This window comes from Lactuca sativa, chromosome 1, assembly GCF_002870075.4.
Source record: "Lactuca sativa cultivar Salinas chromosome 1, Lsat_Salinas_v11, whole genome shotgun sequence".
Classification (NCBI taxonomy): domain Eukaryota; kingdom Viridiplantae; phylum Streptophyta; class Magnoliopsida; order Asterales; family Asteraceae; genus Lactuca; species Lactuca sativa.
Genome location: NC_056623.2, coordinates 116849607 through 116993785, shown reverse-complemented (window position 1 = coordinate 116993785; position 144179 = coordinate 116849607). Strand labels below are relative to the sequence as shown.

The following is a 144179-nucleotide window of genomic DNA, read 5'->3' as shown; positions in this document are numbered from 1 at the left end:
ACATGAACACGCCTAGATTAATATGTTTAATAGATACTATTACATAGGATCTGTTACAAACATTTCGGGACTCACCATTCCACACCTAAAGCTATTAGCTACAGTAGGGAAAAGGAGCGTCGACGGGTGTCCACGGTTGTACTGTTCGGCGAGTTTCCACGCTGTGAATATCCTAATGCAAAAGGATACATCTTTAGTTATTATATTATTCTCCTTCCTTTATTTTGTGACACATTCACATGAACGACGAGGTAGGGTATATTTGATATAGATAAACTAATTTTCCTTATTACCTTTATATTGTGACTCATACACATAATCGACGAGGTAGACTATAACTTTTATAATAACAGTTAAACAGGGAAAAACCGTCACATTTATAGTGATGCTTTCTTACAACACAGTCGCGTCTTGGTAGAAGACTACTTTCAAAACAATCGAGTCTTGGTAGAAGACTACTTTTATAATAGTAGGAAATATAGGATTTTCTAGGGTTTTCAAACGTTTACAATTACGTATAAACATTTTCTTACTTTTCTCCAAATGTTTACAAGTCTTTACTTTACAGTATTTACAAATCAAAGACACATTAATACTTATGAATTCACCAGCTTTATTGTTGATACTCGCTTTCAAAATAACTTGTATTCTCAAGTCACAAATAGACATGTACGACGACCAGGTTTTGTGAAGAGGGAGAAATCAAGACTCCTCTTTTATTTTGATTATTTATTATGTTGTCTTATACTATGAAAGAACACACTTGTAATTAAAATTATACTATTAATGCAATGGATGATGTTGTTGCTTGTTTACTACTTTACATTGTGGTGATAGATTACATGACGTCCACCGCCCAAGAACGTTTCCGCCGTTCTCGGTTTTGGGGTGTGACATGATCTCTTTGATCAGTTACAGGGTGAATCTTGGTTCTCCAAGATTGATTTGAGGTCGGGGTATCATCAGGTCCAGGCTCACCAACGCGCCAACAATATTGATGGACCTGATGAATCAGGTCTGCAGACTGATGCTTGATCGCTCGGTCGTTGTGTTCATAAATGATATATTGGTCTATTCCAAGACCCGAGAGCAGCACGAGGAGCAACTTAGGGAGTTGTTAGAAGTTCTAAGACGAGAACGACTATATGTCAAGTTCTCGAAATGCGAGTTTTGGTTACGAGAGGTTTAGTTCCTCGGAAATCTCGTCAACCAGGAGGGGATTTTGGTCGACCCGGCCAAGATCGAGGCAGTCATGCAGTGGGAGGTGCCAAGATCTCCCTCGAACATCAGGAACTTTCTGGGATTGGCTGGGTACTATCGGAGATTCATTTGAGATTTCTCCAAAATTGTAGTACCCTTCACTCGTCTGACGAGGAAGGGGGTGGATTTCTGGTGGGGCCCTGAGTAGCAGAGGGCGTTTGAGACCCTCCATCAACGGTTGTGCGAGGCCCAATTTTTACACTCCCAGAGGGAGTGGAGGATTTTGTAGTATTATGTGATGCATCCATTATAGGTTTGGGGGCAGTCCTCATGCAGAGAGGAAGGGTGATAGCCTACGCATCGCGGCAGCTGAAGCCGCATGAGACGAGATATCCTACTCATGATTTAGAGCTGGGAGCGGTGGTGTTCGCTCTCAAGATATGGAGACATTACCAGTATAGGGTCTGTTGTACTATATACACGGATCACAAGAGTTTGAGACACATCATGGACCTGCCGAACCTGAACATGAGGCAGCGCAGGTGGCTGGATTTAGTCAAGGACTACGACTGCGAGATCCTTTACCATCCCAATAAAGCGAACGTGGTGGCGGATGCTTTAAGCCGCAAGACAGCTGGTTCGTCCACCCTAGCAGTGTGTATGAGGATAACTATGGATTATCCTCTTATGAGCTTGATCAGGGATGCTCAAGTTGAGGGCATGTGACTGGAGAACTGGAAATTGGAGAGGATCAAGGGTGAGAACTCCCGGTTTGTGCAGAATAGATGGGGATTATTGACCCGATGCGGTCGGGTATGGGTTCCAATATCTGGTGGGGTCAGACAAATAGTCATGGAGGAGGCTCATAAGTCTCACTTCTCTATTCACCTAGAGGCCACCAAGATGTACCGAGACCTGAGTTTGAGTTATTGGTGGCCATGTATGAAGTGAGAAATCGCTTGGTATGTCGAGAGGTGCTTGACCTACAGGATGGTCAAGGCCGAGCATCAGAGGCCGCATGGTATGCTGTAGCCTCTCGAGATTCCCATGTGGAAATGGGAACAGATCATGATGGATTTCATTACAAAACTACCAAGGATGGCGAAGGGGTTTGATGTCATATGGGTCATCGTAGATCGATTGACCAAGAGTGCTTGGCTATATGGGAGAGTTCTTCGGCCGAGAATTTGGCCGACTTGTACGTTCGCGAGGTCGTCACTCGCCATGGGGTTCCGGTCTCCATTATTTTTGACCGGGATGCTAGATTTACCTCTCGTTTCTGGCAGAAGTTCCATGAGGAACTGGGCATACGGTTGCATTTTAGTACAACATTTCATCCTCATACCGATGGTCAGAGCGAGCGAACTATTCAGACCCTCGAGGATATGTTGAGGGTGTGTGTCATTGACTTTGGTGGGAGTTGGGATTCCCACCTATCGCTTGCAGAGTTCGCCTACAACAACAACTATCATTCCAACATTGGCATGCCACCTTTCGAGCTGTTGTATGGGCGGAGATGTTGCACCCCGGTTTGTTGGGGTGAGTTTGGACACCACATGATGGGACGGATGGAGGTGTCTATGCAGCCTACGGATAAAATTCACTAGATTAGGCAGTGATTGCAGACCGCTCAGAGTCGGATGAAGAGTTACGCCGAAAAACGTCGATTGGAGTTAGAGTTTCAGTTGGGTGACATGGTACTCCTGAAGGTCTCACCCTGGAAGGGTGTGATCCGCTTCAGGAAGAGAGGGAAATTGGGTCCCTGTTTTATTGGTCCATTCAGGATCCTTGCCAGGGTTGGCAAGATATCATATAGGCTAGAGCTACCAGAGGAGCTTAGCCGAATTCACAGTACTTTCCACATTTCGCAGTTGCGAAAGTGCATTATGGATCAGGAGGCAGTACTGTCGTTGGATGATATTCAGGATGATGAGCGCCTGAATTATGTGGAGAGGCCTGTGGCCATTCTGGAGAGGAATATGAAAGTTCTGCAGAACAAGGAAATACCTTTAGTGAAGGTGCAATGGGAGCATCGGAGGGGATCTGAGTGGATATGGGAGCCGGAGGCAGTGATGCAGGAGCACTACCCGATGTTCTTCACCTCAATGGACTTCTAGGAAGAAGTCTAGTTCAAGTGGGGGAGAATTCTAACGCCCCAATTCTTAGGTATTATTTATATAAGAATTCCTCTTGATTTCAAGGCCTACTCGACGAGTTGGTTGCCCTGACTCGTCGAATAGTAGCAGGTTCGTCCACGTGTTTAAGTGACCTACTCGCCGAGTCCAAGAAGGGACTCGACGAGTAGGAGCTGTAGGATGAAACCCTAATCTCCGAGGTTTTGCACACTATTTAACGACCACTTATCCCCCCCTTACCCTCTCTTACTGCCTCCCTTGAGTTCAGAAACCCTAATTTGTGTTTGCTCCCTATATTTGTGTGCTTCTTAGCTTGGAAGAGGAATTTTTGGAGTAAAAAGCTTGGAGTAAAAGAAGTTTGGAGCAAGGGGCTGTTGTAGATCCGGATTCTTCTCTGTCTTGGCATCATTTTGGAGGTAACAAGTTGTTACCTTGGATCTATTCTAGTTAGATCTTTTCATTTATGGGTTTGGGGTCCTTTTAAGGGTTTTGTGTGGTAGTTCTCCGATTTGGGTCAAGATCTGAGGTTGCAACCTCGGATCTGGACTCCTTTAGCCCCTCTTTGTCATAAAGTTTCAGTCTTTGTCAAGCTATAACCTTTCCCTTACCTTAAGCCACTCCTTTAGCTTATTTTGGGCCATTATCATCTTGCATGCACGTAGAGTTTGCAACTTTTGGTGATAAACATGACCTAGGAGCTTAGATCTGCAGTATGGAGCCTTTTCATGGATTAAAAAGCATCTTTATGGATGAAGGATTGAAGGGACTCGGCGATTCTCATGGTCGACTCGACGAGTCATATGAACATGGTCCTGAGCTCGACGAGTTGGATGAACAACTCGGCGAGTCCGATGAAGATTGCCGTAGACTCAGCGAATCAGTAGAGTGACTCGGCGAATCGGTTAGGGTTTTTCCCAACCGTTGGATGCGTGTGAACTTGTCGAGTTGCAAGGGGAAAACTCGATGAGTGGCCAAGGAGTTTCGACTGCGAACCTTAGGAACTCGATGAGTCACTCTGGTGACTAGGCGAGCAGACGAGTTATGTAAGGAACTCAGCGAGTGGCCGGTTGCACTCGACGAGTTCAGGTCAACATGGACTATTGACCGTCGCATTTAACTTTGACTTTTACCAAAGGTTGACCAGTTAACTTCGAGGGGTATCTGGGAATTTATGAACCTTGTGATGTGTTGGATATCGGTGGTGAAGTTCGTGGCGGTGATTCGAGAGTTGAACTTTCTAATTCCAGTCTATAGTTGCAAGGTGAGTTATCCTCACTATACTCAAGGGTCTAAGGCACCAAGGCCGGCCCTATGGATTGTTATCTGGTTATGTTATGGTAGTATGATATGTTAGATCGGTATCCTGGTAGATAGGATAGTATTATGTGCTATGCGGTATGATCCGTTAGATCAGTTGTCGTCTATAGACTGTTATGTGATTATATGTTATATATATATATATATATATATATATATATATATATATATATATATATATATATGCACATATTGTTTGGCGGTTGAGGCTTATCTGCTTTGTGCGAAAGCCAATAGACCTGGGCATTCCAACTTGTTGGTTATGGGTCGTGAGTATTCCATCCCGAGGATGATTGGACTCATAGTATGTGGGCATTCCAACCTATTGGTTGTGGGTTTGGGGTATTTATGTTGGCATTCCAACCTGTTGGGGTAATCTAGCTCGATGGTTGACTGGACCCATAGTATGCTGTTGTGATTCTATGTGTATTGCTATGAGTATGGGTATTTTGGGCAACTCACTAATCTTTTGAGATTACAGTTTCAATTTATTGTTTCAGGTACATTGGGGGATCGCGGCGAGGCAAAGGCGTGATCGTACAGCTCCTCATATTTTGTTATGATTTATGGGAAAACTCTGATATTGACTATTTGGACACAAAATTGTAATAACTATTGGTTTTAAATGTTTTTGAAAAGTTTAAAATTCGCTTGAATTTTATGGGTGTTACACAACCTCAATGCCACTCTTCCATACTTCATACAATCCAATTCAGATGTTGCCCGTGTTTATTCAAACTCTGACAACAACCGTATTAGACACAACGATGACAATTTCCGTTATAGAACAAATTGAAGGAAATACAATAGAAAATACATATATAATAATTAGAAACCGAGTGAAGAGACAAAGAAAATTTTTTGATACTGTCAAACCAACATAAAGTGTAAGCACTAGATCTAGAAATATAAATAAGAAAAATCAAGAGATGTCGAGTATACGTCAACAAGGAAGGTTGACGGGAAAAAGAAATCAAACTTCGATGTTGTTCCAAAAATGATACAACCACTATCTGGACTACAACCAATAGGACAAATCAAACCTTATGTCCCAAATGGTACCTAGTATCTTCTTTAGGTTTAAGGTACAATCACGTGTCAATTCCTTGATAAAGAGGTACATCATCTAGATGTGTTTTGTCCTACTATGAAAGAACAAATTATTTTCAAAATATATTGTACTGTGGTTGTCATAAATATAATGTGATACATATTCTTCCTGTTGCATCCGAATTTCTAATTGAAAATTCTTCAACCATATAAGGTCCTTGCTTGCTTCTTTAATAGCCATGCACTTTGTTTTCATGGTTGAAAGAGCAGCACTCTTTTGTAACTTGGACATCCAATTGATTGTTCTACCCCCCGATTATGAATACATACTCAGTTGTGTTCTTTCCTAAATCCATGAAGCCTCTCAAATCAATATAAAAAAACCTTCCAAAAGTATCCCTTTTTCTTATGAAGCATAAGGCAGCCTCATTAGTACAATTGAAGTAGCATGACAACCACTTGACTCCTTCCGAATACTCTCTTCTTGGATTAGACATCAATTGAATCACAACTCCTACTGCATGAGCAATGTCTGGTCTGATACACACCATAACATACTGTTGGGTTAGTGTCTAAGCCCATAACTATATTTGGTAAGTACTTGACCCGGTTGTGCATGGTCCTTTTGGATTGCCTTCACCAAAGCAACATGATAGGATGATTTATGAATAAAGAGGTTATTATGGTTAATTAATATATTATATGGTTAATATATTAAAGGAGAAATCATAAAGTGTAATTAATATTAGACAAGAATTAATTAGGAATTAATTTTGTGGCTAAAAGAGATTAACTAAATAAAGGGGACTAGAACTGTCAATTGTGTGATACTTGGTTTTGGGATGTGGATCCTTATGGATCATGGGGTAGACGAAATTAAGGTGTATGGACTCCTTGAATTCGTCCAAGTCCTAATCTAGAAGGATCCTTGGACTTCTTAAGGCCAAAGTAATCTAATTAGGGTTTCAGGCTGTAACCCTAGCAGCTCAATTATTTAAATGACCCAGTGGCTACAAAAATCGGCTACCAGAAACCCTAAGGAGTTCTTAGAGCCGATTTTGTGCCTACCATCTCTCTCCAAATCATCCTCTTGCCTCTTGGTGTTTGTAAGCCATTAGAGGAGTGACACTTGTAACTCTAAGCTCCAAGGATAACAAGATTCAAGCTTCCAAGTAAAGGTAATCATCTAGATCTCTATTAGATTGTCAATTTTGAATTGTATATCATAGATCTAGGGTTTGCAAGTCTTAGATGAAAGCATGTTCATTAGAGAAATCTAGATCCAAGCATTAGGGTTTGTATGTGCACATAGGAATGTTCTTATGGCTCAAACCCATCAGTGGTATCAGAGCCTTGATTGGCTTCTCTTGAATTTGATGCATTGTGCTTTGATTCTTGCTTTTAAAATCGTTTTTTGTGCTTACTACCTGATGAACTCGATGAGTTCCATGAGGAACTCGACGAGTAGGTTGAACTCGACGAGTTCCAATGTGGACTCGACGAGTTTAGCTGTCAGACAAAAAGATTTTCGGGATTTCTTGCTGTTTTGCATAAGGATACTTACCTAAATCGTTTTGGTTCAATAAAATTCGAATTTTATTACCTTTTTGTCAATATCCTTAACAAAACAAAAGATAATTGCGAATTATTTGAATGATAAATTCCTTATTTGATAATATTTGATTATTTGAATTTATTTGGTGAATTATCTTAATCTTGATTAGGTCAAATCTAGATAATCATTAAATTAATTGTTTAATTTAAAATTATTTGCTATTTGATCCTTATGTTTTGAAAAAGTTCAAAACCTGTCCTCAAGTTTTGAAATTTATATTTTGTGATTAAAATGTTTATTTTGAACCATTTAAATTTCAAACCCTATAATTTTACAAGTTTAAAATTCAACCTTACACTTTATGATATTTTAAGATTAACATATATATATATATATATATATATATATATATATATATATATATATATATATATATATATATATATATATATATATATATATATATATATATATATATATATATATATATATAACTTAAATGCTAGTCTTATCATTAGTAGGCCTCATTCACGAATTCGATCTATAAGGGGGTATAAGGTTATGGCCTCTAAAATGGCCATTTAATGGGTGTCCACTCTCATCCACCGCTTCCTTGATTGGTGGAGGGTCGTTAGCCGAACGGGTAGGATAGGGCAACCCCTTCTCATTAATAAGTATAATGAATCTATATAAAGTAACTAAACGTTTTTTTTTTTACAAAATTCCCAATCTTAGTTACTTTAAGCAAAGTGAATTGATGCAATCTCATGAAATTACACTTTGTACCCATGCTAAGAAATTAGTGGAGTGTGTGTGGTTAACCGACACACTAATTGGCTCTAAGCAAAGGTGGAAAAGAGTGACTCATTGTTTGTCATAGTTCGATGGAGTGTGTGTGGTTAATCGGCACATCGAATAGGTGGCTGTAACAATGAGGGCACCATGTATATTTGCATGGTTATTCACACCCATTTTGTGATTGTCGGCATCCCAATCACAAACTTGAGGGGCATATCGAGATTGAAACATGCCATTGAAAAGTTCAATGAATCTCAAAGGAATCTAGGAGTTTTCATTACATTTAAAACTTAATCTCTTTTTGTTTTTCATGGTGTAGAATTAGTGAATCGTCATTCACTTACCTTCAAGTTATTTGCATGTTAGATTACGACATCCCTTTTCTAATATGTAAATAATGTTGTTGGATCCTCGCCCTAATTTCTCATTTTGGGTGTTTAATTAGGGATTCATTTGTAATCAAACTTTGTTCTTTTCTATTCCAGATGTCGAACTCAAACAACAACAACACTTCAGGCTCAACCTCATCCGGCTCATTCTCACTCATGAACTTGTGTGGGAGAGTGATCTTTGATGGGTCCAATTTCAATGATTGGATCCGTAACATCCGAATGGTCACTCGTTACGAGGACAAAGAGTATGTCCTCAATAAGGAGCTGAAGGAGGTGAACATCAACACTGCTACTCCCGAAGAAATCGCTGCCTTCGAGGCCTATGAGCGTGATGCCACGAAAGTCCATTGCATCATGCTAGTGACTATGACTGTTGAACTACAAAAGTCCTACGAGGACTACTATCCCTACGAGATGCAGCAAGACTTGGTGGACCGGTACCACCAAAGTGCAAGGCAAGAAAGGTATGAGATCATCACTTCGATGATCACTTCCAAAATGGGTAATGGAGAGTCCCTTACCGCTCATCTGCAAAAGATGTAGAGATATGTTGATCGCCTGCTGAAGTTAAATGTTAACTTTGATGAAGAGCTGGCAATTGACATTATCCTTCACTCCTTGCCTCCCTGCTACAACCAGTTTCGCATGACCTAACACATGAATAAGGAAGAGGTCACCTTGAGCAAGCTTCAAGGATTGCTTAGTACTGCTTAGAGCAATCTCAAGGACAAATCTGTTGCATCAACTCCCACTCGCTCTGCTGCTCCTGTTTTGGCCATTGGGCAAGGGATGAGTAAGAAGAGGAAGGCTCCCTCAAAGAGCCACCACAAGGGAAAATCCTAAGATGGTACCTTTCCTAGTGGAACCAAAGTTGGTTCTGCTAAGCGCAACTCTAACCCAAAGGAGGCAGAGTGCCACCACTGCCACAAAATAGGGCATTGGAAGAGAAGCTGCCCGAAATATCTGCAAGCCATCAAGGATGGGAATATCAATCTATCTTTCGCACTTATTTACACAATTAAATCTAATGATTCATCACATGCTATTTCTTGGGTTCTTGATACAGGATGTGGTTTTCACATATGTTCTGATTTGCTGGGACTAAGAAGAGATAGAGATGTGGAGTGTGGAAGGATAAATCTAATCATGGGGAACAGGAGATCGTCGCCTATCACCAAGATTGGAGTTTATTCTCTAGTGCTTAGTAATGGATTAGGATTGGATTTAAATAATTGTTTCTATTCGCCAGATATGGCAAGAAACATCATTTCATTTCATGGTTTGTTTAGACAAGGATTTTGATATTCATTTGATAATGAGAAAGGTTCTATTTATGCTTATCTAAATGGTGTTTTATATTTCGAGGAATTGCCTTGTAATGGAATTTATAAAACTGTGATGGTTGTAGATAACTTAGGAAATGATGTGTTGTGTGCGGATTCTTCCAATAGTATGGATAAAGCATGCTCGTGGCATTGTCGTCTTGGACATGTCAACAAGAAACGCATAGCCCAATTCCAAAAGGATGGAGTGTTAGAGTCATTCGACCTTAGGGACGATGACGTGTGCGAGTCTTGTTTACTTGGAAAGATAACCAAGTCACCCTTTTCTGGCACTAGTGAAAGGGGTGAGGGTCTCTTGGATCTCATACACACCGATGTGTGTGGGCCCTTTAGATCCACCACAAGGGATGCAAACCAATTCTATGTGACTTTCACCGACGATTATAGCAGATATGGGTATATCTACTTAACCAAGCACAAGTCGGAAACCTTTGAAAAGTTCAAAGAGTTTAAACAAGAAGTAGAGAATTAGTTCTACAGGAAAATCAAGTTGCTTCGATTCGATCGAGGAGGAGAGTACCTAAGTCTTGAATTCCACGACTACCTCAAGGAATGCAAAATAGTTTCACAATTGACGCCACCTAGGACACCCCAGTTTAATGGTGTGGATGAGAGGTGCAATCGAACTTTGTTGGACATGGTTCGTTCCATGATGATTCGTGCTTCACTACCTATCTCATTCTGGGGCTATGCCTTAAAGACTATCGCCCATATCCTTAACTTAGTCCCTACAAAGAAGGTTTCCAAAAGACCTCACAAGATGTGGACAGGGAAAGCTCCCTCGTTGGCACATATCAAGGTTTGGGGTTGCGAGGCTTTCGTAAGACGAGAGACTCATGACAAGCTTGAACCTCGTAGTGAGCGTTGTATTTTCATCGGCTACCCGCAGAAATCCTTTGGATATCGCTTCTATAGGCCGAGTGACAATGTTGTATTCGTTGCGAGGAGAGGGGTTTTACGAGAGCAAGAACTCATAAGCCAAGGGGACAGTGGAAGGCAAATCGATCTTGAAGAGATTCAAGAGTCGAGCGATGAAGGAACCTCTTACGCCGATGCTCAACCCAAGGAGGAAACTTCGGTTGAACCGATTGACGAGTCCTTACCTCTTAGACGTTCCTAACTACAGAAGGGGACAAGTATATTAGTGATAGTACACTAATATACTAATAAATTTGGATGAACCTAATAGCTGTAAGGAAGCCATGGCAAGCCTAAAGTCTGCAAAATGGAAAGATACGATGGACAGCGAGATTCAGTCCATGTACAACAACCTAGTTTGGAATTTGCTTGACTATGTGCCCAGACTTAAGACGGTCGGGTACAAGTGGATATTTAAGAAGAAGACCGACATGGATGGGAATGTTCACACATATAAGGCGCGATTGGTCGCAAAGGGTTTCACTCAAACTCTCGGAGTTGACTATGATGAGACCTTCTCGCCATTTACGAAAATAAAGTCTATTAGGGTGATGTTGGCCATTGCTGCATTTTATGATTATGAAATATGACAAATGGATGTCAAAACCGTTTTCCTTAATGGGAAGTTGGCTGAGGATGTTTACATGGCTCAGCCAGAGGGTTTTGTCAATGCGAAGCATCCCAATAGGGTGTGCAAGCTTGAGAAGTCCATTTATGGACTTAAGCAAGTGTCTCGCAGATGGAATCTTTGCTTCGAAGAGAAAGTCAAAGAGTTTGGGTTTATACGAAGCAAAGATGAATCATGTGTATATGTCAAAGCCAATTGGAGTATAGTTAGCTTCCTCATATTGTATGTCGACGACATACTACTCATAGGAAACGACATCCCGACACTGCAGGAAGTTAAGTCCTGGCTCGGGAAGTGCTTCGCTATGAAGGACCTCGGAGAGGCTTCCTATATTTTAGGAATAAGGATAGTGAGAGATAGCAGTAAGAGACTAATAGGAATTAGTCAAAATACTTACTTGTCAAGGTACTAAAATGTTTTAGTATGGAAAACTCAAAGAAGGGAGAGTTATCGATCCAAAGTAATGCCAAGTTGAGTAAGACTCAATGCTTGAGTACCGAAGTTGAGATAGCAGAAATGAGCCAAGTAGCATACGCTTTCACATTTGGCTCGATTATGTATGCTATGAATTCTACTCGCCCTGATGTGGCCTTCGCTTTGAGCATGGTCAGCAGATATCAAGGGAACCCTGGCAGAGCACATTGGACCGTAGTCAAGAACATACTTAAGTACCTTCTGAGGACCAAGGAATGGTTTCTAGTCCTCGGTGGGAGTGATGACTTAAAGGTGCGAGGGTATAGTGACGCCAGTTTTCAGACCGACAGGGACAACTACCGTTCGCAGTCGGGATGGGTCTTTCCAAGCAAGAAACCACAGCTGATTCAACATGTGAATCAGAGTACATTGTAGCGAGAAAATCGTCAAAGGAGGCAATATGGTTGAAGTACTTCATTGGAGACCTTGGAGTTGTGTCTGCCATAAAGGAGCCCATGGAAATTTTCTGTGATAATGAAGGAGCGGTTGCCTTTACCAAGGAACCGAGGGATCATGGTAGATCTCAACATATCGACAGAAAATATCACTTTATTCGACATCGGGTAGAAGAAGGACTCCTCGTAGTGAAGAGGGTATCGTTAGAGGATAACCCAAGAGATCCGCTTACGAAGGGACTGAGTAGGGTTAACCACTTGCAGCACACTAGGAACATTGGGCTGAAGGACGATATTAGTTTAGATTAGATAGTTTAGAAACGTGTAATAGATAAATGTAATTGACATTTGATGATTAAATAAATGAGTATTATTTATAAGTAAAGTTACTGTCTTGTGTTAATTGTTTAACTATTGTTTCACTTTGCATGTTTTGACTTCCTGAATAATTGAGTTATTTAAGAATAATCGGATTATTCGAACGGTCCACAGTCGTTCATATGTTGGAAGTAGGTATGAATGAAGACTGTCATGAATAGGTGTGTAGATTGTCTAAAAGTATTAGACATGGCAAAGGTTTGCTACAACGTTCATGAGTGCTTATGAACAAGTTTTGAGTATTGGAATAAATCCACGCTTGCTGGAATCACTTCATGGAATTTACTACGAGTGATCGCAAGACGATAATATCATATGGTCTTAAAACCTGGATATATGGTTTATTGTTTGCTGATTGGTTGTGCATTGATAATGCGAAAACGCATCAGTAACTTGATGTCATAAAACGTATTGTTGTGTATGATTTGATTAGTGAATAGTAAATGCATATAAGTCGAAGTTTATTTGTTCCTTTTATCCTAAGAGGGTAAAAGCGATATCAGGGCCCCTTGATGATTTGATATGACTTATGTGCTGGGCCCGATCAGGACTGAATTGATGTGTTCAATTAAGTTCTATGTCAAATGAATCTAAGATCGAGAAACAAACTGCTGGACAATAAGTATGACCATGTTACATGTGATTGTCCGCACGATATCTAGAACAGAGGGCTATACGATCCCTTATCTAAAGGACAGGTTACTGATATGATCACAGTTCGACATCGTCTTTGTTAACTACGATTGCTAATCGGATTGTGCTTACATTTGTAGTTACTAGACTTATCCAAGTGGGAGGCTGTTGGGTTAGTGTCTAAGCCCATAACTATATTTGGTAAGTACTTGACCCGGTTGTGCATGGTCCTTTTTGGTTGCCTTCACCAGAGCAACATGATAGGATGATTTATGAATAAAGAGGTTATTATGGTTTATTAATATATTATATGATTAATATATTAAAGGAGAAATCATATAGTTTAATTAATATTAGACAAGAATTAATTAAGAACTAATTTGTGGCTAAAAGAGATTAATTAAATAAAGGGGATTAGAACTGTTAATTGTGTGATAGTTGGTTTTGGGCTGTGGATCCTTATGGATCATGGAGTGGACGAAATTAAGGTGTATGGACTCCTTGAATTCGTCCAAGCCCTAATCTAGAAGGATCCTTGGACTTCTTAAAGCCTAAGTAATCCAATTAGGGTTTAAGGCTATAACCCTAGTAGCTCAAGTATTTAAAAGACCAAGGGGCTATAGAAATCGGCTACCAGAAACCCTAAGGAGTTCTCAGAGCCGATTTTGTGCCTACCACCTCACTCCAAATCATCTGCTCGCCTCTTGGTGTTTGTAAGCCATTAGAGGAGTGACACTTGTGACGCTAAACTCCAAAGATAACAAGATTCAAGCTTCCAAGTAAAGGTAATCATCTAGATCTCTTTTAGATTGTCAATTTTGAATGGTATATCATAAATCTAGGGTTTGCAAGTCTTGGATGAAAGCATGTTCATTAGAGAAACCTAGATCCAAGCTTTAGGGTTTGTATGTGCACATAGGAATGTTCTTATGGCTCAAACCCATCATATACATCAAACTACCAACTGCTAAGGCATAAGGAACTTCAGACACTTCTTTTTAGTCTTCTTCCATCTTTGAGATTGTTTATTTTAGAGTCTCAGATGAATACCCAAAGGTGTACTTTTGGAATTTACATTTTCCTTGATGAAGATTTATAGAACTTTCTTTTTGTAATTTTCTTGAGAAAGCCTCAAGTACAAGCAAATCTCTCTCCGGCTATGCTTATGCCCCAAATCCATTACTTAGAAGCCCATAGGTCCTAGATCTCAAACTCTCTACACAATTGCCTCATCATCCTATTGATTTCCCATATATCTTAACCAATAATCAAAAATGTCATTAACACAAAATAAAATGATGATATATGAGAATCCAAACTTCTTTAGGTAATCCATCTCATATTTCTTATACCCATTCTTTTAAATGAAGAAATCAAACTTTAAGTACCACTGTCTTGGAGCTTGGTTTAAACCATACATATTTTTCTTCAACATGCACACTAAATGTTCCTTGCTAACTGTAAGAAACTCATTGGTTGTGTCATATAGTTGACCCCTCTTTTCTATTGGAACCCTTAAACCACTAATCAAGACGTCTGTTCAGGTTCACTATTATCTCCCTATTATCTGGTAGTAAGAGGTAGTTTGCTAATGAACACAACATAGATATAGAGTTCTTATCTCTCTGGTAGATCTTCAAACAGGATGAGGTAGTTTTTTTCTTTTTTCTTAAAAAAACACTCAATCCTAACACCCCATGATATACATTTAAATTATGTCTTGAATTGAATGGGTCTCACCACAACGAATCTCCTTCCCTTTTTGTCAATTTCATTGAGTCAGATTTTAATTAGAAAACTCAACATTCTCAGTTTCACACGACATTTTTTGACAAGGACGGACCCAAGATTTCGTAGTAGTTGTTGCCAGTGGCACGTATGTGTTCCCGGTGGCACATTTTTCCTTTTACGTAGTGACACAAATGTAGAAAAAGCGAAAAATTCGAAAATTTTTACATTGTATCCGAAAAATAAGGGGTTGCCGGTGCCACTCTGGGCACCATATAAGTGGAAGAGTCCATTTTTTTCGAGAACTAATCGGTAATAACTTGAAGGACAGAATCTGGTTTTTGGGGTTTACTAAAACAATATAGAATTCAAGTGAAGGGAGAAAAGAACATCACAAAACAAAAATATAGAACTCATGTGGAAGATGTGATCGAAAAGCATGCAGGTAGAGGAGGATCAGAGTGCTGATATTTTTTTTATTGCCAAGAGTAATAATTTGAGACTACTATATTTCTTGACCACATGTTGTACAGCTTTCAAATGATGTTATTTTTTGGTCTGATGTATGAGTGAATTTGCTGAGAAAAAATCGTTTGCCAGGCCAATCATAAGAACAAAAGCTTTGTTTTTGGTTAAAATAAAAAAAAGAATCAAATCGCGAAAAAAAGAAAGAAAAGAAGTTGAACAAATAAAATGTGCTTCTTTAAATACTCCATGCATCAAGATCTCTTCTTTCATAAACAAACCATGAACACAATTACGACATGGGTATTATTATATTTCCTAGGTCTATTGCTTCTCGTACGATCCATGACTGTTGGCTTCACTATCGATCTCATCCATCGTGACTCCCCATTGTCTCCCTTTTACGATCCTTCTCTCACAGTCTCCCGGAGAGTGGTTGCCGCCTTCAATCGCTCCTTCCACCGTGCTCAGTTTTTCAACTCCATGCTTTCCGGCGTCACTAATATCTATCCGAACCCTCAGTTAGCTGATTATCTCATGAAGATATCAATCGGCACTCCACCTCAAGAAATCATCGGAGCTGCTGATACAGGGAGTGACATAATATGGACACAATGTGAACCTTGTTCTTATTGTTTCAACCAAAAGCTTCCCATCTACAGACCCGACAATTCCTCCACTTATAACTCGATAACTTGTGACTCCAAGTCTTGCATGTTGGTCCCAATGAGATCTTGCACCACATCCGACAACACTTGTTTGTATCTGGTCGTGTATGGAGATCTTTCGTATAGCTCCGGAGAGCTAGCGACGGAGACTGTTACACTCCGGTCAGATACAGATGGCGACTCGTTGGCGTATCCACGTGTGATGTTCGGGTGTGGGCACAGAAATGCAGGCATGTTTACTGACGACCAAAGTGGGATAATCGGGCTCGGAGGAGGGCCTTTTTCTCTCATTACACAAATGGGGTCTTCCATTAAAGGGAAGTTTTCATATTGTCTTGTCCAGATGTTTCCTCATGTGGAAAGATCAAGTAAAATGTACTTCGGTGATGCTGCCATGGTTGCCGGAGATGGGGTGGTTTCCACCCCGATACTTTCCGGCTACGGCCGGGAGACCTTTTATTACCTTAACTTTGAAGGGATTACTGTCGGAGGACAACGTGTAGATTTTTACACCACGAAACCTACTTCTGTGGAGGGTAATATCATTATTGATTCCGGAACATCTTTGACTTTTTTTCCTGAAGAGTTCTACAATCGGCTACAGTTGGCGGTGAGACATACGATGAAAGATATTGTGCCGGTTAGTCCTGACCGGGAAAATAATCTGAGGTTGTGTTACAACCGGTTAGAAGTGATGGCTGATCTTCCGGTGATGGTGGCTCATTTTAATGGGGCGGATTTGGAGTTGGATCCGATGAACAGTTTTGTTCAAATAGGCAATGCTTCGATTTGCTTGGCGTTTGCTCCGGTAGATGGTGTTGTCATTTTCGGAAATCTTGCACAGATGAATTTCTTGGTAGGTTATGATCTTAATAAGAAGACGGTTTCGTTTAAAAGAACGGATTGTATGAAGTTATGATCTTCGTCTACAGGAATCTAGCATAAATGAACTTTCAGTGTAAGAAGACGATTTGGATAATGGGTATGTAGTTATGATCTTTACGACTTTGCCTATAATTGAATTAACAAAAGAATAAGGAGGTTGTTTGGAAATTTTAATAGTAATAACTAGAGAAAACAAAGGTTTATTGCCGACGGGAAAGCAACCTTTTGAAAGAACAAACTAGAAACACAAAAACAACATGAACCACTATCTCCATGAAAGCTACATGATCTCCAGTTCTCCACGTTTTATTTACCACCGGTGATATATATATATATATATATATATATATATATATATATATATATATATATATATATATATATATATATATATATATATATATATATATATAGGTTCAGTTATTCTAGATAATTCTAGATGATATCGTATGGTATGAGAATGATAAAGAAAATATGGTGGTGAAGGAGAGACGATGCGGGTGGTGGTGGAGGATAGGTGGTGATTCATATATGAATACATTTACATTTATATTCATCTATAATTATCTTACTCATCATTCGTCGCACCGGTACGACAGATCATTTATGACAAAAATAAATGATTAGCTGAGAATAATTTATTTTCAACATTTTTATTTTGTCAATTGAACTTACCCCCACGCCCTCTCTCTCTCTCTCTCTCTCTCTCTCTATATATATATATATATATATATATATATATATATATATATATATATATACACACACACACACACATTATATGTATAGCTGCGCAGAGGAGTGGCAACAAATCGAGATCTTGACAAATAGTTTGCTTACCTATAAACAATTATTAGATTTTGTTATTAGTTATTAAGTAATAAAAAAATTAATACATGAATTCAATATTTTAATATTGTCATTTTGCTTAAAATTGAATTTGTTAATAACCTTCTTCAATTCACATCTTCAAAATTTTTGCAAGTATTAATAATTTATTTATGCATATTTGATTCGTATTAAAACCTTTCTAAATTGGGGTCTATTTTACAAACTATTTTCAAGACACGCTTTGTGTAAGTTTCATGGCTGTTTTTAAATAAACATGTTAGGGAGTGTTTTCATGGGTCACTAAGTGTTTCATTATAGTAATGTATTTAGTAATATAGATAATGTATTGGTTAAGTAAATATACCTCAAGTTGAGACCCGAAGGAGGATAACGAACACCCCATAACAGTAATGATTTCCCGTTGAACAAAAAGTCTGTATTCGAGGATCCAATCCTAAAGAGATAATTGCTCTTCGACACTCCATTTATCTCCCTTTCGGTTTTCGCCCACAGTTCAACATCATCGATTGGGTCATCACGCAAATGATCACCCCAACACTTCTCAAGTAAGGCTTGAGAGTATACGTCCTCGAAGAAAATAAACCAACACAATTTTTATTATACTAAAAGTTGATACATATAGATGAATGAATTTGTATAAATATGATGGTGAACATAGTGATGCATAGTAGATACAAGAAGAATTCAGATTCATACATACATACATACATACATACATACATACATACATACATACTTATTTATAGATTAGTTGGATGAGGGGCGAATGTGGTATAAAGCAACTGACTTGAAATAATTAGAGGTGGAAGAAAGTGGTGGTCTGGAAATAACTGACGGCGAAAACATAAACGACATTGGCGTGAAGCGACTATGATGCTGGTGTGTCATATCAATAGTAGGGAGAGACACCGGAAACGGAGACAACACGGGTGTGAAGCTACTGTGATAGTGGTGTATCGAAACAATGGTTTTATGGCCGGGCAAATCGTCAGTGGCTAGAGGTGGTTTGAGGAGACGTCGACCATGGCTTGGGAGAATCGACGTTCCTTTTTTTCATCTAAGTGTAAAAAAGGTTAGTTTAAAATCAGAAGAGAGTAAGTATTTTGGATTTTACGGGAATTTCATTGGGACATTTCGACAAATATCTGGCAGAAGCCAAAAGGCCTAGATCCTCGTCCAGTTTTAAAACCCCTTTTACATTTTATTTATTTCATTTGATTTCTTAATTTGTTAACATATTATTGTCTTAATTTGTTTTCTAGGCTTAATGATTAAATTTAATTTTCTTATTATTTCTATTGTAAATAACTTTGTAATTGCATTTTAGTTTGTTGTTTTAATCAAATTCTATTTTTTTAGCTTTTCGTATTAATTGTTTGTCAAATTTTTTATGTAATGTATATTAAAATGTAAAACAACAATCAACTTAATATATATATATATATATATATATATATATATATATATATATATAAAAGTTTAGGTTATTGTATTTTAATTAATTATTGTATGGATGTAAGATTAATTGTGGACCAATCAAAATCAAAAAATCTAATAAAATGTTTATAATTTTAATTAATATAAATAAAATAAAAAAAAATTTATTAAATGTAAACGGGTGTATAAGCGTAATTTTGTACATTTGTCATTATCATAAAAATAGGAAATAAATGATTTTCCTTTCAACCGACATCATAATCCCAAAATCATTGCAGATACCCTAAATCAATTATTGTTTCTATCGAAACACATAATTAAACAAGATTTAGTTGAATCAACAATAAAAGCGAAAGATTTTGTTGGTAGTTTGTATATAATGATGGATTTTCATCGAGCTGTTTACTGAAGTTGCATTGGGTTATTACGGAGAGCAATGATTCGCGTAGAATGAAGAGTACAAGCTCGAGTACTTTCAAGACGAAATTTAAAAATACCCCTGCAACTGTCTTGAATATTGATGATGGCAATGATGATTTCACTTCCCCCTAAAGGTACTTTCTATTGTTTAATATTTTAAATTTTTTTGAGTTGAATCCCTAAAATTATGTTCGAATGTTTGAAAAATGTAGTATTTAGATGTGGTTTGTTTAAGTTTAATAGCATAAACTTGTTAAAATATATAAAGAAGGAAGAGGTTTTTTTAGGGTTTTGTTAATCGAATATGGAAAATCTATTCGAATGTTTGAATAATATGGGATGTGATTGTGGTTTTGTTAATATGAATAAAATCAAGATATTAGAAGTTTATGAAGAAGATAATTTTTTTTTTGTTTTTAATTTTTTTTGGGGGGTTTGTTATTTGGTTCTTAGGGGCTTTCAGAATTAGTATACGATTAAGAATGATGAAGAGTAATTAAGTCTTTTATTACGTTAGGAAGGTGTGATGGAAATACTAATATTCTGTAAGAATTATTGATGGTACATTTCATTCTGTTGGAATTAAATCATTCATATTTTTGTATGTGGTTGTATTCTGAAACATATATTCTATTAGAATGTAGTGTATTATACTTTGATTATTAAAGTATAAATTGGAATATATTAGTAAGTAACTTTGTTTCTTTGATTTATCAATTGTTGCCCAAGCTGAACAGGAGCCTATTAATATTGTTACTGCAAGTGCAAAAAAGGTAAAAATGAAATATTCTACAAGATCAACACCTGAAAAGGATTAGATCGTTTCTCCACCTACTGGTCATTTTTTGATTTGGTTTAAGAGTTTGAATAGAAATTATGTTAGAATATTTTATAACTTTACTATATGGAATTCTTTAAGAATTAGTATATAGTTTATAGTTCTATCAGAATGAGTTATATTAATTATATATTCTATTTAGTTTTTTGTTAATGGTGATAGAAAGACTTATATTATGTAAGAATGGTTGGAGAGTAACTTGCTGTGTTTATGTGATTCAGCAGTTGTTGCCCAAACTGAACATGAGCCTATTAATATTGTTGGTACAAGTGCAACAAAGATAAAAAGGAAATATTCTATAAGATAAACACTTGAAAAATAGAAGATAGTTTCTCCACCAATAGGTAATTTCTTGTTTTGGTTTTTTTATTTGGTCTAGTAGTGGAATACTTAAAATAATGTTTGAAAATTTTGTAAGTGTAAAATATGCAATTCTTTGAGAATTAGTATACAATTGCATGTTCTATCCGAATGATTAATAATACTTGTATATTATAGTTAATTTTTTTTTTTGTAAATGATGATTGAAAGACTGATATTGTGTAATAATGAATGGAGAAGAGCTAACTATGTTTATGTGATTCAACACTTGGTCCCCAAGTTGAACAAGAGCCAATTAATATTGTTAGGACAAGTGTAAAAAAAGGAAAAATGAAATATTCTGCAAGAGCAACACCTGAAATGGAGGATAAGAAATCTGTCGAAGCAATGTCAGAAAAGAAAAAAGCAAGAGGTTTGAATGAATTATGTAACACCGTAAATTTTCAAACAAATTTTTCATTTTAAATCATATAATTCCCATAACACATATCATAAAAATCAAATTTATTAAGTTTACAAATTGCAACTCTATAAATGTTTGATTAAATCCAGGATCCTCAAAACATAGTTCTTTCACTAGTGTGTGCAATCAAGTCGGTGCGTTTCCGTGATCCTGAGAAAACCTGAAACACATAACACAGAACACGGTAAGCACGAAGCTTAGTGAGTTCCCCAAAATACAACAAACAACACATTAGCCACTCGAGGCTATAACTATGTAAGACCCTCCAGTCCGTGTGTCTCAGTGAGACCCTCTAGTCCCACGGCTCCTTGGACCCTCAGGTACGGTCTTAGTGAGGACCCTCCGGTCCGGTCTCAGTAACGCATAATATAGCATATATACCACACAGACAAAATGCATAACTCAAGTAAGAACATAAGACCCTCTGATCACACATAAATACCACTCTAGGTAACGTATAGTGAGAAGACTCACCTCGCAAGCTAGCAAGTAACAATCTCGTACTCAGAAATCTCGAACCAGCCTACGCCTAACACATAGGATAACATCTCTAATTAATACTCTATTTATACTCATATACACCAAAGGCTATTCTTTTTCTCTGTCTCACTCTTGAAGTGGATAAAATAACATTTTACCCCTCCATGGTCTTTATTGCTCATGATTGACCCAACCCTAAAGTCAACAGAAGTCAAACTCGAGTCAACAGTCCATGTTAAAACCGACTCGCCGAGTGCACCTATGTGACTCGTCGAGTCCACTCATTTTCTCAGAAGTCTCGTGAAGGACAACTCAACTCATCTAGTTGACCCCCAACTCACCGAGTTATCGTATGATCAAGCTCATCGAGACAAACCCTCACAGACTCGTCGAGTCAGGCCATGGAATCTATGAGTCCCTTCGATCTGATTTCTCAGTCAGACGTCCAAGGTCAGATATACCACACTAGACTCTAGATCTAGTCCTTAAAGGCACAAAAGTCGTGTAAAGTCTCGACCTTTACGTTCATGCATGACATATATGTCCATAAATGCGAATACCAAGTCTTACAAAGGATTAGGTGCTCAAAGTCTAGTCTCTAGCTCAATAAAGTTCAGGTCTTTGGGCTCTTAAGACCCTCCACACTTCAGATCTGGGGTTTCAACCTCAAATCATACACAAAAGGCTCAATGACTAAGAAATGGAAGAAAACCCTAGAAAACCCCCATATCAAAATCTCCTTAGAAGATGACCAAGTTAGCATATTTACCTCAAGCAAACACTGCTGAATCTGTGGATCTAAAGCCTCCTTTTGCCCCAACCTCAATACTCTTCACTTCTCCTTCAAAGAATGCACCAACAACCACCAACTTAGCTCTGCACTCACTTTCTAGCTCTAATGGTGATTAGGGTTTTCTCTCAGGGGTGTAGGGTAACCGGTGAGGCGGAAATGGGGCATAAGTTCCTTTACATAGGCCCCAACCCTGGGAAATTAGGGTTTCTCTGCCCAACACCTACTTAACGAGTCAACCCTCTGACTCGTTGAGTCCACTCATTAATTCCACACGGGTAACTCGACCCTACTCGGCGAGTTGGACTCACAACTCGTCGAGTCACTCCATAAATTTCAAACTTTAAACACACAATAATATACCTAAAAGTACGAATGTTACAACTCTCCCCACTTGAATTAGATTTTGCCCTTAAAATTGCTCCTCAACAACACATAGATCAAACCCAATAACCCGAAAAGCACCACTGAAAGGATCTCATACCACACAGATATCTTTCTCCATGTACACCCGAATCCAAATTGGAACTCCCAAATTCGGAATAAGACATACCCTTCTGCCACTACAATAACCCTTTTGACTCTCCAAAATCGGGAAACTCTAGTGGTCTGTCTCACCGCTAGACCGCCCTCTCAAGATATCACCATGTTATTCGCTCCTCGAATAACAGACCCCGATAAGTCACTGCCCCTCTGGTTCTCTCGTTGCAACTTTATAGAAAAAGTCAAAGCCCAAAAAAGTTGGCTACTGATCACTCATACCAGACATACTAATACTCCAAGGAACAAAAGGGTCACATTACACCAGAAACCCATCCACTATACTGCAATCGAAATCCATCTGAATAAAGAACTCTGAACGCCATGTCCTCCGACACAAGAAAATGATCATGTTTGCTCAGAAGTATCCTCTGACATCTATCAATCATAAGCCCCAACTCCCTCTTAGATATCCCTCTCAACACTGAGCACCAGGTCAACTCCCGACCCAACAGTTGAACCTCCAAAGGTTACCCTTTGCATGCCCCAAAATGTCTCACTGACTTCCTTCTCACAACAACTATCTCGGCCCATCGTGACACACAAGTCACGAAGTTTGCTTTACCCCAAGCGAATACTACAATCCCAACGGAAATAGTCTCACCCTCGACCTATGTTGTCTACTACTCATTAGTTCCATGCATCCCGCGGTCCTTCCTATACAAACAATCTGACACACTCAGGTCTAAGACAACATATGACACACATTACCCCTCAAGATGAAACACATCTTTGAATCCGAAATCTCATTCGCTTACTCAATACACCACCAAAGCCAAACTTAAACTTCAGAGTCTAGTCTGTCATAGAATTGGAACCACTCTTCCAAATGAAGCACTCCACTCATGACCGCTGACCCGCAACCCACACATACATCACTCCTCGAATTCCTCTCGATTGCGATAACCATAGAATATAACGATCCCCGACAAATATGGAGACCCCAGTCTCGCCCCTGGTCCGACCACCAGGTTCCCAAAACTCGAAGAATAAGGCTACCCAAGCCTAAAAACTCTTTTGCGTCATGCTTTGACTAGCGAATAATACGAATCCCCGTAGTATCATAACATTCCCTCACACTAACTCGTGAAGGATACAGCTCCCCGCAGGTCTACGACACTTTCTCACCGACTCATGAATACTACGGCTCCCTGCAGTATCACAACACTCTGTCGCTGACTAGTGAACACTACGACTCCCCGTAGTATCACAACATTCTCTCTCACTTGACTTGCCATGGGCTCGCTCCATGGTTTTCCCCGAATAATCTGAAGTGATTACTCCCACTTGGATCCACTCACCCTCTTTTCCCCTTTATTCTCCTCCTCGAGTCATCACCCTACTGAGTTCATTATCGAATACTCCACGACTCAACATAGATAGGTACACACACCCACCCAGGTTAAGCATCACCACTCTTGACGACAACCATCGTGACCAACACTTTTCTCGCCGCAATTCACATTCTTGGATAATCCCATTTGATGACAATTAGCTGAAGGGATCCTACTGGAACTATAGTCATTTGATACTCCACTTGCCATCTCATAAATCAAGTCTCAAAATAATCTGAAATTCAGGGCATTCTACTCGGATACCTCGGTGCACCATCACAGAACCTCACGATGTCTTACCTCAACCACTGATCTCCTACTTACGACATCATACTCTGATAAAGCAATGCATCCTTCCATAATCTCATAACTGATCTCCTTCTCACACAACTCGAAACTTTAGAATATTTCAATTTCTCAATTGAAACATGGAGGAATCAACAATGACTCAGAACACGTTGACGACCATCCGAAACTCCCTCCTCTATTGCTCACAACCCATGCAAGAAAACACATACCGACCCTGAAGTTGGTTACCCAATCAACTTCTACCCTTCCCAGTTTGCATATAACAACCATACATTAAACCATAAATTCTCAACCGTTGAAACTATCCTTACGAGCCACCCACCTCAAATTTACCATTACAACCTCGAAGAATTCCTAACCACCACAAGGTTTCCGTCCAACAGCTGCCTGCCGTGGAGACACTCATCCTTTCCTGAACACGTACAACATGCATTATCTCACTCTGCACATCGCCTCGACCACCAATAATGCTGGTCTAATGTATCTGAACCGTAGGTCACTATATCTAGTCCTCTAACCACTCCTGAACAAATCTCTAATACTCTCAATATATCTGAACCGTAGGTCACTATATCTAGTCCTCTAACCACTCCTGGTCTAATGTATGCTGATCTCCTACTTACGACATCATACTCTGATAAAGCAATGCATCCTTCCATAATCTCATAACTGATCTCCTTCTCACACAACTCGAAACTTTAGAATATTTCAATTTCTCAATTGAAACATGGAGGAATCAACAATGACTCAGAACACGTTGACGACCATCCGAAACTCCCTCCTCTATTGCTCACAACCCATGCAAGAAAACACATACCGACCCTGAAGTTGGTTACCCAATCAACTTCTACCCTTCCCAGTTTGCATATAACAACCATACATTAAACCATAAATTCTCAACCGTTGAAACTATCCTTACGAGCCACCCACCTCAAATTTACCATTACAACCTCGAAGAATTCCTAACCACCACAAGGTTTCCGTCCAACAGCTGCCTGCCGTGGAGACACTCATCCTTTCCTGAACACGTACAACATGCATTATCTCACTCTGCACATCGCCTCGACCACCAATAATGCTGGTCTAATGTATCTGAACCGTAGGTCACTATATCTAGTCCTCTAACCACTCCTGAACAAATCTCTAATACTCTCAATATAAGACCCAGTTCTCCCCCACTCAGGGCTCGAACCATCATCATTTGGCACACCAATAATCTATTCCAAATACTGTTCCACCAGGTACATCAAAATTACTCTTTGAAAGTACCATATAACACTCGGTGATCTTCTCGATAGAGACCAAGCAACTCCAAACATCCCGAATCTCGAATAAAATCCTTGAAAACTTTCCAACGTGTCATCCAAAATCTCACACTGACACACTACCAGACATCTCAACTGTCCCATAGTAGCCATGACTCTCAGTCTGAAAATAGTGAACTATCACACTCCTACTCGCCAACCAACCTCCCATCATGAGAATTATCATGAGAGTAGAGACCTCACCCCCACACTCGATATCCATCATAGACAAAGAGTGCCACCGCCCCAATATACTCCACCTGATCACCCGACACTACTGCTAACATATGCCCTACTATCCTCAAATAGGGTATATCCTTGTCCTTGACCATCTCAGTCCCTAATGATGACCCTCTCATGCTGTAATATTACCTTGTGGCAGACATACTGCCCAGATACTCAGCTGAAAGATCACAACCAATGCTACCCCACAGGGTTTACCTCCATGCTCAGAAACTGAAAGCTCAATATCCCTTCTGCTTCTCACAGAAAATAGCACAACTCTGGTCATAGAAAGTCATATCTCTGCTATCGGCTGATTGCCCAACACAGACCATAATCCTTCATAAAGCACCATCGCTACTCGTCCTTGAGTCTTGTGACTCCAACTGTCATCTCACCACAAATCTCTCGGAAACTAACTTAATTTCCCTCTCAAGGTATGCTCCATTGAAACTCATTCAACATGGCGCTCTGGCCCCAAACTCTATCACATCTTATGTTAGTCTAATCAATATCAACGGGATTACTGGTAAAACCAGAAGCACTAACCGCCACGAATCATGGTACTCGAACCATGTGACCACCTCTCGATCTGCTATGAATCATGCTAATCAAATCATGTTACCTCCTCTCAATTTGCTACTTAGAACCTCTAGAATTCTCCCTGTTTCGAGTATGGGTCCTCTGCTCTTCAGTAGTACGGGCCCATACTGTTGGATTAGTGTCTAAGTCCATAACTATAATTGGTATGTACTTGACCCGATCCGCATGGTCCATTTGGGTTGCATGGCATCGAAACAATTTGGATAGACTTTTATGAGAAAAGGATATTTATGATTTGTTAATATATTATAAGTTCTAATATATTAATATGAAATCATATTTATAATTAGTATTGATCAAGAATTATTTTGGAATTAATTTTGTGATCAAAAGGAGACTAATGAAATATATGGGGAATAATTGTGTAAATCATTCATTCTTATATATGTGGGCTTATGATCCATAGTTCTTCATGTTGGGCTAAACCCATGGAGTAACCCATGGATACTCCATGGAGGTTTTAACCCATGGAGCATGAAGAATATGGAAAGACATAGGTTACATGGTGTAACCCTAATAGCCACAATATATAAGGACCCCATGGCTTAAGAAATCAGTACTAATGTGTGTACACATGAGGGCTAGCCGATTTGAGCATAATAACTTCTCACTCAAGTTATTCCAAGTTGTTGGTGATGTTGTGTGAACCATTTGAGGTGTCACACTTGAGGCACTAGGCTCTTAAGCTCCATGGAATCAAGCTACTCCATCTTAAAGGTATGTTATTATACTAGTTTCTTGTAGTATAGTTACTTCTTATTATGATAGTTAGGATGAAACCTTGGAATATAGAATATTTGCATGTATAATAGAGAAAACATAGGTCCAAGGTTTATAGGGTTGCATGTACACAATAGGAGTGTTAGAATTCTCATAAACCTTCACATACTACCTGCCACATCTACGCATACTTTCTACACTGATCGTTCCGGATTTTCTATGTAGTTGCTCAACCTCCTCAATCATCAATCTCGTCACGCGTGTTCGCTCTCTAGCAAAACACTCTCCATTATTAGCGTACTCATCTGACTAAGCTCACTCACTAGGCTCTTCCTAGGTGCTCACACATCTCTTCCATCAACTACTGAAGAACCCTTCATGATGCCAGCCATCTACCTCCTGAATATCGTCATATTCACTTAGTAGCTAACTCTAATCATCGGGAGTTCCACAAAGCACGAACCAAGCAGCATTCGGGTATCGAATAATCTCCACCAGCATGTAAAACCACTCTAGGTTACAACTCTATTTTCTCTACTCACACTCAAAGGGTGTCATCAAACTCAAGCACCTCTACCCTACGCAGGTATCAAACTACTCTCTCAGTAGGCTCCTCTAATGCTCATCTAGGTATCTCCCGTAGATTACTCCTCTACTCAAAGCTCTACCTCTGAAATATTCGTGTTGGATACTCTTAGTCCGCACATACTCAAAGCACATCACAAATAACAAAATCCCTAGGCCAAGGCATCACAATTCAGACAACTCTAGCCTTAAAATATGAAATACCTAGCCTATCACCTAACATGAATCACTAATATCTTAATAATAAACTCATAGCACAACTAAGTAAGTGTACATTGGGAAATCACCGTTCGGGCTCTGGCTAATTGTACATACTGCTCCTTCTCGTTTTCTCTTGGAAACTCTTACTGATTTTAGAAAAATCATTTCTTTTGAAAATCTTTCTCAAATCCCCAGTTTGAGTCCAGACATACCCGAAGGTGTATCCGAATCCTCTTGTAGTTGCCTTCCATCCTATTGAAGGAGAAGTGAAGAGTATTGAGGTTGGGGCAAGAGGAGGCTTTGGATCCACAGATTCAACAGTGTTTGCTTGAGGTAAATATGCTGACTTGCTCATCTTTTAGGGATATTTTGATATGGGGGTTTTCTAGGATTTTCTTCCATTTCTTGAGTTATTGAGCCTTTTGTGTATGATTTAAAGTTGAAACCCTAGATCTAAAGTGTGGAGGGTCTTGAGAGCCCAAAGACCTGAACTTTATTGACATATTAAGGGAGACGATCTTGAAAAAATAGAGAAGTTAGAAATTAATATGGGAGAGTTTGGAAGGCAACTACAAAAGGACTTTGAAGATGTTTGTGTTGATGATGAAATGATGGATAAATATGAAATGTTGGAGGTCTCAAGCGAGATTATGGGGACGAGGAGGTATGACTATTTTTTATAATAAAAAATATGTTATATTCAAAAACATGGTAGTAGATGTGTACTTTTGAGTTAAAAGTTTATATAAGAAGGTGTAATTTATTTTGTTGATGAACAATATTCTAATAGAATGTTCGTACTCAAACTTTGATCTACCATGTTTCAGGCTTACCCAACTATTATAAAGCATAACTATGGGATAATTTTGTTAGAAAAGAACACTATGGAATTGTCTTTGAAAGATGGATTGGAAAATTTTCCAGATAGTATATTGTTGAAGGAGTGGTTCGGAAAAGGATGACTTATTCAATGAAGTTAAGAATGAAGGAAATGAATGAATGAATGACAAAGAACATACTTATTATGATGATGTAAACAAAGGAGTGGAAGATGGTGGTAATGAAGGAGGAATTTCTCCGGTTAGACCTTTGGTAGTTTTTGGGGATAAAAAGGACGATGGTGGAAGTTTTAATACTTATATTGTAGAAAATATTGATAACACAGACCATCTAACTTGTTCACGGTTTTTGGAGCATGATGAGGTGTTGGAAAAAGCCATAGAAATGACAGATGAGGCTGTATCGAAAAGTTATATCTGTGAAAAGAAAAAAGGAAAAGAAATCTTGGAAACAGTGGCAGGAGATAGTGCGTATAAAACCAGAAATGTATGTAAGAAGATTACAGATGCTGCTGAAGATGATGAGAATGGAGAAAGGGGGAAAAGAGGAAAACAGTAGTTGTGTATGGAAAGTCACCATTTGTTGAAAGAATTATTCGAATAGGTGATAAAGTGAAGACGGATGAAATCGCCTTATATAATTCAATTTTTTCTTCAAAAAGATATTATGGGTAATTATGAATATATATTCTATTGATTTGTTTATAAACAACAATTACATCATTGATTTACTAAAAATGGTTGAGCAGGGACAAGATTTGGGACATTGGAAGTGGTCACGTATTGCATCAAGGATTTGCATATCATTTTAAAAGAAAAATATTATACATACTATAATCATTGACTATTGGACAACATTACTTAACAAAATGGAGGAACTAAGGGATACAGGATCGGTTGCTAGAGTTTTCTTAGATACAAACTCTTTGGTATGAAGTAATTTTAATTTTATTATCAAATATTAATTTGGGTTTTATGTTGAAGAATTTTTTTTTTTTTTGATATTTATAGACAGATAAGATTCTGGATGTAGCAGTTACATACAATACAAAACAATCAATATTTGATTCGATGTTGAGACTCAACATAAGGATTCTACCAATTAAACCAAGTTTTAGAGATGTTGGTATGATAATTTTATTAAGAATTCTATTAGATTTTTTCATTATATTTTATATAGTTATAGTTTATTGTTATAATTTTTTTTGTATACCAATTATTCTTTCCAATTGTTAAGAGGGTAAATATTATTTGCTATACTTTGATTTAAGGGTACCCACCTACTATAATATAGATCATGTCAACTGAACAGGCACTTTGGACAGTATATGTAATCAAACCAAGTATTGTGGTAAGATTAAGAGATACATAGTAGTATTATTATATGAGTGTTTTTGGTATTAATACATATGACGTATAATAAATATATTGTATTATATCATAGAAAAAATTGTCTGGTAGCTACTTAAATCACAACATCACCAAAAAGCAATTGTTTTTAAAAAAAATTAAACCTCGTGTCATGAATATTACATGGAGAGTAACAAATGAAGGATCAGATTGTGGATTGTATCTTATGAGGCATATATAATCGTATATGGGGGAAGGTGATGGGCGTTGGAATTGCCGTTTTACAAGTAAAACAAAAAGTGATGTTATTGCTCTAAATAATTTGAGAAGAAGAGACTTGGAAAGCGCCATTTATAATATGCACAAGTTGTTTTGATTACTTAACTATGGTAGAATAGTTTTTTTTGGGAGACTTTAGTGCTTGAAATATGGTAGCTAGCATGTTTATTTTTGATATTGTAGTTTTTGTTTGGGAAACATTAGAAAATGACTCATGTTAGAATTTTTGTTTGGTTATCAAAATTATGAAATGAAGTTAGGTTTGGCTTTTAAATATTTTCAACTCATTTTATTTATTGGTTGAGCATATTTTATAATTTGAATTTATTTTTGATGACAAGACATTAAAATTTAGTTTTGTGTTGTTTTATATTGTTTTTATAGGAATTATTATTTATAGTTAATGTTAGTTATAAATAATAAAAATAATGTGGCATTATTCTTAAAGAATAAAATTGATGACAATACATTAAAATTCAGTTTTGTGTTGTTTTATACTGTTTTTATAAGTGTCATTATTCATAGTTAATGTTAGTAATAAATAATAAAAATAATATGACATTGTTCCTAAAGAATGAAAAAATAAAAATATGTTATGAAATATAATAAAATAAAATGTATCCGTAATTGAAAGAATTTAACAGTGTATGAAATTATAGTCATTCCGTTTAGTGATTTATTATATTGTTATCTAGAAATGAGTGTGTTGGTATATGGTTTTCCTATAAATGTAAAATAAACAAAACATTATGTAAATTATAATAAATTAGAATCTATTAGGTAGGTATGTATAATTAAATTGTATAGATATATATTAATTATTGGTTGGAATATATAATTATGTTGGAATGTTTAAGCAAGTTAGTTGATTCAATCTTTTAGTAATGCTATGTATGTTGGTTTTACAAAGTAGTTATGAAAATAAATGCTTATATAGGATTGTTATGTTGGCATAGCATGCTTGAATAATGAATTAGAAAAAGGTATTCACTAGTGCATAGCAATATTAAATCATTTATTAAAAAACATAAACAATTAAAATGAATGTCAATCAAATACATGAAACATAAATGTTACTATAGTTTCATAATTTAATAAACCTATAAAAATTTTAAACTACTTCATGTTTTTTGGAGGACAATTTCAGATATCATGCAAAGCCATCTGTTTACATGAACCACACTTTTTCTTAGGCTTCAGACTTTCTTTTTATAACATTTCTTTTTTAGATTTTAATCTCTTACCACGACTTCCAGTTCCCTTATATGAATATCAGATGGATTCTCAATGTCAGATACGTCATTAAGTGACTCTACACATAAAATCTGGTTGTAGAATGATTCTCTTGAGGGCATCTCATGCACTGGATACTCATGTACTAATTTTATTTTCAACTTATTCAGCTATTCGAGGTATGACTTTAACTTAGCAAAATCATGGCTCAAAAATGAAACACAACGGTTTACAGTTGAAAAAATTTCAATAGTCGTCATGGCAGAATTTGAATCGACAAAAGAATAAGAGAAATACCTGTTATGTAACTATGTTGGAATAACATCCCGACGCCGATGTCTCAGTATGTATTATTTAGGAATTTGTTCAATACTATAAAACTTAAAAACACATAATATTTGCATACACAAAATACCGACATGTTCAAAATGCATGCAGCTACGCTTGAATGAACCATCAGTTGTTGAGTAGGTAACCTAGAGTATTTATGATAGTGGATGACTATATGTTATTAAGTCGTAGTATGTGAGATCGGAAGAACTTTATTTACAACTTTGTTCAAAGTTGGATCCTGATCTGTGAGAACCAACTTACAGTGTTTTTTTAAATGCTTTCAAGATAGCTCTAACCAACCAAGAATAAGAACTACCATCTTCTCTACTCAAAAGTACAACACCAAAATCTACACATTTCTTATGGTTATCTATCCTAATGAACAGAACGAAGACCATATCATACCTATGTTAAAAATAAAAAATTAATTACCAAAATTGGAAATAATAAAAAAGTTGGTGATAAGATTATAAATGTAAACTATACTTATTCATATAGAATGTGGCATCAAGGGATACAACATCTCAAAAAGCATTGTAGTTATACTTTGCAGTTTCGTCAGCCCAAAAAAGCGCATTCAATTTTTTCTGCACAACTCTAAACTCGAAACAAAAAGTTGGGATATTTTTTTTCCTTTCCATCGTATTGACAACAAGAAATTTTGTGTCTGTGCAACCTATGTAAGAATTAAGATTTCTTGTGCTATTCTTGAAATCAAAAACCAATCCACCTCGAATGGAAGGCCCACCCTGAAATCCCGTATACAATCTTTGTGCTCTTGAGGCACCAATATTTTTCTTTGACAGGTTATGAGTAAACATCTCCAGAGAATAATCAGGATTCCTCTTTGTACGAGAAAAACACATGTTGCCCTTACCGAACAACTCATGAGTATGTTGTTCGACAACATCGTCAACAATATAATTCTGAGTACCATGTATTAGAATAAAAACAAGTTTCCCTTTGCATTCAGACCGAGATGAGTCTTTCCTTCTTTGAATCTTATTACGTGAGGGTTTAGAGTATCGACTTTAGTCGATTTTGGTTTACCTTCCCGACTGTATAGCAAATGTCTTTGTGTGATAATGTCCGATTTTGTTGTTTTAATTGTTCCAAGCCTGACATCAAAACCTGCTTCTAATGCAAAGTTTTTATACATTGTTATTGCTACACCATATGAATCATATGTTGAGTTGATTTTTGGTTTGATATCGTCACACAGGAATCCAATAATGTGAGCCACCAGGAGAAACGTAATCATGTGTAACATGTGATTATTCTACATAAAAAAACATTAAATTATATCACACAAAATACATATACAGTGAAACAAAGGAATGTCGTCGATGTGGAAATTGCAAATAATCGAAACGAATTAATGAATTGTTCTAAAATAATTTGTTATTGGTATGCTTACCTTTCTGTAAATCAATAGTATCATCTATCTCATCATCAATGATCTCGCTTTCGTTTTCTGCATCTTTTAATAGAATTACTGTAATGGAATATATATATATATATATATATATATATATATATATATATATATATATATATATATATATATATAACAAATACATATTTAAAAGACATCATCTTGATTATGATTACTAGTTTCACCGAAATGATAGTTGGAATTGACATTAATATAATTTTGAAAGTGTTTTAATGGATCATCTCCCTTGTAAGTTAAAACTTCGACATAATGTAAATAACAATATACAAGTTTAACATTCTTGTTATAAATTTAACACATAAACAAACTTAAAAAGAAAAATAACATCCGTTGAGATTACTATTTTTGCCTATTTCAAAATCGATATTTTGTAGAGAATCATAATCAAATAACTCGAAATCTTCATCATTCTCTGCATGATCAATACGATATTCATGTTGATCATGAATATGATCATCACCAACTGTTCATCATCAATAAGATAATTAACAACACTATTAAACACCAATAAATTGCAGAACCGTAAATTAAATCTTATTAACTTTGAGACAAAGAAATATATATTAAAAGAGGGGAAACCGTATGATATGTAACCAAAAAGGCATGATATTTGCACTCATTATTATGAATGATTAATTTTTTATTATTTTTTGAAACATTGTAAAGATAAGGATTCACCTTATTATTAATCATGATATTGTTATTATTTGACAAATTCATATTCCATAGATAAGAGTTTCCAATAGTACAATACATTATATTGTACATTGATTTCTTCAGCAGATTTTAATAAACACAATTAGCTGAAAATATAAACTTACAAGGAAAACCCCTAAAATTCATGAATCCATATTTTTATTTAACTGAAATAAAATTCCATAATAGCTGATACGTATAAATTGATAACATTATTGAACTTCTACACTTTCTTGACTACTACATGAGGACAATTCCTCTTATCATGACCAACACTAAAACAAATCCTACATATTTTTTTCCTCAAAACTTGATTCACTTTGAACTCCTTGACTTTACCAACCTTTTTGTCTTCAATATCTTCGTTTTTCTTATCAGCATTATGTTGGTTCTGAGAATAAAAATAGTATAATGAAAAAAATGAATGACTTCAACAACATTGTGACAACCCGAAATATTTGGATCAAGCAAGGTCTAAATTGTAACCCTATTATAATGAAAACCTTGAAGACTAAAAGGGTACAGGTGCTTATACATGGAAGTATACATTTTAGAAATCACATATAGGGTAACCTCCTGAATTTACATATAGGTTAACCTCTTGAAAGTAAACAAGTATAGCAAGACAAAAGACAGACAAGTAAATTGAAGTTCAAGTTGCAATAAGTCTTAAGTAAACAATGCAATCCAACAAGTATCAAATGTCGTTAACACATGAACTTGTAATTTTATCACAACTAGCATTTTAGGGCTAGAAATTTCTATCCATGTACAACTAGCATCCTTGGTGTAATTGTATAACGCTATGGTTGAATGTAAACAAAATTTCAATGATATATCAGTTTATACATCCAAAACTTGAATTTAATCGAAACTTCCTCGTAAAAACTCTAAACCTAATCCAAAAAGTTTCATTCACTCAACTTTGGGTTTAGACCTTGGATTCTCGGTTAAAACCTTCTAATGGACCAAAACCTTCTTATTGGACCCTAATGGGCCAATAACCCCTTAACCTTGTTCTTTTGGGCCAAGAATCCATATGTGGGCCCTAGTTGGACCGAAAAATCATTAAGCAATAGTATATTGGGCCATGAACACCTTCTTTGGGCCATATTGGGCCCAATACTCCATTTAGTGTTATTTTGGGACTAAAACTCTCTTAATGGACTTTATTGGGCCGATAACCTATCAATTTAATCCTAGGGGCTGAAAACTCAATTATTTAACTTTATTGGGCCGCAAATGTCACACCCCCAAAACCGGTGAACGACGGAAACGTTCTGGGATGGAGGACGTCATGTACAGTATCACAACAATACAGAGTAGTAAACAAGTAACAAGATCATCCATTGCATTAATAGTATAATTTCATACAACTGTGTTCTGTCAAGATATACAGACACCAAAAATTATATACATCAAAATAAAAGAGGAGTCTTGAACAAGCTCCTTCTTCCAAAAATCCGGCACCTATACTTGTCTACTGGTGACCCGAGAATACAATTTATTTTGAAAGCGAGTATCAACTTTAAAGCTGGTGAGATCATAAGTATATTAGTGTCTGCGTTTGTATGAAATCATTTATAAGATGTTTTGTAATGTATAAGTTCTGTTAAGTTTTGTATTGTTTGTATTTGTTTGAACTCTCCTAGAAAACCTTATGTTTTCTACTAAAAGTAGCCTTCTACCAAGGCATCTAGTATTTGTGTGCGTGTCTCATGTAAGAGTGTGTATTTTCCCAACTCTGACTATCATTAACCAAAAATATAGTTTTTGCATCACCGTGCATCGTGGGCATGATCACGTAGTGAATACAATGAGGAAATATTATAGTACTGTAGTGTTGTATTAAGTAACTACTGTTGTAGTAAGTACCTTAAGCAATTGTAATTTTTAAGGTAACATGTGATTGGCCTGTATCTTGCTACCGACTCAATAGTAAAACGACAATGTAAGATGCCGTAAAAATGACGTTTGGCACCCGTAGACTTGCAAGTCCCACTGTAGCGAGCAGCAAGGTGTAGGATAGTCAATCCATTATAGATCTATACACAAACTCATACGCTCCCTAATGAAGGAGATTATGATACAAAAACAGTCATGGCAGGTAGTGCCATGCCCTGTTTAATGGCTCACATAACTGTGTTAATGTATATGTAATGTATATGTGTGCTAGCTGTATTGTGCGTTCTTTCTCTATCTAGCCTGTATGTTTGTTTCTCGTCATAGTGTCTATTGTTTGTTTCTCCTCACTCTGTTTCATGTTTGATTCTCATCATAGTATGTATTGACTCATGTATGAACTGACTTATTGTATGTTTCATTGTTCTAGTAATAGTATCTTCCTAAACAACCCTATGGTAGCTTACTAGTAATGTATGAACATGTTTGTATGCCCTTGCTACCCAAGGGCATGGAATTGGATGAAAGAAATAACCTTATATATATATATATATATATATATATATATATATATATATATATATATATATATACATAATATATAACTAGGATTCAAACGACCTTCGAACAACTAACCTTGATACCCTAAGACCACATCAAACAAGATCAGGAAGCAGAGTAGACTAGCAGTCCTAAGTCCTTTCAATCCTACTTATATAACTATATTTATACAGATACGCAGAATATAAGTTTAAAAGAGTTTAAGTAAAAGTATTTGACAATTAAAGGAGTTTGTAAGACAATTTGAGGTAAAACAGTTTGATAAATAGTTTGGAAAATAAGAAAACCATTTGCTTGGTAGTCATTAATCACATGTGATTGATATAATAACTATAATTATTCAACTTGTATTCCCCCCATAAAAGAATTTAAAATCATTTCAATGGTAAATTTAGGGGTATGAACTCACCTGTAGTGAGTGGTTCTGATGACAATGTTGGATCTGTTGCTAAGTATCAAGTGGTGACTTGAGTACACACGTGAATCCTATTTAGCATATATTGGCACATATATGAATATAATTAGTGTTATGCACAGCTAATTATTGAATTGGGACCACTTTAGGGACTAGTAAACACTTATATTGAAGTGTTACAACCATAAATGATTGTACGAAGGGTTAAAAGGCTATACAAGAGAGTGTATGGCCAAAATACACACTATATGTGTGTGCGGCCATGTGTTCGGCCAGGTGTGCTGCCAGCACGTGTGTGCGGCCATGTGTGAGGCCAGGGGTGCTGCCAAAAGCGTGTGCTGCCAGAAAACATGATGTTCTTGGTGTTCTTGGTGAAAGATGTTACCTTTCCGGATGATACTTGAGAGGATTTTCGAGTCCTAGCTTTGTAGAAGTGTAAGAAATGATCAAAATGACCAAGGATAGTACATATAGGAGGGTGTGTGCTGCTGGAGGTGTGTGTGGCTGGACTGTGTGCGGCTGGCTGGTCGCACACACCTGGTTTGGTGTGTTTGGCCCGTTTTTCCAATGCTACACCCAAACTAACCCATCCTCCGACACGTATCTCAATTATACTAAGCTTTAAGCACTCGTTTAGACCCAAAACTTCATTATAAAATAGCAAAACGAAGCTAACTTTGATATAAAAGAAGAATGTAAGCTAGAAATTTCGGGTTGTCACATCATCCCCTCCTTAGAAGGAATTTCGTCCTGAAATTAGAATTGAAGCAAATAAGTAATTACAAGCAATTAAGTAAAAAGATGAGGGTACTTCAGTTTCATCTGATCCTTTCGTTCCCAAGTGAATTCAGGTCCTCGCTTGGCGTTCCAACGAACCTTCACTATTGGGATACGACTTTGTTTCGTTTGCTTGACCTCTCGGTCCATGATCTCTACTGGTTCTTCCACGAAGTTGAGGCTCTCGTTGATCTTGATCTCGTCGAGTGGGATTACAAGAGTCTCGTCAGACAGACACTTTTTCAAGTTCGATACGTGGAAGGTAGAATGTACGTTACTAAGTTCGTTCGGTAGATTGAGTTTGTAAGCTACTGGGCCGATTCTGGCAAGAATCTCGAAAGGCCCAATGTACCTTGGATTTAGCTTTCCACACTTTCCAAAGTGTATCAAGCCCTTCTAGGGTGAGACCTTCAATAGAACACGGTCGCTTACATGGAATTCCAACGGTTTTCTACGTTTATCAGCATAGTTTTTCTATCGGCCTCTGGAGGCTTTCAATCGTTCATGGATCTGAATGATCTTCTCCGTCGTTTCCCGTATGATCTCCGGACATGTGAGAGTGCTTTTAGGAACTCATCCTTTAGCTAACTGGGTACCACCCACCTCAGCCCAGCATAGAGAGGATCTGCACTTGCGGCCATAGAGGGCCTCGAATGGAGCAACCTTTATGCTTGTGTGATAACTGTTGTTGTAGGAAAATTCAACCAGGGGTAAATGAGTATCCCATGCTTTCCCAAAGTCGATCACACAGGCTCGCAACATGTCTTCCTAGGTTTGAATAGTCCTCTCACTTTGTCCGTCTGTCTGCGGATGGTAGGCTGTACTAATGTCCAGCCTAGTTCCTAGGAAATTCTGTAGCGACTGCTAGAACCTAGATGTGAACCTACTATCTCTTTCCGAGATAATGAACATGGGAACACCGTGTAGTCGTACTATCTCCCTAATGTAAGTTCTTGTGAGTTTCTCCATCTTGTCTGTTTCTTTGATCGGCAGGAAGTGTGCAGACTTGGTCAATCTATCTACGATGACCCATATGGTGTCAAGTCCACCCGTTTTCTTGGGAAACTTGGTTACAAAGTCCATAGTAATCCGCTCCCACTTCCATTCCAGTATCCCCAGCTATTGAAGAAGGCCGGAGGGTTTCTGGTATTCGACCTTGACCTTGGCATAAGTAAGGCATTTACTTACAAAGGTAGTAATCTCTGCTTTCATGTTAGGCCACCAGTATAACTTTTTAAGATCCAGATATATTTTATATGAACCTGGGTGGACGGAATAACGAGTTTTGTGCGCCTTGTTCATGACCAAGTCTCTGAAACCACTAAGTTTCGGGGTCCAGATCCGGTCCATGAAATAATAAGCTCCGCCACCCTTAACCTCCAAGTTCTTATCCATTCCTCTCAGGGATTCACTCGCCACGTTTTTAGGCTTCAAAGCGTTGAGTTGGGACGCCTGTATTTGTGTGGATAAGTGTGAATGGATAGTCATAGTCAATGATTTGACCCTACGACCAAAATATTCCTTCTGAATTAAGGCGTCAGCTACTACGTTGGCCTTGCTGGGATGATAACGAATTTCGCATTCGTAGTCACTGAGTAGCTCGACCCATCGTCATTGTCTCATGTTGAGCTCCTTCTGGTCGAAGATGTGTTGTAAGCTCTTGTGGTCTGTAAAGATAGTGCTCTTCGTACCGTATATGTAGTGTCTCCAGATTTTCAGAGCAAACACAACTGCTCCTAGTTCAAGATCATGGGTTGTATAGTTGACCTCATGTGTCTTCAACTGTCTCGAGGCATAGGCGATGACCTTACCTCGCTGCATCAGAACACATCCGAGTCCTTGATTCGATGCATCGCAATAGACAACGAAGTCTTCTATTCCTTCAGGAAGGGATAGTATTGGCGTGGTGCACAAGGCTCGTTTGAACGTTTGGAACACTCTCTGCTGCTTTTCTTCCCAGTCAAAGGATACGCCCTTCTGGGTAAGTGTTGTAAGAGGATTAGCTATGCGGGAGAAGTTCTAAATAAACCTGCGATAGTAGCCAGCGAGGCCTAAAAATTGATGAATTTCTGTAGGCGTCTTCGGTGCTGACCAGCTCTCAATGGCTTTAACTTTGGAAGGGTCCACGTGTATTCCCTCTTCGCTAACCACGTGCCCTAAGAATTCGACTCGTTGAATCCAAAATTCGCATTTCGAGAACTTCGCGTACAGCTTCTCCGAACGTAATGTTTCGAGGACTTGTCGCAAATGTTGACTATGCTCCTCCTTACTACGAGAGTAGATAAGTATGTTATCGATGAAGACGATGACGAACTGATCTAAGTACGGACGACACACCCTATTCATTAAGTCCATGAATACTGCGGGCGCGTTTTTTAATCTGAACGGCATCACTACGAATTCGTAGTGCCCATAACGAGTTCGGAAGGCTGTCTTCAGAACATCCTCCCCTAGCACTCATAATTGGTGATATCCGGATCGTAAGTCAATTTTTGAAAATAAGTACTCCCCTTGAAGTTGATCAAATAAGTTGTTGATCCTAGGCAAGGGATAACGATTTTTGACAGTCAACTTGTTGAGCTCCCTGTAGTCGATGCACATACGAAACGATCCATCTTTCTTCTTGACGAACAAGACTGGAGCTCCCCATGGTGAGAAGCTTGGTCTTATAAATCCCTTGATGAGCAGTTCGTTAAGTTGACCGGACAGTTCCTGCATCTCAGCAGGTGCTAGACGATAAGGTGATTTGGCTACTGGGGTAGCCCCTGGAACTAAGTCGATTCGGAACTCGACTTGACGTTGCGGAGGTAATCCTAGGAGTTCTTCGGGAAAAATGTCGGGAAAGTCGCGTACTACTGGGATGTTCTGAATGTCCTTCGTTTCTTGGCTCACATCGACCACATGAGTGAGGAAGGCTGTACATTCCTTTCGCAAGAATTTTTGAGCTTGAATGCTCGAGATTATACGAAGGTTCATGCCGGGTTTGTCGCCATAAACTACTAAGGTTTCGCCAGACAGCAGATTATGGCAAACAACCTTTTCGTAACACATGATATCGGCACGATGAAGACTCAACCAATCCATGCCGATAATGACGTCTAAACTTTTAATTGAGACCGGCATGAGATCGATCGAAAATGAATGGCTATCTAAAGTTAAAGTACACCCTATGAATATGCTGCTAGTGCTTTATGTCTTTCCATTAGCCATTTCTATAGTGAATGGTTCAATAAGTGCTCGTGATTTTTGCCTAAGTAAATGAGCAAATTTTTGGTTCACGAAACTCCTCTCCGCTCCACTATCAAATAGAATGCATGCATAAGAGTTATCGAGGAGGAACGTACCAGTGACCACTGTGGGGTCGGCAACCGCTTCCTCATGACCTATGGCCAGAACTCTTGCCGATCCACCGGCAAACCCTGCCTTCGGACAGTTTCTTTTGAAGTGGCCTACCTCGCCACATCCGTAGCAAGTTTGGCCCATTCCAGCGTTGGGGACTTGGGTGATTGGCCTCGCCGGAGCTTTGTAGAAACGGGCAATGTGCCCCTTCCTGCTGCAGTTTACACACTGCATTTCCCGACAGGCTCCCACATGGTGGTAGTTACATTTGTTGTAGAGCGGTAGGTTTCCAGCATACTGCTTTATCGGAGTAGCAGCAGTGGCAGGTGCTTTCGCCGCATGTACTGCCACGACCTGCCTCTTCTAGGCAGCCTTATTCTTTTTCTTGTCATCCCAAAATTTCTGCTTGGAGTCAGCGGTTCTTGTAGGCTCTGAGATGGCTAGGGTAGTTGTTGTTGTCGCAGCCAGGGTACGAGCCCCATGGTCAATTAGCCGTTGTGACAATCGCTTGGCACTATCAAATGTAGCTGGATGTGAAGCCAATACATTTCCTTGGTATGGGGGCACCAGTCCCCATATGTATCTCTCGATCTTCTTTCCCTCTGAAGGAATCATGTTGGGACAGAGGGCTACCAGTTCACAGAACCTGGCGGTGTAGGAGACTACGTTGGAGCCATTCATGGTTAGGCCCCATAGTTCTTCCTCCAGCTTTTGGATCTCGCCCCTCGGGCAGTACTTGAAGCACCTAGTTCCTGGTACGTAAAATTTATCTTTGTTTTTTTTTTCATTTTTAGCCTTGGACTCGGCGAGTTGTAGGTCCGACTCGCCGAGTAGAGACGGGACCCGGAGCATGTTTAAGTTGGCGACTTGGCGAGTCCATATTCCGGACTCGGCGAGTCCCCGCTGTCCGATGAAACCCTAATTCCAAGGGTTTGCCCCCTATTTAAGCTAGCTTGTGCTGCCCAAGCTCGCCCCCTTTCACCCTCAGAGCACCCTACATAAAACCCTAACTCGTTCTTGTGAGATTGAAGTGTTTAGAGTGATTCCTTGAAGTTTTGGGAGAAGAAAGAGAGTAGATCAAGAAGAGGAGAAGGAGACCAGATATCTTGGTGCTATTTCAGAGTTCTCTGAGGTATATCTCTGCTCCATTCTGTTTGTATGCTTAAACCCCCATTAGAGCAACTTTTGAACTCTTCTTGAACCTTTTTCCAAGCTTGTGCGTGAAGTAGAATCTTTTATAGGTTAATTATCCACTAGATCTAGTCATGTTTGAGCTCTAGAAGCTCAGATTTATAACCTTTATGGGAGTAAATTGCTTGAATGTCCTAGATCTACCTTCTTAGCCCCTATTTCGCCTTTAATCCCCATTTTATGCATTTCTACACGTAAAGTTGGAAACTTTACGTGAAAATCCTGCCCTAAGAACTTAGATCTGTAGATGGCATGGACTGGATTCGAACAAAATCGAGTGTATAGTATTTGCATGTGGTAGACTCGGCGAGTTGCTCATCGAACTCGGCGAGTCGGGTCGCGAGTCCCTGAGTTTTCCCCCTTTTCGTTTATGCCGAGTAGAGTAGTGAGTCCTGGTTGGACTCGGTGAGTTGGAAGCTAAACTCATCCGGGAAGGAACTCGGCGACTCAATGCCCTGACTCGGTGAGTTCAAGGCAACCTTCTTAGATCAAGAACAGACTCGACGAATTGTTCATGCAACTCGGCGAGTCACAGCATAAAGTGTTCATTGGTTGAAGATGAACTCGGCGAGTTGTTCATACAACTCGGCGAGTAGGATGAAGGACTATTGGCTTTGGGTATAGAAGGAAAGCTCGTCGAGTCAACGTCTAACTCGATGAGTAGAGACGGATTTATGGTCAGACTAAGGGAAAGGGACTCGGCGAGTTGGCAAGCCAACTCGGTGAGTCTGGTCAACTGGCAGTTGACTGTGACCGGACTCTAGATTTGTTAAGGGTAAATGGTCAATTTACCCTGAAGTCGGTAAGCAGTATTTGACTAAGGGTTTTGTAGGAATTATAGCCGGAGGATCTCCAGAGCGGCAGTAGCAGCAGTCAGTCAGTTCCCACACAGATCGGTAGTTACTTTGAGGTGAGTTTCCTTTCAGTAGTAACGGGTCTAAGGCACCAAGGCCGACCCGTATAGACGAGATATTAGTATTAGAGTATGGGCCGAGCCCGTATCTCTTGGTTGAGTTGATTATGATATATGCCTGTATGATAGAGTTGTCTATACTTGTTGTCTATGTGATACTTGTATGTTATGGGTTAGCGGCTGAGTGTGGGCTAGTCCCTTATCTCTCCGAGAGTGGAGTGTGGGCGAGGCCCGTATCACCCAGATAGTGGAGAGTGGGCAAGGCCCGTATCTCCCAGCTAGCGGAGTGTGGGCAAGGCCCGTATCTTCATGATTGTGGGTAAGGCCCGTATCTCCTAGCTGCACATTGTATGCTTTCCTGGTATGAGGTATTATGGGGGAACTCACTAAGCTTTGTGCTTACAGTTTTCAGTTTTGGTTTCAGGTACCTCTTCTTCGAAGGGGAAGGAGCTGGCACGGTAGCCGTACATCACACACACACACACACACACCTGCTCGTATTCCGCATTATGATATCTTCCTGAGAAATTGTACTCTGACATTTTTATGATTTGACAATGTTTTCTGACATACAACAGTTTTTGGTGAAATGAAATGATTGTTGAATGAGTTATTCCTAAATGTTTTGCTAAGTACATGTTTTAAAAAAAAACGAAATTTTTGGCTCGTATGTTTGGGATGTTACAAGTTGGTATCAGAGCCCTGGTTTGAGGGATTCGAACACACCTTCGGGGGTGTTTGAACTCAAATCGAGGGATTAAAAGATTTTGGAAAAGGAAATGTTTTCTAAAAGGCTAGTAAAGGGTTCTAAGAAAGACCGAAGTGTGTGATGTGCGCGACCGGCCAAGCTCAAGTAAGTATTCCCCAAAGTACCCATACAAGTTTATGCTATGCTTATCAGTTTCAGTAGAACAGCATGCTAGAATAGGACTAAGGATCTAGGAGTGACGCCTTATGTGCCTGCTTTATGTGCTTCGGTGTGTGAAAAGTTGCATGCTAGAATTGAGTAGACAGCATTAGGATGGCCTGTTTAGGTTATGCCTGATAGTGCGAGTATAGTATTGTCTGCTAGTTTAGTTTCTCTCTAAGAGGATAAAGTTGCTTGAGATTGTTTCCTTTATGTCCAAATGCTGTTTGTTTTGTGCTATGTGGGCTTTGAAGTGATGGGAGTTAGCTGTTAGGTGAATACGATAAAGTCACATGTGATCAGGGTTGAATAATCTCAGAGTGTAGGATTTGACCCTATTACGTAGCTCTTGTTTGAGTCCTAACCGTGGTAGGGATGAGTCCCTTATTCGAAGGATTATCCGAGCCTCGTCACATGTGATTGTATTCAAGTAATAGCTAATTGGCATCACCAAGAGGCCTTCAGCAGCTGAGGACTAGGTTGGGTGAAGTCAGAGGTTTCCTAGGGTAATCCTAGGATATGAGTAGTAGAGATCAGCGGTAGTGAAAGGGACCTGGTGGAGTCAAGGCAGTCCTTGGAGAGGGTACGGATAGATGTGGAAGGTAGTATGGGCCGGTACTACTGAAAGCAGAGGATCCGTACCTGAATCGAGGAATGCCAAGATAAGACCAGGGAATTTGTAGTAATTGTGATCCCTCCAGAGGTATCAGTATCGCTAACAGTTGTCATTTCTTTTGTATTTCAGAATGGTGGTACTACGTTCGAGGCCAGCAGTTGGCAGTGCAGGAGAGGGATCAGGTTCCGAGCCAGTGGATGAGGGGCTACGCGAGTTCATCGTGTGTGAGATCACCAGAGGCATCCTTGAGTCGACCCCCATCATCTTCGGGTCGATCAAGGAAGGGATATTGGAGTTGATGGCGGATCGCCTCCGGGCATTCAGGAGCGACATGGCATCTGGCCAGTCGGGATCTCGCATGCTGTCCTTCAAGGACTTTCGGGGCAGTGGTGCACCGGATTTTCACGGGGCAAAGGACCCCATAGCTGCCAGACGATGGATTGCCGACATTGAGTCTGCACAGACGATTAGCTTCTGCCCTGAGGGGTCGAAGGTGAGGTTCGTAGCAGGTTGTTTACAAGATCGAGCTAGGGATTGGTGGGAGTCTGTGGGGGACTCATTGGGAGCCTCGGCTGTCGAGGCTATGACTTGGTCGGACTTTGCAACCAGGTTCAGGGCGGAGTTTGCGCCAGCTGTCGAGCTCCAGCAGTTGGCCAGGGAGTTCTTGGATATGAGGCAGACGACGGAGACTGTGGCGGAGATCACCGCCAAGTTCTGGGAGAGGGCATTGTTGGTGCCCCAGTATGCAGGTGATGAGGATATGAGGAGGACCCGTTATCATGACATGCTACAGGCTGACATCTGGGAGCATGTTAGCTTTTCAGCTTGCCCTACTCTGGAGTCCATGATTGCCAGGGCGAGGGAAAGGGAGATTGATTTAGAGCACATTCGGAAGAGGAAGGCTGAGGCGGGGCAGGTGGTTGGGGCTTCGGGGAAGAAGACCAGGGGATCAGATGGGAGGCCGAAAGGCTAAGGAGGGCCGGGCCGCTGCGGGAAATGCGGCAAGACGCATGAGGGAGCATGTAGGATGGGATCAGCAAGCTGCTACAAGTGCGGCAAGGCAGGGCACTTTAGCAGGGATTGTACTACTCCTGTCTCGGCTATTTAGACATCGGAGTTGCTGTGTTTTCACTGCAACCAGAGGGGCCACAAGAAGGCCAATTGCCCCCAGTTAACAGCATCAGCTCCGGTTAGGGCGCCGGCTCTAGCTACCCTGCGGATTACGGATGACCGATAGGCCAAGGAAAAGGCTCCAGTGGTGAGGAGCCAGGCGTTTCAGCTGACGGCAGAGGAAGCACGCGCCGCACCCGATGTGGTGACAGGTGTGATTCCTTCCCTCTACTTTATTTTTATGATGTTATGATATTGATATGTGCTCTGTGTATATGTATTAGGATCGTTCCATGTGAACGGTATTCCTGTCCAGGTGTTGTTTGACTCGGGTGCCACCCGATCATTTGTTTCCCTTGCGCTTAGTAAGAGGTTTACTGAGTCTTCGGGCATGTTGGATTGCCCTTTAGAGGTAGAGATTGCCGATGATCGATCGGTGCGAGCGTCATCAGTATTCAGGGATTGTGTCCTGAGGCTTTTCGAGGAGCGCTATTTGGTGGATTTAGTTCCCATCCCGTTGCGGAGGAAACAAGGTAATTATAGGCATGGATTGGTTGAGCCCTAAGGGGGCGGTGATAGATTGCACACAACAGCTAGTGCAGATCAGGACCCCGAGTGGGGGAGAGTTGGTGATCCACGGCGAGAGGCCACAGCGTGGACCTATAGTGTGTTCAGCAGCGAGAGCTAGGCGCTACCTTCAGCAGGGATGCGCGAAGTATGTCGCGTATGTTATGGATACCCTGGAGACGGGTAAGGCGATAGCGAGCGAGGTACCAGTGGTGCGAGACTATATGGATGTGTTCCCGGAGGAGCTTCCTGGGATACCTCCAAAGCGTCAGGTGGAGTTCAGGATCGATCTAGTTCCCGGTGCGGCTCCAATAGCCAAGGCACCCTATCGGTTGGCTCCTCCAGAGATGCAGGAGCTGCTAGACAAGGGGTTTATTCGACCGAGCAGTTCACCCTGGGGAGCCCCGATCCTGTTTGTAAAGAAGAAGGACGAGTCGCACCAGATGTGTATAGATTATCAGGAGCTGAATAAGGTAACAGTGAAGAACCGTTACCCACTCCCGAGGATTGATGACCTCTTTGATCAGTTGCAGGGAGCATCTTGGTTTTCCAAGATCGATTTGCGTTCCGGTTATCACCAGATGAGGGTCAGGGAGGAGGATGTACAGAAGACCGCGTTTCGGATGCGTTATGGGCATTATGAGTTCGTGGTGATGCCGTTTAGGCTCACCAATGCTCCTGCCGTGTTCATGGACCTCATGAACCGCGTGTGCAGACCGATGCTGGATCGGTCTGTGATAGTTTTCATCGATGACATCTTGGTTTATTCCAAGATGCAAGAGGAGCATGAGGAGCATCTGAGAGAGGTTTTGGAGACCCTGAGGAGGGAGAGCTTTTACGCCAAGTTCTCCAAATGTGAGTTTTGGTTGCGCGAGGTGCAGTTTCTTGGGCACCTCATCAACCAGAACGGGATTTCAGTAGACCCGGCCAAAGTGGAGGCCGTGATGAGGTGGGAGGTTTCGAAGTCTCCATCCGAGATTTGGAGTTTCCTAGGATTGGCAGGCTACTATCGGAGATTCATTCAGGATTTCTCCAAGATAGCCATACCCCTGACACGGTTGACTAGGAAAGCCGTGGTCTTTCGATAGGGGCCTGAGCAGCAGGCAACGTTCGAGACTCTGAGGCAGAGATTGTGCGAGGCGCCGATCTTAGCCCTGCCCGAGGGCGTGGAGGGTTTTGTGGTATTTTGCGATGCGTCGATCTCAGGCTTAGGCACAGTGTTGATGCAGAGGGGGCATGACATTGCTTATCCCTCGAGGCAGCTAAAGCCTCACGAGGCGAACTACCCGACGCATGATTTAGAGTTCGGGGCGGCGGTTTTCGTCCTCAAGATTTGGCGGCATTACCTCTACGGGGTTTGATGTACCATCTACACGGACCACAACAGCTTGAGGTACCTCATGGATCAGCCGAATCTGAACATGAGGCAGCGTCGGTGGTTGGATGTGGTGAAGGATTATGATTGCGAGATCCTTTACCACCCAGGGAAGGCCAATGTGGTGGCCGATGCGCTTAGCCGCAAGGCGGCGTCGATCAGGGATATTTGCATGAGGATGACTGTGGTGACTCCCCTGTTGGAGCAGATTCGAGAGGCTCAACAGGAGGCTATGAAGGAGGAACATGGGAAGAGTGAGCGAATAGTGGGTCAAGTCACCTCCTTCGATTATGATAGCCGGGGGTTATTGACACTACACCGTAGGGTGTGGGTGCCGTATCATGGAGGCGTGCGCCAGATCTTGATGGAGGAAGCGCACAAATCCCGATTCTCAATTCATCCAGGGGCAACAAAGATGTGTAGGGATCTTCGCCTAGACTATTGGTGGCCCTGCATGAAGCGGGATGTGGCATGGTACGTCGAGCGGTGTTTGACCTGCAGGAGGGTCAAGGCCGAGCATCATAGACCGCACGACAAGATGCAGCCGTTGGATATCCCGTTATGGAAATGAGAGGATATTACGATGGATTTTATCACAAAGCTTCCCCGGACGGCGCGAGGAGTAGATTTGATTTGGGTCATCGTGGATCGATTGACCAAGAGCGCCCATTTTATTCCGATTCAGGAAAGCATCTCGGCCGAAAAGTTGGCCGATATTTACACCAGGGAGATAGTGGCGCGGCACGGGGTGCCAGTGTCAGTGATATCAGATCGAGATGTGCGGTTCACTTCCAGGTTTTGGAAGAAGTTTCATGATGAGTTGGGCACTCGTCTGCACTTTAGCACCGCCTTTCACCCGCAGACGGATGGTCAGAGTGAGCGGACCATCCAGACCCTGGAGGATATGTTGCGGGCATGCGTGCTAGACTTTGGTGGTAGCTGGGATACCTATCTTCCCTTGGCAGAGTTCTCGTACAACAATAGCTACCACGCGAGTATTGACCGTCCTCCATTCGAGATGTTGTACGGTTGGAGGTGCAGGACCTCGATATGTTAGGGTGAAGTTGGCCAGAGGGTCATGGGGAGCACCGAGGTGGTGCTCAAAACGACCGAGAAAATCTAGCAGGTTCGGAGCAGGCTTCAGACTGTGCAGAGTCAACAGAAAAGTTATGCCGACAAGCGTCGATCAGACCTGGAGTTCCAGGTCAGGGATATGGTTCTGCTAAAAGTTTCGCCTTGGAAAGGCGACATTCGATTCGGGAAGCGTGGCAAGTTGGGCCCGAGATATATTGGTCCGTTCAGGGTTGTAGCCCGGGTGGGCAAGGTGGCATATAGGCTGGATCTGCCAGCCGAGCTCAGCCAGATCCACAACACCTTCCATGTCTCCTAGTTGTGGAAGTGTCTCGTGGATGATTCAGCGGTAGTACCGTTAGAGGATATACAGGTTGATGACAGCCTGAATTACATTGAGCGCCCAGTCGCAATCCTCGACTGGAAGTTGAAGGATCTAAGGAACAAGAGGGTGGAGTTAGTGAAAGTGCAGTGGCAGCACTGAAAGGGGTCCGAGTGGACTTGGGAGCCGGTGGAAGAAATGGTGGAGCATTACCCCGAGCTGTTTCAGGATCGGGCAGCAGACTCCGAGGACGAAGTCTAAAATAAGTGGGGGAGATTTGTAGCACCTAGTTCCTGGTACGTAAAATTTATCTTTGTGTTTTTTTTCATTTTTAGCCTTGGACTCGGCGAGTTGTAGGTCCGACTCGCCGAGTGGAGACGGGACCTGGAGCATGTTTAAGTTGGCGACTCGGCGAGTCCATATTCCGGACTCGGCGAGTCCCCGCTGTCTGATGAAACCCTAATTCCAAGGGTTTGCCCCCTATCTAAGCTAGCTTGTGCGGCCCAAGCTCGCCCCCTTTCACCCTTAGAGCGCCCTACATCAAACCCTAACTCGTTCTTGTGAGATTGAAGTGTTTAGAGTGATTCCTTGAAGTTTTGGGAGAAGAAGGAGAGTGGATCAAGAAGAGGAGAAGGAGACCAAATATCTTGGTGCTATTTCAGAGTTCTCAGAGGTATATCTCTGCTCCATTCTGTTTGTATGCTTAAACCCCTATTAGAGCACCTTTTGAACTCTTCTTGAACCTTTTTCAAAGCTTGTGCATGAAGTAGAATCCGTTATAGGTTTGTTATCCACTAGATCTAGTCATGTTTGAGCTCCAGAAGCTCAGATCTATAACCTTTATGGGAGTAAATTGCTTGAATGTCCTAGATCTACCTTCTTAGCCCCTATTTCGCCTTTAATCCCCATTCTATGCATTTCTACACGTAAAGTTGGAAACTTTACGTGAAAAACCTGCCCTAAGAACTCAGATCTGTAGATGGCATGGACTGGATTCGAACAAAATCGAGTGTATAGTATTTGCATGTGGTAGACTCGGCGAGTTGCTCATCGAACTCGGCGAGTCGGGTCGCGAGTCCCCAAGTTTTCCCCCTTTTCGTTTGTACCGAGTAGAGTAGTGAGTCCTGGGTGGACTCGGTGAGTTGGAAGCTGAACTCATCCGGGAAGGAACTCGGCGAGTCAATGCCCTGACTCGGCGAGTTCAAGGCAACCTTCTTAGATCAAGAACAGACTCGACGAGTTGTTCATGCAACTCGGCGAGTCACAACATAAAGTGTTCATCGGATGAAGATGAACTCGGCGAGTTGTTCATACAACTCGGCGAGTAGGATGAAGGACTATTAGCCTTGGGTATAGAAGGAAAGCTCGTCGAGTCAACGTCTAACTCGATGAGTAGAGACGGATTTATGGTCAGACTAAGGGAAAGGGACTCGGCGAGTTGGCAAGCCAACTCGGCGAGTCTGGTCAACTGGCAGTTGTCTATGACTGGACTCTAGATTTGTTAAGGGTAAATGGTCAATTTACCCTGAAGTCGGTAAGCAGTATTTGACTAAGGGTTTTGTGGGAATTATAGCCGGAGGATCTCCGGAGCGGCAGTAGCAGCAGTCAGTCAGTTCCCACACAGATCGGCAGTTACTTTGAGGTGAGTTTCCTTTCAGTAGTAATAGGTCTAAGGCACCAAGGCCAGCCCGTATAGACGAGATGTTAGTATTAGAGTGTAGGCCGAGCCCGTATCTCTTGGTTGAGTTGATTATGATATATGCATGTATGATAGAGTTGTCTATACTTGTTGTCTGTGTGATGCTTGTATATTATGGGTTAGAGGCTGAGTGTGGGCTAGGCCCGTATCTCTCCGAGTGTGGAGTGTGGGTGAGGCCCGTATCACCCAGATAGTGGAGAGTGGGCGAGGCCCGTATCTCCCGGCTAGCGGAGTGTGGGCAAGGCCTGTATCTCCTAGCTGCATATTGTATGCTTGCCTGGTATGAGGTATTATGGGGGAACTCACTAAGATTCGTGCTTACAGTTTTCAGTTTTCGTTTCAGGAACCTCTTCTTCAAAGGGGAAGGAGCTGGCGCGGTAGCCGTACATCACACACACACACCTACTCGTATTCCGCATTATGATATCTTCCTGGGAAATTATACTCTGACATTTTTATGATTTGACAATGTTTTCTGACATACAACATTTTTTGGTGAAATGAAATGATTGTTGAATGAGTTATTCCTAAATGTTGTGCTAAGTGCATGTTTTTTAAAAAAAAAACAAAATTTTTGCTCGTATTTTTGGGATGTTACAGTACTCCTCTATAATGAGGTCTTTTAAAGATCCCCAGCCCATATCATTAGCCACTATTAGAGATAGTGACTTAACATGGCTATTCCACCATGTTAGGGCTTTAGTTTCGAAGGTGCAAGAAGCGTACTTCACCTTGTTATCTTCGGAACAAGAGCAGACTTCGAAAACGGATTCGGTTTTCTCGAACCATTGCGAGAGGGCAATGACTCCGCCCGTCCCATTGAAGGATAATGGTTTGTAGTTCGTGAAGTCCTTATATGAGCACTCTCTCAAGCGCACAGGGGCTTCCACCTGAATAGACTAAAAAGGGATTCCTCCTCTAGTGGAACCTGATGAATGGTATTGAGCCACGGCTGTAGCTACAGCTGCAGCTACAGTAGCATTCAAGGCTGTTGTGTCGAACTGAGGAGTAGGTGGTTGAGTAGGTGGTGTTTCGTTATTAGGGTTTCTCCTTGGATTTCTGTGAGGCGGCATCTTTGATCTATAAGTTTATGAAGACGCAAACATTGATAAGAATTTAATGGAATAAATTATGAACATGACTCATGGACTAACTCTACATAGCGCAACAATACGATTTAATGTAGGTCTAGAACTAATAGATGATGACATTTGGATAATAATTCCCATAAGACTAGGTATCTGTCAATATTACTGGAATTGTAGATGTAACAAGTTTGGGAAAAATGGCCAACATAAAGAGGCCTTACATCAACCATAATGGGAAATCTTTTGACAGACTACGACCTAGTCAAGACCTATCAGGTCTTAGATTTACAAGGATAGGAAATTAGCCTAAAGTTTTTACATAACTAGGTTATATCCAAAAGAAAAGCTAATAAGAATCTATCAGCGACGAGAACTGTTAGAGTGAGTTCTCGAATCCGACAGAAGACGCTCGATGTCCCTTATATGCCTATCCGATCTTGCCTGCTGAGTTCGAAGTTCCCTGACTTCTGCTCGGGTTTTAGCAAGCTCCCTCTGAAGCATTGCATTGCTGACTTGAGCCCTTTCCTACGCAGACTCTAGTTGGCGAATGTGTACAGTGTTAATACCAGTGTTGGCATCAATCTCCAACATTCGATTGATAAATGATTGCCCCAGTATCGTGTTCCGCGATATCCTTCTGTAGTGATGTTGATTATGATGGCATGTGCGGAATTAGAAAAGATCTAGTGATTCATCATACAAATTCAAGAACACAATGAGTAAATAAATCTGTGTAAGCTCTTATTAGATCTAGAAAGATTATACAAATGGGTTTGTATACAATTTCTCTCTCTAGTCTAACACTCCAAATCATTCCTTCCATAATGGGAGTCACTCACTTCCTATTTATAGGAAAAGACTCAACCCATTTACACATACAAAGAGGAAAGCCTAAAACATTACATCCAAGCATGACTTTGCACCCTAACATTCTCCCCCTCAAAGTTAGGATTGGATGTCCGGCTTTAATCTTTAACGAGCTAGCGCGATCAAGACCAAACTCCCCCTCGAAGTAACACCAGTCTTCAAATCCGCAAATGAATATTCGACAAACTCGAGAAGCTTCGAATACCCATCATTCTCCCCCTTTTTATAATCAAAAAATGATTATAAAACCCACTAAGGATGAGAAGCACCCGAGGAATAGTCTTCACGATACTCCCCCTTGATGTGTACCAAAAATGAATCACCAAAAATCTTGCACGGAAAAAAACAATCACGAAAAAGCCATAAAAATTTTCAATTTATGAAAATTTTTGACTTTTTGAGTGAAAGTTGCAAGATTTTTCAAAATTCGGGTAGAAATTGTCACTTTTTGAAACTTGCAGGGACCCGTTGCGTCCAAAACAGCCAAATATGCAAAACTCTCCCCCTTTTTCAAAGCTGGGTAGAAAGTGTCAATTTGCACAAACTGCAGGGGCCTGAAATGCACTTTCATCAATTTTCAGCAAAAAATAGTCCTTTTTCGAATTTGGGTGCAAACTGCCAAAAATTCGAAGTTTCAGAGACCATCTTCGAAATTCTGCTCTTTGTTCACAATTCATACGAAGATTCCCACAAAATTCGAAGCTTCCAAAAAAATTTCGAATTTGGGTGAAAAGTGTCTAACATTCGAAACTTGTGTTAATTTGCGAAGTGCCAAAAATTCGAAGCTTCAGGGGCCAGATTTGAAAAATTCCCATTTGTGCAAATTCATGCTACGTGTGAAGCATCCGAAGAGTTAATAGTGAATAGTAACTTTCTTCGTACAAATTTGCAATACACCCCCTTCGAATATTCAGCATATACCCTTTCAATTCACAAACATACACCCTTCATTTTTCCTAATTAAAATACACTTGGAATATCAGTTATCAACACCCCTTCGTTTTTCATTCCAAATATCACTTCTTTCAAAACACCTAAACAAACCCAGTTCATACAGTTCTTCGTTCAAACTCCAAATACCCTTCGTATGTTAACCTAGTTCTTTATCACAATCCAAACAATCGACCATACAGGAAAGGCTTCGATTTATCGACTCCAAATCATCTTTCCAAATCTTTGTTCTCACAGCCTTTATCCTTCGTTTTTCATCAACATCGACTTGACATCACCGATTCCAAACAATTAACTGCAAATTCAGTAAAAGATTACTTCCAACATCGACTCACAATCAGCTTAACCTTTCGAACATTGACTCCAAAATCGACATTAACACAATTTCAAAGCCAATCTTATGTCGTCGATTCCAACTCCTTTCGTTCCAGTCGACCTTGAACATTCAATTTTTCGTGAATTTAGATTCCAAAAACCTTCGAAGAAATCGATCATTAACCCTTCGAAACTATCAACCCAAACTCATCAATCCTTTGTACATGAAACATTCGAAAATCGATCACAAAAACAAACTTTCAACCATTGATTTCTAAATCTTCGAATCTTAATATTACAGAGACCACATCGACAAAAATCAACTCCAAACATTCGAAGAATTCGCCCCAATTCCAAAATCAAATTTTCGAATCTTCATTCTTAAAACTTTCAATCGACTCAACCTATCTGCTTGTTGACGTCGACTCAAACCTTCGAATCAATAGTATATCAAAATCATTCAATTCTTCAAATGTCTACTTCAAAATCTTCAATCATTCTTAATCGTTAGTGCAAGTATGAACGAACACAGTGGTCGTTCATTAGGAACACACTTCTCATTTTGAAATTAAACCCCAAATCAAACTCGATTTCGACACCTGAATCCTCAAGATAACATATATCTTTCGATTTCTGCCTTCAATTCATTTATTCATCATCTAAGAATCGAAGTCGACTTTTTGCAGTGATTGATTTTTCGAAATTAACAGTCAACAAACATGAAATTGAAGATTCAATCACCAAATTCCAGATCAAAACATGTTCAGACAACTATTCTAAACCTCTGTTCTTGACCAGAATTAACAAGATCAAAGAATCAATTGATGATTTCTTAAGAAAAGCTTGATCATAATCGATTTTGTGATTTGTCCAAACTATATAAAATCGATTCACAAGACAAATCTATACGCATCGATTGTTTAGAAGAACAAGATGAAATCTCATTCGTATGAATACTGCCAAGAACAATCGAGAGTACAAGAACTTCAAGCATGTTAAGAGGAATGAACGAATTGTTTCATATTTGATTAAGGGATTCTTTGGGCTTCAACATTGAATTCGGATCAAAGAAACAGTAAGTAATATATGTTTTGGGCTTAATTGATTTATGAACAGTGCCAGATTATCATTTTAACGAGTAATGAATCAAAATTTGGGCTAAATCAAGAGTAGTTGGGCTTAATCAAAGAAAAGATGAATTGGATCAACAACAAATAGCCTCAAAACAAATATTATTGATCATTAAAAAAAATAGTTGGATCACCAATGGGGTTGAAACGGATTAGATCCAACGAAACAAATCGATCAAAATGAAAACGCAAACTACGAATCGAAATCATGGACGTTTTGGAATCCATTTGAGAATTTGAGATACCTTTTTGACGAATCGAGTTCCGTTTTCAACAAATGAATCAAATTTGGAAGATCTTGGTTCTTTTGTTGGAATGAGAAAATCTCCAAATCGAACATTGTACCACCCACCATGCGAGATGTACAACTCGTTCTTCGTGTTCTTCGTGTTCTTCAACGATCCAAGAACATCTTCAAAAGAACCACCAACACATTTGGGGTTTGACTTCAAATTCAATTCAACACTTGGAGATTGTTGCTTTGGAACCCAAATTTGCTTCACGGATTTTGACTTCACAACATATGACGATTTTTGTGAGTAAACCCGCTTGTTCTTTCGATTCATCTTCTTCTTCTTTTTCTTTCTCATCTTTTTTCATCTTGAAGACTTGACTTCATGAACAAACCCACTTTCAACAACATGAACATTTTGAGTTTGAATCAAATCTTTTGGAGTTTGATATTTGTGAAATTCTTGAACCACCGGCTTCCGATAAGGAATCATTCCTTCAAACGAATCACAAGAACACAAAAAATCATCGGTTTGAACTCAAATTGAGCAAAAAACTTTTACATCTTGAGAATCAACTTGAACTCCTTTTTCTTGAACATCAAGAACATCACATTGAACTCCTTTTTCTTGAACATCATCATCATCAAGAACACCATCCCGAGCTTCACGACAATTTGCATAATATTCAAGTTTATTGCTTCCATATTTGCATTCGACACGAGAAATTCCTTTTATGACTTCTCCATCTCTTCTATTTCTTCGTCTCTTTTTATATGTTGTAATCAAACGATCAAACAAATGTTTGGTTCGAAAAATTGGACAACTAATTAATTCTCCAACTTCATTCTTTTCTCCATTTACAACAATATCACATTCACTTATCAATCCAACAGTTAAGCTATAAAGAAGATATTCAAATGAGCATTCACTTTGAAAATCATTCCTACGTATCATCCATTTCTCCATGATTACAAGAACTTGAAATTTTCTAGAGAGAGAAAGTGATTGTGAATGGGTTTTCTAGAAAGAGAAAGTGATACAAACAAGTATTCTAGAGAGAGAAAGTCGAATTATGGATCAAATCAAGGAAAAATTCGACTTCTAGAATACAAAAACACTCTCTAAACACGAAGATCAATGAAAAAAAAGGATCACCAAATCAAAATAGCCATCAAGGATCAATTCTTGATGAGATTCAAGAACACCCGCTCTGATACCAATTGTAGTGATGTTGATTATGATGGCATGTGCGGAATTAGAAAAGATCTAGTGATTCATCATACAAATTCAAGAACACAAGGAGTAAATAAATCTGTGTAAGCTCTTATTAGATCTAGAAAGATTATACAAATGGGTTTGTATACAATTTCTCTCTCTAGTCTAACACTCCAAATCATTCCTTCCATAATGGGAGTCACTCACTTCCTATTTATAGGAAAAGACTCAACCCATTTACACATACAAAGAGGAAAGCCTAAAACATTACATCCAAGAATGACTTTGCACCCTAACACCTTCTAACCATGATGGGTAAAACTCTGTCAGCAGAACCTCCATCAGCGAGGTTGTAGAAAATTTTGCCCCCATTGTAGGGAATGGGTTGACCCTGTTCATGGCTCCAAGTATTCAAGTTGGTCGCCCACAGAGGTGTGGGTCCTTGAAATGCAGGTCGGGGATTGTTATTCGGGGCTTTTCCTACTTGAGGTAGGTTGTTGACTTCGGGTTCCGAGTCATAACCATCAGAAAAGCCTTCAGCTTCATGATCATCCAAAGGAATCGGGTGATCATCTTCCGGTTCCTCTTCTAGCCATCCTGCATTGCTGTGGTTGGGGAAGTACGGGTCTCCAGGGATATGGAATCCAGCCATTTAATCTATGCGATAATGGGGATAAGGAAATAAGTAATAGACAAACTAACTCGATAATTATTAGATGATCTTTATCAGTTACTCCAATACTTCTTTAGTGCATACCAGCTATATATACTCATGACAGGATAGCCCTTTGAATAAGTGAATCCTAACTTTAAGCCCACAATCAAACAAGAACAGGAAGTAAAGCAAAGATTTACAGATTCTTAGGCTATAACATCCTAGGCAAATATACCCGTAATGTATCCACTAAGCAACTATTGACATACAAATAAAGATCTTTAATTCTCAGAAAAGTGATTATTGTAACACAAAATACTCCTATAGCATTTTAAGTTTAGTGTTCTGTTCTACTGTTCTCGTTGTAGTAGTGTTGGTAAGTTTTTAGACTTGTTGCAACTTCACAGCCATACCTAGGCACATGCTAATCACTCCTCGGATAATGTAGTTGATCAGGCTACATCTTCCCAGGGTTGACCATATGTCTCTAAGTCTACTTGTGCAGTCCAACAATCGTAATACTTTTGTGCTGTCCTAGTGACAATTATTTTAGTATGAATGCAAGCACGTATACTTAATTAAATATTTGATTATTTAAAAGTATAAACTCTTTATCAGAGTATTTTAATCCCGCTTTTGTTTATAGTTCGTATATCTTTTATGGGTTGATACACTCGATTCACTATAAACAATGCTCTGATATTAATCTGTCACACCCCCAAAACCAGTGAACGGCGGAAATGTTCTGGGGTGGAGGACGTCATGTACAGCATCACAACAATGCAGAGTAGTAAACAAGCAACAACATTATCTATTGCATTAATAGTATAATTTCATACAAGTGTGTTCTGTCAAGATATATAGACACCAAAAATTATATACATCAAAATAAAAGAGGAGTCTTGAACAAGCTCTTTCTTCCCAAAATCCGGCACCTGTACCTGTCTACTGGTGACCCGAGAATACAAGTTATTTTGAAAGTGAGTATCAGCTTTAAAGCTGGTGAGATCATAAGTATATTAGTGTCTGCGTTTGTATGAAATCATTTATAAGATGTTTTGTAATGTATAAGTTCTGTTAAGTTTTGTATTGTTTGTATTTGTTTGAACTCTCCTAGAAAACCCTATGTTTTCTACTAAAAGTAGCCTTCTACCCAGGCATCTAGTATCTGTGTGTGCGTCTCATGTAAGAGTGTGTATTTTCCCAACTCTGACTATCATTAACTAAAAATATAGTTTTTGCATCACCGTGCATCGTGGGCATGATCATGAAGTGAATACAATGGGGAAATATTATAGTATTGTAGTGTTGTATTAAGTAACTACTATTGTACTAAGTACCTTAAGCAATTGTAATTTTTAAGGTAACATGTGATCGGCCTGTATCTTGCTACCAACTCAATAGTAAAACGACAATGTAAGATGCCGTAAAAATGATGTTGGCACCCGTAGACTTGCAAGTCCCACTATAGCGAGCAGCAAGGTGTAGGATAGTCAATCCAATATAGATCTATACACAAACTCATACGCTCCCTAATGAAGGAGATTCTAATACAAAAAAAGTCATGGCAGGTAGTGCCATGCCTTGTTTAATGGCTCACATAACTGTGTTAAAGTATATGTAATGTATATGTGTGCTAGCTGTATTGTGCGTTCTTTCTCTGTCTAGCCTGTATGTTTGTTTCTCGTCATAGTGTCTATTGTTTGTTTCTCCTCACTCTGTTTCATGTTTGATTCTCATCATAGTATGTATTGACTCATGTATGAACTGACTCATTGTATGTTTCATTGTTCTAGTAATAGTATCTTCCTAAACTACCCCTATGGTAGCTTACTAGTAATGTATGAACATGTTTGTATGCCCTTGCTACCCAAAGGCATGGAATTGGATGAAAGAAATAACATTTTATATCTATATATATATATATATATATATATATATATATATATATATATATATATATACACATAATATATAACTAGGATTCAAACGACCTTCGGACAACTAACCTTGATACCCTAAGACCACATCAAACAAGAACAGGAAGCAGGGTAGACTAGCAGTCCTAAGTCCTTTCAATCCTACTTATATAACTATATTTATACAGATACACAGAATATAAGTTTAAAAGAGTTTAAGTAAAAGTATTTGACAATTAAAGGAGTTTGTAAGAAGATTTGAGGTAAAACAGTTTGATAAATAGTTTGGAAAGTAAGAAAACCATTTACTTGGTAGTCATTAATCACATGTGATTGATATAATAACTATAATTATTCAACTTGTATTCCCCCCATAAAAGCATTTAAAATCCTTTCAAAGGTTAATTTAGGGGTATGAACTCACTTGTAGTGAGTGGTTCTGATGACAATGTTGGATCTGTTGCTAAGTATCAAGTGGTGACTTGAGTACACACGCGAATCCTATTTAGCATATATTGGCACATATATGAATATAATTAGTGTTATGCACAATTAATTATTGAATTGGGACCACTTTAGGGACTAGTAAACACTTATATTGAAGTGTTACAACCATAAGTGATTGTACGAAGGGTTAAAAGGCTATACAAGAGAGTTTATGGCCAAAATACACACTATATGTGTGTGTGTGGCCAGCTATGCTGCCAGAAAACATGATGTTCTTGGTGTTCTTGGTGAAAGATGTTACCTTTCCGGATGATACTTGAGAGGAGTTGCACACACTAGTATGCGGCTGCACACACCTGGTTTGGTGTGTTTGGCCCGTTTTTCCAATGCTACACCCAAACTAACCCATCCTCCGACACGTATCTCAATTATACTAAGCTTAAAGCACTTGTTTAGACCCACAACTTCATTATAAAATAGCAAAACGAAGCTAACTTTGATATAAAAGAAGAATGTAAGCTAGAAATTTCGGGTTGTCACAGCAAACCCGTATGTGGGGCCACATCGATCGAAAAACTTCTAATAGGCTAATGTAGTCTCATTTACACTTAAAAAATCCAAGCCCAACACTCTTTATTTCCTCCCCTCTCCTATTCTCGACCCTATATATATATATATATATATATATATATATATATATATATATATATATATAAGATGGTGTAAGCAAATTATGACACCTCATAATTGTATTGCATGTAAACATGCAATTTACCTATCAAACATCTGGGCATAAGTGATTAAGCATTAAGGAATGGCCATATTAATCTCTCTCTCTCTCTCTCTCTCTTCTCTCCTTAAACTCGGCAAAAAACCCCACCATCACCCTCATTTTTCACTTTAAACACACCAAAGATCCTCTCATATGCCTCTCTAGAACACAAATAAATCCTTCCTTTTTTCATCTAGAAATCATGAGTGTGTGTAAGAATTCAAGAGTCTTCATCAAGGATCCTAACTTGGTAAGCTATTATCATTCTCAAGGTATTTTGTTCCCATTTTACACTAAGATCACTCCTTAACAACACTATTTTCGTGTTAAAGCTCTCTAAAACCATCAAACTTTCGAAACTCTTCCCAAAGGTGCAAGCTAGGCCGAAAATCATCTTTCCTTTCTACTCAAAATGATCTAATACCAAGGTGAGCTTCATACCCCTTGTTTTCGAGTTTTACTATCTTTTGGGGGAGAATACAAGGTAGTTTTGTGGTTAATCTTAGTATTATGCATGTATGTGTATATTTTTCATGTTATGTTGTGTGAATATGACATGAAAATATGTTAAACACTGACAACTTCGAGATCCCATCCAAGATTTATTGATGTTAGTAAGAAATCTACTTGAAGTAACCTTTTATGATGTTTGAAAAGATTAAACATGTTAAAAGTTATTTAAAAACTGAAGAAAATATACAAAGGGATCACACTTGACAATAAAGATAAACAAAATGGGCTTTTAAGTATAAATTGCATTTTTATGGGCCTAAATTGACAAGTCACGGTTCTATGGGCCAAAAGTGTAATTTTTCATAAAAATGGGCTTCATTTGACAACTCATGGGTTTATGGTCCAAAAATGTCATTATTCATAAAAATGGGCTTAATTTGACAAAACACGGTTTTATTAGGCCTATAATGTCATTTTTAACAAAAATGGGCATTTGTTGTAATTATCGGCTTTAATGGGCCAAATATTAAATTTTGGCAAAAGTGGGTCTTTATTGTCAATTATGGCTTTGTTAGGCCAAAATGGTCATTTTTAATAAAGGTGGGCCTTTTATGTCCTTTTTAGTACTATTTGAGCTAAAATGATTATTCGATAACAAATGGGCTCGTTGCGACGTGTTTACTCTAATTAGGCCTTATAAGCCCATTGACATTCCTATTGGGCCATGTGTGATAATGACATTCAAATTGGGCTTTTTATGACAAATACTATAATAAGCGGTCCGTTAGTGAGAATTCTAACACACTCGAATTATACACGATACTTTGGGATAACTAGAAGTTATTCACGATAACAACAAATATTTTGACACTTTAAATAAAAAGAATCATATTTTTTATCACCATTAGTTTGTACTCAAAATTCACATTTGCAACATTATTTATAACGTTAAATAATGGGCTACACCGTTCGCGTAAATTTAGTTAGGGCTCTTGAGAGACATTTCTTCGTTCGTACCTACCTAGCGTACACCTTAAGCCTTGTAGTTATAACCAGAGTCTCCTGGAGGGAGAGCGAAAATTTGTGTATAGATCTATACAGGGATGACACCCCACACCTAAGATGCTCGCTATAGCTGGACATGCCAGTCTAGGGTGACAAATGTATTACCGTAACTGATGTCCGAAGAACGTCATGACATGCATATTAGTCATATCGAGTATGGTTATAGCGATTCACATAGAGAATAACAAGAAAATAAATTTACGAAATGCACATACTATAGTCATGATACAAAGTACGAACTATACAGTTACTATTGATGTTTAAACTTTTACCACTCAGGTCTTAGAGTTTAGACCACACTTTTTCATTATACAGAAAATATAGGATTTTCTGGGAAACTCTCTTTATACACTATCAAACAAAATCACACATGCTCTAATACAAGATTTGAAACAAAACTCTCAAATTACTTTTTATAGAAAATATCGGATTTTCTAGTGTTTACAAACTGATACAAAACTTTTCATACAAACATGCTTGTGAACTCACCAACATTTTTATATGTTGATGTTTTTCAAAATGACTTGTATTCTCAGGAACGCGTTAAAACAGGTTGGTCGATAAGGAATGAAGATTTTTGTTGTATTTTTGTTTCTCACCATACTTGATGTGTTGGATGTATTGTTATAAACAAATACAATGATGTAAAACTATGATGGTTGGTATATTTTATGTATCGTGATGATGTTGTCTTTGATTCATTTATATACACTATGATGATATTACAAGATGAAGTCACCTACCCCCAGACGTTTCTACCGTCTGGTTCGGGGGGTGTGACAAATTGGTATCAGAGCATTGTTTATAGTGGACTAGAATATCTAACCATACAACATATGCAACTATAAATACAATGGGTCTAAAACACTCTGTATAAAGATAAGAAACACTTAAAAGTTTTTTGAGGAGTTGGAACATTGCGGTTAAACCCAGGCAGTTAGGTAATCGTATTGGGGATAAATATAGCCTGATCAACCATATTTATTCAAAATACGACCAACATGTGTTTGGGAGTGATCGAGGAGGGCAACGAATCTGAAACTAGTCAACATAGTACCCAAAGGATTGATGAATCGAACATAAACAAATAAAATACTATAGGAGCATTTTAAGATATTATTTAACTTTCGTACGTACACTTTCTACCCCTTCTCACACCTCCATTCTCACACAGACACCATGGTTGAGTTCCAGCTTGGAGACCCCTACTACCAGGCCTTGGTGGCCAACGGAGGGGTTGATGAAGAACAAGAAGAGGTTGAAGGGGGAAACCCAGAAGTGGGACGTGAAGAATATCAAGAAATGAACTATGAGGGAGAGAATATTGATGGGTAGTCAGACAAGAATGAAGACAGCGGAAGGATCCCTAGCGAGTCTTACCCTTCGAAAGCCATACCAGACCAGCGCACAGTGCAGGAAAGCCCTACTAACCGTCTATGCTCTCTCAAGGAAGAAATAGCCAACCTCAAGCAACAACTCTTTGTAGCCGAAGCTAGGGCAGTTCGAGCAGAACAGGAGGAAGATGATATCACTCGTGAGATGAGTGAATTGGCCGAACTCCTTGTGCGTTATTTCAGCATGTGAGCATCACTACACTACTCACACTAGGTCCTAGGTTTATTATGTATTTCTTTACAACTAAAAGTAGTAAATCAAGAGAGGTGAGCCCTCTAAGAATCCTTGTAATATGAATCAACTAAGTGTACTGATATTAATGTACTCTATTGATAGACTTAGCATTCGTGCAATACCTACTACTAGTTATCACCATAAATACATCATAGGGATGTAGGTCGAAACATTAAGAATCATACAACAAAACGCAAAATTTATATGTAAATATAAATAGATAGAGTACAACTAGAAATGACCATCGTTACTTATGTGCTTTCTTATCATCATGCAACAGAAAAATGTCATCCAACAGAAATAACCAGCATACCGGTGAGACATCAATCCTACAAATAGATTCCACTACGTTCCAAGCCACCGTAGCAGCTACCGTGACAGCTATCATGACGCAACTCAACACCACCAACACCAACACCAACAAAAATGGAAACAGTATCGAAAGTTCCTATCGTAGTAACAATCATGAAAACCAACGAGTGACAACTTACTAAGGCACCCCAAATCCCAAACCTAAGAGTAGGAAGCGAAGTCTGGGAGTAAGAAAAAGGGACAACCAACTCAAGGGCCCTCGAAGAAACAACATACTATTGATGTACATGCTTCCATGACATCTACCACACCAAAACTAGTGAAACCATATGTTGGAAACCTTCCAAAATGAAACAAGTGTAGTTTCCATCACAGTGGAGCCCGTTGGGAGTTACATTGCAATAGGTGCAACAAGAAGGGGCACACCGCCCGTTCCTGTAGGGCTCCAGCCCAGCACACCACTCCAACTCTTATAGCTCGAATAAAGCCAGTATGCCACAAATGCGGTGATATGGGACATTTCAAGAGGGATTGTCCAACAGAGAGTCATGACGGGGAAGCAGGAGGAGTGTAACAACTGGACATGAAGAAACAAAAAGGAACCCTACCCAGATTTTTGGTGTGTCCCAAAACAACAATATTTAAGCATCAAAATTTCACCAAAATCGTTGTCAAATAAATTTAAAATCACAAATTGTTACTTCAACCGAATAAAAACACGTTATTCATATAAAAACTAAGGATCCTTACAGGTGAGCTATGGTGGCTTAGTGTATACGTTAAGGTCATACATAGTTATAACTCCGCAGGCTTAGAGTGAGTGATTCCGCCTTATTTCCAGTTTCTTGTTTGATTGTGGATTAAGGGCAAAATTACTCAGTCGACTGTTTTCACAACCTTAATTATACTTGACCTGTATACACCAAGCGATTATAGAGGAACCTAGTAAGAATTGCATTAAGAAATGTTCGTAGTAATAATAAAAATGATAACTGGAAGCATCAAGGATATAAATGTAGAATACACTATCGTTTTAAACAATCATCTCTCTTCTAAGTCGACTTAACATCTGTTATATTAAGAAGTCCAATATCGTCACTCGACACGAACTGGTTTGATCCTCACCATACTAATGTCAAGCACTACAAAGAGGCCTTCCGACTTTCCCAATCGATTAAGAAAAACTCTTTCAACCATAACGACAAATCCCCGAACCATCTCTAGTAACTAGGCACGCTAGCACTTAGGTGAGAAATACCATACTCATTCCTATCCCTATAATAAATATGGGAAGCAAGAAACAAAAGACATCAAGGAATCCCAAAGGTTTATAACCTCCCCCAAATGTTCCCGAAGTCCCTTTGGGAACATTCCCTATGTGATAAGTTGAGTTCGGAATCGACTCGACTCTTGGAACCCTTCCAGTAACCAAACCCTCGATATCACTTAGCACCAACACAAAAACTGATATTTCCCAATCAATAGAACAACCTAATAAGTAAGGAAATTGTCAAAACAAACCGCTAACCTCAGAGTACACCCATCTAACTCTTAAGGAGGAGAAGCGGATTACCCATAGAGCAACTGAACATTAAGAGTCAAGCAAACCCATCGTTGAGGATCGATATCCCTTATTCCAAATCGACATCCCCCTCAACCAACTCTAAGAATCAAGCAATGGTTGACATACCACTAGTTCGATATTCTGTAAGATGAAAACTCCCAAGGCAACTTAGGACTCATAAGTCCAGCTGCGTCACATGCATCCTCAAGCTTGGTAGCAGTAATGCTAATTCTTAAGGCCTAGGAACACTACCTCTAGAACACCAGGAACACAATCTTTAGGAAACCAATTGAGACCCTCACCAGGATAGTTCCGATAACTAATAGCCTTCGGTTACCATAAGAACTCAACAGCATACATCCCACACTCCACGTATTCAACACTAATAAGTTTCTGACTGTTGAAGCTCTCGTAGTCCCACTTGACGAAACCATGGTAAAAAAGAACTCACACCCCGAAAAAGAGTGTGTGGCGATCATAGGATGGGAGATCAAAAGACCAAGGTCAAACACTAATAGCTAAAATCAGCTGTAACGCCAAGTGAAGATCTAAGTTCACTTAGGAATGAGAAAATCAAGAGAAACAGAAGTATACACATCTTTCCTCAACCCTTGATATTCCACTGAGAATTTGAATTTCAGGACAAAATTCCCTCTAATGAGGGGATGATGTGACAACCCGAAATATTTAGATCAAGCAAGGTCTAAATTGTAACCCTATTAAAATGAAAACCTTGAAGACTAAAAGGATATAGGTGCTTGTACATGGAAGTATACATTTTAGAAATCATATATAGGGTAAAATCTTAAAAGTAAACAAGTATAGCAAAACAAAAGTGAGACAAGTAAATTGGAGTTCAAGTTGCAATAAGTCTTAAGTAAACAATGCAATTCAACAAGGATCAAATGACGTTAACACAAGAACTTGTAATTTTATCCCAACTAGCATTTTAGGGCTAGAAATTTCTATCCATGTACAACTAGCATCCTTTGTGAAACTGTATAACACTATGGTTAAATGTGAACCAAACTTCAATGATACATTAGTTTATACATCCAAAACTTGAATTTAGCCGAAACTTCCTCGTAAAAACCCTAAACCTAATCCAAAAAGTTTCATTCACTCAACTTTGGGTTTAGACCTTGTATTCTCGTTTAAAACCTTCTAATGGACCAAAACCTTCTTATTAGACCCTAATGGACCAATAACCCCACAACTTGGTTCTTTTGGGCCAAGAATCAACATATGGGCCCTAGTTGGACCGAAAATTCATTAAGCAATAGTATATTCGGCCGTAAACACCTTCTTTGGGCCATATTGGGACCAATACTCCATTTGACATTATTTTAGGACTAAAACTCTCTTAATGGGCCTTATTGGGCCGATAACCTCTCAATTTGATCCTATGGGCCAAAACCTCATTTATTTAACCTTATTGGGCCGTAAACCCGTATGTGGGGCCACATGGATCAAAAAAATTCTAATGGGCTAATGTAGTCTAATTTACAATTCAAAATCCACGCCCAACACTCTTTATTTCCTCCCCCCTCCTATTCTTGGTCATATATATATATATATATATATATATATATATATATATATATATATATATATATATATATATATAAAGATGGTGTTAGCAATTTGTGACACCTCGTCAAACATCTAGGCATAAGTGATTAACCATTAAGCAATGACCACATTAATCTCTCTCCCTCTTTCTCTTTTCTCCTTAAACTCGACTAAAAAGCCCCACCATCACCCTCATTTTTCACTTCAAAAACACCAAAGATCCTCTCATATCTCTCTCTAGAACACAAAGAACTCATGCCATTTTCCCATCAAGAAATCGTGAGTGTGTGTAAGAAATCAAGAGTCTTCATCAAAGATCCTAAATTGGTAAGCTATTATCATTCTCGAGGTATTTTGTTTCCATTTTACCCTAATATCACTCCTTAACAACAACATTTTCGTGTTGAAGCTCTCTAGAACCATCAAAGTTTCGATACTCTTCCCAAAGGTGCAAGCTAGGCCGAAAATCATCATTCCTTTCTCTTCAAAACCGATCTAACACCTAGGTGAGCTTCATACCCCCTTGTTTTCTCTTCAAGCTAGTTTTGTGGTTAATCTTAGTATTATGCATGTATGTGTATATTTTTCATGTTATGATGTGAGAATATGACATGAAAATATGTTAAACACTCACAACTTCGAAATCCCATCCAAGATTTAGTGATGTTAGTAAGAAATCTACTTGAAGTAACTTTTTATGATGTTTGAAAAAATTAAACATGTTAAAAGTTATTTGAAAACTATAGAAAGTATACAAAAGGATCACACTTGACAATAAAGATAAACAAAATGGGATTTTAAGTATCAATTGCGTTTTTAATGGGCCTAAATTGACAACTCACAGTTCTATGGGCCAAAAGTATCATTTTTCACAACAATGGGCTTTATTTGACAACTCATGGGTTTATGGGCCAAAAAATCATTATTCATAAAAATGGGCTTAATTTGACAAAACACAGTTTTATTGGGACTAAGATGTCATTTTTAACAAAAATGGGTATTTCTTGTAATTTTTGGCTTTAATGGGCCGAAAAATATTAAATTTTGGCAAAACTGGGTCTTTATTGTCAATTACGGTTTTGTTGGGCCAAAATGGTCACTTTTAATAAAGGTGAGACTTTTATGTCAGTTTTGGTACTATTTGAGCTATAATGAATATTTGATAACAAACCAACACGTTTTGACATGTTTACTCTAATTGGGCCTTATAAGCCCATTTACAATCCTATTGGGCCATGTGTGATAATGATATTCAAATTGGGCCTTTTATGATAAATACTATAATAATCGAGCCGTTAGTGAGAATTCTAATACATTCGAATTATTCACGATACTTTGGGATAACTAGAAGTTTTTCACAATAACAACAAATATTTTGACAGTTTAGATAAAAAATAGTTATATTTTTATCACCATTAGTTAGTAGTCAAAATTCACATTTGCAACATTATTTACAATTTTAAATTATGGGATACACCATTCACGTAAATTTAGTTAAGGCTCTTGTGAGACATTTCTTTGTTCGTACCTGCCTAGCGTACACCGTAAACCCTGTAGTTATAACCAGAGTCTCTTGGAGGGAGAGCGAGAATTTGTGTATAGATCTATATGTGGATGACACCCCACACCTAAACTACTCGCTACAGATAGACAAGCCAGTCTAGGGTGAAAAATGTCTTACCGTAACCGACGCCTGAAGAACGTCATGACAGACATATCAGTCATATCAAGTATGGTGATAGCGATTCACATAGAGAATAACAAGCAAATAAATTTACGGAATGCACATACTATACTCATGATACAAAGTACGGACTATAAAGTTACTATTCACGTTTAAACTTTCACCACTCAGGTCTTAGGGTTAAGACCACACTTTTTCATTATACAGAAAATATAGGATTTTCAGGGAAATTCTCTTTATATACTATCAAACAAAATCACACATGCTCTAATACAATATTTGAAATAAAACTGTCAAATTAATTTTACAAAAAATATCAGATTTTCTGGTGTTTAGAAACCGCTACAAAACTTTTCATACAAACATGCTTGTGAACTCACCAAAATTTTTATATGTTGACGCTTTGCAAAATGATTTATATTCTCAGGAACACGTTAAAACAGGTTGGTCGATAAGGAATGAAGATTTTTGTTGTATTTTTGTTTCTCACCATACTTGATGTTTTGGATGCATTGTTATAAACAAATACAATGATGGTCGGTATATTTTATGTATGGTGATGAAGTTGTCTTTGATTCATTTATATAAACTGTGATGAAATTACAAGATGAAGTCACCCGCCCCCGAACGTTTCCACCGTCTGGTTCGGGGGTGTGACAAACATCCAGGAAACGAAAAATAAAATTAAGAAAGAATAGATGACAAAAAGGAACATTATAAAAAAAATACCTTCATTCACGAAAACTCTGAAGCAGAAAGAAGATATGAACACGAGGAATGTAAAATATGGGATGGAAGAAAACGCACACGATACCAATATATATATATATATATATATATATATATATATATATATATATATATATATATATATATATATATATATATATATATATAAGAAAAAGTTCACTTTTATGACAATTTTAGTGAATAAAACAAAATCATTATATAAATGAATCGTCGAGATGTTTTTTTGAGAATTTTTTCTTGTGAATGTTTTTTTGAGAATTTTTTCTTGTGAATCATCTTACAAATGAATCATCTAATGATTCATTTTATTTGTTTGCGAAAAAAATATGTAGAAAAAAAAACTTCTTATCTTTCAATCAAAAATTTCCTTTTTATTTGATCTTGACTATATATATATATATATATATATATATATATATATATATATATATATATATATATATATATATATATATTCTTGAATAAATGCCTAATATATTAGAATTTGATTGAGATAATTACCAGAATTAATTAATTTCAAAATATTAATTATAATGTAACATTACACAAATACCCTTTAGGAATAATTGGCACATATTCATTCGTACATCCATACAATAATTAAATAGCATACTTGAACCTCTCTTTCTCTCTATCTGTCTGTCTGTCTGTCTGTCTGTCTGTCTGTCTGTCTGTCTCTCTCTCTCTCTCTCTCTCTCTCTCTATATATATATATATATATATATATATATATATATATATATATATATATATATATATATATATATATACACACATTGGGGGTTGGGGGAGGGGAGGCAAAGAATGGAGGGAAAAGCAAAAAACAAAACTTGTCAAAACGTTTCAAATTCCCGCTATTATATTTCCTACGAAATTCAATGAAATTATACTTTTAAATAATAGTTAAAGTTTCGTCCGTGTTTTGTTGGAAAATACCGATACTTTTCCGATGGAATCTATATGGATATACTTTCGTAGGTAATTTGATGGAATTTTTTTGGATTACATAAATCTGTGCATAAACTAGACGACTAGCAAACCATGTGGTAGTGGCATCGCAGGTGTCATTTATCCGATAGGTTGAAACAAATACAAATTAAATAAAATAATAAAATAGTAACAGAAAGCTAACCTTTGGTAGAGTGATTGTACCACATGGAAACCTACACCCGATTGGCAGCGAGAAACTGAAGTCCACTAGAAGAGATCTAAGGCCATCTCTAATGCATTGAAGTCTTAATAGTTCAATGGATTTTCACATCAGCATTCTACTAACTATACTATTTTATCTATTAAACTCTATACTGCATTAAACTCTTAAAAGTTTATTGGATTGTGACATCAACATTCCACTAATTATACTATTTTATCTATTAAACTCTACACTCCATTAAACTCTTAAGAGTTCAATAGATTATCACATCAATATTTTATTATATATTTTTTATAAATAATATTAATACGTAAAACTGAAATATTACATTAACTAGAAATTAAAAGGTACAAATTACAAATTATTAATTAAAGATTGCTACATATATCATCGTTTTAAAATACTTTTAAGATATAAATTTTTTTAAAATTTTAAAATATTATAATATAAATTAACTTAATAAGTTAAATTATTAAAAATAAAATAAAATAAATTATAAATATACTATAAGCCAAAAAATAATGGCATATACCTTATGCATGTGTGTACCTATTTAATTGTTTAAATATAAAGTTTCATTTGGAAATAGGTAAAAATAGAGCATCGTACTCATAAAATAGATGAGAGACGGAAGTACAATTCCCATGGATTTTTATATCTTTGAATAATCCTTTCTCCACTGCAGATTTTAGGGCAACGTTGAGACCTTCCATAACAATTATGAAAATGAGAGGAGAGAGAGGGTCTCCTTGGTGTACTCCTTTGTTGATTTCAAATTCTTCGATAGTTCATTTGCTTGATATAAATCGATCATGAATGTTACAAAAAAGACCTACTATAAACAAATAAATGAATAACACTTAACACGAAACACACCCATGCTTAGGCTATAAGGTATGAATATGTGTGAAAGCCATTCCACATCATCATCATACACTATCACAACCCATTTACTATTGTGTGAGTTGGTGTTTATTAGTGAACAAAAGAGAAACACAAGAGAGAGATAGAAAGAAACGTTTTAGATTGGGTGTTACAACCCATAATTGGCTTTAATCCACACTACCATTACTCCCGTTACGGACATATAGGATTCCTATGCTTGAAGAAAGAACAATGACCTTATAGATTGCAAATTCTAATTATTATTGGTTTCCGTTCATTTTCTAATTTCTAGTGTAGTGCCCTTTTTTGCATATAATAAAATAAATTTATTTGTCAAGTCAACGAATAAAGTAAATCGAAGTCTCAACGACTATTAATAGTATTACAGTCTTAATAAATTACCACAACCATAAACGCGTGGATCCCTCATAATTGAATGATATGTACTATTGCAATGTAGCTACAACTTGGTTATATATATTATATATCGTTTCTAAGCAAAAGGAACTCATCTTCATACATATATATTTTACCTTTCCTTCTTAATTAGGCATGAGCGGAGTGAAGTACTGCTCGCCCAGCTCCACCTCATCTCCACCAAGGAAGAAAAGAGGGAGAGTCGACCAGGGTATATTACATTAACTTAATATATTTCGTTTATTTATTTTTTAAATTACACTTAAAGTAAAATTTCTGTATTAATTTTATTTGATATATAGCAGGGTCTCCATTAGAGTATCCGTACCCTTCTGACGTCAATGTAGCCAACTTTGTTTTCATCAAGCTGTCTGGTAAAAGCAATTATAGTCAGTGGCTGGAAGACATGGAATGCCTTCTGAAGACCAATCATATGTACGATTTCGTCGATGGCAAATTAAAAAACCGGGTGCAGATCGATGGCAGCTCTAAAAAGATGGAAGATAGGACTGAAAGTGATTGGTCATGGAAAAGGTCGGACGCACTTGTGAAAGCATGGATATTTGGTTCATTGTGTGAAGATGTGATGGATGTTGTTATCGGCCTTTCCACAGCTAATGATGTATGGACAAAGCTAAAGTCTACTTATAGTACTCCTTCGGCTGCTCCCATGACCAACCCTAGTAAGTCAGGAAAATGACTTAAAACACCATTAAATTTTCTAATTCGTTTAAAAAGAACTATTAAAGAATTATATATTCAAAAAATACCATCAATATTTGTTTAAAAAACACCAACAAATTATATATGTACATGTTATGTTCAGAAACTCCATCTCTATGGTTTGGATTGCTTATATTTTTAGTCTTTATTTTTTTTTTTTAAACTTAGATAATCCTTATTGTTTAAATTTGTTTTGATTTCGGACCCTAATCGAGTTAAAAGACTGATATACTCTTATTACTTCCATTTAACATTTTTTTTATTAATTAATTATTTATACAATTAATATTGTTATTTATTATAAATATATCAATTGTATAAATAATTAACAAGTAATAAAAATAAATGTTAAATGAAAGTAATAAGGGTATATTAGTCTTTCATTTCGATGAGGGTCCAACGGCAAAATAAATATGAATACTATCAACCATTCGAGTTAAGAAAAAAAAGTTAGAGACTAAATATGTAAAATACCTCAAATCATAAAGATGTGTTTTTCGAACATAATATGTATTTTGTTGGTGTTTTTTGAATATGTATCTTATTTTGATAGTGTTTATTCAAGATGTAATCCTTGAATAATGATGTTTTTTTGAACAAATTTAAAAATTCCACAAGTGAAATTGGCTTGGGTATACTATCGTTTGTATTATTTCTTTATTTAATTTCTTCCAAATTTGCGCGTGAGTTGTTGAATATATTTATTACTTTTTTTTAATGGAAATAGATCAGGCAAAGTACGTACCACTCTATAGAGCTACTCTAAATGGCGACTGGAAGAAAGCCCAACAAATGTTCATCGTGGACAGAGATGCGTTGACGTGTAAACTCAATGACGATAACGAAAGCCCACTCCATGTTGCAATTGGTACATGTCAAAATAACCACTTTGTTAAGGAACTACTGGATGTGATAACCCCGGCCTCACTTCCAACCCTGCTAACAGTTAGAGAGTCGAACCCACTGCACCACGCTGCATTTGTTGGCAACGCAAGGGCAGCAGAGATGTTGGTGAAGAAAAATCAACATTTGTTATTCCTTCCTGACAAGAAGAAATGCTTACCTATCCTTAGAGCTATTATGGGTTCTCACATAGAAACTTTTCTATATTTACTCGATGTTACTAGATGTCATATTAGTCTTTCCGAAGAAGAAGGGTGTCACAATCCCTTTGAGGGCGTGAATGGTTGTACGCTTTTCACAAGGGTAATCACTGCAGGTCTTTGGGGTGAGTTTTTTAGAAGCCTATTACATAGTTGACTTTAAACTACACATATCAAACCTTTGTAGAGTGGATATATACGTTTCTAGATATTTAAGAGATGGCAAGAAACATCAAATACATCCATATAATCAGGATTCAAGTATGCATGCATTGAGTGAACTTTAATTAGATTCTGCGCATATTTATATTTATTTTGGTTTTGAATATGACATTTGCAGAGGCTGCATTTGGATTAATAAAGGACTACCCGAAAATGGCTACAGAAAATAACGGGAAATCAGCTCCATTGAAGTTTATTGCTGAAAAGTTCAAGGGATATTTTAATGGAAAATCATACAACTTTTATCAAAGATTTGTTTATTCCCGTATGTTTCTCAGTTTTTGTAGTTGCTCTTACTTCATTGTTTTGGTATAGATTTTTGTTTTTAGAACGGCTAACTCACGTACCCTATAATCCTACTCCTAAATTCTACACCTTTGTCCTAGTGTCTTGAATCCTCGACCTTTTGATTGACGGGCACATGTATCGTAATTTAGGACAACATAACTAGTGGTACTATGTTTTTAATTATGTGTTGTTATGGATCATGATGTAATTAATCAATGATCCAACCTGTTTTATGGTTCAGGGTAATTAACCCAAATGGATCACAGTTGAGCTGATTTAAGATCCAAGTTGGTTGATTTCTCTACCAAAAATAATTATTTCTCATAAAATCCCATCCCAATCTTACCAAAACTACTAAAGCATTTAAATTTAGGCTGTTTATCGGCAAACTCTTTTTTGTTCTTGCTCGTTTTGTAAGTGACATACATTTGTCATATGTTCTAATTAATAATATTATGTTTTTGAAGATGTACCCATAGAGAATTGCGGCGTAATCAAAGGACGTGAGTCAACAGATATCGAGAACCAAGAAACACATAAGAGGGAAGATGCCGCCAAACATTTGCGGAGCTGCTTCCACCCTGGTTAGTAATCCTAAACATGTAATCAGTTCAATCACAAGCATCCACTATCAAATATGGGCCTCTTTTCAAGCTAAGCATATTCTCATTTGTGTGTTGAATATAATGCCATCTAGCTTTGAGGTTGTTGGAATTTACATGTATGCGGACAATCATTTTCACTATTACACTCAGTAAGTTGACTACCTCTAACGGCAATAACTGTTTTGTCAAGGGTATTTTCAGATATGGTTTTCAATAATTAAACTTAGTATTCATTAGCATATGTTACGGGCATTCCAATATAATTCGAGGATCTTTTTTGTGTTTATCCATAGTTTCTATATTTTGTATTAACTAGCTAGGTTAATATATATCGTATTCAAATTACCTTGTAGGCTTCCTTCTCAATTGAATACACATTCGATGACATGCTTGGCTTTTCTCTCTGGTTCATGGTCGATTAAATAGCTCTCAAAATTTGTCACATGTTCAATCTATTTTTCGTTTCCCTATATGACTTCCACATCACCACCCTCATACTCATTCCTCAAACCAACTATGACCCCAATAATATGTCTCTCAACCTCCTAGGGTCACCGCCAATATCTTTGCCTCACCACCCTACTGCTACCAAGCTTCCATCTGGTCCCTCCGCTAGCTTCTTGCCCACTCCTAAGTACAACCTCCTCTCGTGCGATTGCCACCACCTCCAATATCCACCGGCCCACTATTGGTCTCTCACAATCACCCTCCTACACTTCCAAGCAAACTGCATCGTCTCAACCATCTCACTCTTTACACCCTATGCCAACCAAGTTTGTATCCTCTATTACACTCCCCCCCCCCCCCCTCTCTATCTCCCTTTCTCCGACTCCTCTTCAATCCTAGAAGTCTTGTTGAAGCCATAGAAAACTTCAACTTATCAGTTGGTACCACCTTAGTAAACATATCAACTGGATTCTTCGTATGAAGGATTTTCTTCCGATTTAGTATAACATCAATTATAAGTTCTCGTATAACATGATATTTCATATTTATGGCTTTTGTTTGGTTGTGAAACATCTGATTTTTCGCGAGATGTAATGGACTTTGATTTTCACAGTGGAAAACACCGTCTTCTTGTTTTATTCCCAGCTTTGACAGAAAATTCTTCTATCATATCAACTCTTTCTTTTCTTCTGCAACGACTATATATTCTACCTCCGTAGTTGAAGAGCAAAAATTTTCTAAAGTTTGGACATCCAACTCAACGTTGTACCTCCGATAGTGAAAAAATACCTAGCCGTTCTTTTTCCCGAATCTGCACACCCCCCTAAATCAACATCAGTGAATCCTTCAAAACCACTTTCTTTTTGTTGAAACATAGAGCGACTTCAGTAGTACCTTTCAAGTAACATAGCAACCACTAGACCCCTTCCTCATGCTCTTTACCCAGATTTGACATAAATCTGCTCGCAACTCCCACTACATGTGAAATGTCCTGTCTGGTGCACACCATAACATACATCAAAGTACCAACAACCGATGTATACATGATTTTGGCCATTTCTTATGTCTTCAACCGTTTTTGCGGATTGTTTCTTCAAAAAATTTATCTGACTTCCCAAAGGTGTACTTCTTATCTTTACATCAGTCATGTTGAACTTCTATAGAATCTTTTTGGTATACATCTGATGTGAAAGCTTTAAAGTTCCAAAAACTTTGTCTCTGAATATGGTCATCCCAAGAATTTGTTTGGCATCTCAAAGTCCTTCATCACAAACTCTCTAGAGAGTTGTTGCATCAGTATGTTGATTTCCTTAATGTCTGATTCAGCAACCAACATATCATCAACATATTAAAAAAATAATAATGTAAGAGGACCTGAACTTCTTCAGATAACAACAATGATATGTCTCACATCTCTTGTACCTATTTTTCTACATGAAGTTGTCAAATTTCCCTTCCGTTTACACACCAGATTCTCCTTACCATTCACCAGTTTTCCTTCAGGTAGGGACATGTAAATGTCTACCTCAAGGTCACCATGTAAGAAGGCAGACTTAACATCTAGCTGTTCAATATATAAATTTTTAGCAGCTAAATACTCAACACTAGTTGAATTGTAGTCATCTTCACAACTGGTGAGAAAATCTCATTGTAATCAACCCCCTTTTTTGTTCGAAATCCTTTAAAAAATAGTTTGGTTTTATACCTCTTGTTTCTATGAGCTTCATCCTTGATTCTGAACACCTATTTATTTTACAAAGCTCTCTTTCCTGGTGGTAATTTGACTAAGGACAAGGTATGGTTCTTGTCAAGTGAATCCAACTCATCCTTCATGGATTTCTTCCATTTTATAGATTCTTTCAGTTTCAGGACCTCTGGATAAGAATCCAACTCTCCATTCTTTGTCAGTAACAAATAATTAACTGATGGAGAATATTTGCTAGTGGGTTTTTGATCTCTGGTCGATCCTTTGAGATTATAAGTTTCAACACCTGTCTGATTTTGGTCTTTGGTTTGTTAATAATCAGGAATTTTGCTTTATGAGTCTTTATATTCTTCAGAACTCCTTCTGGCTTCAGTATTTACTATCTCTTCAGCACCCCCACTATTTTTTGAGCCTTCGCCTATTTCAGATTGTAAAACATCAGCATATGTAAATTCTGCAAACACCGCCTTCTGACTTTGGTTTATTTTGCTTAGAGTTGTAGCTAGATCATCTTGATAGAGGGCATCATTAGTAAAAGTGACATCCCTGTTCCTAATCACTTTCATGGTTTGATCATCCCAACATCTATAGCCCATATCATCTGGCCCATAGCTGATAAAGACACACTTCTTAGCTTTAGATTCAAGTTTGTCTTTTTCTATATCTTTAACCTTGAAAAAAGCATTAAAACCAAATACTTTAAGGTAAGAGATAGATATTTCCTTTTTCTACCATTCCTCTTCGAGAAATTTATACCCAATGGGGACTGAGGGTCTACGATTTATAAGAGTTATGCTCATTGTGTCTGCCCGAAATACTATTGGTATCCTTGCATATAACTTCAAGTTTTTATCTCTCATTTAATGTTTTTTTTCATCCTCTCTACAACACCGTTTTTAACGTGTTTCTAGCACAGTCTTCAACATTATGATTCCTTGTTTTGCACAGTAATCGGTAAACTCCTTGCAGCTGTATTCACCCCCATTATCTGACTTCAAACATTTTATCTTCAAATTTGTCTTATTCTCCACAATAGCTTTCAACCTTTTAAAAGTAGAGAAAACTTCAGATTTATTTTTCACAAAGTAAACCCATACCTTTCTTGGATCATCATCTATAAAGGTAACGTAATACTGGGAACCTCCTGTTAATGAAACTGATGTCAGACCGAAGACATCGGAATGTATTAGCTAAAGCTTCTCTGATTTTGGTGGTCGAACCATCTTCATGAAAGTAACTCTTTTTTGTTTACCGAATACGCATGGACTTCGAAGTAATGGACTTCAATTTTCACAGTGGAGAACACAATATACTTGTTTTATTCCCAAATTTGACAGAAAATTCTTCAATCATATCAACTCTTTGTTTTCTTCTACAATGGCTATATATTCTACCTCTGTTGTTGAAAGAGAAACATTTTTCTAAAGTTTAGACATCCAACTGAATGTTGTACCTCCGATAGTGAAAACATACCTAGCCATGCTTTTTCCCGAATATGCACATTCCCCTAAACCAGCATCAATGAATCCTTACAAACCACTTTATTTCTGTTGAAACATAGAGCGACCTCGGTAGTACCTTTCAAGTAACATAGCAACCACTAAACCCCTTCCTAATGCTCTTTACCCATATTAGACAAAAATCTGCTCACAACTCCCAGTGCATGTGCAATGTCCGGTCTGGTGTACACCTTAACATATATTAAACTACCAACTACTGATGTATACATAATTTTTTCCATTTATTATGTCTTCATCCGTCTTTGCGGATTGTTTCTTCGAATGTTTTATTTGAATTCCTAAAGGTGTACTTCTTAGGTTTGCATCAGTTATGTTGAACTTCTATAGAATCTTTTAGGTATACTTTCGATGTGAAAGCTTCAAAGTTCTAAAAACTCTGTCTCTGACCATGGTTATCCCAAGAATTTGTTTGGCATCTCAAATTCCATCATCACAAACTCTCTCGAGAGTTGTTGCTTCAGTATGTTGATTTCCTCAATGTTTGATCCAGCAACCAACATATCATCAACATTTAATAAAATAATAATGTAAGAGGACCTGAACTTCATCAGATAACAAACAATGATCTGTCTCACATCTCTTGTACCTATTTTTCGACATGAAGTTGTCAAATTTTAAATACCACTTCCTTGGGGCTTGTTTCAGTCCATATAAACCCTTCTGTTTACACACCAAATTCTCCTTACCATTCATCAGGTTTCCTTTTGGTAGGGACATGTAAATTGCTTCTTCAAGGTCACCATGTACGAAGGAAGTCTTAACATCTAGTTGTTCCATATGTAAACTTTCAACAGCTAGATACTCCAGACTAGTTGAATAGTAGTGATCTTCACAACTATTGAGAGAGCCTCATTGAAATCAACCACCTCTTTTGTTGGAAATCCTTTACAACTAGTCTTGCTTTATACCTCTTGCTGCTATCAGCTTCATCCTTGATTCTGAACACCCATTTATTTTACAAAGCTCTCTTTCCTAGTGGTAATTTGACTAAGGACAAGGTATGGTTCTTGTCAAGTGAATCCAACTCATCCTTCATGGATTTCTTCCATTTAGTAGATTCTTTCAGTTTCAGTACCTTTGGATAAGACTCTGACTCTCCGTTCTTTGTCAGTTACAAATAAATAACTAATGGAGAATATATGCTAGTGGGTTTTTTTATCTCAGGTCGATCTTCTGAGATTATGAGTTTCAACATCTATCTGATTTGGGTCTTTGATTTCTTAATAATCGGTAAGCTCCTTGCAGCTGTATTCACCCCCATTATCTGGCTTCGAAAATTTTATCTTCAGATTTGTCTCATTCTCCTCAATAGCTTTCAACAATTTTTAAAAGTAGAAAAAACTTCAGATTTATTTTTCAGTAAGTAAACCATACCTTACTTGGATCATCATCTATAAAGGTAAAGTAATACAATGAACCTCTTGTTAATGAAACTGATGTCCGACCGAAGAAATCAGAATGTATCAGCTCAAGCTTCTCTGATTTTGGTGGTTGAACCGTCTTCACAAAAGTAACTCTTTTTTCTTTACCTGATACGCATGGTTCACACAAGTTGACTGTCACATTTTTCAGCTGTGAGATCCCTTTGAAGTAACCCTTTAAAGAAAGCATTTTCATTCCCTTCTTAACTATATGGCCATGTCTTTGTTCCCAAAAAGTAGAAGACTCTCCATCTCCAATAGTTGTATTTGCTTCTCCTAAGGTCAACTACCCCATATATAGAGTTCCCTTCTTATTTTCTTGAGCAATGACCAAGTTCCCTTAAATAACCTTCATTTTACTTTTTCTAAAGTTTACATCATGTCCTTCTTCATCTAACTATCCAACTCAAATCAACATCTTCTTCAGGTCAGGAATGTATTTCACATCCTTCAAAATCCATGTGGTAAACATTGAAAATTTTAAAGCTGCATCTCCAATACCAGTGATCTTTAGAAATTTATCATCTGCAAGAAGAATAGTATCACTATAAGGTTTGAAATTTCTCATGATTTATTTTTTTTGGCAAGCGTGAAATGATGCTCCTGCTTTCATCACCAAAGAACCGACTTAATTTTCTACATAACAAATCTGTGTAACATTATAGTATTCAGGTACATTCATCTCAGTCTTACCATTATCTGCAAGAGGTATCGGGCATTTATATCTGAAATGTCCAATTTAGTTCCAGTTCCTGTAGATGATAATAAAGCCTATAGTTCATTTTCGAAAATAATTTCAACAAATCCTACCCAAAGAAAATAAAGAAAATAATAATAAAGCCTAGAGTTCATTTTCGAAATTAATTTCAACAAATCCTAACCGGGATATTATCGAGCTAAACTCATTGATGTGGACTGTCACAGACGTTCCTTCCTTCATCTCTATGCTTACCAACTTTTTGATCAAGAAAAACTTGTTTGATGTTGATCTCTTTTCATATACGTTGTACAATTCCTTTATCAATCCAAATATGGTCTTCTCAATGAGGATGTTGTATGTGACATTCTTCGTTAGTGATAGTTTGACAACGCCAAGGGCTTTTCGGTCTAGCAAGTCCCATTCTGCTATATCTGTCTTCTCAAGTTTATGTTTAGATAACGGTAAGTGTAATTGATTTTGATTCATGCAATCCTCAATTTGCATCTTCCAGAATCCAAAATCATGGCCTTCCAATTTATCGATCTTCACCTTTCCGTCTTCATCTATAGCTATAATACTAGTTGTTAGGTAAAGAACAACGATAAACAAAAAATAGATCTAAGAAATACGAGAAATTAGAAACAAATCAAAGCATACAAAATACATGGATTTAAGTGGTTCACACTATCTTGTGATATGCTACATCCACTGCCAAACCAGAGAGAGAGAGAGGGAGAGAGAGAGAGAGAGAGATTTTATTCTACACATGTTTTTCCTCTATAATGTTACAAATACGTTCATTCATGAATATATATATATATATATATATATATATATATATAAATGAAAAGATTTAACCTAAACATCTAAAAGCCTAAGCCCAACTAAAAAAACAAAAATAAAAGCCAAAAACAAATTGGCCGGTCCAAAAGAAATTCAGATATGAGGATTAGTCTCCATAGCTAACAACTTCATTCTTTAAAGTGTATTCTCCTTTATATTAAGGGAACAATAGATCAAGCCCTCTTTTTGTAAGTGTCTCCCTCGTTGACTCTCACAACTTATTCAGATGTCAAACGGGAAGGATGCACAACCACTCAACGTCAGGCCTTAGATCATAGTGTTTTTGGATGATAACATGCCATCGTCGTTTAGTCATATGCCTATTTGAAAATATTGTACTATACTTTAGCTTATCTCGGCCCATGGTCCCTCCTGTTCAATGAGAATCATAAATGCTAGCTTATCGGAAAATACTCACTACTAAGCTTAACAATATCTAACATGATTGTATGTATTATATTTGTCATTGATTGTTTAGCTAAATTTATTTAAAGTGATTTTTATGCAATTAAATCTGATTTCTTTTGTAGTCATCGAGAGGATTTACCGCAATTTTTGGCAAGTTTCCCTACAACATGGTAAGGAATGTTTTTGTTGGTTCGTTTTCAATGCGTTGATTCATTCATTAGTAGCTTGATGTTTTCTACAAACATGACTTCATGTAAGGAAATTTTCTTTATGACACCGAAAGTACTTTTGGTCCTCCATTTAATGATGCAACAAAATGAATTCCAATAGTTCATCCAAGGAATTTTATAAGGGAAATCTCCATTTTAGTCCTATTATTTTTTCCCGCATTTACGAAAAGTCTTAAACTATTAAATGTTAACGGAAAAGCATGAAATACCGGATAAACCAGCGAATTGACCCAATTTACCCGGTTACCACTCTTGCGACCGGTGAAAAACTGATGGGGCATTATTTTGCTTACATGGAAGCTAACTTGACCATACCTCTCTCTCTTACTTTATTTACCTCAGTCTCTTACATTATTTAAGAGTCTAAAAACCCTAAATCGACGAAATTGCAAGTTTTGAATATGGCCTCCTCCTCCTCCGTCTCCAACAGTAGTGCATATAGGTCATCCAGGCAAGTTCGAAGAATGTATGATTGTGATAAACTAGTTGACATGGCCCTACACTTTACTCTATAGAACTTTGACCAGGACACATTGCAGTGGAATTTGCTTTGGATAATTACTTGCATTTCCTTACACTTCAACTTGGGCTTCGTAATCAGTTCTTTCAGAAACTGGTTTCCTAACCATGTTGGACCCATAAGGTTGGTATTTCTATAATTCCTAACACACCTATGTTTGTCAACAAGTTTCTTAATTTGAAACGACCTCTCTGTGTTCATCCACGAAGCCCTAACATTAAATGGACATTGAAATTTTTGTGGATCACTAGCACATACAGCAACTAGCCTAACACTGTCACATTTCTTGAAATTTATCTTATAACCAGTATAAATAGCATGGTTAATTAAACATAACTTTAGTTGATAGGGTGATTCATACCTCTCTACCAGAAGTGGTCTCATCTTGTTCTATTTAACCTTTGGATCGTAGGTGCTGTACTCAAACTCAAGCTTAGAATCTTGGTCACTTTCACTTGACACTTCTTCATCAGACCCATATACTTCATCATACCTACTTCCTTCTCGCATTAAGTCAAAATGATCTTCATTCTCCACCACATCATCTTCGTTTAAGTCAACATCGTCGTCAATATGTTTAATTTTAGGGATTGCAAAGTCATCACCTTCTTCACCTGCTATGTCAAGAAACAAGTTGTTCGAGAATGCATAATTGCATCTCTTGGTTTGCTTCTTCAAATCCTTGTCTACTTCGACATCAATTGTATCAAAATCCTAGACGTCTTCCATTTGCAAATCTTGGAAGACTCGAACTCGTACCTATAGTTGTCGTCTTCTTCACACGTAAAAAAACTCAATTTCTATAGAGAAGATATTACCATAACTGTGTCTGATTTAGCGTTGAAGAAATGGGTGTGTGATTTGGTCGACTCACCTTCCACCTAATCTCATTTAATGCCACATCGGTTTGTCACCGGTAGCTAGAGTGGTAATCGGGTAAATTGGGTCGATTCACTGGTTTATCCGGTATTTCATACTTTTCCGTTAAATTTAATAATTTAGGACTTTTTCGTAAATGCGTGTAAAATAATAGGACTAAAATGGAGATTTCCCAGTTTATAACTATCTATTACATGTTGTTACTATTACAAGCTATCGATGGTGTTGATTTAGCCATAACATTTATGTTTAGCCTTAGAGAATATCCCAATGCTTCTTTGTAGTCGTTTATGTTAACTTTATGTATATTAAAATTTGTAGCTGGATTTCATACTGATTAAGGATGGTTAAATAACGAAGTAATATTTATAAAAGTATGAGTAATAAAAATGAGAATTTTTTCTTCTTTTTTCATTAACCTATTATATGGGTGAACATTTGAACCTCCATAACCTCCAGGAACCCGACCTGGACCTAGACATGGGAAGCCTGAACAGATCCAGTTTGTGGTCCAACAATTTTTGTAAAATGAAAGACCCCAACTTTTGTATTTCTGGAAGACCCAAACTTTCATACTATTCCAACATTATTCTTAAGTTACTTCCTCAAAACATGCTACATGCATATATATAAAACAATATTTTATATTAATAAAGTGATTACAAAAGATTGGATACAAACCGACTAAGTTTTATTACATTACATATCTACCCAGGAATATGCTATTCATATACATACATGAACATTAAATACAAAGAAATAGTATTAACTATTCTAAAACTTTCAGCAGTATAAAATTATACTGGATACTCATCACCTGCAATTGTTAAATATTGAGAGGGATAAACGATAACACTTAGTGAATTCAATAAATAGATACAATATAATCTTATGCCTTATATATACCAATATGACAGAAGCAAAAGGAACAAGAACAACAATAGCATATGCGTATCATATGTCAGGCTTTCAATATCAACTCAAGATTTGATTCAAAGATTTACGATCAATGAGACATAACAATTTCAATGCTTGATATGCATCAATAAAGCTTTGGCCCAAATGGCACAAAATACATATAATTTCTGATTAACATTTTGGTAGATTTCAGGCTTATAGCTCTATGTAACTATTTGCCAATATCATAGAATAGAGTTCATTCTCTTATGGAGTCATGCTCTACATGGTCAGAGGCTACATACCATTCCTATCTAACCTTCTGCCAATGCCATAGAATAGAAGTCATTCTCTTACGAGGCATGTTCTACATGACCAGAGGCTACATACCAGTACCACCGTGAATCTAAGTCTTTTCACTGATCACATGGTCAAAGGTATAACTTTGCTATTAAAAATAGCAAATAAAAATAACATGGGAAAATAACCCAGAATTATAACACTGAAAAGCACATAGCACATTTAACACATAACATACAATTGTTCCTATATATTGAACTCACCTTGAAATAACCGGGGGTTAAAATAGTAATTTGGGCAGCACTTCGGCTCTAAATATAACTTTCTTCGTTGAAAACCGGGAGATTTATTGAAAAATAGGCCTTGCGAGGATAGAGCTTCAAACCGAAAAGATAAATTTTTCGGACTCTCTAGGCACTTTGGGACGTGTTTCGGGTGTTAAAAATAATCTTGGGGCTTCGGGGTAGTGGAAATAACCAAAATATGGAATAAGAGGTGAAAAAGTGCTAAAAATCCAACATTAGCCGGGAGGTCTTGCACCCCTTATATATGTGCGAGCCTCGGATCTGAAGCGAGGGGAAGAGGGCAGGTGGCTATGAGGCTCGGAACAGGTGGCAGCTTGGGCGAGGCTCGGATGCGAAAAGGCTACGTGCCGGCTTCGGATTCGGCCAGCACCTCGGACACGGGGCAACAGTAGCGAAGCGTTGGAAGTTCATTGGACCGCACCCTCGGTCGAATCAGCATGCGACACGCGTCAGTTCCGGGTAGAGCGGCTACTGTTCATGCGAAAATTCCCGGTTCTTATCCATAATTTCTCGGTTTTTGAGCCAAAAATTTCTAAAATCCATAACTTTCGCATATGAGCTCCGTTTTTGACGTTCTTTATATGCACGCGTAGGTAAACTTACGCTCTACAACTTTCCTTTAGACTTCATCGACTAATTTTGATTTAATTTTAATATTATTATTTTTAACGGACCGGGACATTAGAATCCGTTAAGAATTCATAACTTCTTCATCCGACTTCTGTTTTCGTCAGACTTTTTAACGTTGTACTACTATTGACGAGACCTTCAATTCTCATTTAGGTTGTTTTGGCTAAATATCTCTCGATCTTTATTTCGAGTTTTTAGCTGTCTACCGCTATTCTAAACTTAGAAAAATCATAACTTCCTCATACGAAGTCAGATTTAAAAGTTCTTTATATGAAAGTTTATTATTTTTACGAGTACTCCAACTTTCATTTAGATCACTAAGGCTAAAAAGTAGTTGATCGGAAACTCACTTTTTACGCGGCATAGTGTTTGCCAGTTTTTGTCACGGATCTTTGATTAATCATAACTTCTTCGTTATAACTCGGATTTCGACAAGGTTTTCGCCTAAACACTTCTAAAGAGATTATCTACAACATCAAATAATAAAATTTTACTTATTTCAAATTTTATATTTTCACTAAATTTTCATTATTTGGCTACTAATTGAATCTCATAAGACTTCCAATATTTTATGAGTGATTCTAAACATAGTTTTACTTCATTTCTAGTAAAAACTATCTGTTAGAACTCAACACTCACATTTATTCACTTTTAATAATAACAATACACAATTTTAGAATGTGTATGTTACATAAAACTTGTTCGGTCCAAGAGCTGGTCGGTCCAGTCGAAATGCTTACTTTTATAGAATTTGGTGGACCTTGGATCGAACCTGTTTAGGCTAACCAGGTCTCGTTCCTGGCTCTTGGACGTGTAAGTAAGCATTTGATTCGGACCGAACCGATCCGATCTCTAGGAGCGGACCTGTTTTGCAGAAATTGGTGAACATTAGAGCGTACCTATTAGGCTTACAAAGTCCAGGTCTGGTTCCTGTCCGGTTCGGTCTAGAAGTCCAAATTCTCACCTTTAACCCACCCCGTCTTTCAAGGTTTTGCTAAAGCTATGATATATATATATATATATATATATATATATATATATATATATATATATATATATATAGACACACACACACTGCTTCAAAAGAGTCTTTATCACCAAACACACCATACAAATTGGTGCTTTTCAAACATGCATGTCTAATGAATGTCTTAAACTCTTATTTGGTCAAAATAGGGCAAAAATGCAAAGATTCCATGCATGACCTTAAAACTCAATTCTAGATGAGATCTAAAGAGCCAAATGCTCACTGGGAGATTCTTAAAGTTACAAGATTCATGAAGTTCAACCAGCCAAGGCAATAACTAGGGGTGCGCATAAAACCGCACAAATCGCATAAACCTCCCGCAAGGCACCAAACCGCACCACATAATGCGGTTTAGAACTATAGTGGTACGGTTTGCGGTTTGAAATTTTATTAAACCGCACTTTGCGGTGCGGTTTGCGGTTTATTATAAGATTGCGGTCTAAAACTCACCGCATGTATATATATATATATATATATATATATATATTCATATTCGGAAATGCATAACTAGATAACAATTGGTTATTATAGTTTATCCTTATATACCTATGTATTTTAAGTATGGTTATTATGGTATTAATTAATTCTTAATAATATTGTTTTCAAAACCACCTGTAATCTTGTTAAAAGTGACATTATTAGTGATATAAGTTCTACAAATTGATATTGTATCATTAGATCAATAAACATGGATATAAACTTTATACAAAATGTTGCATGAAACCTAATTTTTCATATGTAAACCATAATGAAATAAGAGAATGTCATTTTGTAATTATGAATTTAAGATTAATAATATGTTACACGTGTTATGCGCAACTTATATATCATTGTCTCGAATTTGATTTGTAAATATATTAGGTTGTAGCGGAATTTTTCAAACCGCAAAAACCACAAAACCGCACAAAACCGTCTGCATCAAACCGCACCGCAGTACGCGGTATACAGCTTTCGCAGTGCGGTTTGCAGTTTATGATGAATTCAAACCGCATATGTGGTGCGGTTTGTGGTTTTGGATATAAACTGCACCAAACTGCACCGCGCACACCCCTAGTAACAACACAGAAAGAAAAAAAGGGCTATATATATATATATATATATATATATATATATATATATATATATATATCCATTGACTTAACAAGATGAAGAGTTTATACCTCCTTGAGATGCTAATGGAAGGTAAACTCCTAGATCTTCTTTGCTTTGGACTCATATTGAAAATTTCCACCACTTTCTTCCTTCACAAACACCAAATACCCAACTTTAAGGCTAAAAACCCACACAAGGGCTCTAGGGTTTTCAAGGGACAATTTGGAGAGATGGACGCTGATGGGAGTGAGGTTAGGAGGGGTTAGGGATATTTAAATAGGGCTCAACCCTTAAACGTTATGGTTTTACCCAACAACTACCACCATGTCGTGGTACAATCACCATGTTGTGGTGGTTCACTAAACCTCGCGGTCCCAAGCTATTCTCCACGTCGTGGTGAGGCTTCACTACATCGTGGCCTTCAAAGAAAAATACCATACACAATCGAAAACAATTTCATACCTGCTGCAACTGGATGTTACACACACACAAAAAAAAACAAACAAAAAACCTTGTTTAGAGATTACTTTCAAAAATTAACTTGTTTTGTCCCTCATGTTGTTAAAAGTTGCACGTTTCATCCGTCGTTAGTTTAAATTTGCACGTTTAATACAATTTTCTTTTTCTTTTGAATTCTTTTTAACATTGTTGACATTATCAATTAAGAAAAATTATTTTAGCTATTTTGTATCTTGTTGAAGAAGACCTGACCACCATCAACACATGTAATCTACACCACCCGTATAAAATATTGCACCATCGCTACCCCTCATTGGAAAATGGAGCACCACCGCCACCCTCATCTCTCACCGAACTAGCAACCAATACTCAAACCACCATCGAACCGACCACATTTACTGTTAACACCACCACCAGCCTCCATCAGATTCTATTAGCTGATTAACTAAAATAATTAAACCCTGCCTTGGTGATCAGACCAACAAGAATTAAAAATCAAAAATTCATTAAGTTCAAAACTAAAACAACTAGATAAAAACACATAAAAAAAAAAACAAAATCTGATAACTGATTACATGAAAAGTACTAGTCCTTGGCATAAATGAAATCGAAGAGAAATTAACTCAGAAATCGTCGTTTTTGTCATCTGGAGCTTTAGGAATCGTCCAACCCTCAATCTGATTAGAGAGGCGTAAGCCAGAGTCTTTGGGAGCAAAAACCCAAAAATTCAGTTGAATTTTTGGGTCACATGATCGAATTTTTTGAGTTCTGGTCGACTTTTGTATTTTTCTGATTTCGGAATTTCTGAACTGCGAAGTATTTATTCAATCGATTTTTTTATTCAATCGAATTTCAAGGAAACATTTGATCAAATTTTTGCATTTTCTGATTTTTTTGAAAACATCAAAGTGGTCCAAAATTTTTTCTAGTTTCCGTAAAATTTTAAATCTCATGAATCAAAGTTATGAGTCAAGAAATATTGTCAAAATACCGACAGGGGGTCAAAGCTGTCAACAACCTCCTTTAGCCTTTAGAATGTAGCAATCTATATTCGTATGATCAATTCGATCGATTTTAAGCATTCCTCAATATCCTTCATCAGTTCGATGCTCCAATTAACTCCAATTCCCCATCAAATGCTTTGAAAGCGTCTGCCAAAGTACTGCTCCTCTCGAATTATCTAAAAACGACATAAAAACATAAGAAGTACGAGAATTATAACGTATGACATGAACTGAACATTATTTAAACTAATGACATGCAAATGTACAAATATTAATGCTAAAATTTCATAAAAATTGCCGTAAAAGATGCATAAAAGGACATATATCATAGACTAGCATTCAATTCCATTCCCACTCCTATCACCAATTACCGATAACCACCACGAGCCTGTCACACCCCGAAACCGATGGCGGAAACGTTCCGGGGCGAAGGACGTCATGTATACTATCACAACCAATGTACATAGTAAGCATAGTAAACACAAAACATTACATTACATAGGAATAATTACATTTGTTTGAAAGTAAAGTGATACATGTTTTATCTATACAATAGTTTGAACAAAAGTAAAGACGTGTCTGATAAAACGCTCCGTCTTCTCCAAAAGATCGCGGGTACCTGTCTAATGTGGACCTGAGAATACAAGCAGTTTGAAAATCAGCATAAAGCTGGTGAGTTCATAAGAGGTTTGTTTTCTGAAAATGAACAAGTTTCCTTTGGTTTCTAAAAAGTGGTTATCCAAGAAAATCCCATATTTTCTTATATGCAAAGTTTGGTTATCCGTTTGTTATACGATCTGGTTATGTACAGTTTGTTATCGCAGGAAAATCCCTTATTTTCCTTAAAAGTTTGTAATCGGTTATCGATTCTGAATGTAATGTACAAGTATCTACCATACTTAAAATGTTCGTATGATGTTTCCTGAAAACCTGGTTATCCTTGAAATGTATGTTAGTTTTAACACGTATAAACTATTGTGTGAAAAGTAAACTAATCATAAGGTTATTAGTTTACTAGATCCATTATTACCAACAAGTAAATCTCTGTTATCTAAATTGCGAGTTCCATAACCATACAATAGACTATATATGGCAATAAGTAGTCCATTATCATTTTATGACTTTCGTCACCCTTGAACCTTTCGGTTCGACTGTAGCTAGCAGCTAGGTGCGGGGCTGTCAATCCCATATAGATCTATACACTCAAGTCACGCTCTCCCTCTAAGAGATTCTTGTTACGGGGGTGGTCCTCCACTCACGTATCTCTGTGGAGTGTTTCCGAGGACGTGTCTCCATTTATTAAGATTAACAAATTTACAAATAATAATGCGGAAAATCCTGTTTGGGATTCTGGTTACAACGGGGGTCCTCCACTCGCGTATCTCTGTGGAGTGTTACCGAGGACGTGTTCTAATGTTCTAGGTTAATGATTTTAACATAAATGAAGTGGAAAATCATTGGTGAAACATACAATATAACACTGTAAATCAGGTTTGCAATTAGTTTGAAAACTAACTCTGCAAGTCAAACAGTTGGATAAAAACGGTTTCCAGTGTTAAAAGTATATGAAATATGTACCATTTCAAATGAAATAATAACTTTAAGTATAAGATATTCTGGTACTTTAGCTTGTATTCCCCCTGAAAACATTGAAAACATGGAAAAACGTAGGGGTATGAACTCACCAGTCGAGAAGTGTGTCGGTTGGATGCTAAGTGTCAGTTCGGGGCTTGAGAACACGCAAGGTTCCTATGTAATATGAATAGATACATATTTATATCTAATTAGACTTTGACCCACTAATAAGATAAGACAGTACACTCCTAGGCGCGAAAACACTTCATTTCAAGTGTTAGGAGTGACCCGGGTAGCATCTAAGGGTGTGTATGGCTTGAATATGGAGTTTGCTTTTCAAGAGTAAACTCCTAAGGGATTTTCCGGCCCTAAGACCATGTCCCCATGAGTTTACGGCCGTAAACTCATAGTGGGGGTGTTCGTGGGTGCTTAATGGTCTTATAACTCTTGTGGGGTGATGTTAGGCTTTTAAGGCATTGGAATGGATCTTGAACAACATAAGGACCATTTGAGGAGTTTACGGCAGTAAACTAGGAGTTTATGGCCGTAAACTCTTATGTACCCATTCTAAGTGTGTTTTGGTGGTCCTAGGTCAATCACAAGTGTTTCTAGTCCAAAGTACAAGCTATGGAAGGAAGTTAGGGCACCATTTGACCACCTTATAGGAGTTTACGGCCCATGAACCATTCGTTGGGGGCTTTACGGCTGTGAACTCCTACAGGGATGGTTTCTTGCATGTTTAAGGTCCCTAACACATTGGTGGATGATTCTAGACTTTATTCCAAGGCTTAGGAGGTGTTTAAGGGGCATTTTAACACCTAAAAAGGTGTTTACGGCCTAAGAAATGGTGTTTATGGTCCAAGCATGTGCTTGGGACGTAAACACTTGTTTACCCCTCAAATGATAAGGTTTAGGTGTTCCGAGTCCAGTATTGTAAGCCCCTAAGTCATATCTAAGCTCCCAAAGTGGTTTGGAAGGGTTTTGAGGCTCAAAAACCCCATCTATATGTGTTTGCGGCCTAAGGGTGTTCCAGGGCCGTAAAAACATGTTTTTGGTCCTATTTCATGATTTTGCGATGAATTTGAAAGCTAAACATGTTAATCTATGAGCTAGGATGGATAACTTACCGATTTGGAGCTTGAATTGGGTGGTTTTTAGATCAAACTTGAGTTTTTAGAGAGAGAGAGAGAGTAGAGAGAGAGATTGGAAAAGCTTCAAAAGAAGCCCACTCCACTTTATATATGGTTCGGGTTTGAGGCTCGATGGAATTTTACCCGATACTGACGTTAAACGGGGCTTTTGGTCGTACCCGATTAAGTTGCTGTAACCCGACGTGGTCGAAACTATAAATTTTCCAAATAAACATTTGGGATGTTTTCACGCGTTTCTAATGTGTTCCGACACTTGTGATGTCAAAATAAGAAGTCCCAATTTTATTAATTTAAAAAGAAGTTAACGGAAAAATTGGAACGTAAAGGCTTTACTAACAGAAACGGGTTACAATGACGGAATAACTTATGGGTTGTCACATTATCCCCCCGTTAGAGGGAATTTCGTCCTGAAATTTAGAATTAAGATACAAATCATGGAATTGAAAAGAGATGCAGATACTTCTGTTTCATCGAGTCTTCGCGCTCCCAAGTGAACTCAGGTCCCCGCTTGGCATTCTAGCGAATCTTCACTATCGGGATGCGACTTTGTTTCGTACAGTTGATATCTCGATCCATGATTTCGATGGGTTCTTCCACAAAGTTCAGGTTTTCATTGATCTCGATCTTGTCAAGAGGGATCACGAGGGTTTCATCGGATAGACACTTTTTAAGATCTGAGACGTGGAAGACTAGATGGATATTGCTAAGGTCTTGAAGGAGTCAGAGTTTGTAGGCTACAGGATCGATCCTAGCGAGGATCTCGAAAGGTCCTATGTACCTCGGGTTAAGCTTCCCACACTTTCCAAAGCGTACCATGCCTTTCCAGGGCGATACCTTCAACAGGACACAATCTCTAACCTGGAATTCTAATGGTTTCCGTTGTTTATCGGCGTAACTCTTCTGTCGGTCTCGTGAAACTTTCTGCCGTTCTCGGATCTGGATGATTTTCTCAGTGGTTTCGCGGATGATTTCAGGACCAGTGAGAGCACTGTTAGGGACTCGGCTCTTGGCTAGCTGCGTGTCCCCTACCTCGGCCCAATACAGAGGGGATCTGCACTTGCGGCCGTAGAGAGATTCGAACGGGGCAGCCTTGATGCTGGTGTGATAGCTGTTGTTATACGAGAACTCGATCAAGGGTAAATGGGTGTACCACGACTTTCCGAAATCAATGACACATGCTCTCAGCATGTCCTCCAGGGTCTGGATAGTTCTCTCACTCTGTCCGTCTGTCTGAGGATGGTAAGCTGTACTCATGTCCAACTTAGTTCTAATAGCTTTCTGAAGGGACTGCCAGAACCTTGAGGTAAACCTGCTATCTCGATCGGAGATAATGGACACAGGTACACCGTGCAGTCGGACTATCTCTTGGATGTAGACTCGCGTGAGTCTTTCCATCTTGAACGATTCTTTAATCGGAAGGAAGTGAGCGAATTTTGTCAAACGATCGACAATTACCCAAATGGTATCGTACCCACTCGGAGACCTGGGTAACTTGGTGATGAAATCCATGGTAATCATCTCCCATTTCCACTCAGGTATCTCGGGTTGCTGGAGCAGACCCGAAGGTTTCTGGTACTCGACTTTTACCTTGGTGCAAGTCAAACACTTGCCCACAAAGTTTGCGATCTCGGCTTTCATGTTTGGAGACCAGTATTGTTTCTTGATATCCAGGTACATCTTGTCTGAACCTGGGTGAACAAAGTATTTGGTCTTTTGAGCTTCGTTCATAACAACGTCTCTAAAACCTCCGAACTTTGGGGTCCAGATTCTATCCATGAAACAGTAGACTCCGTCACCACTGATCTCAAGTTTCTTCTCCATTCCTCTCAAGGCTTCGTTCAACACGTTTTCTGGTTTTAGGGCTTCCAACTGGGCTTCTCGGATCTGTATGGATAAGTGAGAATGGATGGTCATCGTCATTGTTTTTGTCTTGCGCCTTGAACTCTCCTTTCGACTAAGGTAATCTGCTACCACATTGTTGGGATGGTAGCGGATTTCACACTCGTAGTCACTGAGTAGCTCTACCCATCGCCGTTGCCTCATGTTTAAGTCTTTCTGATTGAAGATGTGTTGCAGGCTTTTATGGTCAGTGAAGATCGTGCACTTAGTTCCGTAGAGGTAATGTCTCCAAATCTTCAGTGCGAAGACCACTACTCCTAGCTCCAAGTCGTGAGTCGTATGGTTAACTTCGTGTGCCTTCAGCTGTCTCGAGGCATAAGCAATAACTTTTCTCTGCATAAGCACATAGCCTAAACCCTGATTAGATGCATCGCAGAAGACAACGAAATCCTCTGTTCCTTCGGGCAGGGACAGAATAGGCGCGCTGCACAGGGCTCGTTTCAATGTTTGGAATGCAGTTTCTTGCTTTTCACTCCAACAAAAGGGTACACCTTTCTGTGTCAGAGTAGTTAGGGTTTGGCGATTTTGGAAAAATTCTGGATGAACATGCGATAGTAGCCAGCGAGACCCAAGAATTGACGGATTTATGTGGGTGTCTTTGGTGCCGACCAATTATCTATCACCTTGATCTTGGACGGGTCCACGTGTATACCCTCCTCGCTTACCACGTGACCAAGGAAAGCTACTTTCTGAATCCATAATTCACACTTGGAGAATTTCGCGTATAGCTTCTCCATTCTAAGTGTTTCCAACACTAACCTCAAGTGTAGTTTGTGATCTTCTTCGCTTCGGGAATAGACAAGTGTGTCATCAATGAAAACGATGACGAATTTTTCCAGGAAAGGACGACACACCCGGTTCATCAAGTCCATGAACACAGTCGGTGAATTGGTTAAACCAAAGGGCATCACCACGAACTGGTAGTGACCATACAGAGTACTGAATGCTGTCTTGGAAACATCATCCTCGTGAACTCGAAGCTGATGCTATTCCGATCTGAGGTCTATCTTCGAGAAGTAACTGGCTCCCTGAAGTTGATCGAAGAGGTCATCTATACGAGGAAGAGGATAACGGTTTTTGACTGTCAGCTTGTTCAGCTCGCGGTAGTCTATACACATCCGAAAGGATCCATCTTTCTTCTTCACAAATAATACCGGGGCTTCCCAGGGTGAGGAACTCGGTCTGATGAACCCTTTGTCGAGCAGCTCATTAAGTTGAATGGAGAACTCCTGCATTTCTACTGGAGCTAAGCGATATGGTGATTTGGCTACAGGATTTGCTCAAGGAATTAGATCAATGCGAAACTCGACTTGACGTTCGGGAGGAATTCCTGGGAGCTCTTTGGGAAAGACATCAGGAAAGTTGCAGACTTCGGGGATGCTCTCGAGGTCTTTAACTTCCTGTTTCTCATTGATTACATGAGCTAGGAATGCATGGCACTCCTTTTGCAAAAGCTTCTGACCTTTGATGCATGAAATGATGCGAAGATTGCAACTGAGTTTATCGCCATATATCATGAGAGTTTGACCAGAGGGGAGATTGAGACAGATGGCTTTTTCGTAACAAAGGATATCTACATGATTGGGACTCAACCAATCCATGCCAATGATAACATCAAAGCTCTTAATGGAAACTGGCATTAGGTCAATAGGGAAGGAATGATCGTTCAGGGTAAGGGTACAGCCTATGAATATGTCGCTAGCGCTTTCTTTCTCACCGTTAGCCATCTCGACAGTAAATGTTTCAGTTAATGGTTGGGGATTATGTTTAAGAAAATGTTTGAATGAATGGCTAACCAAACTTCGTTCAGCACCAGAATCGAAAAGGATACTAGCATAAGAGTTGTCGAGAAGGAACGTACTTGAGACAACGATGGGATCGGCGACTGCCTCTTCTCGTCCCATAGCTAGGACTCTCCCAGTGTTACCCGCTATTGCTGCCTTGGGGCAGTTCCTCTTGAAATGCCCTACTTCCCCACATCGGTAGCAGGCCTGGCCGACACCCGCTCTGGAAGATTGATTTGTTGATTGAGTTGGGGCTTTGCAGAATCGAACCGTATGCCCCTTTTTTACCGCAGTTGGAGCATGATAGATCACGGCAGGGGTCGGGGTTATGGTAGAATTTACACTTGTCACAGAGAGGGAGGGTACCAGCATACCTACAGGTAGGTGTTTGGGCTGTGGATCCAACGGCAGAAACAGCAGCAGGGGTAGTAGCAGCATGGACTGCCACGGTTTGCTGTTTCTTTGAAGACTCTTGGGAAGAATGACCCTTCTTCTTCTTCCAGAATTTCCTTTTCTCATCACTCCTATTTGTCGGCTCAGGTGTGGTGGCCGCTTTTTCAAGGTCACCACTATGGTCAATCAAAGTCTGCGCCAGGCATTTGGCGCTGTCGTAGGTGTCTGGCTTCGCAGCCAAAACGTTTCCCTTGGTTGGCTGGGTCAGCCCCCAGATAAATCTCTCAATCTTTTTACTCTCCGGGGTAACCATTCCCGGGCAGAGGAGTGCCAAATCATCGAATCTGGAGGTATAAGCGGCGATATCGTAACCCTTCATCTTTAGGTTCCAGAGTTCATGTTCCAGCTTCTGCATTTCTCCCCGAGGGCAGTACTCCGCAAGCAGAAGCTCTTTCAGGACCTCCCAACCCATAGCATTGGCCACAGGTAAAGTTAAGGATTTAACTCAACCGTTCAACCAAGTTAGGGCTTTGTCGGTGAAGGTGCAAGCGGCGAACTTCACCTTATTGAATTCCGAACAGGCATAGATTTCGAAAATAGATTCGATTTTCTCGAACCATCGGGTTAGGGTAATGATACCTCCAGTGCCATTGAAGGGCGTGGGTTTCGCGTTCATAAATTCCTTGTAAGAACACTCCTTCCGGTGTCCCTAGCTACTTTCTTGGTTTTGAGGCTGAGTACCACCTCCTGGCCCGCCCGAACCAACAAGGTTCATTTGCGATATGGTAGCAGCTACAACAGCATTGACAACTACTTGAAACATGGCGGGATCAAATGGAGAGGGAGGTGGTGGTGGAGGAATATTGTTGTTCTTTGAACTGGGTCTTTTCTTGGGAGGCATCTTGATCTATAATAGCCAGGAAAGAGAGGATCATAAGTCCTCTGAATTGAATCAAGAGATATGGAACAAGAGACATCTCATTATGACAGGTATAATGATCTACTAAGCGATAAAACAGGAAAGAGTTATCAAAGCAGATAAACTATCGCTAAGGAAAGAGTGAGTAGCACCACTCGGAATGAATTTCTACAACGTAATCGGCTCTGGCTAAAATACTCCCATAGTATTTTATGTTTCGCTGTAACGATGAATCATTGTTTAGATAATAGGTACGTTTTAGGGATGCTGCACACCACAGTCACTCCCAAGCACATGTTGGCCCTGTCTCGAATGAATATAGTTGATCAGGCTATATTGACCCTAGACACGACTACATAATTGCCCAGGTTTAACCGCAACGTACAACACCCAATTACTTATGTTTTGTTCTACTCGAGGTTACGAATTCTGGCGGTTAGGTATACTTGTATACTTTTGAAAATACTTATATTTTAAAGTATACTTTTAGTTCAGAGCACTTCAGCCCCTTAGTGTTTATAGTCTTATACCATGTAAGGTTTGGTATACTAGTTCACTATAAACAAGGGCTCTGATACCAATCTATCACACCCCGAAACCGATGGCGAAAACGTTCCGAGGCGGAGGACGTCATGTATAGTATCACAACCAATATACATAGTAAGCATAGTAAACACAAAACATTACATTACATAGGAATAATAACATTTGTTTGAAAGTAAAGTGATACATGTTTTATCTATACAATAGTTTGAACAAAAGTAAAGATTGTCTGATAAAACGCTCTGTCTTCTCCAAAAGATCGCGAGTACCTCTCTAATGTGGACCTGAGAATACAAGCAGTTTGAAAATCAACATAAAGCTGGTGAGTTCATAAGAGGTTTGTTTTCTGAAAATGAACAAGTTTCCTTTGGTTTCTAAAAAGTGGTTATCCAAGAAAATCCCATATTTTCTTATATGCAAAGTTTGGTTATCCGTTTGTTATACGATCTGGTTATGTACAGTTTGTTATCGCAGGAAAATCCCTTATTTTCCTTAAAAGTTTGTAATCGGTTATCGATTCTGAATGTAATGTACAAGTATCTACCATACTTAAAATGTTCGTATGATGTTTCCTGAAAACCTGGTTATCCTTGAAATGTATGTTAGTTTTAACACGTATATAAAACTATTGTGTGAAAAGTAAACTAATCATAAGGTTATTAGTTTACTAGATCCATTATTACCAACAAGTAAATCTCTGTTATCTAAATTGCGAGTTCCATAACCATACAATAGACTATATATGGCAATAAGTAGTCCATTATCATTTTATGACTTTCGTCACCCTTGAACCTTTCGGTTCGACTGTAGCTAGCAGCCAGGTGCGGGGTTGTTAATCCCGTATAGATCTATACACTCAAGTCACGCTCTCCCTCCAAGAGATTCTGGTTACGGGGGCGGTCCTCCACTCGCGTATCTCTGTGGAGTGTTTCCGAGGACGTGTCTCCAATTATTAAGATTAACAAATTTACAAGTAATAATGCGGAAAATCCTGTTTGTGATTCTGGTTACAACGAGGGTCCTCCACTCGCGTATCTCTGTGGAGTGTTACCGAGGACGTGTTCTAATGTTCTAGGTTAACGATTTTAACATAAATGAAGTGGAAAATCATTGGTGAAACATACAATATAACATTGTAGAATCAGGTTTGCAATTAGTTTGAAAACTAACTCTGCAAGTCAAACAGTTGGGTAAAACGGTTTTCAATGTTAAAAGTATATGAAATATGAACCATTTCAAATGAAATAATAACTATAAGTACAAGATATTCTTGTACTTTTTCTTCTATTCCCCCATGAAAACATTGAAAACATGGAAAAACGTAGGGGTATGAACTCACCAGTCGAGAAGTGTGTCGGTTGGATGCTAAGTGTCAGTTCGGGGCTTAAGAACACGCGAGGTTCCTATGTAATATGAAAAGATACATAATTGTATCTAATTAGACTTTGAACCACTAATAAGATAAGACAATACACTCCGAGGCGCGAAAACACTTCATTTCAAGTGTTAGGAGTGACCCGGGTAGCCTCTAAGGGTGTGTATGGCTTGAATATGGAGTTTGCTCTTCAAGAGTAAACTCCTAAGGGAGTTTTTGGCCCTAAGATCTTGTCCCCATGAGTTTACGACCGTAAACTCTTATGTACCCATTCTAAGTGTGATGGAACTTGAACAACATAAGGACCATTTGAGTAGTTTACGGCCGTAAACTCTTATGTACCCATTCTAAGTGTGTTTTGGTGGTCCTAGGTCAATCACAAGTGTTTCTAGTCCAAAGTACAAGCCATGGAAGGAAGTTAGGGCACCATTTGACCACCTTATAGGAGTTTACGGCCCAGGAACCATTCCTTAGGGGGTTTACGGCCGTGAACTCCTATGGGGATGGTTTCTTGCATGTTTAAGGTCCCTAACACATTCGTGGATGATTCTAGACTTTATTCCAAGGCTTAGGAGGTGTTTAAGGGGCATTTTAACATCTAAAAAGGTGTTTACGGCCTAATAAATGGTGTTTAGGGTCCAAGCATGTGCTTGGGCCGTAAACTCTTGTTTACCCCTCAAATGATAAGTTTTAGGTGTTCCAAGTCCAGTATTGTAAGCCCCTAAGTCATATCTAAGCTCCAAAAGTGGTTTGCAAGGGTATTGAGGCTCAAAAACCCAATCTATGTGTGTTTGCGGCCTAAGGGTGTTCCAGGGCCGTAAACACATGTTTTTGGTCCTATTTCATGATTTTTCCACGAATTTGAAAGCTAAACATGTTAATCTATGAGCTAGGATGGATAACTTACCGATTTGGAGCTTGAATTGGGTGGTTTTTGGATCAAACTTGAGTTTTTAGAGAGAGAGAGTAAAGAGAGAGAGAGTGGAAAAGCTTTAAATGAAGCCCACTCCACTTTATATATGGTTCGGTTTTGAGGCTCGGTGAAATTTTACCCGATACTGACGTTAAACGGGGCTTTTGGTCGTACCCGATTAAGTTGTCGTAACCCGACGTGGTCGAAACTATAAAATTTCCAAATAAACATTTGGGATGTTTTCACGCATTTCTAATGTGTTCCGACACTTATGATGTCAAAATAGGAAGTCCCAAATTTATTAATTTGAAACGAAGTTAACGGAAAAATTGGAACGTAACGGCTTTACTGATAGAAATGGGTTACAATGACGGAATAACTTATGGGTTGTCACAGAGCCACCGAAAACAACCGCCTTCCACCGACATCCAGAACCGAACACCGGAAAATAAGTTCGAAGATGATGAAAATCCAAACCATGAACCAAAAGCTACAACAGCACCAGAATTTTCAACCACAACTTTTATCATGCACCATAAATACCACCCTCTCCGCTCTTCTAATTAATGTAACCCCAACTACAACTATGATTACTATATAACTTTGACTTAATTTCTTCTCTCTTTCCCTACTAGACTGCCAACAAGCACAAAACTCCAAAGAGCACATAAAACCGACTAGGTAACCTTCGATTTTTGGAACAATCAACAACCACAACCGCCTTCCCACTTTCCTTGTTACTTTTCAAGTAAGCCCCATAAACCGCTTTCATTGATTTCCACCCTCCATCCCTTATATAACTTCGGATCAATAGTTGAAAAAAATAGAAGAAGAAGATGAATGTTTTAATTTCCATAGATCTAGGTCTAAAACCGCTAGTGTTGGAAAGATACATCCTTTCTTATATCAAGGTTGTGAAAATTGTTCGGCAGTCGACTAGCGTTAGTGATTAATCGAACTAGACGGCGATTAACCAGAGACCCTAAATTATTAATAAATTTATTTAAAAAATTAATATATCCTAAAAAAAATTATTTGAAAATTTTAAATTTTAAAAATTGGAATTTTAAAAATTTTAGTATATTTTTTTAATTTAAAAACTTAAATGTTATAAAATTTAAAATTATTTGTAATATTTAAAAAAATAAAAAAATTTTGAATTTTTTAAATCTTTCTCGCCTACGACCGCCGAGGACTGCCAAGCCCGAGTTTGACCAATTTCCGTCAAGCATCCTAATCGTAATCGGTTCAAGGTCGTCAAACGATTAACCGTCGATTAATCGACGGCGAAATCCAATTTCTGCAACACTAAGATATATATATATATATATATATATATATATATATATATATATATATATATATATATATATATATACACACACACACACACACACACACACACACACACACACACACACACACTCATCTTCGAGTCTTCTACACCATATAAAGATTTCCTAGTAATGACAACTAGGAGAATGACATATCCTCCCTAATAAATGAAAATAATTTTGCCACTTGTCAATCTCTTATCAATTTTGACACTTGTCATTTTATGATACTTTTTAAATAAATAATAACCACATATCAGTTTATGAGTTTTTTAATTTTTAAAATTAAAAAGTCACATAATACTTTTACTTATATATGTAAAGTATTAAATGTAATAAATATGATAGTAAATTGTATTTAATACGTTTATTTATTCCTTATTTTAAAATTTTATTTTAAAAAATACTTATTATTTAAATTTTAATATTTAGTCAACCCGTACACTACTAGAAATCTGGTGCAATGGCTACAGCACAATCCGTAGCTATAAGCGGACAGCTACGGAATTGCTACGGAAAAATGCCTGTAGCATAATGGCCCGTGAGAACATTATAGCTACGGAATAGCTACAGAGTAGCTACGGAATTTTCCGTAGCTACCATAGCTACGGAATAGCTACGGAAATAAATAGCTACCGATTTCATACTCAATAGCTACGGAATTGAATAGTTACAGAATAGCTACGAAAGTTGATGGCTACAGAATAGCTACGGAATAACTACGGAAGTGGATAACTACGGAATAGCTACGGAAGTAAATAGCTACGGATTTTTTATAGGTAATCCGTAGCTAATTACTTTTTATTTTAAAAAAAAAAACAATAAAAAATTATAAAGAAATCCAGTTTTTTTCTGTCCAAAATATTGAAAAAACCCATTACATTAAACTTAAAATAATATTGAAATTCAACTACAAAACAAATATCATTATAATAAAACTAATAAACCTAAAAAAGTATCAAATACAGATACATATTACTAATTAACATTGTCTAATGATACACATAATAAGTGTCAACCACAAATGTTTAAATAAGTGCTTACAAAATAAAATTGAAATTTTTTTGATGGATTACTTGGCAAAGGAAGTATCAAACTAACAACGTGCAAGCTTGCCTGAAAAATGTAAAAACAAGTATCAATTACTAATTGAAAGAATGTGCAACTGTTATTTAGTTACAATAAGTTAGTTATAATTTTCTTTTAGCATATAAAAGAAATCATATTATGCAAGCGATGTTAATAATACTGTGGAAATTATTTATCATGGTAACTAATATTCATACCATTCAAACTAATTCTAACACATGAATGCTAACAGATACAAAATATCATCTAACAAACAAACCATTTTTCCTAGTGTTCATAATAGTGAAAAATAACATCTTATTAACAAACCATTTTTACTAATGTTAAATGATAAAAAAAAAACACCATTTCAATCCATCTAATCATCTATGCCTAGTAAAGAAACATTCTGATTCATAAATATTTACTTTATAAAAACTAGAATTAATAAAGACTTCAATACACATAAAGAAATTAACGGACCTTGTAATGTGCTATTATCTAAACCAAGAGCCATTGTAGCTCCTCTTCTGTCAAAATTAAGATTCCCCCAAAAGCAATACATGTGATCCCTTTTGACATTTTTCTCATTCAGGCATCCTACTTGCCTGAATGTGTTTTCTTTAAGTTCTAGAGTGAAATTTCACGAATCTTTCATGCCAACCAGTTTTTAAGAAGAACCAATGCTTAGGTTGTCAAACACCTTTGAAATTAGTCATCTTATACAAATTTTGACAATCTACTTTCAACAAAGTTTCTAAAAATAACAAGTTATAAAGTTCATGAAGATAATAGCAACATATTTGTGTTTTTACATAAATTTCAAGCTTCTAATCATGCTCATGATTACCATTAGATGCTATTTTACTCTAAATCCAGGTTTGACCAAAACAAAAAAGTCAATGTTACTATCGTTCATCATCTTCAACCTCAAGAAACTAGAATCGATTCATGTATTGAGGTTTCTAATGTCCTCAAAAGCTTCCATCCATAAGCAATTTAAGGATTTATCAACCAATTTCAACATGAAGTCAACAATTCCAAACGAAACCGACGTTAACTTAGGTTTATAGAAATTACCTTCACATCTTGTGTTCACAAGCTGAAAATCATAACGATTGAGCTGTTTCTTCGTGTATTTCCAGCCTCCACAACACCGAAATCGCAGCCATCACCAACGATTGCCGGAGATGATGACGAACGGGCACGCTGAAGATAGGAGGTCAGAGGGTGTGCTGCGATGTGGAGTGAATGCGTCATTACATTCTTCAAATTAAAAAAAAACTATGTTTTACCTTTGTAGGAGAAAAAATCGAGCAAAGAGGGGTAATGACGGATGAGCTATGCTTTCGGAGAGGGAAGAAACATCGGAAAATGGGTGAATGCGCCGGAGAAGGGACGAGCAACGAGGGGGTTGGCGTTCACAGAAGACAAAAGATGGGAAGACAAAAGTGAGGAGTCGATATGAAGGAAAGCGTAGGAGTCGATACATGGAGGTGGAGGCGGACAATAAAAAATAAGAAACCCTGAACTGAAGAGGCCCAAAAAAAATGATAAAAAGGGGGCAGGACTTGAACTCGGGTAAATTGCATACAAGACCAACGAAAACACCACTTGGCTGGGAATGCCACATCCATACTAACTTTGACCGGTAAACCTTTTAAACACTTCCATTACCTTTGTTATTATTATTATTACTATTATTATTATTATTCAACTAATTATTATTATTATTATTGTTATTATTATTATTATTATTATTATTATTATTATTATTATTATTATTATTCAACTTATTATTATTATTATTATTATTATTATTATTATTATTATTATTATTATTCGAGTCTTAATTTTTTTTTTGGATAAATTTTCTTACATATTTTACACACAAACAGTTAACTTTCTAAAAAGTGTCAACTTTCCCAGTTAGGGGCTCTGCCCCTTGAACCCCGCCAGGGGCACTGCCCCCGAACCCCCGTTCATTTAGGGGCTTCTCCCCTAAATAACAATGTACTTTGAATATAGAAAAATTTGAACATGTGTGTACTCCTACACCATCCTAACTTGTTCAATATTAAACAAGATCATTTTTGGTCAACAATTTTAATCATATTACACTTAAATAATATTGATGATATAAAATCACCAACAAACCTCCTCAATTTAAGTGTAATCCTAATTAAACTTAAAACAAAACATAAGCAAGAACAAATTGATGCATAAATGATGACGATGAGGATGATGATGATGATGATGACGATCACTATTGATAGTGTGACGGTGATGGTGATGGTGGTGGTAGTGGTGGTGGTGATGGTGATGGTGATGGTGGTGATGGTGATGGTGATGGTGATGGTGATAGTGATGGTGATGGTGATGGTGATGGTGATGGTGATGGTGATGGTGATGGTGGTGGTGGTGGTGGTGGTGGTGATGGTGATGGTGATGGTGATGGTGATGGAGGAGATGGTGATAGTGATGGTGGTGGTGTTGATGGTGATGATGATGATGATGGTTGTGTGATGATGGTGGTGATGGTGATGGTGGTGATGATAATGGTAGTGTGATGGTGATGATGATGATGATGATGATGATGGTGGTGATGGTGATGATGATCCTGATGATTGTGATGGTGATGGTGATGGTGATGATGGTGGTGATGGTGATGGTGGTGGTGGTGATGGTGGTGATGGTGGTGATGGTGATGGTGGTGGTGATGATGGTGATGGTGGTAACGATGATGATGATGGTGGTGGTGATGGTGATAGTGATGATGGTGGTGATGGTGATAGTGATGATGGTGGTGATGGTGATGGTGGTGTGATGATGGTGATAGTGATGATGGTGGTGGTAGTGATGGTGGTGGTGGTGATGGTGATAGTGATGATGGTGGTGATGATAATAGTGATGGTGATGGTGATGGTGGTGTGATGATGGTGATAGTGATGATGGTGGTGGTGGTGGTGGTGATGGTGATAGTGATGATGGTGGTGATGGTGATGGTGATGGTGGTGATGGTGATGGTGGTGTGATGATGGTGGTGGTGATGGTGATGGTGATGGTGGTGATGGTGATGGTGATGGAGATGATGATGGTGGTGGTGGTGATGGTGGTGGTAGTGATGGTGATGGTGATTATGATGGTGGTGTGATGATGATGGTGGTGATGATGATGATGGTGGTGTGATGGTGATGATGATGATGCTGGTGGTGGTGGTGATGATGATGATGATGATGATGGTGGTGATGATGATTATGATGATGATGGTGGTGGTGGTGGTGGTGATGATGATGTTGATGATGGTGATGGTGATGGTGATAGTGGTGGTGGTGATGGTAGTGGCGGTGGTGGTGGTGGTGGTGATGGTGGTGGTGGTGATGGTGATGGTGATGGTGATGTTGATGTTGATATTGATGTTGATGGTAATGGTGATGGTGATGGTGATGGTGATGGTAGAGGTGATGATGGTGGTGGTGGTGATGGTGGTGGTGGTGGTGATGATGATGGTGCTGGTGATGGTGATGGTGATGATGGTGATGGTGATGGTGATGGTGATAACGGTGATAGTGATGGTGATGACGGTGATGATGGTGGTGGTGGTTGTGGTGGTGATGGTGATGATGATGATGATGATGGTGGTGGTGATGGTGGTGATGATGATGATGATGATGGTGATGATGATGATGATAATGATGATGATGTTGATGTTGTTGATGATGATTATGTATATGAGTTTGTGAGATGTATGTGAACGTATTCATAAGCATTATAGTGTTAAACCACTAAACGAGCAATGGATCTCGTATGTATACACGCCTTTATAAATGATATTAATAGCTATAAATTGGTGAAAATATAGATAATCATGTATAATAGAGGTGTGAAAAAAATGGAGCGAAAAAAAACGACGTTTGGTGCCCGAAAAATCAAAAATAAAAAAAATCCGTAGCAAATAACCTACGGATTAGCTACGAAATATGATTTCCGTTAGAATTCCGTAGCTAATTAGCTACGGATTTGTTACGGATTTTTCTTATTTTTGATTTTTCGGGCACCAAACGTCGTTTTTTTTTCGCTCCATTTTTTTCACACCTTTATTATACATGATTATCTATATTTTCACCAATTTATAGCTATTAATATCATTTATAAAGCCGTGTGCACATACGGGAATCTTTGCTCATTTAGTGGTTTAACACTATAATGCTTATGAATACGTTCACATACATCTCACAAACACGTATACATACACATATACCACAACTCATTCATGTATATATATATATATATATATATATATATATATATATATATATATATATATATATATATATACACAAACATAATCCATCAGAAGTTAGTGAAAAGTTGGTGAAAAGTATAGGCATTACAATGTTAAACTGTGCACGAGTACTTGATCCCGAAAGGGCACACGACTTTATGAACGATATTAATAGCTATAGGTTGGTGAAAATATAGATAATTATCTATAGTAGAGGTGTGAAAAAATGAAGCGAAAAAAACGACGTTTGGTGTCCGAAAAATCAAAAATAAGAAAAATCCGTAGCTACTTAGCTACGGATTAGCTACGGAATTCTAACGGAAAGCATACTCCGTAGCTAATCCGTAGGTAAATAGTATCTGTAGGTATCTCATAGCCATTCCGTAGCTAATTAGCTACGGATTAGCGTCTGTAGCTATTCCGTAGCTAATTAGCTACGGAATAGCTACGGACTGACGTCCGTAGCTATTCTGTAGCTATTCCATAGCTATTCCGTTACTAAATTAGGGCATCCCATTCTGTTGCTAATCCGTAGCAATTCCGTAGCTAATTAGCTACAGAAATTTTCCGTAGCTATTTTCCGTAGGAAAACCCCATGTTTTCTAGTAGTGGTATAATATGTGGGTCTTACACCTGGTATACAACATAGAATACCATATATGATTAGGCCAATATTATATAAGTGTTTCTATCACGATTTTATTACTTTGAAATATAAGTTGTTTGATTTTATCTTGTTGACGACAGTGCCACACATCAAGAAACTCCAGGAAGAGAAAGTGAAGTACGAGAATGCTCTTTTGGTAATGAAGCGTACATGCGAAGAAGTTGGTAAACTACTTAGATTTTGTGAAATTCGTGAACATTACCTGGTAGCAATTAATACGGCAGTTAAGTATGATACTTGTGAAGTAGTAGAAGAGATTATCACATATTTTCCACAAGCAATTTCGACCTGGGACAATGAGTATCCCCTTATTCAACTCGCAATAATAAACCGTTCTGAAAGGGTTTATAGCTTTTTGGCACACCGAGCGATGACTAACAAACATCGATATAAACTATGGGTTGACGAACACAAAAATAATATTTTACACATAGCTGGAAAGTTGGCACCTATAGACAAACTCAATCTAGTTTCTGGTGCAGCTCTTCAAATGCAAAGAGAGTTACAATGGTTTGAGGTGAACACATTTTTCTTAAGTTAATAACTATTTAGTTTAAATTTATCCCTGCTATAACATTGTTGAATCATATAGGAAGTGAAAAAAATTGCATGTCCATGGCACGAGAATAAAAAGAACAATAAACTAGAGAAACCAATTATGCTGTTCAGAAGAGAACATAAACAGTTGAGAAAAGAAGGTGAAGAATGGATGAAGAAGACTGCAGACTCTTACACAATCACAGCTGCGCTCATAATTACCATCGTTTTTGCAGCCGCCATCACTGTTCCTGGTGGAACTGATGACAACACTGGGAAAACAATTTATGCGACAAAACCAAGTTTCATCATATTTGCAGTCTCAGATGCAATCTCATTGTTCACATCTACTACTTCCTTACTTTTGTTTCTATCCATTCTCACAGCACGCTATGCAGAGGAGGATTTTCACCACAAGTTACCTAAGAGACTAATATTTGGCCTTACGATGTTATTTTTGTCGGTGACCTCAATGATGGTAGCTTTTAGTGCAACATTGTATCTTATGTTTGGACAGGGAAAAGCATGGATCTTGATTCTGATAGCTATATTAACATGTCTGCCAATTGCTTCCTTCGTGACATTACAATTACCATTGCTTGTCGATCTCATCTCCTCAACATATGGTCGTGGAATCTTTGTTAAACGTTGTGACTGTAGGATCAAACAATCATGAAATTGGTGGTGCAATGGGAGAAATGTTGTTTTGTTATTTGATAATGTCTTGTCTAACGTCTGTGGTGACAGTGTTTATTCTGATGGTATAAGACCTATGTTGTTATCAGCTTTAATTATATTTGTGTCATCATCTTCTTAAAAGAACTTATTTTGTGGAGTTCTGTTGAGAGTGATTATAATAACGTGCCACAGGAACTTGCAAAGATCTGATCAGATCCTATTTAGGATTTGGTTGAAATTAAGAAAGAAAGGTAGAATAAACTTATTTATGATTTGGTTAATCAGCGTATAAAATATACATATTATGCTATCGAGTAAATAAATATATAATTGGACGTTTTTTTGTATGTACGCCTCTGAAATTCCATGTGATAATATCCACATGACAAAGAAAAGTTAAGAAACGGGAAATCTATAATAAACTGATTTTGGGAAATTATCAAAGCAGAAAAAGGGGAAAGTGTTTGTAAGTAACAAGAAACCCTATAGAACCTTGATGTCATTATGTTAAAAATTCATAAAAATGTAGCATATAATGGTAACATCTTGCATTCTTGCACCAGTCAAATATGAAAAGAGCTAGTCCAAGGTCTTCACAACTCATAAGTAATCGAAAGCCCATCAAAGTTTCATACCTATTATAAAAAAGGTAGTAAATTATCACGAATTTGATTATATTGAAACTAAAGTCAAAATATCTCAGTTTTTCAAAAAATAGTTTAAATTAACTATTTTATATAGAATAAGCTTTGCACTGGTATAATAATGGCTAAAAATAGTGGTTAATTTCTATCATGGCATAAGAAGAAATGAGATACATAACATGGTTGTTACGAAGTAAAGTCGATAACTCACAAAACCACACACACATAAAGACACAATATTTACGTGGTTCGGTCAAGATGACCTACGTATATGTGCAGGAGGGAGTATTCTTATTCAAAAGTTTTCAAATCACTACAAAAAAAATGCCACTTAGTGACGAAAACAAAATGGTCACTAACAATAGAAAGAGTCGTTACTAAACGATTTAGTGACCAAACTTTTGGTCGTCACTTTTCGTCACTATAGGTCCGTCACAAAAACTGATTAGTGACGAAATATAAAAGCAGTCACTAAACAGTGACGAAAATATACTGGTCGCTAAATTTGTGACAACCCGTTTCGTCACTAAATGTCCTCACTAATCAATAAAAGTCGTCACTGTCTTATCTAATCGGTGACCAGAAAAAGTCGTCACTGTCGATCAGTGACCAAAGAAAGTCGTCACTGGTTTATCCAATTAGTGACCATAAAAATTCGACACTATCTCTTCCGATTAGTGACCATAGAAAGTCGTCACTGGTTTATCCAAACAGTGACCATAAAAAGTCGTCACTGATTTTGTCTGATTAGTTACGAAAGAAGCTCATCACTGATTTTTGTTGCTATTTCTTATATTTAACCAATTTAAGTAACTAGCATGAAACTAGTCAATGGTAAAGATATAATATGATCTATTTATCAAAATTAATCTCATGACATAATAAACATAAATTGTTCACAAATTAATAGAACCTAGAGAGTACAGTACTTCAATGACTAAAAAAATATACAAAGTTAGATTATACAAGATATTCAAAGAAGATGGATTCAACATCTTTACCATAAAAAATATAAATAGATTTGTCTCATTACTGCCTTGTCCTGCTTCTTGAGTAACCTTTATCAAAGATCTTGAGCATATCTACCACTAGACCTGTCATATCCTGCCATTCTAATCACCAAATATATGAAAAACAACATTTTTTACTTACATTCCCATCATAAACCTAGTTACTTGATTTTTTGAAAAACATAGACACAAGTGATTTTTTTTTACCTTGTTATGGAATATTGTGGAATCGGAATCATGTTCTTCTTCAAATTCATGGTCTTCAATGGGGACAACAGATTCCTAAAAAATCAAACAAACTCAAATAAACGATGGTAACTATTTACTACAAATTGATATGAATATTGCTATCATATTTTTGTTCATTAGTTAAAGAAAGGGGAAATACCATCCAAAACCCATAGGTAACTTGTGATTTAACTGTCATCTTTACACAGCTAGGAAACTCGGTTCCAAGACTTGATTGAAACTCTCCTGATCGAATCAGAGCAGGTGTAGGTGGAGTTTTGGAGCCTTTAGTTGGAGACTTTACTTTCTTTAAACTGCATGTTAAATGGGTAACATTTATTTTTATATAACAAGATAAAAGAACTTTAAAGCAGAACATATACTACTTTTCAAATGTTATAGAACTTTATGATAACAAAAGATATTTTTACTATGCCCCATAATAGATTATTGTTCATCAAAACTGGAATGGATGAAAGCACATACCTTTGACAATCATGTACCACCTTTTCTTCTCATTTATAAGCGGGGAAACTATAGGTTCAGCTTCAAGAGCAGCATTATCTGATATTATAATGTTATAATGACTAACATGTTTTTTGTTTTCTTTTTGTTATGTTACTTGATATTTGACATCATATTTCACTAGATCCTTGAGGAAGTACTTGAATTGTAGCAAGGAAAAAAGAATCGCTTATCACCATCAATGGGTAATATAGACATTTGCTATGATTTCATGGGCATTTTGCAAGTAAATTTTATTTACCTAAAAAAAGACTTAGGAGCAATTAACCCAGAACACCAACACATACCCATTTAGCAATTCTTGTAAAAAGAGACCAAATAATTACTCAAATAAAGAAACTACTAGATAAATATTATATGACACTTTAAGCTAAAGGACATAAGGAAAAATTAACTCATTTTGCATCAGTTTAGCAACTATTAAGATAAAAAAGTATCTTTAGTCTGGTTCTTATTAGCATGCATGTCTATTAATACTTTATATACTAACCTGAGAAGATTCGGAATTAGTACAATCATGCCATGATTCATCTTTTTGAGAAGTTTCTGAATCCGATTGGTCAATGTCATAATCATTAAGAAGTCCATCCATGACATGTAGCTTTGACTTAATCGCCTACTTAAATCAACACTATGGTTAAGGCATCCGCCAACTCCATTGGGATAATTCCTAGAAAATGATTTTAAAAACAATAAGATAACCATATCATTAACATACATAACCATATCATTAACATACAGATGCCTATATAAAGTTTGAATAAAACATGTTAACCAAACAACCAAAGATAATCATATTCATATGATTAATTCATGGCAGGGAGCATATTACCAAACATTTTCACTCGCAACTTTATAATTTTTTTGATTTTCATTTTGAAAGCCCCATTTCACATCACTTATCCTTTTTAGAATCACAAAATACACCCTGAAAATGCAAAGAGTTTCATCAGGAATTAACATTGAATAATTATTTGATATATTGACAGTAATAAGAGCTTCAATACAAGCAATGACTTAAAGTATAGTAATAACAAGTTGAAAACCAAATGTTCATGTTTAAACCTGTTCAAATTTTACAGAATACTCTGAGTTAAACTCAAAATTTTCAATATTTACTTCCTCTGCATCTTCTATACTTCTTCATAACAAAATGTATTTTCAATATTGCTTCATGATGCAGAACAGGTCAATGAGGAATCATAATGTCTGGGAGTCTCAAAATTGAAGCTTTTTGGCTGAATCGGGAAAAATAGCAGCACAATAAGTTACATAAGAAAATATCTAGAAGTATGAGATTACCATTGAGCTGTTCATTATAGAGTCCTTGCTTCCATTCACTTCAATAATCCGACATATGGTTGGATGTCCGTAAAGTCTTGAATCTGTCAAAAGGATAGAATTAAACAACAAAAATATTAGATCAGATGTTATCTATCTCATCATCCAATCAACATTCCATTTAAATGATGAACAATCACACATCCATAAGTATAAAACAGTTACGAATTCTTCAATGTCTAAGCACAAAGCCCCAATTTCATCTCACCTCAATTGAACAATTACGCTCTTGAATTTAACGAAAATAAAAAAAACAGAATGAAGCTAATTTAGAAAATACATATTGAATTGACTTGACACAAAGCGTGGCGATGCTCCTTTTCTTCTTGACTTGATGTTGGAAATCTTCTCGGGCTTCGGCGTCTCTGGATCTCACGTTGACGGGAGAGGATGGAGCGACACCGGAGGAGTTGTGGACAGACGAGAGGAGGTAGGTCGAGCCGTCGATAGTCGTCGGTGTTGTTGCGTATAAGGTTATCGCTTACTTGTATCGGCGTATGGAGTTGGAGCATGCTTGCTAGTTGCTATGCATCGATTAATGGATCCTCAATTTAGGGCAAACTGCAAATCAAAGCTAAGGGCATTACGGTCTTTACAACATTACCATTAGGATTTAATATAACGAAACTAATTTTTGTTAATGCTAATAGTATAATAAAAGGTTTGACGGGTCAACCCACGAATGGGTTATGTAGTTTCGAACATTCGGGAATCCAATGTATTTATTGTCAATTAATAGTTATTGAAATTAATTATTTAAGCTTTAAGAGCGGTATTATCTTTATATACATTTACTCTATATTTTAATAATAATAATAATAATAATAATGATAAAAATAATAATAATAATAATAATAATAATAATAATAATAATAATAATAATATAAGTGTTGGAAAGTTCATATGGTGTTAAAATAAATGTGTAGTGTGGAACTTTAAATATTTTTGTTTAATTCACAGACAACGACGACAATCTTTTTTCTAGCCCATGCGTATAAAAATAACTAGTGACTATTATTTCTGGTCATTAATATTCAAAAGTCTTCAATTCAGTGACAACTTTATTTTGGTCATTAAGTCTTCAACTTAGTGACCACCTTTTTAGTCACTAATACCTTTTATGATGATAAAAATATATTTTGGTTTTACTTCTACCGTTTAGTGACCGGGTGAGTGACGACCATTATAAAATTAGTCACTTAATTTGTAGCATTACCAAAATTTCAGTGACCACTAAATTTGTGGTCATTAATTGATATTATTAGTGACTAGATTTTTGGTCGTCACTAAAAAATGGTCACTAATAAGGACTTTTCTTGTAGTGAATAGAGATTACAAATACAATTTTGCAGAGATTCAAGATACTCACTAGAATTCAAGATTCTAAAGTTACAAAGGAATAAGTAGCACTCAACCCTATTTATAGACCAAGGATCAAAAATTAAACCCTAACGGGCCAAGCTCATTAGTCAATAGGTCTATGAAATGTGTCAACCAATGTTGCCATGTAAGAAGCTTTTAGTCACCAAATAGAGCTTTTTCTCACCATCAAAGTTTTCAGTCACCAATAAAAGTTTTCTCTCACCAAATGAGCTTTCAATCACCAAACAAAGTTTTCTCTCACGGGGAGAGCTTTCTTTCATAATGCCATGTAAAAAGCTTTTCCACAATGCTCGGTCACAATGCCCTGCCACGATGTTCTACCGTAATGTAATGTTCTGTTAGTGTGCTCTTCCATAATGCTCAACTCATATTTAACAATCTCTACGAGTGTCCTTTAAGCTCTAGAAGCCAAGAACTTCCTCTCTCCTGCAAATTTTCTCGAATGGACTTAATTCCTACGAACATCTACCAAGTCCAAGTAAAGCTTGAAGTTCTCTCTAGCACTACAAACTAAATGACATTTAATGACACAAAAAAGTGTCACAAAAACCAAAAAAGTGCCACTATATCCCCCCATGTGAAATCAACGGTACAAAAAAAAGTACCATTAAAAGCGATGCCACTAAAGACCTTCAGTGACACTTCTTGATTGTGTCGATGCAGCCTTATGAGATATTAGTGACATTTTTTGTTATGCCATTGTAACAATATTGGATTTTAGTGGAATTTCTTTTATACCACTAATATAGTTGCTAATATAAATAATTTTTCCATGCTTTTAATGACATATTTTTTTCAACAAAAAAATATTTAAATATTTGGTCTGATTTTTTTTTTAATTTAAATATAATATAATCTAATAAAAAACAATTAAGATACTAAATGGAAAACACAATATCATTACTTAAATTCAAATTTAACTCGTTTAACAACAATATTCTTAATATTTAAAATACAAAAGTCTTCCAAAAAGATTAATAAATGTAGATATTGTGCTAATAACATTCAAAATATAAAACTATAAAACTAATTAAATACTTTGGAAAGAAGTACAAAACTTGATTGATCTCGAACTTTGCATAAATGCTTCCCTTCTTTTTCCAAATTTCGAATAATTGCCTATCATATAACCATAATATATCACATAAATCATGTAAATATCACTAATTAACCTGACATACAAAAAGAAGCGTGAATCGCTTGGATATTTGAGCTTAAAGTAATTTCCATTGTTATGATGACTTTTAGATGATAATCTTTGATTTTCTAAATAAGATTTATTAGGAACCTAAAAGAAATGCATAATAAGATTGTCACTAATATATAGTGTAATGCTAGACGAAGCATTAATTTTCATGTAATTAATTACCTCTAAGTTCAAATTGTTAAGCATTCTACATAAGTTTGCATTTGGAATATGATCCTTAACGAGGTTAAAAAGAACACTCGATGCATTTTGTGTACGAGCTAACCCATCTTTTAGTTGTTAAATAGTTTTTTGGGTCATTAGAACATGAACCACCTTTGTCTTTTACAACTAGCATCCTTCCTACACATCGAATATACCCTTGTTTCCCTAGACCCTTAACTTGAAAGTAGTCATCATTTGAATAATCTTGTTCAGCCCCTTATATGTTTGTTGACTCACTTGAAATGGCTTGTAGGGAAGCCTACAAATCAAAACAAGTTATAATATTGCATGTTATTATATATGAATTATAAATGACTAGAATTAATAATGCTTATAAAAAATATTACCATAACCAAAACAACATTCTCATTAATAATACTTCCATCTTTATGAGTATGAGTTATACAATATATTTATCCTCACGTTGGGTATAAACCATCATTTTTTTTTTTTTGCCAACAACAAGCATTAATTGCATTTCATGACCACTAAATGATTTCATAAGAAACAAACTTTATATATATATATATATATATATATATATATATATATATATATATATATATATATATATATATATATATATATATATATATATATATATATATATATATATATATATGATAGAATAGCCAAATAATACCTCTTCTTGAGCTAGTCGGGAAAATGATTGTGTTCCCGTAACATGAGGATCTTGCATATTCAAGCGGCTTGTTCTTTTTACATCACATGTCCTCTTTGTAATTACAAATATTAAGACATTTGATGTAAACAATACATTTTCAGATTTAACAAAAGATGCTACCTGACATTTGATGTAAATAATACATTACATGGGTCCACCCGACTATAATTTTCTATTTGTTGTGCCACAATTTCATCAATCATAAGGTTTGGATCGTATGCTAGTGTTTTTAATAAACCATTCCAATGCCTCCACTTTTTCCCCGTATTAAAAGATATCCATTGTATTATAGTACCTATTTTGGTTAGATGAATAACAAACTTTGATTACAAATGAGCTTAAATAAGTTAACAAATAGGTATAAATTACCAATAAAACTTCCAACAAGGTAATATGCAGTTTCCTTAACAATGGAATACATGTCCTCCTTTTTGCGTGGGAACCTTTTTCCAGTCTTCATATTGTATTACAATTTGGTCAGCTATCCTCACAAGTGTCCTAAGGAATTGAGTTAGTTCATTTTTTTCTTCTTCAAATGGTTTCCCAAACTTGTTAAATGTTTCTACTATTTTTGTATCACCACTTATCTTCCATGTCGTTGAATTCATACTATGACCCCTACCTTTCTTTTGTGTTTCCTTCAAAAAGATAATAAAACACATAAATAATTATCATAGACATGTAGTTTCTGCCATAAGAACCATTTGTACAGTAGTATCTACCTTAAGGACCATTACTATAACAAATTCTTGACATATGGACCATTTATGTAATACTTTATCCCCCAAGGATCATTTATGTAACATATTCCTATCATGTGGACCATTTTTGTAACAAATTCATGTCTCATTAACGATTATATGTAATACTTTATGCCACATGGACCATTTCTATAATAGTTTCATGTCACCTGGACCGTTTTTGTAACAAATTCATGTCACATGGACCATTATTGTCATAGATTCTTGGTATAAGGGCCAGCTATGTTATACTGTAGGCCACATAGACCATTTCTATAATAGTTTCCTATCACATGCACCACTTTTGTAACAGGTTCATGTCACAGGGACTATTATTGTAACAGATTCTCGGCATAATGTAATACTTTATTTTATTGGGACCAATTTTGTAATAGTTTCCTATCATAAGGATCGTTTTTACAACATATTCATGTCACATTGACCATTATTGAAACAGATTCTTGGTATAAGGACCATTTATGTAATACTTTATGTTACATGACCAATTCAATAAATGTTTACTATCTTAAGGACCATTTTATAATAGATTCATGTAACATGGATCATTAATGTAATATATTCTTAACATAAGCACCAATTCTATAATAGTTTAGGCCATACAAACCATTTTTGTAACAGACTCATGTTATAACTTATACGGACGATTATTGTATTAAATTCTTGGCATAAAGACCATTTCTATTCCCATAATATTTTAAAAATGTGTCAAAAATAATTGTGTTATATTTTTAAAAAGTGTCAGATACCAAACTATGCCTATAAAAGCATTATACTTTAACAAACCAAAAAAATAACATTATATTTTTTAAAAAGTGGTAGGTGTCAAATTATGCCCATAATAGCAAAATACTTTAAAAAAACTAAAAATAATTATATTATACTCAGAAAAGTGTCAAACATGGTAACAAACTATTCCTACAATTTCATTATACTTTAAAAAACTAAAAACAATAACATTATATTTTTAAAAGTGTCAGGTACCAAACTATGCCCATAATATCACTATGCTTTAACAAAACTAAAAAGAATGACATTATAGTTTAAAATTTTGTTAGAACCTAGTAGCAAACTATGCCCAAAACAATAGTAGTATACCAATAGCAATATACTTTAAAAAAACTCAAAATAATGACCTTCTACTAAAAACAATAGCATTGTACTATGAGAAAATACATTCTTTAGATCCTTGTTTAGAACGTGGTTGAATATTAGTATTTATATCATGTTGGGATGATTGTTGATTGATAGTTTGATCTCCTCATTGAGAAAATTGCTTGTCCTCAACATGGTTATCAATAGATGTGATACATAGTCTTTTACGCCTAGCCAACCTATGAGTTACAAACAAACTAAATTAAATTATTTGTTACCTATGATGTCAAAAATCAACCACCATCAATAATTAACTAGTAAAATATTTTATAGAATGATTACAAAACAATAAATTTGACATCAAATATGCACCAGCCACACATTAGTATTTTAGAATATCAAGATATAATATGCATAACTATTTATTTCATCTTACCTTGTAACATCCATAAAATTCATGAAAATTTAAAACTTTTTCAAGCATCCAAAAACCATTATTTATTATAAAATGTTTTCATAATAGTTTCATATCAGAGTATCCCAGAAATCAAATTCATAAAATGTAAAGAGATGCACGATCAAGCCTTCACCTTCCCGCGATCATCTGAAGTACTTGAAACAAAATCCAAAACTATAAGCCCGAAGCTTAGTGAGTTCCCCCATAATACCAATGACATATAAACCATAACCATATCATAAAAAACAACATGCATATAGAGTCTATAGTATGACTGGACCGCCCTCACCGGGCCTTCAGTCTATCTGGCCCACTCTCAGAACCTTCAGCATGTCTGGTCCACCCTACCGGGCCTTCAGCCTGTCTGGACCGTTCTTCGGACCTTCGGCCTGACTGGTACATCCCATAGGGCCTTTAGTCTATCCGGGCCGCCCTGGGTATGTTGGCCTACATCACAAAGCAGGACCGCCTCAACCCACCCCAAGCATACAATCAACACATAGATAACAAATGTTAGCAAGTACAAACAGTCAGACCGATCTAACAAATCACTAATCATAACATCATCCTATATACCAGGATACCAACCTAACATACCAGGATACAGATCTAGCAGATCACTAAGCATATCATCATGCGAGAACCAAGATAACAATCCAAAAGGGTCATTATTGGTTACTTCGACCCTGTTAGTATAGTGAGGAAAACTCACCTCACAAGTAGTGCTGAATCAAGAAGATCAAACCCCAACTCTCAGCTACAAACTCAACTGCTTGTAATCCCTATATGACTGATTCCATTAGAATCCTAAATTACCAAAATACCACCATAAGTCAAACTTGGTCAACCATGGTCAAAGTCAAAGCCAACGGTCAAGGTTAACAGTCCATGTTGACCAAACTCGTCGAGTTTCTTCAAAACTCAAAAACCGTGAAAACTCGAATCAACTCATCGAGTTTCCAAACAACTCGTCGAGTCCATGTAGTGTCCATAAGATCGGGAAAACCTTAATCAACTAGTCGAGTTATCTCACCAACTCGCCAAGTTCACTTAGAATCCAGAAAGTGGGAAAACCCTTATCCAACTCGTAGAGTTGGCTAAGCAAATCGTCAAGTTTTCTTTTCCTAACGTGTTCATCCCTTTCCAGTCGACTCCAAGGCCCCAAACTACAGATCTAGCCTCTTAGGACTAAGATACCACATAAAGTTGTTAACTTTACGTGCATGAAAGGCATAAAAGGGATCAAAACACCAATACTAAGCAAAATAAGATGTTTAGGGCATGGAAGTTAGTCAAAGCTTGACAAAGCTTGAGTCTTTAGGCCTGAGGAGGCCTAAAGGGGTTTAGATCTAAAGCCATGTCCACATGACAAGCTAAAATCCGAGAATGACTCCAAGATATACCAAAAAGGACCATTTTCATTCATGAGAGGAGATCTAAGCAATGAAAGGTCATAGGTTGCAGGACGTAAAGATAGAACATTTCCTTGATACGGCGGCACTAAACCCCAGATGTATCGTTCGATTTTCTTGCTCTCAGAAGGGATCATGTTAGGGCACATAGCTACCAGGTCGCAAAATCTGACTATATACGCCACAATGTCTGTCCCCTTCATCTTGAGGTTCCAGAGTTCCTCTTCAAGCTTCTGAACTTTGCCTCTAGGGCAGTACTCTCTTCTCTGTAGGTCCTTTAGTGTGTCCCAGCCCATGGCATTGGCTGTTACTAGAGAGAGTGAACTGACATGGCCATTCTACCATGTCAGGGCCCTTTCAGTGAAGATGGCAGCAACGAACTTGATTTTGCTTTCTTCGGGGCATGAGCACATTTCGAAAACGGCTTCGGCTTTTTCGATCCATTGGGACAGAGCAAGGATTCCTCCGGTCCCAATGAAAAATGTTGGTTTACAGTTCATGAAATCTTTATAAGTACACCCCTGTGTACGTGAGGGGATTTCACCATGTCTGGAGTTGGTGCCCATTCCGGCTCCACTAGCATCGCCAGAATTCATTTGGGCCATGGCTGCGGTCACAGCTGTTTGAAACAGCACTGGATCGAACTGCGGAGGAGGAGGTGGTGGAGGTAGAGTTTGAGTCGCTGGCCTGCCTCTGTTCGGGCGCTTGCGAGGAGGCATCTTTTACTGAAAGTTCATAAAGATGTTGACAATAGTAAGAGTCTATTGCAAGTATGATAAGAGGGTTTTATGGACTAAATCAACATAGCCCGGAAATCAGAGAGAGTCATAGCAATAGAGTAGTTAACTGCCATTTTTTTACTGGTATTAATGATGTAACACAAGTTCGGGAAAAGTGACCTAACAGTAGGTCTTACATCAAACCATAAGGAAAATGTTGGCAGTCTAGAGGCCTAATTAGGGTACTTTCAAAGTTAGGAATGTTTACAGACAAGTGGTCTACTGAGCATAGAAAAGAAAAGGCTAGTCCTTAAACAAAATAGTAAGATGTTTCAACATCTTCTACTGGCGACGGGTACCCATTGGGCGAACCCTCTGATCAGCTAGTTGGCGCATAACTTCCTAAAGATGTCGTTCATGAGCCCTCTGATGTGCTCGGAGTTCCCTAACTTCGGCTCGGGATGCAGCTAGTTGTTGCTGCAGAGCCTCATTGGTCCTCCCCGTCCTATCCATAGCTTCTTCTAGTTGGCGGATGCGAACAGTGTTAATATTAGAGTTGGCATCCACTTCTACAACACGGCCAATAGCCGCTTGACCTAGCTCGACTTTCCTAGCAATCCTTCGGACCATGATGGGCAGAACTCGGTCCGCTGATCCTCCCTCGCTTATGTTGTAGAAGCTTCGGTCTCCATTGTAAGGTAAAGGCTGACCTTGCTCCTCGCTCCATCGGTTCAAAGTTATTGCCCACATGGGAGTAGGACCTTGAAATGTCGGACGGGGGTTGGGGTTTGGAGCTACAGGGGGTAGGTTGTTAACTTCTGGCTCGGAGCTGGAGCTATCCGAAAAGCCTTCTTCATGGTGATCATCCAAAGGGATCGGGTGACCATCTTCTGGCTCCTCATCGAGCCATCCTCCATTACCTTGGTTTGGATAATACGGATCGCCGGGATGGTGGAAGCCAGCCATGCTATCTACGCGAGAATGGGGAAAGAAAGGTTAATAGACGTACTCATCTAGGATACTTATAAGATGGATCGTTATTAGTCGACCTAATACTTGCGTAGTGCATAGCAATTACATGTAACCGAAGCAAGATAGTCCTTCGAATAAGCAACCCTATCTTTAGATCCCAATCAAACAAGAACAGGAAATGAAGCAAAGGCCACAGATTCTAAGTCTATAGCGCCCTAGTCACATGTAACCGTGGTGTATCCACTTAACAACTATTGCCCTACCAGTAACGACCATTTTAGTTCTCACATATGTAGTTAGTAGAATACAGAATACCCCTATAGTATTCTTGTTCTAACATTCTTGTGGTAGTGTTGGTAAGTTTTTAGACTTGTTGCAACACCACAATCACTCTTAGGCACATGCTAGTCACTCCTGGAAAATGTAGTTGATCAGGCTACATCCACCCAGATGTGACTATATGTTTCTAAGCTTAATTGTGATGTTCAACAATCTTAATACTTTTGTTCCGTTCTAGTATGATACTGACCCTTTGTATGTATGTGTGTGTGTATATATATATATATACTTAATTAAATATTTTAGTATTTTAGAGTATATATTCTTGGTCAGAGTGTTTTAGTCCGGAAGTGTTTATAGTTCGAATATCTGTTATAGGTTGATATACTTGATTCACTATAAACAATGCTCTGATACCAATCTGTCGCACCCCAAAACCGAGAACAACGGAATACGTTCTGGGTGGCGGATGTCATGTACAATATCATAACAATTGCATAATAGTAAAAGCAAGCGACAACAACCATTCCATTAATATAGTGATTTAAATACAAACGTGTTCTGTATAGTTAATAGACACCAAAAGTATAACAAAACTAAAAGATGGGTCTTATATATGCTCCATCTTCTCAAAAGCTGCACCAGTACCTGTCTATATTTGACCTGAGGATACAAGTTATTTTGAAAACGATTATCAGCATAAAGCTGGTGAGTTCATAAGAATTTAGTGTCGTTGTTTGTGTAAAAGTGTTTACAAACATGTAATATAAAAACTGAAATTTATGTTTGTGAGTAGTAGAAATCCCTAGAAAATCTTATATTTTCCAGAAATGTACATTTGTAACTTAAATCCTTTGAGTGTGTAAAAGTATTTTCATTGAACCTTCAGTTATAAAAATAAAGTAATAACTCTTATTTAAGTAACATAGATGAGGAAAAGTTATGCCTGCTGACTGTAGTAGTGCTGCAAACTTCAATTAGTAATAGATATTTATTTACTTCGGGATATTAGTTTAGACTTTAGGTCTTAGTGTATTAATTTGGATATGGATGTAATCCATCATGTAACCAACTAAATGATAATAGAGAGCCCGATGACCTTCCCGGTCATACGTAGTGTAGTGATGTAATGCCACCCCTGGGCCTAGTCGGCTCGGACTGTAGTTAACAGTCGGGATGTAATAGCATCCGTCCTGTATAGATCTATACATGTAGTGTTGCTTTCCTTCCGGGAAGCCCTGTTCACATGGTGTAAGCGCGGTAGAGTGCCTTATTGAGGGATAGTGTGTTATACTCTGGATTAGTGTATTCTCTTGTGTTATAGTATAGTAGACTTTTAGTATAGTACATAGAGTGTTCTCATATACGTACATTAACATGTAATAGTAGCAGTTATAGTGAGTATAGTAGTAATAGAGGTAACGAGCAGTAGTCTTAACTATACCTATTATAGTTAACTAGAGTATTTGATTTCATGCCTTTGAATAACAAAGGTATTGAATAAGATGAAGACTTTTAGATCTAACACAAATATATATCATATATAACTAAGAAATCAACGACAGTCGGACGGATAACAGATACCCTAAGACCACATCAAACAAGAACAGGAAATAAGGCGAGCTATCGGTCCTAAGTCCTTCAAGTCTTACTTATATAAATACATTAGTGTAGATATATTTTAAAAGAAAAGTAGTTTAAACACATTTTGAAAATAGTTTAACAACAATTTAACCTTAAAAATGCATTTGATAATTATCTAAAACAGTTTTATTGATAAGTAACTAAAAGTATAGAAAAATCACTTTTTGATGGTAAGATATTATTCACATATGATTTGATAATAAAACTTGTAGCATTATACTTGTATCCCCCCACCCCCTAAAACGTGTAAAAACATTTGAAAAGGTTCATTAAGGGGTATGAACTCACCTGAAGCGAGTTGATCGAACGGGAGTCTCGGTTGAGTGTTTGATGTCAAGTGAAGACTTGGACACGCTTTATGAACCTAGTTACGTATGAAGACATTTGTTTATATAAAATTAGTGATTGAAATACTAATTTAATACATATAGACTTCCTATTGTGAAGAAAATGCTTTGGTTAAGTGCTAGAGGTGACCCGGGTAACATCTAAGGGTGTGTATGACTCGAATATGGGGATTACTCTTCAAGAGTAAGCTCCTTATGGAGTTTTCGGCCCATAAGACCAACTCCCCATGAGTTTACGGCCGTAAACTCATGGTGGGGTGTTCTAGGATGCTTAATGGTCTTGAAATTTTTGAGGGGTGGTGCTAGACCTAGTTTTAAAGCATAGGAATGGAGTTTGAACACCATAAGGACCATTTAAGGAGTTTACGGCAGTAAACTAAGAGTTTACGGCCGTAAACTCTTATGTACCAATCCTTAATGGGTTTTGATGGTCCTAGATCAATTTCAAGGGTTTTTAGTGCAAGGAACAAGTCAAGGAAGGGTGTTAGGGCACAAATTGGCCTCCTTAAAGGAGTTTACGGTCTAAGATCCACTCCATGAGGGGTTTACGGCCTATGACATGGAGTTTACGATCTAAGCATGTGCTTGGGCCGTAAACTCTTGTTTACCCATCAAATGATAAGGTTTAGGTGTTCCAAGTCCGAAATTGTAAGTCCCTAAGTCATATCTAAGCTCCAAATGTGGTTTGGAAGGGTTTTGAGGCTTAATTTGCCTGATTAGAGGGAGTTTACGGCCTAAGAATGTTCTTGGGCCATAAACCCTCTTTCAAGCCCCCAAACTTGATGATTCATGACTCAAACACTTCAAGGTTTAATCCTAAACTAGTTTCTAAGCCTAAAGGAGAGATTTAGGGGATGTTTGGCATATTTTTAGGGGTTTACGTCCTAAGGATGTTCTTAGGCCATAAACTCCTTATCTTTGGCCATCTTGAATGATTTTCAAGCCATAATTACATGCAATGATCTTTAGAACAAGCTAGGATGAGGGAACTTACGTTTTGGAGGCGGAAACTTGCGGTTTTTGGGATAAAATCGGCCTTAAGGAGAGAGAGTAGAGAGAGAGGGTGCTTAGAGTGGTAAAAGGTCCAAAAGAGTGTCCACTCACCCTTATATAGGGCTTGAGTGTTGTACCCGATATACAACTACCCGATACTTATGTTAAACGAGGTTTATAATGTTACCCGATTAAATGGTCGTAATTTAAAAAGAAAACTTTTTCCAACTAAATGGAAGGGTAGTTCACGGCCATAAACATTTATTGATTTGTCTACCCCAAATTAACCGAAACTTTTATAAAATTGAATATTCTATTAACACAAATGGGTTATAACGATGGAATAAATTTTGGGTTGTCACATCATCCCCCCGTTAAAGGAAATTTCGTCCCGAAATTTAGAATTCAAGCAGCTAAGTTATTACAGTATTACTAAGCAAAGAGATGGGGATACTTGAGTTTCATTTGATCCTCACGCTCCCAAGTGAACTCCGGTCCTCGTTTGGCGTTCCATCGAACCTTCACAATTGGGATGCGGCTTTGTTTCGTTCGTTTGACCTCTTGGTCCATAATCTCCGCGGGCTCTTCCACGAAGTTGAGGCTCTCGTTGACTTCAATCTCGTTGAGTGGGATTACGAGAGTCTTGTCAGACAGGCATTTCTTCAAGTTTGAGACATGGAAGGTAGGATGTATGTTACTTAGCTCGCGGGGTAGGTTGAGTTTGTAAGCTACAGGGCCGATTCTAGCGAGAATCTCGAAAGGCCCTGTGTACCTTGGGTTCAGCTTTCCACGCTTTCCAAAGTGTATCATGCCCTTCCATAGTGAGACTTTCAAAAGGACTCGGTCTCCCACCTGGAATTCCAAAGGTTTTCTTCGTTTGTCTACGTAGCTTTTCTGTCGATCCCTAGCGGCTTTTAATCGTTCGCGAATCTGTACAATCTTCTCGGTCGTTTCTCGAATGATCTCCAGACCTGTGAGACTGCTGTGAGGAACTCGTCCTTTAGCTAACTGAGTGTCACCCACCTCAGCCCAGCACAGAGGGCATTTGTACTTCCGCCCGTAGAGGGATTCGAACGGAGCTGCCTTGATACTCGTGTGATAATTGTTATTGTATGAGAATTCTACAAGGGGTAAGTAGGTATCCCATGCCTTACCAAAGTCGATCACACAGGCTCGCAGCATATCTTCTAGGGTTTGGATCGTCCTCTCACTTTGTTCATCAGTCTGCGGATGGGAGGCTGTACTCATGTCCAACCTCGTCCCTAATGCGTTTTGCAGTGATTGCCAAAATCTCGAAGTAAACCTACTATCTCTTTCAGAGATAATAGATATAGGGACACCATGCAGCCGTACTATTTCCTTAATGTATGTTCTTGTGAGCTTCTCCATCTTGTCTGTTTCTTTGATGGGTAGGAAGTGTGCGGACTTGGTCAATCTTTCGACGATGACCCATATGGTATCCAGCCCACCCGTTGTCTTGGTAGCTTAGTTATGAAATCCATAGTGATACGCTCCCACTTCCACTCCGGTATCTTCGGTTGTTGGAGAAGACCTGATGGCTTCTGGTATTCGACATTGACCTTTGTGCAAGTAAGGCATTTACTCACGAAGGTAGCAATCTCTGCTTGCATTTTAGGCCACTAGTATAGCTTTTTGAGATCCAGATACATCTTATCTGAACCTGGGTGAACAGAATATCAAGTGTTGTGTGCTTCTTTCATGACCAAGTCTCTGAAACCACCATGACGTGGCGTCCAGATTCGGTCCATGAGATAATAGGTTCCGTCACCCTTGACCTCCAAGTTCTTATCCATTCCACGTAAGGATTCTCCCGCCACATTGTCAGGCTTTAAAGCTTCGAGTTGAGCCTCTTTAATCTGTGTGGATAGATGCGAACGGATAGTCATTGTTAACGACTTGACCCTTTGACCAGAATACTCTTTTCTACTTAGGGTGTCTGCTACTACATTGGCTTTTCCCGGGTGATAACGAATCTCGCAGTCGTAATCATTGAGTAGTTTGACCCACCGTCATTGTCTCATATTGAGCTCCTTCTGGTCCAGTATGTGTTGGAGGCTTTTGTGGTCAGTGTATATTATGCTTTTCGTTCCATAAAGGTAATGTCTCCAGATCTTTAGAGCGAATACAACCGCCCCTAACTCGAGGTCGTGAGTGGTGTAGTTAACCTCATGTGTCTTCAGCTGCCTTGAGGCATAGGCGATGACCTTACCTCGTTGCATCAAGACACAACCGAGCCCTTGGTTCAATGCATCGCAGTATACCACAAAATCCTCTGTCCCTTCGGGAAGGGATAACACCGGTGCGGTGCATAGGGCTCGCTTCAGGGTCTGGAATGCCTTCTCCTGTTTCTCTTCCCAGTCAAATGTCACGCCTTTTTAAGTCAATATAGTGAGAGGTTTCGCAATCCGAGAGAAGTTCTGAATGAATCTACTGTAGTAGCCAGTGAGGCCTAGAAATTAATGAATTTCTGTAGGCGTCTTCGGTGCTGACCATTTCTCAATAGCTCTAATCTTAGATGGGTCCATGTGGATTCCTTCCTCACTAACCATGTGTCCTAAGAATTTGACTCTTTAGATCCAAAATTTGCACTTAGAGAACTTCGCGTATAACTTCTCCGATCAAAGGGTTTCTAGGACTCATTGTAGATGATTGATATGTTCTTCCTCACTCCGAGAGTAGACAAGTATGTCATCAATAAAGACGATGACGAACTGATCTAAGTAAGGATGACACACCCTATTCATAAAGTCCATAAATACTGCGGGTGCGTTAGTCAGTCCAAAGGGCATCACTACGAACTCGTAGTGTCCGTAACGAGTTCGGAAGGCTGTTTTTGGAACATCTTCCTCAAGCACAGTTAACTGGTGATACCCTGACCTAAGATCGATCTTGGAAAAGTAACTCGCCCCTTGCAGTTGGTCGAATAGGTCGTCTATGCGGGGAAGAGGGTAACAATTTTTGACCGTGATTTTGTTGAGCTCCTTATAATCGATGCACATACGGAACGATCCGTCTTTCTTTTTCACGAACAAGACCGGAGCTCCCTTGGGTGAGAAGCTCGGTCTTATAAAGCCCTTGCTGGGCTGCTCGTTAAGTTGACCGGACAGTTCTTGCATCTCTGCAAGCGCTAAACGATAGGGCGACTTAACTACAGGGGTAGCTCCTGGGACTAGGTCGATTCTGAACTCAACCTGACATTTGGGAGGTAAACCTGGAAGCTCCTCTGGAAAGACGTCAGGGTAATCGTATACAACAGGGATGTCTTTTAGATCTCTCATTTCCTGGCTCGTGTCGACGATGTGTGCAAGGAATGCGTGATATTCCTTACGCAAGTACTTCTGGGCTTGAATACTTGAGATGATACGAATGTTCGTATCGGGTTTGTCTCCATAGATTAATAGAGTTTCATCATTCGGTAGATTTAGGCGGATGGCTTTGTCGAAGCATAGGATATCAGCGCGATGAAGACTCAACCAGTCCATGCCAACAATGACATCGAAACTCTTGATCGTGACTGGTATGAGATCAATTGGGAATGAATGATCGTCTAACGTGAGGGTACAACCTATGTAAATTTCATTAGAGATTTCTGTCTTTCTGTTAGCCATTTCTACGACGAATGTTTCTTTTAGTGGTTGTGGGGATTTCTTAAGTGTTTAAAGTTTTGGTTTATGAAGCTTCTTTCTGCACCACTATCGAATAAGACACAGGCATAAGAGTTGTTGAGAATGAACATACCCGTGACTACTGCGGGGTCCGCCACCGCTTCATTGTGGCCAATAGCGAGTAGTCTTCCTGTTCCTCCTGCATTCCCAGCCGTTAGATAGTTTTTCTTGAAATGGCCAGCTTCACCGCAGCCATAGCAGGCCTGGCTCACTCCCGAACTGGGGACTTGAGACATAGGTTTGGGTTGGGATCTGCAAAAACGGACGGTATGGCCCTTTCGGTCGCAGTTTGTGCAGTGCAATTCACGGCAGGGGCCGTTGTGATGGAAGGGGCACTTGGGGCACTTGGGTAGGTTCCCAACATAGGTTTTTGCTGGTACAGGGGTAGCAGGAGTGGTGGCAGCATGGACAACCACTATCTGTTGGTTTTTGGAGGAGGTTTGAGTTTTCTTGCCCTTCTTCTGATCCCAACGCTTCCTCTTTTTGTCAGTTGATTTGGGTGGTGCAGTGACAGCTGTGGTTGTTGTTGCTGGAGTGGAAGCAGTTTCATGATCAATCAACCTATGGGCCAACTCATTGGCGTTGTCAAAGGTTGCAGGACATGAAGATAGAACATTTCCTTGATACGGCAGCACTAAACCCCAGATGTATCGTTCGATTTTCTTGCTCTCAGAAGGGATCATGTTAGGGCACATAGCTACCAGGTCGCAAAATCTGACTGTATACGCCACAATGTCTGTCCCCTTCATCTTGAGGTTCCAGAGTTCCTCTTCAAGCTTCTGAACTTTGCCTCTAGGGTAGTACTCTCTTCTCGGTAGGTCCTTTAGTGTGTCCCAGCCCATGGCATTGGCTGTTACTAGAGAGAGTGAACTGACATGGCCATTCCACCATGTCAGGGCCCTTTCAGTGAAGATGGCAGCAACGAACTTGATTTTGCTTTCTTCGGGGCATGAGCACATTTCGAAAACGGCTTCGGCTTTTTCGATCCATTGGGACAGAGCAAGGATTCCTCCGGTCCCATTGAAAAATGTTGGTTTACAGTTCATGAAATCTTTATAAGTACACCCCTATGTACGTGAGGGGATTTCACCATGTCTGGAGTTGGTGCCCATTCCGGCTCCACTAGCATCGCCAGAATTCATTTGGGCCATGGCTGCCGTCACAGCTACGGTCACAGCTGTTTGAAACAACACTGGATCGAACTGCGGAGGAGGAGGTGGTGGAGGTAGAGTTTGAGTCGCTGGCCTGCCTCTGTTCGGGCGCTTGCGAGGAGGCATCTTTTACTGAAAGTTCATAGAGATGTTGACAATAGTAAGAGTCTATTGCAAGTATGATAAGAGGGTTTTATGGACTAAATCAACATAGCCCGGAAATCAGAGAGAGAGAGTCATAGCAATAGAGTAGTTAACTGCCATTTTTTTTACTGGTATTAATGATGTAACACAAGTTCGGGAAAAGTGACCTAACAGTAGGTCTTACATCAAACCATAAGGAAAATGTTGGCAGTCTAGAGGCCTAATTAGGGTACTTTCAAAGTTAGGAATGTTTACAGACAAGTGGTCTACTGAGCATAGAAAAGAAAAGGCTAGTCCTTAAACAAAACAGTAATTTGTTTCAACATCTTCTACTGGCGACGGGCACCCATTGGGCGAACCCTCTAATCAGCTAGTTGGCGCATAACTTCCTAAAGATGTCGTTCATGAGCCCTCTGATGTGCTCGGAGTTCCCTAACTTCGGCTCGGGATGTAGCTAGCTGTTGCTGCAGAGCCTCATTGGTCCTCCCCGTCCTATCCATAGCTTCTTCTAGTTGGCGGATGCGAACAGTGTTAAGATTAGAGTTGGCATCCACTTCTACAACTCGGCCAATAGCCGCTTGACCTTGCTCGACGTTCCTGGCAATCCTTCGGACCATGATGGGCAGAACTCGGTCCGCTGATCCTCCCTCGCTTATGTTGTAGAAGCTTCGGTCTCCATTGTAAGGTAAAGGCTGACCTTGCTCCTCGCTCCATCGGTTCAAAGTTATTGCCCACATGGGAGTGGGACCTTGAAATGCCGGATGGGGGTTGGGGTTTGGAGCTACAGGGGGTAGGTTGTTAACTTCTGGCTCGGAGCTGGAGCTATCCGAAAAGCCTTCTGCATGGTGATCATCCAAAGGGATCGGGTGACCATCTTCTGGCTCCTCATCGAGCCATCCTCCATTACCTTAGTTTGGATAATATGGATCGCCGGGATGGTGGAAGCCAGCCATGCTATCTACGCGAGAATGGGGAAAGAAAGGTTAATAGACGTACTCATCTAGGATACTTATAAGATGGATCGTTATTAGTCGACCCAATACTTGCGTAGTGGATAGCAATTACATGTAACCGAAGCAAGATACTCCTTCGAATAAGCAACCCTATCTTCAGATCCCAATCAAACAAGAACAGGAAATGAAGCAAAGGCCACAGATTCTAAGTCTATAGCGCCCTAGTCACATGTAACCGTGGTGTATCCACTTAACAACTATTGCCCTACCAGTAACGACCCTTTTAGTTCTCACATATGTAGTTAGTAGAATACAGAATACCCCTATAGTATTCTTGTTATAACGTTCTTGTGGTAGTGTTGGTAAGTTTTTAGACTTGTTGCAACACCACAATCACTCTTAGGCACATGCTAGTCACTCCTGGAAAATGTAGTTGATCAGGCTACATCCACCCAGATGTGACTATATGTTTCTAAGCTTAATTGTGATGTTCAACAATCTTAATACTTTTGTTCCGTTCTAGTATGATACTGACCCTTTGTATGTATGTGTGTGTGTATATATATATATATATATATATATATATATATATATATATATGTATATATATATATATACTTAATTAAATATTTTAGTATTTTAGAGTATATATTCTTGGTCAGAGTGTTTTAGTCCGGAAGTGTTTATAGTTCGAATATCTTTTATAGGTTGATATACTTGATTCACTATAAACAATGCTCTGATACCAATCTGTCGCACCCCAAAACCGAGAACAGCGGAATACGTTCTGGGTGGAGGACGTCATGTACAGTATCATAACAATTGCATAATAGTAAAAGCAAGCGACAACAACCATTCCATTAATATAGTGATTTAAATACAAACGTGTTCTGTATAGTTAATAGACACCAAAAGTATAACAAAAATAAAAGATGGGTCTTATATATGCTCCATCTTCTCAAAAGCTGCACCAGTACCTGTCTATATTTGACCTGAGGATACAAGTTATTTGAAAACGATTATCATCATAAAGCTGGTGAGTTCATAAGAATTTAGTGTCGTTGTTTGTGTAAAAGTGTTTACAAACATGTAATATAAAAACTGAAATTTATGTTTGTGAGTAGTAGAAATCCCTAGAAAATCCTATATTTTCCAGAAATGTACATTTGTAAGTGAAATCCTTTGAGTGTGTAAAAGTATTTTCATTGAACCTTCAGTTATAAAAATAAAGTAATAACTCTCATTTAAGTAACATAGATGAGGAAAAGTTATGCCTACTGACTGTAGTAGTGTTGCAAACTTCAATTAGTAATAGATATTTATTTACTTCGGGATATTAGTTTAGACTTTAGGTCTTAGTGTATTAATTTGGATATGGATGTAATCCATCATGTAACCAACTAAATGATAATAGAGAGCCCGATGACCTTCCCGGTCATACGTAGTGTAGTGATGTAGTGCCACCCCTGGGCCTAGTCGGCTCGGACTGTAGTTAACAGTCGGGATGTAATAGCATCCGTCCTGTATAGATCTATACATGTAGTGTTGCTTTCCTTTCGGGAAGCCCTGTTCACATGGTGTAAGCGCGGTAGAGTGCCTTATTGAGGGATAGTGTGTTATACTCTGGATTAGTGTATTCTCTTGTGTTATAGTATAGTAGACTTGTTGTATAGTACATAGAGTGTTCTCATATACGTACATTAACATGTAATAGTAGCAGTTATAGTGAGTATAGTAGTAATAGAGGTAACGAGCAGTAGTCTTAACTATACCTATTATAGTTAACTAGAGTATTTGATTTCATGCCTTTGAATAACAAAGGTATTGAATACGATGAAGACTTTCAGATCTAACACAAATATATATATATGATATATAACTAAGAAATCAACGATAGTCGGACGGATAACAGATACCCTAAGACCACATCAAACAAGAACAGGAAATAAGGCGAGCTATCGGTCCTAAGTCCTTCAGGTCTTACTTATATAAATACATTAGTGTAGATATATTTTAAAAGAAAAGTAGTTTAAACACAGTTTGAAAATAGTTGAACAACAATTTAACCTTAAAAATGCATTTGATAATTATTTAAAACAGTTTTATTGATAAGTAACTAAAAGTATAGAAAAATCACTTTTTGATGGTAAGATATTATTCACATATGATTTGATAATAAAACTTGTAGCATTATACTTGTATCCCCCCGCCCCCTAAAACGTGTAAAAACATTTGAAAAGGTTCATTAAGGGGTATGAACTCACCTGAAGCGAGTTGATCGAACGGGAGTCTCGGTTGAGTGTTTGGTGTCAAGTGAAGACTTGGACACGCTTTATGAACCTAGTTACGTATGAAGACATTTGTTTATATGAAATTAGTGATTGAAATACTAATTTAATACATATAGACTTCCTATTGTGAAGAAAATGCTTTGGTTAAGTGCTAGAGGTGACCCGGGTAACATCTAAGGGTGTGTATGACTCGAATATGGGGTTTACTCTTCAAGAGTAAGCTCCTTATGGAGTTTCCGGCCCATAAGACCAACTCCCCATGAGTTTACGGCCGTAAAATCATGGTGGGGTGTTCTAGGATGCTTAATGGTCTTGAAATTTTTGAGGGGTGGTGCTAGACCTAGTTTTAAAGCATAGGAATGGAGTTTGAACAACATAAGGACCATTTAAGGAGTTTACGGCCGTAAAATCTTATGTACCAATTCTTAATGGGTTTGATGGTCCTAGATCAATTTCAAGGGATTTTAGTGCAAGGAACAAGTCAAGGAAGGGTGTTAGGGCACAAATTGGCCTCCTTAAAGGAGTTTACAGCCTAAGAACCACTCCAAGAGGGGTTTACAGCCTATGACATGGAGTTTACGGTCTAAGCATGTGCTTGGGCCGTAAACTCTTGTTTACCCTTCAAATGATAAGGTTTAGGTGTTCCAAGTCCGAAATTGTAAGTCCCTAAGTCATATCTAAGCTCCAAATGTGGTTTGGAAGGGTTTTGAGGCTTGATTTGCATGATTAGAGGGAGTTTACGGCCTAAGAATGTTCTTGGGCCATAAACCCTCTTTCAAGCCCCCAAACTTGATGATTCATGACTCAAACACTTCAAGGTTTAATCCTAAACTAGTTTCTAAGCCTAAAGGAGAGATATAGGGCATGTTTGGCATCTTTTTAGGGGTTTACGGCCTAAGGATTTTCTTAGGCCGTAAACTCCTTATCTTTGGCCTTCTTGAATTATTTTCAAGCCATAATTACATGCAAGGATCTTTAGAACAAGTTAGGATGAGGGAACTTACGTTTTGGAGGCGAAAACTTGCGGTTTTTGGGATAAAATCGACCTTAAGGAGAGAGAGTAGAGAGAGAGTGCTTAGAGTGGTAAAAAGTCCAAAAGAGTGTCCACTCACCCTTATATAGGGCTTGAGTGTTGTACCCGGTATACAACTACCCGATACTTATGTTAAACGAGGTTTAAAATTTTACCCGATTAAATGGTCGTAATTTAAAAAGAAAACTTTTTCCAACTAAATGGAAGGGTAATTCACGTGTTTTTATTTATTTCATTACGACGTTAATAACATAAAATGAAATAAAATAAAACATTTATTGATTTCTCTACCCCAAATTAACCGAAACTTTTATAAAATAGAATATTCTATTAACGGAAACGGGTTATAACGATGGAATAAATTTTGGGTTGTCACATCTCTGGACTGTAAAGTGATAAGAGAGTCTAGTGAGGTGACTTAAGGACCTTTAAATAGGCTGCAAACCCTAAAAATAAGGTCTTTCATGCACAGCCTCAACTCGTTGAGTTGGGGTCCTCCAACTCGTCGAGTAGGTTACATAAACCACGCGGCCTGATCGGTTTCTACACGACGAGTTGGGGCCTACAACTCGTCGAGTAGGTCTTAAATGATGTATAAAAATTGTTGAAACTCATACCATGGAGTCGGGATGTTACATACCCTTTTTTAAACTAGTCAATAAATTGTTGGGAATGAATCTTCTCAGTTTCATACTCGAGTATTTAACAAGACCGGTTTTCTCTTGATTAGTATTTTGTGTTCCCTTCATAAAAAATGCATGTTTTATCTTACTCTCGAAAAGTTGTAATTGATTCGATATTTAATAGCACATAAGAATGTGCTATTGACATCTCATATATGACAATACTTACAGTTGTCCTCCTTTTCCGAAATGAATATCCTGAATGGATTCTAAGCCCCAATGGACGATTGGGAAAATGATTGTTAGATTTTTCAATCTTATTTTTGGTGGCCTTCATCATCATTTCTAATAGCTCTAGTGAAAACTGTTTCTACTCCAGTGAGATATCTAGAGCAAAATTTTATACTTTCTTGAGATAAGAAACATTCAACAATTGAGCCTTTATGATGAGATTTATTGTTGACATACGAATTAAGTGTTGAAAGTTCTTTGTGTGGTCATAAACAACTGATCATTTAAAAGTAGTAACAAAACTATATGTAAAATGAAACACCAAAGAAACTTTTGTTTACCATTTAATAGGATACATCCACCGAAAAGAAATATGACGTCCAAGCTTAACCTCTTTGACAAAGTGAATTACCAAGTCTACCATCACTACAAAGAAGGAAGGGGGGATATCTCCTCCAATTTTGATAAAGTGACAACTACAATAACATTGAGAAACTCGAGATCAAATTCAAATACGTGTTTATAGAAATGATCCTAAAAAAGCACATAGCTCAAAACTGAGACTACATGATCAACTAAACTTCCACTTAATGTAATAGGTAAGTACTCTTGCATAAACATATTGAAATCATAACTTTCTATCCCAAGTTGTTTATTTTCTTTAAGTTGAACACATCAACATATGTTGAATGAAAATTCATCAGGAGCCTTAATTGACATGAGGTTTTTTAGGAATGCAGATTTCTCGGTCGCATTTATTTGATAACAAGCTTTTGAAAAGGAAGTTGTATTGTTTATTGGTCACTTCTTTGGATGTAATTCCTTTCTTATACCTATTAGTTTTATAACGAGTCTTGTGTCTAAGTTCTATTTCGATTTCTTGTCTAGTCCCAATATAGTGCCCATAATATTGTGACAAACATTCTTTTCTATGTGCATGACATCAAGATTGTGACGTAATAGAAAATGCTCCCAATATGGCAACATAAAAAAAGTTTTCTTTTTCCAATCACTATAATTGATATATTTGACAAGAAACTTGTTGTCATCTAATTGTTGAAGAACATCCTCACCAAAAACAGGATTACGAGCTTCTCTTAACTCTGTTCTTGCAACAAAGGGTCTAGTGTATGTACACCAATAATGGTTAGCTGAAAGTCATCTCCTATGACACATATAACACCATTTTTTTCATTAGTTATCCATTTGGAATCATTTTCCAAATCACACACATGATAAGCAAGTTTTCCCTTAGTACTCCACCCAGACAGATTAGCATAACTAAGAAAGTCAGATATTGTATAAAAAATAATGCTTTTAACTGGAAATTTTCTTTCGTTGATGCATCAAATTTCTCAACTCCAAACTCCCACAACTCTTTAAACTTTTATTACAAGTTTAATTTAGACATCTATGTTGTCTCTGAGACTATAAGGACTATATATGATTAAAGAAAGAATGAAATTAGGTTGTTTCATAACCAACGAAGGCGGAAATTTATAAGGAATAAGGATGACATGTCATCTACTGTGTGCCATGTTCATTATCCTAAACGGATTAAAACCATCACTTTCAAGTGATAAACGAACATTGCGAGGATCACTTGCGAATTCGGAAAAAAAAACTACATATCAAAATCTTTCCAAGCTAAACCATCGGGTAGATGTCGTAGTTTTCCATCATTAACATGTTCTATATGATGCCACTTCATAAGGCTAGCTGTCTTCGATGATACGAACAATATTTGAAGTCTAGGCTTTAATGGAAACCAATGTAATATTTATGATGCCTTCTTCCTTGTTAGACTCGTTTGTGATGGGTTTTCTAGGTTATAATAATAATTAATCAAACATGATTTGCACAACAAAATTTCACATAAACAACAATGGGGACATGTAACCTAGATATATATGGATTTTCTCATAATTGCAACATACTTTGAAAACTAACCTAATTAAGGTTATGTAATCTCAAATTACATGAAAGAGATCATACATTTGCTTAATTCAAATTAAGTTATACACTTCTCTTAAAAACCTTCTACGAAAGCTAGCTCCAATAATGTGGTAGCCTCTAATGTCTTACAACCAAACCCTAGAATCGAAAATCAGAGAGAAAGAGAGAGAGAGAGAGAGAGAGAGAGAGAGAGTAAGAGACTTTTGAAACTCACTTATAAGTTGTCTAGGGTTTTTCAAGCCTTCTATAGGTCCCTATTTATAGTTGTATGAAACCCTGATTCAAATATTAAAATAATAATGTTTTAATCTTTTTCATATCACTTACCATATCAGAAAATTGAAGCTTCTAGAAACCCTAATGAGGGCTCCCAAAACTGTCCATGATAAGGAGGTTCTAGAATGCCTCCCTTGTTTAACTATTGAAAAATTGCACTCTAACCCTTATACCTTTAATTAATTCTAATTAATCCAAAATCAATAATTAATATAATTTTGATTAAATATTAATTAATTATTTATTATTTCTAATTAATATATATATATATATATATATATATATAATTAAATTAATTCTTAATTAATTATTTATTATTTCTAATTATATATTAATCATACAACATATTGATAAATCATTTATCTCTCTCTTTATATCAATCCAACCTATTTCCTGGTTATGAGGGCAACCCAAAAACAACTTTACTATTATTCACTTAAAATATACCAATTTAATTAAGACCTTATACACTTAATACAACAGTCCCCCACTTGGATACGTCGCCAACTACAATTTCAAGTATAAGTATTAAAATAACCAGTAAAGTGTGCTTTCCAAAAACATTGTTAAACTCTGATCAAGTCAGACGTCAACGCTAAGATAAGTGATCAACCATCCCTTCGTTCTCCCTGATATCATATGGACACAAGATATGGATTAGAATCAATATCATGGTCTAAGATTTTGTTTCTCGACTTCCCGGTTTGCGATGACGTCATTAGACTACGAATTGAACACATCAATTTAGTCCTGACTCGGCCCAACACTATATTGTCAACATCCAATAAATGAGGGGCCTAAAGATATCTCTTTTCCATAATAGGAAAAGGGAATTAATAAACTTTGAATATATAATCATACATTTTACAAATCATATCATACATGAAATTACACTTTATGACATGTAGTTACGGATGCGTTAATGCAAACAAATGCACAACATATTCGTAAACTATTACTTATATATATATATATATATATATATATATATATATATATATGTGTGTGTGTGTGTTTGTGTGTATGTGTGTATGTTTTACAGATTGAGGATATTCTCGTTTTAGAATTACTTGTGATTGAATCCATGAAGTAATCTCGAAGTGCAAGTTCCACCAATACTCAAAATAACCATTTTCTAAGTATTCATGAATATTGCAACAATCAGGTCATTGAATTCATGAAGTAATCTCTAAGCACGGGTTCCACCAATACTACAAATTCGCATTTTCTAAATACTCATGAATATTTCAACAATTCTTATGCAATTTCCAATCCCTATGGACAATCTATAAATATTCTATGATTGTATTAAATCAATACTTACTCCCTAAAGTATGGTAAATTGTGGCATTTGGAATAAATTAATATTCAAGAAGTAAAACATGCAAAGTGAAACATAAGAATAAATTAATTAACTATGGTATCACACACTTTGAACATAAATAAATCTCTATTACATAATCACCATTCATTTATATATATATATATATATATATATATATATATATATATATATATATATATATATATGTGTGTGTGTGTGTGTGTGTGTGTGTGTGTGTGTGTGAACTTGTTATTGATGTGACTCTTTAAGATCACATGTTATTAGCAAAGATCATTCTAACATGATTCTTGAATATAAAAATCCAACAATAAGAAGAAGTTCATGGTGTATAATTCTCTAATGTATGTATTTTCAAAACTAATACTAAACCAAGTCCATTGAAATGATACAAGAAGTAAAGATTGTCATTGGTGTCTGGATGACCAAGAGAATTTGCAAATCGAAATGATGAAGATGAACAAACAAACAATTGTTGATCAAGCATCACATCCTCCCTTTTGACCCAATTAAGGCACCAAACTTATTCTAAATTACCGTTGAGCAGTTTTTATTTTAGCCCGGTTCATTTGCACTACTAACTATGGCTATTGTCAACTTTTGTCAAGGACTCATGATAGTAACTATGGCTAAATCAAGTCCATCGAAATGATGTAAGAAGTAAACATCGTCATCGGTGCTTGGATAAACATTAGAATTTGCAAATTGAAATGACGGAGATTAACAAACAAGAAATTGCAGATCCGACATCAAATCATCCCTTTTGACACAATGATGGGACCAAACTTATTCTAAATTATCGTTGATGAGTTTTTATTTTAGCTCGGTTCATTTGCACCACTACTTATGGCTATTGTCAGCTTTTGTCAAGGACTCATGGTAGTAATTTCCGATAGGTTTAGGTATATAGCAAGTGAGTTGATCTCGTTAAAATCCATTAAGTCATACCACCTACGGAATAGGTTTTTCACATTGTTTTATGCTTTTCTAAAATGGCTTCTTATTTACTTATATGGTATGTGTATAACCTTCTAAACCCACAAAAGCGAATCTATTTTAGGAAACAAGATGTTATGTCATAAAATACATATGATGAAATTTAAATTAATGAGAAGTCATGCCGGTTTTAACTCCTATTAAACCGAAAAATGAGCATAGTGGTCAGAGCGGAAATTTCTTTCAAAATGGGTGGCTTACATTGACCGAAATAAAATATAGGGGCTAAACTGGAAAAAAAAATAAATCAAAATATATTTTATGTTTTTTTTTTTATGGACGGAAAGATTAGTTTGTTAGTATGTTAGTATACTCCTTAGAATCTTCTTGCCTAATTTCGATCTTGGGGCTTCTACTCCAATAGGTAATTACCCTTTACCAACTAGGTAGCCCCACTTGAATAGGCAATCATCAAATAATTTGTGAAAGACACAAGGATCGGGGATCTTTTGACGTTCAAAATCAGACTTCACAACAAACTTGTAAAGCAATATCGTTTTCATATTACACCTGTTCTTTTTTGTTGTGACAATATAATATATTAAAATATGTCCTCCTTGCTTAGGCCGGCTTTTATGCCAATATTCATGAAACCTACTGTTGACATTATAATATTAATAACATTGGTTATAACGTGAATGAATAGACTCATGTTTCGGTTTTATATAACCGGCTAGATATTTTTATACAACACGAAGTGAAAAATGGTCATTTAGTATCTAAACATTTAGATGTTTTTTCGGACTCCCACCTTTTTCCATCTTTTTGAGTGTGACAAAATTTTGCTATTTTTTGTTCCATTGACATAGTCGAATCAAACACAGTACAACTTGTTTTCGACTGTCATGTCCAGTCCTGTATAACAAATGGGGTTAACAATGTCTATAAAAGAAAGCCATCAACTAGAGGTTTAGATAAAGTAATCTAAAGATATGGAAGAGGTGAAGCTTTTTAGGACATGGTCAAGCCCATTTGCTCTAAGGGTAGTTTGGGCACTCAAACTAAAAGGCATAGAGTATGAGACAATCTATGAAGATCTTGCAAACAAGAGTTCTTTACTACTCAAATACAACCCTATTCACAAAAAAGTTCCTGTATTGTTGCACAATGGAACACCAATATGTGAATCACTTGTAATTCTTGAGTATATTGATGACACATGGAACAAAACTACTCCTCTTTTACCTAAAGATCCAGTTGCTAGAGCCACTACACGTTTTTGGGCAAAGTTTAATGATGAGCAGGTGAATCATTGTTTTGTTAGGCCTATTTCATTTTATTTCCATTACAATTCTATTTGGATAAAATGTTATCAATATACATGATGTCTATAAATTAAACTATTCCTATTTGTTGCATTTAACCCTTGTCTAAATGTAGCTTGCACCATCAGTATTCAATGCTTACACAAGCCAAGGAGTGGAGCAAGAGGAAGCAAAGGCTCCTGCTTTAAAAAACCTAGAAATTGTCGAAAAACAGCTAAAAGGGAAGAAATTCTTCAGTGGAGAAACAATTGGATTCTTAGATCTTGCATTTGGATGGATTGCGAATTATCTTGAAATATTCGAAGAAACAAGTGGCATAAAACTCTTAGATGAAGAGAGATTTCCTCTTATAATGTTATGGAAGGATAACTTTTATAATATCCCAATAATTAAAGAAAGTTGGCCAGATAGGGAGAAGTTGGTTACCAAGTTCAAGGTCATGCGTGAGTATTTTCTTTCTGTTAAAGCATCTAAATAATCATTTAATACTTTCAAATCGTGATTGATGACTTATAGTGAAGACATAAATATTTTATACTTCTAGAGCGTAAATTATTTCGTTTTTTAAGTTGGGTAGATTGCAATAAATAGCCATGTATTTTACACTTGTTATCAACTAGTGGGGATTTCTCTATGCCATGTATTTTACACTTGTTAAGGACCATTTATGTAACTTTGCAAAATTTATAGGACTACTTATGTGACATTAGAAAAAATGGTGTTACACTGTACACAACTTGTATTTAACGTAAGTACAGCTTATATAACTTTGCAAACTTTATAGGACTACTTATGTGACTTTACAAATTATAAAAGAAAAATAAATAAATAAATAATAAACAATAAAAAAAATGGTGTTACACTATACACAACTTGTATTTAAGCTAAGGACAACTTATGAAACTTTGCAAACTTTATAGGACTACTTATGTGACTTTACAAATTATAGAAAAGAAAAGAAAAAAAAAACAGTGTCGCACAACTTGTTAAATGTTAGATATATATAATATAGTGTAGTTATATGTATTTACGCATAATAGCAACACACTTCCATTTCTTTAAAAATAATAGCAATAAATAACCCATCATTGCAACGTACTTACGTTTTTTTAGAATAACAATAACATACTTACTATTCTTTACTCATAATAGCAAAGTTTTTATATGTCTTTACTAATAATATTAAAAAAAAATAAAGTGCATTGCACATATTGGTAGCAAAATGTAACTATATTGCTATTATCAGTAAAAAAAAAATGTAAGTATGTTGCTAGTATGTGTAAAAGATAAAATACATTGTTAATATTGATAGCGAGAGTAAATAATAACTTAATTTCACCAATAATCACCACAACTACAACTTCCATTCTTAAATAAATGAAACCGATTCGCATCTCTAACTAAAAACTCTCTTTCCACAACTTTCGATATATACTTAGTCACAGTATGACAATCCTCACAAACCCGTAAATTCTTCATTATCTGCAATGGTGTTCCCGGTTTCGTATTCAACAATCCAAAAGCAATCGCAAGCCTTTCACTATGCCCACAAAGAATCTCTCGTTTCTCATCTTTTCCAACATCATGGAAAACATATCTCAAATTACCAATATACCCTTCTTTCGCTATCAACACACCAAGAACCTCAAGCAAATTCTTAACCTCTTCATATTGTTCAAAAAACTTCTCCCCGCTACTAAAAACATAAATCTTTTTATCAATATCTAACCAACTACGCCCCGCTTCCTTCTTAAATCCCTTATCTTTAATTAACTTTCTCACCTTTCTAACTTCATCCCATTTCTTTAAACTCGCGTATACATTCGATACCAAAATATAATATCCAGGATTGTTTGAATTCAATTCGATTATACGTTTTGAAGCACGTTCCGCGATCTTGGTGTGGGTCCCACTTGCCCGACACGCACTAAGTAAAGAACCCCATATGCTTGCATCAGGAGTCATTGGCATGGAAAGAATGAATTTTTCGGCTTCGGGCAGCTGCCCGGATCGCGAAAGAAGGTCAACTACACAAGCGTAGTGTTCGATCTTCGGGTCGATTTTGTAATCTTTTGTCATTTCGTTAAAATAAGCCCTACCTTTTTCTACTAAACCCGAATGACTACACGCAAAGATAATAGCAAGAAAGGCGATTCGGTCAGGAATTATTCGGGCAGCTTTCATATTCTCAAATGCTATTATTGCCTTATTTCCTTGACCGTATATCCCGTATGCATAAATCAATGATGTCCATGTCACAACATCTTTAACTTTCATATGGTCAAATACTCGGATTGAATTTTTTAAATTTCCACATTTTGAGTACATTTCGATTAGTGCATTTGTGATTGGAATGTTTGACTCAAAATTTAACTTAAAAACACACCCGTGAAGCTCTTTACCTTGTCGTTTTGCTCCAAGATTTGAACATAAAGGTAATGTGGTTAAAATTGTAGCTACATTTGGTAAAATTCCCTCGATTCTCATTTGATTAATCATTCTAAACCCTAAATTGTATTCATCAGAATGAGAACATGCGGAAATAATCGTATTCCATGATACGATATCGCGATCTTTCATGTTCTGAAATTGGTTCAATGCATCTTCCATTTTGCCACATTTAGCATAAACATCAATGAGAGCATTTCTCACAATTATACTGGAGTTAAACCCCGATTTAATCGTTTCACAATGAAGTGATTTTGCTAACTTTAAGCTCATGAGAAATGTACCTATAGGAAGAATTGTCACGTATGTTACAAAATCAGGTGTTATGTCCATTTTCATTGATGTAAAAGTTTCAATTGCTTCCTCATATAATGATGCTTTAACAAAACCATTGATTAACGAGTTCCATGATGTCAAATCCTTGGTTTTCATTTTGTTGAAAACTTCTCTTGCTTCTGACAAGTGACCACATTTTGCATACATATTAATAAGGATATTACTTGCTGTTATATCACATTCATATCCATTTACAACCATGTAATTATGTACAAATTTTCCAGATTCCAAATCCCGAATGTTACTACAAGCATGGAAAACAGAAGTAATTGTTAAAAGATCTGGTTTGTGGTTATTCAGCATCTCCTTAAACAACACAATTGATTCTTGATATAAACCTAATTGAGAGTACCCTGAGACTACAGTGTTCCATGTAATTGTATCTCTAATGGGCATCTCATTGAAAAGCTTGTGACACTCTTCTAATTTGTTGGATTTGAGGTACATTGAAAGAAGACTATTGCATACTTTTGTGTTGATATCAATCCGAAGTTTTAATGATAAACCATGAACAATTTGACCCTCCATGATTGCATTTAGCCCACTACAAGCAGGAAGAACACTCGACACCATGAAGGAATCTGGTGTCAATCCAGCTGTTCTTGATTGATGAAACGTTTCCAAAGCTTTTTCCCATTCCTCATGGGCAGTATAACCCGAAACAAGACTATTCCAAGAAACTGAATCT

At 37.6% G+C, this 144179-nt stretch overlaps 5 protein-coding genes across 12 annotated transcripts in view; 3 read left to right on the top strand and 2 right to left on the bottom strand.

Moving 5' to 3' along the window:
* Nucleotides 1-15691: 15691 nt before the first annotated feature.
* On the top strand, nucleotides 15692-16996 carry LOC111892079 (aspartic proteinase CDR1). The gene has a single exon (XM_023888144.2). It carries the CDS (start codon nucleotides 15692-15694, stop codon nucleotides 16994-16996), a length of 1305 nt encoding a protein of 434 aa, XP_023743912.2.
* A 55487-nt stretch (nucleotides 16997-72483) lies between these two features.
* On the top strand, nucleotides 72484-109001 carry LOC111892083 (uncharacterized). Of its 2 annotated transcripts, none has more exons than XM_023888147.2 (8): nucleotides 72484-72619; nucleotides 72711-73091; nucleotides 73859-74359; nucleotides 74575-74721; nucleotides 75212-75328; nucleotides 82516-82563; nucleotides 107723-108159; nucleotides 108235-109001. In XM_023888147.2, the coding sequence occupies exons 1-8, from the start codon at nucleotides 72544-72546 to the stop codon at nucleotides 108853-108855; spliced, it is 2328 nt and encodes a 775-aa protein (XP_023743915.1). In that variant the 5' UTR covers nucleotides 72484-72543; the 3' UTR covers nucleotides 108856-109001. The 2 variants fall into 2 exon arrangements, with proteins under 2 accessions (XP_023743915.1, XP_023743916.1); XM_023888148.2 differs by having other exon boundaries at nucleotides 72495-72619; nucleotides 72714-73091.
* A 1332-nt stretch (nucleotides 109002-110333) lies between these two features.
* Nucleotides 110334-113184, bottom strand: LOC111892076 (uncharacterized). 7 transcript variants are annotated; one of them, XR_002850426.2, is made up of 8 exons: nucleotides 112886-113177; nucleotides 112567-112649; nucleotides 112097-112192; nucleotides 111755-111934; nucleotides 111226-111303; nucleotides 110900-111053; nucleotides 110719-110793; nucleotides 110334-110613 (listed from the first exon to the last, which is right to left on the bottom strand). XR_002850426.2 is itself a non-coding variant. In XM_023888140.3 (7 exons), exons 4-7 carry the CDS (start codon nucleotides 111859-111861, stop codon nucleotides 110531-110533), a joined length of 411 nt encoding a protein of 136 aa, XP_023743908.1. In that variant the 5' UTR covers nucleotides 111862-111934; nucleotides 112097-112192; nucleotides 112567-112649; nucleotides 112886-113180; the 3' UTR covers nucleotides 110334-110530. The 7 variants fall into 7 exon arrangements, 4 of the variants coding, with proteins under 4 accessions (XP_023743908.1, XP_042758210.1, XP_042758201.1 ...); XR_002850425.3 differs by having other exon boundaries at nucleotides 111226-111934; nucleotides 112886-113180; XR_008223690.1 differs by having other exon boundaries at nucleotides 110900-111303; nucleotides 112886-113179.
* A 27015-nt stretch (nucleotides 113185-140199) lies between these two features.
* On the top strand, nucleotides 140200-141791 carry LOC111892080 (glutathione transferase GST 23). Its single transcript, XM_023888145.3, has 2 exons — nucleotides 140200-140686; nucleotides 140823-141791. The coding sequence occupies exons 1-2, from the start codon at nucleotides 140375-140377 to the stop codon at nucleotides 141183-141185; spliced, it is 675 nt and encodes a 224-aa protein (XP_023743913.1). The 5' UTR covers nucleotides 140200-140374; the 3' UTR covers nucleotides 141186-141791.
* Nucleotides 141792-141987: 196 nt separating this feature from the next.
* The window catches only part of LOC111892085 (pentatricopeptide repeat-containing protein At3g03580), a 2772-nt gene continuing 580 nt past the window's right edge, over nucleotides 141988-144179 (bottom strand). Inside the window, exon 1 of the mRNA XM_023888149.3 lies at nucleotides 141988-144179. This exon is cut by the window's right edge and continues 580 nt beyond it. Coding sequence (XP_023743917.1) covers nucleotides 142043-144179 — 2137 coding nt within the window. The 3' untranslated portion in view covers nucleotides 141988-142042.

What these genes read in the sequence shown, in the direction of transcription:
- LOC111892079 (XM_023888144.2), top strand. Translation starts at nt 15,692, where the DNA reads ATGAACACAATTACGACATGGGTATTATTATATTTCCTAGGTCTATTG.
- LOC111892083 (XM_023888147.2), top strand. Translation starts at nt 72,544, where the DNA reads ATGAGCGGAGTGAAGTACTGCTCGCCCAGCTCCACCTCATCTCCACCA. An exon ending in TGCTCCCATGACCAACCCTA is followed by an intron (nt 73,092 to 73,858) that starts GTAAGTCAGGAA and finishes TAATGGAAATAG; the next exon opens with ATCAGGCAAAGTACGTACCA. An exon ending in TCAAAGATTTGTTTATTCCC is followed by an intron (nt 74,722 to 75,211) that starts GTATGTTTCTCA and finishes ATGTTTTTGAAG; the next exon opens with ATGTACCCATAGAGAATTGC.
- LOC111892076 (XM_042902267.2), bottom strand. Translation starts at nt 111,861, where the DNA reads ATGTCATGGATGGACTTCTTAATGATTATGACATTGACCAATCGGATT. An exon ending in CTAATTCCGAATCTTCTCAG is followed by an intron (nt 111,054 to 111,754) that starts GTTAGTATATAA and finishes TTTAACATGCAG; the next exon opens with TTTAAAGAAAGTAAAGTCTC. An exon ending in CCACAATATTCCATAACAAG is followed by an intron (nt 110,606 to 110,718) that starts GTAAAAAAAAAT and finishes TTAGAATGGCAG; the next exon opens with GATATGACAGGTCTAGTGGT.
- LOC111892080 (XM_023888145.3), top strand. Translation starts at nt 140,375, where the DNA reads ATGGAAGAGGTGAAGCTTTTTAGGACATGGTCAAGCCCATTTGCTCTA. An exon ending in CAAAGTTTAATGATGAGCAG is followed by an intron (nt 140,687 to 140,822) that starts GTGAATCATTGT and finishes GTCTAAATGTAG; the next exon opens with CTTGCACCATCAGTATTCAA.